The sequence below is a fragment of the Geotrypetes seraphini genome, chromosome 3 (genome assembly GCF_902459505.1).
Source record: "Geotrypetes seraphini chromosome 3, aGeoSer1.1, whole genome shotgun sequence".
Lineage (NCBI taxonomy): Eukaryota > Metazoa > Chordata > Amphibia > Gymnophiona > Dermophiidae > Geotrypetes > Geotrypetes seraphini.
The window spans coordinates 413,590,534-413,734,712 of NC_047086.1; the positions used below are offsets into that span (position 1 = coordinate 413,590,534).

General features: G+C 45.3%; 1 protein-coding gene and 1 long non-coding RNA gene across 3 annotated transcripts; one reads left to right on the forward strand and one right to left on the reverse strand.

The window, feature by feature from the left end:
* Window positions 1–24,170: 24,170 nt before the first annotated feature.
* Window positions 24,171–117,009, reverse strand: RPL7L1 (ribosomal protein L7 like 1). Of its 2 annotated transcripts, XM_033938523.1 has the most exons (7): window positions 116,888–117,007; window positions 113,604–113,712; window positions 112,385–112,548; window positions 99,650–99,787; window positions 89,479–89,588; window positions 69,372–69,580; window positions 24,171–25,500 (listed from the first exon to the last, which is right to left on the reverse strand). In XM_033938523.1, exons 1-6 carry the CDS (start codon window positions 116,899–116,901, stop codon window positions 69,372–69,374), a joined length of 744 nt encoding a protein of 247 aa, XP_033794414.1. In that variant the 5' UTR covers window positions 116,902–117,007; the 3' UTR covers window positions 24,171–25,500. The 2 variants fall into 2 exon arrangements, with proteins under 2 accessions (XP_033794414.1, XP_033794415.1); XM_033938524.1 differs by lacking the exon at window positions 99,650–99,787 and having other exon boundaries at window positions 116,888–117,009.
* Window positions 117,010–132,808: 15,799 nt separating this feature from the next.
* On the forward strand, window positions 132,809–135,116 carry LOC117356630. The gene is made up of 3 exons (XR_004538686.1): window positions 132,809–133,022; window positions 134,326–134,380; window positions 134,943–135,116. It is a non-coding gene; the product is annotated as an uncharacterized LOC117356630 (long non-coding RNA).
* Window positions 135,117–144,179: the final 9,063 nt, after the last annotated feature.

Below are 144,179 nucleotides of genomic sequence, written 5' to 3' on the forward strand. Positions count from 1 at the left end.
ATTACAAAGACCATTCATACAACATATCCCACCGTCTATTTGGTTGCCCTGGATCGGTAGCATGGAATGTTGCTAATCTTTAGGTTTTGGCCAGGTACTAGAGACCTGGATTGGCCACCGTGAGAATGGGCTACTGGGCATGATGGACCATTGGTCTGACCCAGTAAGGCTATTCTTATGGCCATAATCCCTTTTCCCTTAGAGATACTATGCTTGTCCCATGCTTTCTTAATTCAGATACTATCCTTGACTCCATTCCACACCTCCACAACCATTTCTATAAAGAAATATTTCTTCAGATTGCTTTGCATATGTCCCTTTTCACCCCTTTAATCTAGAGCCTCTTTCCATTGAAAGTGTCCCATCTCATGTGCATTTATATCTTGGAAGTATTTAAAAGTGTTTATCTTATATCACCTAGGGCCTTGGTCTTTACTTCCAGTCCTTGGGGCTGCTAAAGGGTCAGGATTTCAGGATATCCATAATGAATATGTCTGAAAGATTTGCATACAATTCTACAAAGCTCCTCATGTTTGTTAATTAGTGATATTCTGAAAATCTGACCTATTGGTGGTCTTCAAAGCCTGGAAAACCTTGGCTCTAGGCCGCAAATTCTTAACCCAGTCAGGTTTCAAGATACCTATAATAACTATGCACAACCTGCACCGTATGCCAAACAGTGGCATAGCAAGAGTGGGAGGCACCCTCTACACCCCCCTCCCCTTCCCCCTTACCTCTTTAATTTGGCTGGTGTGACCAGCAACTCCAACCTGCTGCCCGCACTAGCCTTGGCTCTACCTCTGATGTCACTAACTAGTCTCGCAACCAGGCAAAGCAGAGACCAGTATGAGAAGCAGGTTGAAGTTGCTGCTCACGCTGGAGCTAGAAGCACAGGGAAGGCAAGGCGCACAGGGGGGGTGGAGATGAAGTGCCAGCACTCCCACCAAGGTCTACCCCCCTCCCCCTCCTACACCACTGATGCCAAATATAGCTAAGGTTTTCAGAATATCAACAATGATTATGTTGACCTGGGGGAAGCCACTCCTTGGGTTTTGGCCAGGTATTAGGGACCTGGATTGGCCACTAAGAGAACGGGCCACTGGGCTTGAAGGACCTTTGGTCTGACCCAGTAAGGCTATTCTTATGTTCTTATAATTAACTGGGTTAAGAACCCATACTTTAGAAAGAATACTATGGCCCATATGAGTAGCCACCCTATGTAAAGAACCCATGTGATTTGTAGCCTTTGAAAGATAGCCATGGCTCATGATTGGGATTCAGCAGTATTGCATTGGTGTATTTTCATTTAATAGTTTAAAACAGTATCTAAGAAGGCAACACTGGCAGTTACCAACAAAGTTATGGCTTTAAAATGTGCTAAGCCCCTTTTCAATTATGTTCTGTTTGGCCAATTCCGCTGCATACAATTTAACTGGAAAAATAACAGCAGAATTGGAGGCATTCTAGGGGTAGTGTCAGTCAGCAATAGCCTTGTTTGGATAAATACAGCTGAATAACTGGTTATGGATAACTTTACTTCTTGGGCCTTGATGAATATCCACTCTTTGGGATCCTGTCAGGCATTTGTACCTGGACTGGCTATCAAGACAAGATGCTGGGTTCAATGGACCTTGGGCCTGACCCAAACCCACAGTTTTTCTAGCAAGTGGTTGCCTTGCTCATTTACAATATTATTCTTTAAAAAAAAATCCTTTTAAGGCCCTAGGCCTAAACAATGAACTAACATAATATAGCCAATAAGGTGTTTTCTTTAGGACCAGATTTTCACTATTTGATTATAGCTTGTGTGATGTTTTGCTGCTGAAGTTGTTTTTATGTGCAAGGATAGTGGTTTAGATCACACAAATGCAATTCTTTTATATCACTAAACAAACTAACTAGAATTGCATTCAACATTTCATTAATACATCCCCCACCTCCCAAAGAAATAACTTGTTACTACCTCAGGCTTATCCTCTTCCCTGTGTATAGGAATACTACATTAGTCTTGAAGAGATCATAGACTCCATGCCAGAATCTCATTGCAGCTCTCCCCAGGCCTTTCACACCTCAGCTTAGATTTTTTTCAGTTCTCTGCCTTGGCCCTGCTTCTCTTTCTGAATTCATTACATTTATTAACTTCTATTCCGCCTTAACCTTTCAGCTCTAGGCGGATTACAATAACAGGTATCTGGACATTTCCAGGGAATGACATTTCAAAGCTTATTATTAGGCAGACATTGGATTAGCATTGCAAGACATATTTCCTAAAACCCCCCACATCATTTTGATTTCTTTCACCTATATTTTGTGTTTAATTTTCCTCCTATTAGGACCTCCAACATTTCCCTATTCCTCTAATATGAATTTTTGAGTATGGTTATTTGCTTACCTTTGTGGTTGGCTTTTCAGTGCCTCCTTTCATTTTGTTCTCTGAATTGTGCTGTAATATTGTGCTGTATTTTTAGATGGGATTATAGAAGCATTTGTATGAAACAGGTAATACTGTATGAAATAAAACCGTATTGTAAGAATATGTTCTGTAAATGCATCTTAAGCATCCTACCTTGCAAGTCCTATTCTCTCAGCTGTGGAAGTCATTCTATTGTTCTTCTCATCTCTTTACAAAAAGACAAAAGTTAGGCCTTTACTCCTGAGGGAATTCTATGCAACTGTGAAATGCAGAATACTGCATAGATGGCGCAGGGTACATGGTTCAGCACCCTCAAAGCCAGTTTTCTCTATTCCACAGCATGAATCTCCCATAAACAGGAGGAGAGCAGGTGCTGATGTGAACCACACAGATTAGTAGTCTGACTGGGTGACAGGAGGATATAGGCACATATATACTACTGTATTTTTCTCCTCTTGTCTTAACTCCAAGCAACAGTGGAAAAATTATAGTATGCAAAATGGTATTTTGTGTTCTTTGGGTTAGGGGGTGGAGAGAGCAAGTTGGGATCTGGAAATGACCAAGCAGGAGAAATTGCAGGAGCACCTTGTAAAAGCTGGCTTCAAAATGGCAGGTGAAGTATAAGTTATTCACATAGGAAAAAGAGCTAGGGTCATTGTGCGACAATATATTGAAATATTCATCAATCAATGACAGAGAAGATATTTTTAGATTTTGATCATGCCTTTTTTAGGTATAACTCAAGGCATGCTACATTTTCATACAGTAGGTATGAAGCCAGTGAAGGGTTAATTGATCTATGTCAGGAGGTTCCGCAGTGGGATTTGAAATCTGCTCCCCTGTATCTCATCCCATTTCTCTAACCATTAAGAACAGAATTGAAAATAAAACAAGAATGCTCTATAGTGCAATTACAAATACTCAAAAAATACAGATAAGGGTGACAAAATGATGAAGGGATTAAAACAACTCATATGAAGGAAGACTGTTCAGTTAGGGCTCTGTAGCTTGAGAAGAGAGGGCTGGGGGATATGACAGAGGTCATAAAATCATGAGTGAAGTGGAATGACTAAATGTAAAAACGGTTTATTCTTTCTAAAAGTATTAACAAGATAAATGTTTTTTTCACTCGATGCATAGTTAGGCTCTGAACTTGTTCCTGGATATAATAATAATTTTATTCTTATATACCGCCATACCGAAAAAGTTCTAGGCAGTTCACAACAAGGAGAGCTAATACATGGGATACAGATAAAATACAAATTAGAATAATAGACTTAAAACCAGATAAAGACAGAAAGCATTTACAATATAATGCAGAAAATACTGGCATCAAAAAGTAAACTGAACTCACTTAAAACCTGTCTATGGAGATTGATCAAAAATTTGGAAGTTGCTCAGAGCAACTTCCAAATTTTTGATCAATCTCCATAGACAGGTTTTAAGTGAGGTCAGTTTACTTTTTGATACAAGCACTTTCTGACTTCCTTCTCTTTTCAATCGGAAGTTTCCCTGCAATTTCTTATAGAAAATACTGGCATGGCAGGGAAAGAAGTAATACATAGAACAGATAAAATACATCAAGTTGAATGAAAGGAACTTGATTGAAAAAATGAAGCAGAATGCATTAAGATACCAGCCTATCAAAGAGTTGAGTCTTTAACAATTTTCTAAAATCAAGATAGGAAGAGACCTCTAACATTATTTTTCCAAGCCATACATTCAATTTAGCGGCTTGAAATGAGAGGGTTCTCTCAAGGAACTTCTTTTAATGACAGGATTTTATGGAGGGATATGAAAACAAGTGCACTGTACGTGTGGTCTTTTTGGCATGACTCAAAGAAAAATGAGACACAAGATAACCTGGTAACAAACCCGAAACTGACATAACAAATACAAGAAAATATGAAGAGAATTATTGACTCTATCGGCAACCAATGGAGTTTCAAATAAAAAGGAGTGATATGCTCCCATTTTTTTAAACCAAAAATGAGGCGAACGGCATTATTCTGAATCACTCTCAATTTTTTGAAAATTTTCTTGTAAGCACCTAGATATATAATGTTACAATAATCGAGAATACTTAAGATAGAAGACTGTACCAGTAAACCTAAGGAAGTTTTGTTGAAATACTTCCTAATTGTATGAAGCTTCCAAAGCACAGAGAGATACATTTCTTAAACAATAAATCCGTATGTTGTTCCAATGTGAGATGTTTATCCAGAGTCACACCCAATATTTTTATGGATTGTTCTATATTATAGTCCAACCCATTATAGTCCAACAATTAACGCAGCTGGTTTTAAAAATGATGTTTGTACATGTTCCAGGAAGAAACATCCACAAATTGTTAGGCAGACTAAGGGAAAGCAGCATGGAAGCATTCAGTGTTCTAATATCATGTCAGGTGCTTCCGACTTAGATTGCTCATTATAGAAACAGTATACTGGGCTTATGGACCTTTGGTCTGATCCAATTTTCTAGGGTAGCAAAGAGAAAGACTGATATTGTGTGGAAGTGTAAAAGAGGGGGGGGGGGGACAACAGAGAGTGAACACAATGTGAGAGAAAAGAATGCAGGGTAGGGTAGGAGGTGTAAGAGAACGAAGTTTCCAAGTTTATTTAATCTTTGATATACTGTTTATCAAAAGCATACCTAAACGGTTTACAATTATCAAAATATTGTTAAAATAAAACAAAAATTTAAAAGTAAAAAGTGGAGGGGACAGAACAAATAGACTTACTGGAACAAAAAGGAAAAAATGGGAAAAGGTAAGAGCTTAAATACAATGAGAAAATAAAATCTTAAAAGTGAGGGAAGAAACAAAGGGGCTTTAGCACACTAGGAGTGTTTCAATTTGGTACTGCCGACTGCGTAGGAGCTGTTAGGGCTCTAAGCGAATGAAATCAGAGTGAGTAGGCGTCTTTAAAGAGGAATGTTTTAAGTTTACATTTGAATTTTTCAAGAGATGTTTCTTGTCTAATTTGGGGGCAGTGACTGAAAAAATGGTTTTGCGGGTAGAATCGAGAAATAGTTCACGAATAGAGGGGACAGAAAATAGATTTTCAGTAGTGAAATGCAGATTCCAGGAAGGGGTATATGGAATGCGAAGTTTGTTGATAAATGTGGGTGAATTGTACTGCTTGATTTTAAATGTTAACAGAAATGTTTTGTAAGTGATGCAATGAACATAAGAATTGTCGCTTCTGGGTCAGACCAGTGGTCTATCGTGCCCAGCAGTCCGCTCACGCAGCGGCCCTTAGGTCAAAGACCAGTGCCCTAACTGAGTCTAGCCTTACCTGTGTACATTCTGGTTCAGCAGGAACTTATCTAACTTTGTCTTGAATCCCTGGAGGGTGTTTTCCCCTATAACACCCTCCGGAAGAGCATTCCAGTTTTCTTTCACTCTCTGGGTGAAGAACTTCCTTACGTTTGTATGGAATTTATCCCCTTTTAACTTTAGAGAGTGCCATCTCGTTCTCTCTACCTTGGAGAGGGTGAACAACCTGTCTTTATCTACTAAGTTTATTCCCTTCATTATCTTGAATGTTTCGATCATGTCCCCTCTCAGTCTCCTCTTTTCAAGGGAGAAAAAGACCAGTTTCTCTAGCCTTTCACTGTACGGCAACTCCTCCAGTCCCTTAACCATTTTAGTTGCTCTTCTCTGGACCCTTTTGAGTAGTACTATGTCCTTTTTCATGAACGGCGACCAGTGTTGGACGCAATATTCCAGGTGGGGGTGCACCATGGCCCAGTACAGTGGCATGATAACCTTCTCCGATCTATTTGTGATCCCCTTCTTAATCATTCCTAGTATTCTGTTCGCCCTTTTCGCCGCCATCAAACATTGCACAGATGGCTTCATTGACTTGTCTACAAGCACTCCCAAGTCTCTTTCCTCATCAGATTGTGTCCGTCAAGGTGATCAATGATGCGGTCCTTTATCAGTGCCTCTACCATCTTTCCTGGTGCCGAGGTCAGACTCACCGGTCTGTAGTTTCCAGGATCTCCCCTCGAACCTTTCTTGAAGATCGGCATAACATTCACCACTTTCCAGTCTTCCAGAATCCTTCCCGATTTGATCAACAGATTGACTATTAGTTGGAGCAGTTCAGCTATAGCCCCTGAGTGAGCTTTGAGCAAGAGGGGGTCACATGGTCAAATTTTTTTAGCTTTGTAGATGAGTTTTACTGTGGTGTTTTGTAATAGTTGAAGCTAGTGAATTTCCTTTTGTGTAATACCTTGATACAAGGTTTTGTAGTAGTCAATATTGGAGATAACAAAGGAGTGAATCAGGATGTTGATGGAGGAGGGATCTAGTAAGAAAAGGATAAAGCGGAGTAGAGGTAAGTTATAGGAATAGGAGTAGAGACAGGTTATAGAGCTAGTCAGGGACCACTGCTCAGGCAATAGGGCCTGATGGGCCGCCGCGGGAGCGGACCGCTGGGCGAGATGGACCTCTGGTCTGCCTCAGCGGAGGCAACTTCTTATGTTCTTATGTAAAAGCATTTCTGAGTGACATTGCTGATTTGGTGATAAAAGTTAAGATCTTCGTCAATAATAACTCCTAGGAGTGCGTGAATCAATGCTGATTGGATGGTTCAAAGTTACTTTTGGAAAAGTAGAGAAAAATGTGCCCTTACATTTGGAGATGTTTAGGGGAAGCTTGTTTTGCCGAACTTGAGGCAAAGAGAGCTTGGGGCTGCCCTGCTGGCAAGGGCAGAAAAGAAGACCAAGGGTCTTGCTGGTATAGAGAGGCAGAACAGATAGGGGGATAGTAAAAGGGAAAAGCACTGGGGGAGGGAAAATTTTCTCAGTTGAACTTGTGGGAAGAGAAGATCAAACAGGGGAGAGAGTTCAGGATAATTTGGGAGGGTAGAACCTAGACAGTAAGACTGCTGGGGAAGGTTGAGCCTGAGGGCATAATTTAGTGGAGTGAGGAGCAACAAGGCTTTGAGACAAGACATTCCATTTAAAACATAAAAATTACAAATAGGGTAAGCAAATTTTAAAATATTGACTCAGAATTTTCAAAACTTTTGTGCAGATTTGCTCCAGGAGGAATAAAATTGTAGTAATGTGTTGTGAATCAGTAGCAATAAGTAGACAGACATGGTATTTATAGCCCAGCCACATTCATGACTAACAAGAATCTACAGCTTAATGTATCTAATCTAATCTAATCTAAGGCTTGGCTTTATATAGAGACATCAGTCCAAGAAAGCTCGAATCGGTTTACAATAGATTTAATGCAAGATCGCCATGAATTAATGCATGGGCACTCAACTGTGAGCTAAGTTACTGTGCTGCCCTTCATATTCCTGCACAACTGCCTGCCTGCTAACTCTTCCAGCCCACACTGTAAATACTTCCCTCTTAACTAGAAGTTTGTTTTATACCCCTGACAAGTTTACAGAGATGGCAACTTGTAAGGCTTTCTACACAGGTACACAACCTCCATTGGAGTTCACCACATTGGTGTCAGGTATTCTCCAAGGTTGGTATATTAGTCCTCCCAGCCAGACAACAGCATTTGATAGTAATAATAATAATAATAACTTTATTCTTGTATACCGCATTACCATGGAAGTTCTATGCGGTTAACAGATGAAGAGACTGTACATTTACAGCGAAGTTACAATTTCGTTAGTGTTACATTTACATTTTAGACGATACATATTCGGTCAAGTTACCTTTACGTTCTAGACAATAAATATACGTTGAAGCTTTTTTGACAGCTAGGTTATATGTTCAAAATATTTACATTTGGTATAAGTTCGATACAGCGGCGTTACAGATAGCGGTGTTACATGAGGCGGTAAGGGTCTAGGGGGAGAGGTCAGAAGAGAAGGGAGGAGGTAGGATAAATCAGAGGAATTTGTCAAAAAGGTAGGTTTTAGTTAATTTCCTGAATGTTTGATAGTGGGGGGAATTGGAGATGAGGGTAGAGAGGCATTTGTTCCATTTGCCCGCTTGGAATGCTAGGGATCAGTCAAGGAATTTTTTGTAGAGGCAGCCCTTTAGGGAGGGAAAGGAGAACAGGTAGGTGTTTCGAGTACGAGAGGGGCCAGTAATTTCAAGGTGTTCAGATAGGTAGATTGGTGAAGAGCCTGCTAAGGTTTTGAAGCAGAGGCAAGCAAATTTAAATGTGATTCTTGCCTCCACCGGCAGCCAGTGGAGTTTGGCATAATAGGGGCTAACGTGGTCGTAGTTTTTGAGGCCGAAGATGAGGCGGACGGCGGCATTTTGTACTATTCTTAGACGTTTGATGGTGTTTTTAATAGGCTCCTAGGTATATGATATTACAGTAGTCCAGTATGTACCCAGATTGTAGAAAGAAATTAGGCACATACCTTGGTAATATCTTTTCCAGTAGATAGGTTTGCTTAACCTTAGGGTACTTCATCCATTCTCATGAGCATACTGCACAAAGAATCTCCTCCTACGAATCTGTTGCCTCCTTCAGTTCATTACAAAGCATGCAAGAGCTCTAGAGTAACAGACAGGAGAAGGAGGGACACGGGTAGCTCCCCGAAACCAAGGTTCTGATCTGCTCATACAACGTTATAGCAGTCAGTAATGAAACTGTAATGTATGAATGAATTAACATTACCACGGAACAGTAAAACACAACAAATAAAAGCAACAGTTTGAATATGAGTGGAGCTCAATTAACTTGAGATTCTATTTACAAACTGATTCTGAACCTATAGTCCGATTGCAGAGAAATCTTAGCTATGGAGAGGACCATGAAGTATAAGGCAGAAACAGTTGCATCGGAAATTATCGGGTAGGGGGAGTTCAGCATACCATTCCTATTTACTGGAAAAAAATATTATCAAGGTTGAGAACCTAATCTCTTTTTCCAGTGTAATAGGAATGGTATGCTGAACCTTAGGGACGTGCCTAAGCAGTCCCTGAAGTACCGGGTGGCAGATATAAGCCTGTTTTTAGTACTGAGGATCCAAAAGTGGAGTCCTCGTGTGCTGCCACATCTATCCTATAGAATTTAGTGGAAGTGTGTAGGGAAGACCATGTCGCAGATTTACATATCTCCTCCAGAGGTATTGCCCTCGATTTTGCCCAAGAGGAGGCTACTCTTTTGGTCAAATGTGTTTTCAATGACATTGGCGGTTGTTTGTCGCAGACAACATAGGTGGAGATCGCTGTCTGAATCCACCAGGAAATTTTGGCCTTGGAGGCTGGTCTGCCTAGAGTTGACTCTTTGGTTAGAACAAAGAGATGGTCTGAGACAAAACTCATTAGTCACTTTCAGATGACACAAGAGAACTCTGTGGACATGCAGCAGCTTAAAAGCCGTCTTTCTTCTTAGAACCCTGACTTCCTGGTTGATGTGAAATACTGAAATAACATTGGCAAAAAGGAAGGTAAGAACATAAGAATAGCCTTACTGAGTCAGACCAATTGTCCATCAAGTCCAGGAGCCCGTTCTCATGGTAGCCAATCCAGTTACCTGGCCAAAACCCAAGGAGTAGCAACATTCCATGCTACCAATACAGGGCAAGCAGTGGCTTCTGCCATGTCTTTATCACTAACAGACTATGGACTTTTCCTCCAGGAAATTGTCCAAATCCTTCTTAAAACCAGCTACGCTATATGCTCTTATCACAACCTCTGGCAACACATTCCAGAGCTTAACTATTCTCTGAATGATAAAATATTTCCTCCTATTGTTTTTAAAAGTATTTCCTTGTTATTTCATTGAATGTCCCCTAGTCTTTGTAATTTTTGACAGTGAAAAACGATCCACTTGTACCCATTCTAGTCCACTCAGGATATCTCCCCTCAGCCATCTCTTTTCCAAGCTGAAGAGCCCTAACTTTTCCAGTCTTTCCTCATATGAGAGTTCCATCCCCTTTATCATCTTGGTTGCTCTTCTTTGAACCTTTTCTAGTGCCGCTATATCTTTCTTGAGATAAGGAGACCAGCTGTTTCCATCACCTCTTCCAGGAGACTGTTCCATGCATCTACCACCCTTTCTATAAAAACGTACAGTGGTACCTTGGTTTACGAGCATAATTTGTTCCAGAAACATGCTTGTAAGCCAAAGCACTCGTATATCAAAGCACATTTCCCCATAGGCCATAATGCAAACTTAGACGATTCGTTCCACAACTAGTTTGCTATGGTGGCCCAGGGGTGGTTACCTGCCTGTGGGTGTTGCAGCTCCTTCAGCAGGGTGGTTTCCTTCCCTCGGGGTCCCCGTGTGGCTGCACTTCCGCTTCGGCTGATACCTCTGCCATCTGCCAGCGCCTCCTGGCTCCCGATTCAAGCCAGCCGCCATCCTGTACAAGCATGCGCATGACCTCTCAGCTCCCGAGCTCCTGGCCCGCCGCCCCGACAACACGCATGCCACATACAAGCACGCATGTAGATCATTTGTAAAAAAGTTAAATAGCATTGATCCCAGTACAGATCCTTGCGGCACTCCACTGTTTACTCTCCTCCATTGAGAAAAATTACCATTTCTTACCCTCTTGCTTCACCAATCTACTGCATTTCTTTGAAGGGGTGAATGAACACGTGGATAAAGGTGAACCTGTTGATATTGTGTATTTGGATTTTCAAAAGGCATTTGATAAAGTACCTCATGAGAGACTTCTGAGGAAATTAGAAAGTAATGGGATAGGAGGTAATGTCCTTTTATGGATTGAGAACTGGTTGAAAGACGGAAACAGGGCCAATATTTTCAATGGAGAAGGGTAAATAGTGGGGTTTCCCAGGGGGTCTGTGCTGGGACTGCTAATGATCTAGAGATGGGAATAACTAGTGAGATAATTAAATTTGCTGATGACACAAAGTTGTTAAATTGTAAGAGGACTTTGTGAGACTGGAAGACTGGGTGTCAAAATGGCAGATGACATTTAATGTGAGCAAGTGCAAAGTGATGCATGTGGGAAAAAGGAACCCAAATTATAGCTATGTGATGCTCAGTTCTGTGTTAGAAGTCAGTGCCCAGGAAAAGGATCTAGGAGTCATTGCTGAGGATACGTTGAATACCTCACCTCAATATGCAGTGGCTGCTACGAAAGCAAATAGAATGATAGGAATTATCAGGAAAGGAATGGAAAACAAAGATGAAAATGTTATAATGCCCTTGTATTGCTCTATGGTACAACCGCACCTTGAATACTGTATGCAGTTCTGGTCGCCATATCTCAAAAAAGATATAGTGGAATTAGAAAAGGTGCAAAGAAGGGCGACAAAAATTATAAAAGGAATGGGACCATCCCAATCTTTCCCTTCTCCCCAAGCCGCTGAACACCTTTAACACTTCACCCACCACTCTTTAAACCCACTGCTTCTCCCTCTTATCCTCTGCCCTCTTCTCTAAAGATCTTACACTTTCTCCCTCTCATTCGGTCATCCCTTCTCTCCCTGCGTGCATTTCACCTATGTCGCAGCAGCAGGTGCTCCCTCACCTCCCCCAGTACTTCCTCCTCCTTCTCTTGTTTTCCGTTGGGGACATCAACCCCAATCCTGGTTCTCCCAACTCCCAAAGTCCACCTTACTCCTACAGACCAACCCGCAATACCACCAACCTTATTTCTATTCCTCTCCTCTCCCCTGCTCTTCTTTTGTGTCTTATGAAATGCTCACTCCGTTCCCAACAAGCTTGCCTACATGACTTCATCTCTCGAAATCTCCACTTGCTCGCATTAACAGCGACCTGGATCTACCCTGATGTCCCCCTCAGCTGCTGCCCTGTGTCGTGGAGGCTACCTTTTCTTCCACTTGCCTCACCTGGTTGGTCGAGCAGGTGTGGGGCTACTATTCTCACCCTCTTGTGGATTTCAACCCCTTTTCCCACCACCATCTCAATGCTCTTCCTCCATTTGTCTTTTTACTCCCCTACCTCGCTGAATAGCAGTCATCTACTGACTCCGATATATCCCACTCTTCCTTCTTCACTGACTTCTGGCTCTCCTCCTTTCTCGAGCCCTCATCCCCTTCGCTCATCCTTGGTGACTTCAATATCCATGTGGATGACCCCTCCGACTCCTTCGTCTCTAAGGCCCAGATTCACTAAAGATAGCGACTCACTCGCTGTTGACTGATTCTCAGGCCAGTTTTCAAATAGTGATTGATTCATTATCAAGTTTGCATGCCGGGTTGTTTTTGGTTGTTTTTTTTAATGGCACAGATATTTTGCATCTATTACATAAGCAAAATATCTGCCCAATAAAAAAATGAAACCCCCCCCTCCCTCCCAACAAAAAAAATGGCAGGAGGGATGCCCAATCCCTCCTGCCACCAGATGCCCGCCGCCACCAATGAATGGCAGGAAGAATGCCCGTTCCCTCCTGGCAGTGGAGACCACCTTCTCTTGGCCCCCTTCCTCCCTGTTACCTTTAGTTGGGAGCAGGAGTCCCAACTGCTCTTCCGCCAGCTGCCACTGTCTGCAATGCAGGCCAATACACACAAAATATCTGTGCCATTAAAAAAATGAAACCTCCCCTCCAAAAAAACCCCAACCCAGCAGATCTATTGGTAATAGTTACCGATAGGTCTACAGCAGTTAGAAACATAGAAAAAGACGGCAGATAAGGGCCGCGGCCCATCTAGTCTGCCCACCCCAATGACCCTCCCCCCTATTTATCTCTGTGCAGAGATCCCACGTGACGATCCCATTTCTTCTTAAAATCAGGCACGCTGCTTGCCTGGATCACCTGAAGTGGAAGTCTATTCCAGCGATCAACCACTCTTTCGGTGAAAAAGTATTTCCTGGTGTCGCCGTGCAATTTCCCGCCCCTGATTTTCCATGGATGTCCTCTTGTCACCGTCGGACCTTTGAAAAAGAAGATATCTTCTTCTACTTCGATTCGGCCCGTGAGGTATTTGAACGTCTCGATCATGTCTCCCCTCTCTCTGCGTTCCTCGAGTGAGTATAGCCGTAATTTATCCAGCCGTTCCTCGTACGGGAGATCCTTGAGTCCCGAGACCATCCGGGTGGCCATTCGCTGGACTGACTCAAGCCTCAGTACATCCTTGCGGTAATGAGGCCTCCAGAATTGTATGCAGTATTCCAGATGAGGCCTCACCATGGATCTATACAATGGTATAATGACTTCAGGCTTGCGGCTGACGAAACTCCTACGTTTTAGGATCGTAAAACCTGATGCAAAATAGCCAAGCAAATGTTAGTGAATCAATCGCTTGGCTATTTTGCATGGCCAGATTGGAAAATAGGCGATTGAGGGGAAAAACATGCAGTAGGCCATTTTGTGAATTGGATCAGTTAGTAGCGATCGTTGCTAAACCTGTGAAAACAGGTTTAGCGACAATTGTTTACTTTAGTGAATCAGGGCCTAAGATCCTTGCCCTAAAATCTTCATACAGTCTACTGCTGTGCTACATGACCCCCCAAGCCCCAGAAAGTACACTGCCTAGACCTAATTCTTTCCTCCAAATGCTCAACCACCAAATTCTGCAATACCACCCTACCCCTCTCTGACCATCACCTGTTAACATTCACTATTCATCATCCTACCCCTCAGATCCGGCCAATTGCCACCAACACATTCAGGAACTTTCAGGCTATTGACCTCAGAGACCTCTCCACTGCTGTCTCATCCCTCTCAATTACTATTTCATACAAGACTGTCAACGAAGCTGTCCTCTCTTATACCATTTTCTCCTCTGCTCTAGCTACTAGTGCTGCCCAATTTGCTGATTCAAATCAATTCGCTGATTCACGTAAGTGAATCGATTTTTCTTAAAAAAATTGGGCTTTCCAATTCACTGAGCAACCCTCTTCCCTGCATACCTTTGGGCCTCCTAAAGCAGAAACAGCAGTGCTCTGGCAGTGAAAAGCCTGTCCTAAGTGCTGCCTCTTGCTGGCCATCCACTGCCGCTGCTGCTGCTCCTGCTTCAGGAGGCCCAATGTCAGAGCTCACAGTGAGGAAGATGTGTTTGGTTTAGAAGTGCTGCATAGGCATTAGTACTGTGGGTACTCTCAGCTCCATGGCTTTAGGGGGGGTTCCCCGAAGGCCATGTTTTCCCCTTCTCCTCTCCACTGTCCAGCTTCCTCTTGGCCTCCTAGTTTTACTTTCAAAACTAAATATGGCCTGCAGAGGATCCTGTGATGTAGCAATTCTAGCAGGCTGCCTTTGGCCTCCACTACACGTTTGGTCTGCCATTGTCCATCCCAGACCAAAAAAGGATGTGATGTCACAGGAGGAGCGGGACCGCAGCAGAGGGAACGTGCAGCGGAGGCCGAAGGCAGCCTGCTAGAATCACTACATCACCAGCAATCCTCTGCAGGCCGTAATTAGTTTTGAAAGTGAGACCGGGAGGCCAGGGGGAAGCCAGATGATAGTGAACCTTGCAGAGAAATTTAGTCAATATGTTTCTAGGCATTTAAACTAGAAGGTGGGGGTGGTGTATGTATGAAGGACAATTATAGAGACCACCCCCGGCAAAAGAAAAGATGTGATAGTAGTAAAGATTGCAACATAAACAATGTCAGCAACTCATTTCTTAGTATTGCAACGGAAAGTGAAACGAAACAAAAATCCATACGAAAAAGGAGATTACCGCTGAAAAATAGCTGGAAAGCGATGAACACAAATGCTCGCAGTCTAAGCAACAAAGTTCATGATCTGCAAGCCCTGATGTTAGAAGCAGATCTAGATATTGTCACTATCACAGAGACATGGTTCAGTGAATCACATGGATGGGATGCAAACATACCGGGATATAATCTTTTTAGGAATGACAGAGATGGTCAAAAAGGTGGAGGAGTAGCTCTCTATGTAAAGATCAATATGCAAGCAACCGAAATGCAAGGGACCTGGGGAGAGGAAGAAGTGATATGGATCACTCTGAAAAGAGAAGATGGAACTTCTATGTACGTGGGTGTAGTCTACAGACCTCCGACTCAATCGCAGCAAATTGATAAGGATCTGATTTTGGATATCCAAAAGTTTGGAAGGAAAGAGGAGGTTCTGCTGTTGGGAGATTTCAACCTGCCGGATGTGGACTGGAATGTTCCGTCTGCAGAATCGGAAAGAAGTAGGGAGATTGTGGATGCCTTTCAAAAGGCTCTGCTCAGACAAATGGTGACAGAACCAAGGGAAAAAGCGATATTGAATCTGGTCCTCACAAATAGAGAGAGTATCTCCAATGTTCGAGTGGGTGCTCACTTGGGAAGTAGCGATCAAACGGTTTGGTTTGATATAATGGCTAAAGTGGAGAGCGGCCGCACGTTACTTAAAGTCCCAGATTTCAAACAAACGGACTTTATGTTTAATATGTTTATTAATTTTCAAAAAGGAAACAATACATACAAGCGCAGGAGACATGGTGTACAACAAAATCATCTTTTCCCATGATAAGATATTTGAAAAGAGGGGAACGGGGTGGGCTTTTCAATTCTGATTATTACATACTAAAATAATATTTAAAGAATGTACAATAAAATTGATTTATGTATTATTGGTTGGGAAGGAGGGAGGGACAGGGGATTATTATATTAATGTTAAAATTGATATTAATATATGAGTTAGTCAAGTGTGTATTCAAGTTTCTATTGAGTTTATTTATAACACTTGTTGTAACACAAAAAATGAATAAAGATTTTAAAACAAAAAAACAAAACAGTTGAATACAGACTTTCTCCCAAAATTCACCATTTAGAACCAAACCACCCATTCCCCCCCAACATACGGACTTTAATGCAATGGGAGAGTACCTGAAGAAAGAGCTGTTAGGATGGGAGGACATAAGAGAAGTGGAAAGACAGTGGTCTAAGCTGAAAGGAGCGATAAAAATGGCCACGGACCTTTCTGTGAAGAAAATCAATAAAAACAAGAGAAAAAGGAAGCCAATATCGTTCTCCAAACTAGTGGCGGAGAAAATAAAGGCGAAAGAGTTGGCGTTCGTGAAATATAAAAAAAACCAAGAAGAGGAGTGCAGAAAGGACTACAGGGTGAAACTGAAAGAAGCCAAGAGAGAGATACGTCTGGCGAAAACACAGGCGGAAGAATAAATGGCAAAATTGTAAAAAAGGGAGACAAAAATTTTTTCAGATATATTAGTGAAAGGAGGAAGATGAAAAATGGAATTGCTAAACTAAAAGATGCTGAGAACCGATATGTGGAGAGTGATGAGGAAAAAGCAAATGTGCTAAACAAATACTTCTGTTCTGTGTTCACAGAAGAAAATCCTGGAGAAGGACCGAGATTGTCTGGCAAAGTTACACGAGAAAATGGAGTAGATTCTGCGCCGTTCACGGAGGAGGGTGTTTATGAGCATCTTGAAAAACTGAAGGTGGACAAAGCGATGGGACCAGACGGGATTCATCCCAGGATACTAAGGGAGCTCAGAGAGGTTCTGGCGAGTCCTATTAAAGACTTGTTCAACAAATCTCTGGAGACGGGAGTGATTCCAGGGGATTGGAGAGCGGATATGGTCCCTATTCATAAAAGTGGTCACAGGGATGAAGCAGGAAACTACGGTGAGCCTCACTTCAGTTGTTGAAAAAATAATGGAAGTGTTGCTGAAAGAAAGGATAGTGTACTTCCTTGAATCTAATGGGTTACAGGATCCAAGGCAACATGGCTTTACAAAAGGTAAATCATGCCAAACGAACCGATTGAATTTTTTGATTGGGTGACCAGAGAGCTGGATCGAGGACATATGCTAGATGTAATTTACTTAGATTTCAGCAAAGCCTTTGATACAGTTCCTCAAAGGAGGCTGTTGAACAAACTTGAAGGGCTGAAGTTAGGACCCAAAGTGGTGAACTGGGTTAGAAACTGGCTGTCGGACAGATGCCAGAGGGTGGTGGTTAATGAAAGTCACTCAGAGGAAGGAAAGGTGAGTAGTGGAGTCCCTCAAGGTTCGGTGCTGGGGCCAATCCTGTTCAATATGTGTGTGAGTGACATTGCTGAAGGGTTAGAAGGAAAAGTGTGCCTTTTTGCAGATGATACCAAGATTTGTAACAGAGTAGACACCAAAGAGGGAGTGGAAAATATGAAAAAGGATCTGCAAAAGTTAGAGGAATGGTCTAATGCCTGGCAACTAAAATTCAATGCAAAGAAATGCAGAGTAATGCATTTGGGGGATTAATAATCGGAAGGAATCATATATGCTGGGAGGAGAGAAGCTGATATGCACGGACGGGGAGAGGGAGCTTGGGGTGATAGTGTCCGAAGATCTAAAGGCGAAAAAACTGTGTGACAAGGCAGTAGCTGCTGCCAGAATGCTGGGCTGTATAAAGAGAGGCGTAGCCAATAGAAGGTGTTGATGCCCCTGTACAGGTCATTGGTAAGGCCCCACTTGGAGTATTGTGTTCAATTTTGGAGACCATATCTGGCGAAGGACGTAAGAACTCTTGAGCCGGTCCAGAGGAGGACGACGAAAATGATATGAGGCTTGTGCCAGAAGATGTATGAGGAGAGACTGGAAGCCCTGAATATATATACCCTAGAGGAAAGGAGAGACAGGGGATATATGATACAGATGTTCAAATACTTGAAGGGTATTAACGTAGAACATAATCTTTTCCAGAGAAAGGAAAATGGTAAAACCAGAGGACATAATTTGAGGTAGATTCAAAGGCAATGTTAGGAAATTCTACTTTACGGAGAGGGTGGTGGATGCCTGGAATGCACTCCCGAGAGAGGTGGTGGAGAGTAAAACTGTGACTGACTTCAAAGAAGCGTGGGATGAACACAGAGGATCTAGAATCAGAAAATAATATTAAAAATTGAACTAAGGTCAATACTGGGCAGACTTGCACGGTCTTTGTCTGTATATGGCCATTTGGTGGAGGATGGGCTGGGGAGCGCTTGAATGGCTGGGAGGGTGTAGATGGGCTGGAGTAGGTTTTAACGGAGATTTCAACAATAGGAACCCAAGCACAGTACCGGGTAGAGCTTTGGATTCTTGCCCAGAATTAGCTAAGAAAAAGTTTAAAAAATTTAAATTGAATCAGGTTGGGCAGACTGGATGGACCATCTGCTGTCATCTATGTTACTATACAGAGGAAGGGGATCCAAAGAGAGGGGCATATGCTGGACTGGGGGGGAGGGGAATAAATAATGGATCTTGAAAAAGGAGAGGGAAAGACAGGTGGACAATGGAATGGAGGGAAAAGAAAGGGAGAGAAGTTGAACCCAAGGAATGGTGTGGAAGGAGGATACAAATACTGGATGGAGGGAATGGTCAGAAAAATGCTTGACTGCAGGGATGGAGAAAAAAAAAGGAGACCTCCGGGGGAGGGAAGGGAAATGGAAGGGGGGGGAGACAGAAATGGAAGATGAATGGTGAGCACGGAGAAAGAAAAAAACACATAAAATGGGCAGGAGACCCTGGCAAGCGAGTTAACAGAAGACAAACAGAAACCAGAGGCTGGGGCCAAAATGATTTGAATAATAACCAGACAACAAAATGTAGAAAAAAATCATTTTATTTTGTTTTCCGATTACAATATGTCAGATTTGAAATGTGTATCTTGCCAGAGCTAGTATTAGATAGCGAATGTGAGCTAGGACCTAACAGAGAGGAAAAGTCTTTTTGGTTTGTTTACACCACAGCACCAGCGTGAGTAGGAGGGCAAAGGGGGTGGGGTGGGTGAAGAGCCTATAAAATAAACCCACCAGGAAATTTGGAAAAAAAAATCCAGCCAATTAGGCAGGAAAATCAAATTGAAAAATTGATTCAATAGGCTGAATTGCAATTTTTTCCCCTGAATCGGGCAGCACTAATAGATACCCTTACTCCTCCAATCTCACGTTCTGTTAGGCATGCCAAACCCCAACCCTGGCTCACTCCCCACATCTACTACCTGCGCTCATGTGCTCGTTATGCTGAACATCTGACTTAAATCTCGTGCGCCAATTTCATACACTTCAAATTCATGCTGACAGAGCACATATCTTCCCTCCCCATCCTTGGCCAAAATTTGTAAATGGTCTAGGAGGCCTTTACAGAACAGAATCACCCCTCCCCTGTGTTTCCCCTTTGCCGAGGCCGCCACACACTCCCCCACCCACCATTGCTTCAATTTCATATGTTCAAGGTCAGTCAAATGGGTCTCCTGGAGGAAGGCCACATCCACTTTATGGCGCTGTAAATGTTGCAAAATTTTGGAGCGCTTAATGGGGGAATTAATCCCCCCAAATTCCAAGTTACTAAATTAACCAGGATCCACCGCCACTAACCACTCCACAAACACCACCGTCAAAACCCCTGGGACCCGGCCACCCCAGCCCCTGATCAGGCCCCACCAGAGCATCAGCTGACCATCCAATTCCATTTCGGAGCAGAGTACCATTTCCCCCCCACTCCCCGCCCCTCCCCCCCACCACAAACATCCCCCTCCCCCCTGTTCCCAACCCAGAACTACATCTCGAGACCATCCAAACAGATCTCAAGATCCCTGAGGAAGAAGCAACACCACCACCTCAGACACCCCAATGCACCCACATATACACCAAATATATGCAATGCACTGCTCCTGGATACCCCTCCCCCAACAAAGCCGCCATCCCTCCTTGCAACACACTCCCTGCACACAAACACCGCAGGGTCCCCATAACAGACCCCCCCCCCCATCCGGCGAGACTGAATCAAACAACCCCAACCCACCATACAAGCCTCACATCAACAACTGCCCACAACAGCACACCTGGTCCCCTTCCCAAAGCCCCACCACTCAGACTCCCCGATTGATCCTTTAACCTGTCCAATAACTCACTCACTCAACACCCCCCCTGCCCACCTCCCAAACCAAAAACCCGCAATCATTTTACTGCGGAAGTCAGCCAAGCCAACAAAAATATTCAGCGATGTCAGCAGCCCTCTCATGGGGGTTGTCCCTGTGGCACTTCGGGCCATCGTTCCTCTGGTCTGTCGCCGCCATCAGGAAGGTCCAGCCTGCTCCTCCTCATGCTCCCTGGGAGGACCCCCCTCAGGAAGGTTAGGAGCACCCAGTTCTTGTAGCATTAACCAGGCCTCCGCTACTGTGCGAACCCATCTCGTCACGGTTCCTACCGTCAGTGCCAAGGCAAATAGGTACAGCCACTGATATCTGAGGCCCTCTCTGCGGAGATAGGTGGTCACCAGTTGCATGTCTCTCCGCTTGCGCAAGGTTGCTGCTGCCACATCCTGATAAATGTCCACCCACAAATTATTCCATTTGTAATACCTCTGCTTCCGCGCTGCATAGAATATGTCCTCTTTCACCCGAAAGCTGTCTAAACACAAAACAATGTCATGGGGCAAGTTGGAGCTTGGGCGTCCCAAAGCCCGATGCGCTCGTTCTATTTCAATTTTTGCCACTCGCCCTTCCCCCGCCAGAGCACTTGTGAGGATGTCTGTACAGATGTCCAAGACCGTCTGTCGGGCATCTTGATAGGCACTTTCTTCTGGCACCCCCCCCCCCCCGGATCCGGAGATTGCACCACCAGGATCTGTTCTCCAGGTCCTCCAACTTGTCCCACAGTGCCAACTCCTCCACATGGACCCCCGCCACCTCCTGCTGCACAGCTATAATGTCCTCAGTCATGGTGTTGACATGGGCTTCCACCGCATCCTGCCTCTTCACCTGCTCCCCCAGGTCTCGTTTTAAATCTACAACGGCTGTGGTAACATCGTGGTGCAGGGACTGCAGTTCCCTATGAATGTCCAGCAGCAATTCCCTCAGGGATTCCGGCGTCTCCACGGAGCCCCCCTGGTCGATCCTGATGGTCCACCCCCCACAGCGGCCTCTGACATGCCATCCTGGTCGCCTGTGGTGGACTGGTTCCTGCTGCTTTCGAGGCACTCTGCTTCTTTCCCGCAAATCCGTAGCTGTCCAACTTCCTCCGTGTGGACATCCTACACATCCGGCAGCCGACTGCGGGAATACAGGGTAGCAGGTGTTGGCTCACAAGGTGGGCAAGGCAGCAAGCTCTGCGGCTCCACCAGCTTTCTGTTCGGATCCCCTCCGCTGTGGCCCTCTCCCAAGCACTCATCACTCGGGGACTCTCCACTAACAAGCAAAGGCGGCTGTGCCCACTCGAGGGCAGGAAGGCAGGACACCTGGGGCCCCGAGCACGAAACCAGCCTTCCCCGACTGGGCCAAACTCTTGCCCCTTCCAATGGCTGAGCCTAGCACCTCCTGAGCGTGTTATGCAGGCTGCCGACTCAGCGTTCCACTCAGGCCACCATTCAGTGCCGAACGCACTCCCCTCAGGCTCTGCAAGCGCCCGAATGCCCTGCACCCTCACTGCTGCTCCCCCCGGTCTAGGCAAGCCGTGCTGAAGTACTCTGCAGCAGGCACACGCGGGCCGCGCTAACCCACCATACCGTCTTCCACTACACTGCTGGCCAGGAAGAAACGTGGTCGGGCGCCGTTCGTTGGGGAAGCAGGCCAGCAATCAGCCGCCCAGCTGTCACTCAAGGACTGCCCAAATGCACTCCGATGGGGTGATCATGGCGAGTTCACTCGCTCAGGCGCAGGCTACAGAGGCGCAAAGCCGCTGCGTGCTGGAGGGAGATCGGGGCAGCTATCGGGCAAAGATGGAGTCTCTAGTCTAGGCTTCCATCTTCTTTGGTGACGTCACTCCTCCTTAAAGAACATATTTTAAATATAACACATGCCTTAAATGAAAGCTAAAGAAGTTTTAGAAATAAGAGTGACTTTCAAATTTGGAAAACCTATAAATCAAATGTGCTACCATATGTTGGGGCATAAAAAGGACAGAGGTTAATACAAAGACAGGCAGGCAAGCAGGAGGCAGGAAAGGAGAAGCAGGAAAGAAAAGCGCAGGAGAGAACAGAAGGGAAGAGAAGGCAGGAGAGAGCAAGAGGCATCAGCGAGAGGGAGCTCTGCCCACCCCCCGTTATCCACTGGAGCTCCTCTATAAAAGGGGAGGGGCAAAAGAGCTGAGTTAATCAGGTTTGGGCAGGCCAGCAGGAGGCAGGAAAGGAGAAGCAGGAGAGAAAAGCGCAAGAGAGAATAGGAGAGGGGAAGAAGAGGCAGGAGAGAGCAAGATTGTGAAAGCCGACAGTCGACCAAGAGTCGATGGTTCAGGAAACCATGCAGGAAGATAGCAGGGAAGACTTACTGGATCATAGGCAAGACAGAAATCCTGACGGATCGAAAGGGACACAAGAACATAAGAATTGCTGCTGCTGGGTCAGACCAGTGGTACATCATGCCCAGCAGTCTGCACACGCGGCGGCCCTTTGGTCAAAGACCAGTGTCCTAAATTACACTAGATAAGAACATAAGAGGGAAGGAAATGCAGGAAAGTAATAGGCTGCAATCTCAAGTGTATGTATACGAACGCAAGGAGCCTAAGGAATAAGATGGGGGAATTGGAAGCTATGGCACAAAAAGATAACCTTGACATCATCAGCATCACAAAAGCATGGTGGAATGAGGAAAACGTCTGGGACACTGTGCTACCGGGATGCAAGCTATACCGTAGAGACAGAGTAGGTCAAAAAGGTGGGGGTATTACCCTATACATCAAAGAGGGAATTGAGTCTACCGGAGAGAACACACCGGAAATGAAAAATAAGATAGTCTCTATGGGCCAAAATTCTGGGAATAAATGGAACAGAAACGAAGATCGGCATCTACTACAGACCTCAGGGCAGTCCGAAGAAACTGATGGACGAGATTAAACGCAACTGCAAGGGAGGCAACACAGTTATCATGGGTGATTTCAATTATCCAGGGATAGACTGGAACCTAGGCACCTGCAGCTGCTGTAGGGAGACCAAGTTCCTAGATGCTGTAGGCGATTGCTTCCTGGAACAACTTGTCAAGGAAAATACGAGAGGAAATGCAATTCTGGACTTAATTCTAAATGGACTACGAGGACTGGCGCAAGGCATAAAAGTAGAAGGGACGCTGGGAAGCAGTGATCACAATATTTTCTGCTCTAAGGCTATTCTTATGTACATTGCCCAGTTAATTGCTGCTGAACAGAGCAGCCAGCCTGCTGAGTGTTATTTAAGTGGTCAAGAGCCTCTCTTGCCTGATTAAAACTCTGAATATTGGGCCTGTTGTTTTCAGACTCAAAAGCATAATTTGTGGGTGTCAGACACTAGAATCTTCTGCCTTGCACAGCGTAGAAAAATCTCCTGGAAATTCTGCTTGATGTAGCAACAATGCAGGCCATAGCAGTGCAAATCTCAAACAATAAAAATATCCAAAAATATTAACTAAGCTTTTGAAATGGAGGTAAAGAGTCATGGATTTGATATTCTGCCTTTCTATGGCACAACCAACGCAGTTTACATTTATGACTTACAGATACTTTCTCTGTCCTCAGTGGGCTCACAATCTAAATTAATTTTGTACCTGTGTCACAAGGAGTCACACGTTCTCAGACCACTGTGCTAACCATTAGGTTACTCCTTCACATTTTCTGCAGCAGACAGACATCCATTGGACTCCACAGAAAACCAAACAGCTGACAGTGTTGGTGCAGGAATTTCTGCACACTTGAAAGCTCCTTCAGCTCTGGATACATTTCTCCAGCCAGTGTTCCAGCTGGCAACATTGGCATCATCTATAACAGTGGTTCTCAACCCTGTCCTGGGGACCCCGCAGCCAGTCGGGTTTTCAAGATATCCCTAATGAATATGCATGAGAGATTTGCATACCTGTCACTTCCATTATATGCAAATCTCTCTCATGCATATTCATTAGGGATATATTAAAAACCCGACTGGCTGGGGGGGTCCGCTTGTGCTTGCTAGTTGCAGAAAAGTGAAGTAAACAGTCCAGTAACAGAGTTTTTAAAATTGTTTATTGAAAAAGTCAAACTGGGCGAAGGGGAGGTGACATGGAGGAGAGTCAGGATTCTGTAACGAACTAAACAGTGATGGTTTTGCAACTAATTTCTAACCCTTGGGGTTAAATCCAGCAAACCTACAATCCCTTATTACAACACAGCATTAGTTTAGAGCATTTTCACTTAAATGCTGGAATGAGCTAATCATCTAAATGACTTAGCAGAAGAACTGGGATTTCCAAAGGCTACAACTGCTAAGATGCCGGAACACAGCTCTGGACTACCCCACTATAGCAGTTCAAACACCACTTATACGAGAGATCCAAAGGCAAAGCTGAAAGAAAACCTTTTCATATCCACAGGAAGCATTCCTTTGAAAATCATTGAAAACTTATATGTTCCAGAAATATGTACATCAAAGGTTTTAAACATATATTTTTTAAGCTTGAAATTTATATAAGAATTGTGAGAGGATGTAATTCCCAAGTATGTTTGGTTGATCTTATTGTGAAGCCGCCCTGAGCTGTATATGAAATGATAATGCAATTCTACTCAAATTAAGTTTTCAATCTAGTGGTTCACACACCGGTCTTACTGACTCCAGTCACTCACTGAGCATGAGACAAACGGCATAGAGATTTATTCATGGCACCGCCAAAATTTTCTTTCCCTCCCTCTATTGCAAAGCATTTAGCTTCTTACCCCCCTTTCCCCAGGTGAGTATTACCCACCATCAGTATTACAGCTGGTTGGGAGAGGGCACTGAGCTTCCACATATACTCAAGGCCTGCCAACTTCCATCCCTCCAAACAGGAAATCAAGGAGGGGCAGGAGCTGACAGGCTTTGAGCATGCACAGATGTTCAAGGCCTCACACTGGCCAGTTGCGATGTGATATACCTTCTCTGATGCTTACTGAAGTGTTACTGTTCCAGGGGAAGGAAGGCGAGACACTGGACCCCCTCTTGGGGGATGGGGGCTTGGAAGTAAGGAGAAAGATGCCACAAGACCATGGGAAGGGGGTTGAGAGGTAGGGAAGAAGGGGGATGGTAGCAAAAGGATGGAGAGATGCTGTGGTTAGGAGTTCCCAAACAAAAATGTGTTCTGCTGTCTCTAAATTTATTACTTGTATATTTCTTGTGGATATCCTAAAAAGCTATCTGGTCATGGGTTCAATACACCCAGGAACCATTTTACAGAAAATTCTCCGATGGGGGGGGTGCCAGCCTCATGAATCTCTGCAAGCAATACTTGGAATAACTGGTTACTTTGCCAACTCCCCACATGTGATCATTCTTCAGGTTCTGCAAAATCCTCTGCATGACATCTAAGAAATAGGAAAAACAGACACAGGCGTTTCACTACAGGTTTTATATACTTAAGTTTTACTCCCCTTTTTTTTTTAATCTACCAGAAAAAATTTCCCCTTATGCACCCTAGTTTACAGTTCTTTAATTATGCTTCCCTTAATCCATTTTATAGTCTCTCACAGTTAACAACTCTGTTATACATAATAACCAAGGCACTTATGACTAAGGTCAAAGGAAACACAGGCAAAGACAGAAAAATGTAGAATTCCACTTTAAAAAAATAAGAATCTCTTATTTTGTTACTTGATAAAAGTCCCAGAACTTCCACAGGGTTTCTTAGACCTTATATTCTCCTCCAAACTGCTATTGCCATTCTGGAACTTATCTGGACAAGGAACACTGTTAAGTAGAAATTAAGTGGGTAACGTTCCCTAACCTTTTGTCTCCTTTCCCACCCTCTTTCATTTATTTTGGAATTGTATTTAATCCAATTTTTTTTTAGCCCCCTCCCTCAATTGCATTTTTTTGTCATAACTTTTGTTTGTTCGATCTTTTATTTTTAATCTTTGTAAATCGCAGTGGATTTGGATATTGCAATCATATCAAATATTTTAAAGAAACTGTGCAGACCGAGTCCATCCCCCAGCGCTACACTACAGTCTCTACACAGACAGAGGAGGCCGCGCAGCTGCATGGAGATCTCATGCAGGAACTAAGGAGCCTCAGGGAGGAGGTGATACGCCTGAGAAGCATCCGAGAGGACAAGGCCTACATCGACGGAGTCGTCCAGGAGCTGTCCCAAATCACCGAGCAGGCCCATGACAAGTCCATCCTCGAGACGTCCAAATCATCAGCTTTGAAACCAACAATTGGGATACAGGAAATGGCTAGCGGCACCGACTCCTGGCAGCTGATGACCTCCTCCACGGGCAAACATAGGAGACTCCCCCCCCTTTTCAATCTCTTCATCTTCTCCTTCTTCTTACAAACAGGGCAGCTATACATCAACCCCTCAACTCACCCTGCGGAACAGATTTCAGATTCTTCAGGAAGGAACTGCCGATGAGGAACAGGAGCAGGCCCAACACACAGCTCCATCTCCAGGGACAACTGACCGGCTCCCCCCAAAGAAGCGCAGAGTAATAGTCATCGGGGATTCCATGCTGAGGGCACCGAGGGACCAATTTGCAGATCGGATATGCAATCTAGGGAGGTCTGCTGTCTGCCTGGAGCCAGGATACGAGATGTCACCGCCAGTCTGGATAGACTACTCACGCCCCAAGACCACTTTCCTATGCTTCTTGTCCACATAGGAACCAACAACACTGCCAGGAACACACCGGAGACCATCACCAGAGACTTTGGAGCACTGGGTGAGAGGCTGAAGCGGACAGGAGCGCAGGTGGTTTTCTCATCGATCCTCCCAGTTAGAGGCAAGGGAAGAGCCAGAGATGAACATATCCTGAGGACGAACGAGTGGCTACAGGGATGGTGCCGGGATATGAACTTCGGATTCCTAAACCATGGGGAAGCGCTACAAGGACTTCAGGGACCAGACGGACTCCATCTGACCAGTAGGGGTAAGAACGTCTTCGGACACCGACTAACCCGCCTGCTTCACAGGGCTTTAAACTAGGTAAATCGGGGAAGGGTACCCATTCACATATTAGTGCAGAAAGGTATTATCCTGATGAGGTGAGTCAAAACTCCGCTTCCATGTCCAAGGTAAGTACCCACATTGCAAACAGTTCTTTAGGAGTCACACCGACTCGGGTAGGATACGCCTCACAGGAACTTAGCAACCACAAGATATGGAGGGCCATGTATGTTAATGCACACAGTTTAGGTAACAAAATTCTAGAATTGGAGGCTGAAATAAGGAATGCCGACCTAGATGTGGTGGCAATATCTGAAATTTGGTTCATGGACTCACATGGGTGGGATATGGCTATACCGGGCTACAATCTACTTCGACAGGACAGAGAGGGCAGGTTAGGAGGGGGGGGGTAGCTCTATACATTAAAGAGGACATCAAAACCACCAGGATCACAGATGTCAAGTACACCGGGGAGTCCCTCTGGGTAAACCTGGCAAGAGGCAGAGAAAAATGCCTGTATCTAGGTGTGGTATACAGACCCCCAAGACAACTGGAAGACATGGACGCAGAATTAATTGAAGACATAGAGAATATCACTCTACGACTTCAATATGCCTGATGCAGACTGGAACTCATTTTCAGCGACAACCAGCAGTAGCAGGAGGCTCTTAACCTCCATAAAGGGAGCACGTCTCAAACAAATGGTAACGGAGCCCACTAGGGCCCAGGCGATCCTCAACCTGGTACTCACCAACGGGGAAAGTGTCTCAGAGGTCTCAGTAGGAGATACGCTAGCCTCCAGCGACCACAACATAGTATGGTTCAACCTTAGGAAAGGCTTCCCTAGATCAAACACAAAAACAAAGTTACTCAATTTCCGGGGCACAGACTTCACACGCAAGGGAGATTTCGTCCATTGGACGCTGCAGGACCAAGCAGAGACCGATGATGTAGAAGCTAAGTGGTTAACATTGAAATCAACCATACATGAAGCAACTAGCCGCTTCATAAAATCAGTAAATAAACGACAAAGAAACAATAAACTCCAATGGTTCACCGCGGAGATCTCGCACCTCATTAAGGAGAAGAAAAAAGCGTTTCTCTCCTACAAGCGCACAGAGAAAAGAGAGGCAAAGGTAGAATATAGGACCAGGTCTACAGCAGTCAAAATGGCAGTTAGGGAGGCAAAACTTCGAGTGGAAGAAATTCTGGCAAAAAAACATTAAAAAGAGGGACAAATCCTTCTTCAGGTATATTAGTGACAGAAAAAGGAACACCAGACGGAAGTTACGTGGAAGCAGATTCCGATAAAGCCGAACTACTGAATGAATACTTCTGCTCAGTCTTCACCTGTGAGGCACCGGGACACGGTCCACAGTTGAAGGCAACACAAAGCACAGAAGACCCGTTTCAGAATTTTGAGTTCACACCAGGTGAAGTTTACAGTGAACTGGCAAGACTCAAGGTGAACAAAGCCATGGGACCAGACAATTTGCACCCAAGAGTGCTCAGAGAATTGAGCGATGTCCTGGCGAAACCGTTGGCTGAGCTATTCAATCTCTCCCTAAGGGGAAAGTTCCCCTGGACTGGAAATTAGCTAATGTCGTTCCTCTGCATAAAAAAGGGTTGCAGGGCAGAGGCTGCGAATTATAGACCGGTGAGTTTCACATCAATAGTGTGCAAACTCATGGAAACACTAATTAAAAGCAAATTGGACACGATCTTGAATGTAGGGAATCTTCGGGATCCCAGTCAGCATGGATTCACCAAGGGTAGGTCCTGCCAATCCAATCTCATCAGCTTCTTTGACTGGGTAACAAGAAAGTTGGACTTGGGAGAGTCTTTGGACATCATGTACCTGGACTTCAGTAAAGCTTTTGACAGTGTCCCACACCGCAGGCTGCTAAGCAAGATGGAATTGATGGGGTTAGGAGAGACACTAACTGCATGGGTCAATGATTGGCTGAGTGGCAGACTTCAGAGGGTGGTGGTTAATGGTACCCTCTCTAAAACATCGGAGGTGACCAGTGGAGTGCCGCAGGGCTCGGTCCTGGGTCCACTCCTTTTCAACATATTCATAGGGGATCTGACTCAAGGGCTTCAAAGTAAAATAACACTATTCGCCGATGACGCCAAACTATGTAATATAGTAAGTGAATGCAGTTTACAGAATTATATGGCGCAGGACCTGCTTACATTGATTGGAAAGTTGGTCCTCAACCTGGCAGCTAGGCTTCAATGCTAAGAAATGTAAGGTCATGCACCTCGGAAGCGGAAATCCATGCAAGACGTACTTCTTGAACGGAGAAACTTTAATTAGGACTTCAGCAGAACGAGATTTAGGAGTAATCATCAGTGCAGACATGAAAACTGCCAATCAAGTGGAGAAGGCTTCATCTAAGGCAAGGCAGATATTGGGTTGTATCAATAGAAGTTTCGTCAGCCAAAAGCCTGAAGTCATAATGCCGTTGTACAGGGCCATGGTGAGACCTCATCTGGAGTACTGTGTACAATTCTGGAGGCCACATTACAGTAAAGATGTGCGCAGAATTGAATCGGTTCAGCGGACATAGTAACATAGTAACATAACATAGTAGATGACGGCAGATAAAGACCCGAATGGTCCATCCAACGGCCACCAGGATGATCTCGGGGCTCAAGGGTCTCTTGTACAAAGAGAGACTGAACAAATTGCAGCTCTACACTCTCAAGGAACGTAAGGAGAGGGGAGACATGATCGAAACATTTAAGTACCTCACGGGACGTGTCGAAGTGGAAGATGATATTTTCTTTCTCAAGGGACCCTTGGCCACAAGAGGGCACCCGCTCAAACTCAGGGGCGGAAAATTTCATGGCGACACCAGAAAGTATTTCTTCACAGAGAGAGTGGTTGATCATTGGAACAAGCTTCCAGTGCAGGTGATCGAGGCAGACAGCGTGCCAGACTTTAAGAATAAATGGGATACCCATGTGGGATCACTACGAGGGTCAAGATAAGGAAATTGGGTCATTAGGGTATAGACAGGGGGTGGGTAAGCAGAGTGGGCAGACTTGATGGGCTGTAGCCCTTTTCTGCTGTCATCTTCTATGTTTCTATGAAACTAGAGAAAAGGTTGACCACAGCCCTAAAGGGCATTCCAAAGTGAAATGGCCAAAGGGTTGAAATGTTTCCTCCTAGGATGGCAGCTCTTAGGCTATTATACAACCTTCTTTTCAACCAAACTGCTGCCATATTGTGTAAGGTTTGGATATTCAATTCAATTAGAGGCTTGAATAATAAGCATTTTTCTACTCCCAACATTAAAGGAGAGACAACACTTTGTATATCTTGCTCTATGGTATGTTTTCCTGGAAATTTTTTCCCAGTATAGTATCCTATATTATATCAATTAATCCCACAACCTCTAAATGCTATAACATAAGAACATAGAAGTTGTCATACTGGGACAGACCAAAGGTCCATCAAGCCCAGTATCTGTTTCCAACAGTGGCCAACCCAGGTCCCAAATACCTGGCAAGATCCCAAACAGTAAAACAGATTTTATGCTGTTTATCCTAGGAATAAGCAGTGGATTGCCCCAAATCCATTTTAATAATGGCTTATGGATTTTTTTTTTTACTTTGAAATTTGGACTGATTCTTTTCAATGTGGTGGGGGAGACCCTTTCTCTTCTAAGAATCTGTGTATAAGCTTAATTTATCTATCTGACATTATATGTAACAGTTAATTTTCTCTGTCTGTTAATGTAAAACACTTTTCTACTGTAGTTAAATCCTAATGCACATATATCTGTCTCCAGGTTTTAAAAAGTTCCCTCATCCAAGGGCTGTTGAGCAGGGATGGTATACATCTATCAAAGAAGGGAAGAAGTGCCTTTGGTGGCAGGCTGGCTAATCTCCTGAAGAAGGCTTTAAACTAGAAGTGATGGGGCAGGGTCATCAAAGTCATCCCTCAGCAAACCTCAGATCCGGAACTCCCCCTTAAAAGGGGAGGAGCCAACGGCGAGAACACCACAGCAGCCCAGAGAGCAGGGCATCCAGGAGAAATCGGGAGGCAGGAGGAAAAACAGAGTAAGAAGGGGAAGGGCAGGAGAAGGCAGGCGAGAGGGACAGCAGCGAGAGGTAGCTCCGCCCACCCCTCTGACATCAGCGAATCTCGGATCTGGAGCTCCCCCTTAAAAGGGAAGTAGCCAACAGTGTTCAGCTGTTCGGCGTGCCTTTGCGAAGGGCCTTAAGGAGGGAAGAGTCACTGCAAAGCAGAGCAGAGGGCAACCACAGTAGACACAGAGGACACACAAGCAAGCAGAGCAGAGGGCAACCACAGCAGACACAGAGGACACACAAGCAAGCAGAGCCGAGGGCAACCACAGCAGACACAGGGGACACACAAGCAGAGCAGAGGGCAACCACAGCAGATACAGAGGACACACAAGCAAGCAGAGCAGAGGGCAACCACAGCAGACACAGAAGACACACAAGCAAGCAGAGGGCAACCACAGCAGACACAGAAGACACACAAGCAAGCAGAGGGCAACCACAGCAGACACAGAGGACACACAAGCAAGCAGAGCTGAGGGCAACCACAGCAGACACAGAGAACACACAAGCAAGCAGAATAGAGGGCAATCACAGCAGACACAGGGGACACACAAGCAAGCAGAGGGCAACCATAGCAGACACAGAGAACACACAAGCAAGCAGAGCAGAGGGCAACCACAGCAGATACAGAGGACACACAAGCAACAAGTAAGAAGGGAGAAGCCACTTCAGACAGCAGACCAGCAAGCGAACAGCAATGGAAGTAGCAGACAGAAGAAGGATGTTGAGCTACCCAGTTTGCTGTACCGTTTGCCATATGTATGACTACCTCCCTTTGGGTCAAAATTCCGGGAACAAATGGAATGGAAATGAAGATCGGCATCTACTACCGACTCCTAGGGCAGTCCGAAGAAATTGATGTTGAAATGATGGACAAGATTAAACGCAACTGCAAGGGAGGTAATGCAGTTATTGTGGGTGACTTCAATTATCCAGGGATAGACTGGAACCTAGGCACCTCTGGCTGCGGTAGGGAGATCAAGTTCATGGATGCTGTAGGTGATTGCTTCCTTAAACAACTTGTCAAGGAAAATACGAGAGGAAATGCAATCCTGGACTTAATTCTAAATGGACTACGAGGACCAGCGCAAGGAGTAGAAGTAGAAGGGATGCTGGGAACCAGTGATCACAATATGATCCGCTTCAACCTGGACACAGAGGCAAAACATCAATCCAAAATGATGGCCACGGCACTGAACTTCCGAAAAGGAAATTACGAAGGGATGAAACTCATGGTGGGGAAGATTAAGAAAAGGATAAGCACTGTAAAAACGCTAGCGCAAGCATGGTCCCTTTTTAAGGACACAGTCACTGAGGCGCAAGATCTATATATACCGCGTATCAACAAGGGATCCAAGAGGAAAAAGAACATGGAACTGGCATGGCTCACTGTAGTGGTGAAGGTAGCGATCATAGACAAGAAGACTTTGTTTAAGGAATGGAAAAGGTCAAAAACGGACAAAAACTTGAAAAAGTACAACCAAGGGCACCAGGGAAGGACAGCAAGGTAAGAAAGCAGCAGGCACTGAAGGTAAGGAGGAGCCAAGCACAAAAAGGACACACACACACAAGCAGAGCGGCTTAAAACAAAAGCTACAAGTCCTAGTTTTTAGCTTGCTACACAGCAGGGCACACATTCTCACATACCACACACCTAGAGGGGACACAAGCACTCACAGGTACCAACACAGCCACACCATCAGACTCACAACAACCAGGAAGACAGCTGACAGGAAGTCATTAAACACCCAGTTGACAGAGACAGAAGGTTCACAACAAATCACTCAGACAGCTCAGAAGGGAAGCGAGAAATGGAAGCTCAAGGAAGTCAGAAGATGAGCTTTCCAGTCTTCTGTACCGGCTGCAATATGTATGACTACCTCCCTTCGGGGATTCGGGCATACATTTGTAGTCGGTGCAAGGAGCTGGATAGCTTGAAACAGCAAGTCCGACTACTAGAGGAGACAGTGATTGAACTAAAAGAACTCCTCACCTTTGAAGATAGAGTCCGCGAACAGGAGCAGTTTCTAGTGGAGTTCAGTGCAAACGAAGAGATCAAGGAGCTAGAAAGATTCATCGAGGAGGCTCACCAGCAACATGTGGAGATCCCAGGGCTGGAGAATTGTACCTGAGCAACCCAGGAAGATGGCCTGGACAAGAGGAGAGAAGACACCCCTACAAATTCAGAAGAGACTGAAGCTGAGATAGGGGATGACCGCACACCAGGAGAAAGAGAGAGAACGCATGAAGATGTCCCCCCACACAAACAGCCGAAAACAACTTCAAACGTATCGCAGGAGGAAGAAGATTGGCCCTACACCATGGATGTGGACTTACGACCCCCAAGGAACCCCAAATAAAGAAGATGGGGATCATTGTAGGAGACTCCATTATACGTCATGTGGACAGCCACACCGCAGGAGGGAGAGAGGAGCCTGCCTGGAGCAAGAGTGAAGGATGTGGCAAACAGGATCTCCAGGATCATAGACAGCGCAAGGAAGAGGACACTGCTGTGCTTATCCATGTGGGAACTAACGATGTGAGCGGACGGAAGTATGACAGGGAAAAAATGAAGGGCCAGCTCCACCCACTCGGAAGAAAACTGAAGATCAAGGAGGTGAAGGTAGCTTTCGCCGAGATCCTCCCGGTACCAAGAGCGGATGGACAGAGACAAGAGGAATTGCAAGCGATCAACGCCTGGATGAGACGATGGTGTGAAGAGGAAGGCTTTGACTTTGTGCGCAACTGGACGGCGTTCTGGGGAAAAAGCAAGTACTACAGAAAGGACAGACTACACCTCAACAAGGAAGGAGCAAGAGTATTGGCAGGCAACATGAAGAGAGCCATCGAGAAGGCTTTAAACTAAAGGACAGGGGAAAGCCGACAGTCGACCACCAGTCGATGGCCCAGGCGACAGGATGCCCTGAAGAAGGAACTACGGACAACTACTCAGACATGGGAGGGGACGACCACAAAGCAAATAAGGGAGACAGCACAGGAGCAGAAAAGGATACCATGAAAGAAACAGTAGAGACTGCTAAGCTTAGAAAGTCTAAGAAGGTAACACAAAGGGAACTCAAATGTATGTATACGAATGCTAGAAGTCTGAGAAACAAATGGGAGAATTAGAGAGAATAGCAAGACATGATTAACTGGAAATCATTGGCATAACAGAAACATGGTGGAATGATGAAAACAAATGGGACACGGTACTACAGGGATACAAACTATACAGAAGAGATAGAGTAGGGCAGTAAGATGGAGGTATTGCCCTATATGTTCAGGAAGGAGTAGAATCTGTTAAAGAGGCTATGATGGAAAGGAAAGAGGAGCTGGAGTCCCTCTGGATCAAGATTCCTAGACACAATGGTGCAGACACAAAAATTGGCCTTTACTATCGACCCCCAGGACAGACGGAGAAGAAAGACTCAGAAATGATAGAGAAAATTAAACAAGAATGTAAGACAGGTAATGTAATAATCATGGGAGACTTCAATTTCCCGGGGATAGACTGGAACCTGGGAACCTCGAACTGCAGCAAGGAGGCCAAGTTCCTGGAGGTGCTAGGGGATTGCTTCCTGGAACAAATGGTGGGAGAATCGACGAGAGGAAACGCCACCTTGGACTTGGTTCTAAATGGCATTACGGGACCGACAAAAGAAGTAGAAGTCATGGTCCCGCTGGGGACGAGTGATCATAACGATCAACTTTAAACTTGACATCGGGAAAGGGAAATGTACCAAAACCTTAACCACGACCTTAAACTTTAAAAAGGGAAGATACGATAACTTGAGAGCCATGGTGAAACAACGGCTCAAGAAAAAGATGGACAAAGCTAAAACAGTGGATCAGGCATGGTCCCTACTGCAAAATACTATCATGGAAGCACAAAATCTCTACATTCCGCGGATTTCCAAAGAAAGGAAAACTAAAGGCAAAGGAGAACCGGCATGGCTTACTAGAGAGGTGAAGGAAGCCATAAAAGAAAAGAAGGACTCTTTTAAAAAATGGAAATGCACAAAAACGACCGAAGCTTGGAACAAACACAAAGATGATCAGAAGAAGTGTCACAAGGCAGTGAGGGATGCCAAACAGGACTTTGAGGAGAAAATAGCGCAACAGGCCAAAAATTTCAAGCCCTTCTTTAGATAAGTAAAATGGAAAAAACCCGCAAAAGAGGCGGTGGGACCACTGGATGACCAGGGAAGAAAAGGGTACATCAAGGAAGACAAACAAATTGCAGACAGACTAAATTCCTTCTTTGCGTCTGTCTTTACGAAGGAGGACACCGCAACAATACCAGAAGCAGTGAAAGTGTTCAAAGGAGTAACAGAGGACAGCCACAGTAGAAGTGGACTTGGACCAGATATACTACCAGATCAACAAACTTAAAAGTGACAAATCCCCTGGACCAGATGGAATTCACCCGAGAGTCTTAAAAGAATTGAAGGTTGAAATCACTATTGCAAAAACGTGCCAACCTGTCAATTAGAAAAGGACAGATACCGGACGACTGGAAGATAGCGAACGTCATGCCTATTTTCAAAAAAGGATCAAGAGGAGAACCGGGCAACTACAGACCTGTGAGTCTTATGTCTGTCCCTGGAAAGATGGTTGAGGCACTGATTAAGGATAGCATAGTCCGGCACTTGGATACACACGACCTGATGAGAGCCAGTCAACATGGCTTCAGGAAAGGGAAATCATGTTTGACGAATTTACTTCAATTTTCTGAGACCGTGAACAAACAAATTGATAGTGGAGAACCGGTGGACATAATATACTTGGACTTCCAGAAAGCGTTCGACAAGGTTCCACATGAGAGACTTCTCAGAAAACAACAAAGCCATGGAATAGAGGGAAATATACTAAGATGGATAGGCAAATGGCCGGAGAACAGAAAGCAGAGAATGGGCATAAATGGGAAGTTCTCAGACTGGGAGAAAGTGTCTAGCGGTGTACCCCAGGGCTCGGTACTTGGGCCCATCTTATTTATTTTCATCAATGACCTAGAAGAAGGAACATCCAGTGAGATCATCAAGTTTGCAGACGACACAAAGCTATGCCGGGCATTCAGATCGCAAAAGGATAGCAAGGAACTCCAGAGTGACTTGTGTCAGTTAGAGAAATGGGCGGAGAAATGGCAGATGAAGTTTAATGTGGAAAAGTGCAAGGTAATGCATTTAGGCAGAAAGAACAAGGAACACGAGTATAGAATGTCTGGTGCAACTTTGGGTAAGAGTGAACAAGAAAAAGACCTGGGTGTACTAATAGATAGGACTCTGAAGCCGTCGGCACAATGCGCGGCAGCGGCAAATAAAACAAATAGAATGTTAGGCATGATAAAGAAAGGAATCACGAGTAGATCGGAGAAAGTTATAATGCCGCTTTATAGAGCAATGGTCAGACCACACTTGGAATACTGTGTCCAACATTGGGCTCCCAACCTAAAGAAGGATATAAAACTGCTGGAGAGGGTGCAGACATGAGCAACGAAGCTAATAAAGCTAAACTAAACTAAACCTTAGGTTTGTATACCGCGCCATCTCCGCAAGCGCAGAGCTCGGCATGGTTTACAGAGTTAAGAGGAAAGGAACTACAATGAAAGGATATAGGAGAGGGACTGAGAAGATAGAGAGGGACAGGATACTAGAGAATGGGAGGTGATTAGATTTTTGAAAAGAGCCAAGTAAAGGGTATGAAGAACTTGGAATACGAGAAACGACTTAAGAGACTGGGATTGTTCTCCCTTGAGAAAAGGAGACTGCGATGGGATACGATCGAGACTTTCAAAATACTGAAAGGAATCGACAAAATAGAGCAGAAAAAAAAATATTTACAATGTCCAATGTGACACGGACAAGGGGACATGGACTGAAGCTAAGGGGGAACAAGTCCAGGACAAATATCAGGAAGTTCTGCTTCACGCAACAAGTGGTGGATACCTGGAATGCCCTCCCTGAGGAGGTTGTTGCGGAATCAACCGTTCTAGGATTTAAAAGCAAACTAGATGCACATCTCCTTACGAGAGGCATAGAGGGATATGGGTGACTAAAAATACACCAGATGTACACCTGGCTGGACCATCACATGTGCGAATCGCCGGACTTGATGGACCGAAGGTCTGATCCGGATATGGCAGTTCTTATGTTCTTAAGAGAGGCCAAAAGAGACTACGAGGAAAAAATAGCCAAGAAGGCAAAAAACTTCAAGCCGTTTTTTCGATATATTAAGGAGAAACAACCCGCGAAGGAAGTGGTGGGGGCGTTGGATGATCATGGAATAAAGGGAGTGTTAAAGGAGAACAAAGCCATCACCGACAAACTGAACACATTTTTTGCATCTGTATTTACTGAAAAGGATATACGCAACATACCAGAAGCAGAGAGACTATATGCATGAAATGAAGATGGGAAACTGACCGGGTTGACAGTCAGTCTAGAAGAGGTATGCAGGCAGATTGATAGGCTTAAAAACGATAAATTCCCGGGACCGGATGGCATACATCCGAGGTTAATGAAGGAACTGAAAGGGGCTATAGCTGAACTGCATCAACTAATAGCCAATGTGTCAATCAAATCAGGAAGGATTCCAGAAGACAGGAAGGTGGCGAATGTTACGCCAATCTTCAAGAAAGGTTCAAGGGGAGATCCGGGAAACTACAGACCGGTGAGTCTGACCTCGGTACCAGGAAAGATGGTAGAGGCGCTGATAAAGGACCGCATCATTGATCACCTTGACGGACACAATCTGATGAGGACCAGCCAGCACGGCTTCAGCAAAGGAAGATCTTGCTTGACGAACTTGCTGCACTTCTTTGAGGGAGTAAACAGGCAGATAGACCAGGGTGACCCGGTCGACATTGTATATCTGGATTTTCAGAAGGCATTCAACAAGGTTCCGCATGAACGACTACTTTGAAAAATTGCGAGCCATGGAATCAAAGGTGAAATACTCACGTGGATTAAAAACTGTTTGGCGGATAGGAAACAGAGAGTGGGGGGTAAATGGACAATACTTGGACTGAAAAAGCGTCACGAGTGGAGTGCCACAGGGTTCAGAGCTTGGACCTGTGTTCTTCAACATAGTTATAAACGATCTGGAAATTGGTATGACGAGTGAGGTGATTAAATTTGCAGATGACACGAAGTTATTCATAGTAGTGAAGACGCAGGAGGATTGCGAAGACCTGCAACGTGACAAACACATTCGAGAAATGGCTGTGACATGGCAAATGAGGTTCAACGTGGATAAGTGTAAGGTGATGCATGTCGGTAACAAAAATCTTATACATAAATACAGGATGTCCAGTGCGGTACTTGGAGAGACCCCCCCAAAAAGAGATTTGAGAGTAGTGGTCGACAAGTTGATGAAGCCGTCTGTGCAATGTGCGGCGGCGGCAAAAAGGCCGAACAGAATGCTAGGAATGATTAAGAAGGGGATCACGAACAGATCAGAGAAGGTTTTCATGCCGCTGTACCGGGCCATGGTACACCCTCACCTGGAATACTGTGTCCAGCACTGGTCGCCGTACATGAAGAAGGACACAGTACTACTCAAAAGGGTCCAGAGAAGAGCAACTAAAATGGATAAGGGGCTAGAGTTGCCGTACAGCAAGAGATTAGAGAAACTGGTACTCTTCTCCCTTGAAAAGAGGAGACTGAGAGGGGACATGATTTAAACATTCAAGATAATGAAGGGAATAGACTTAGTAGATAAAGACAGGTTATTCACCCTCTCCAAGGTAGAGAGAATGAGAGGGCATTTTCTAAAGCTAAAAGGGGATAGAAGGAAGTTCTTCTTCACCCAGAGTGGTAGAAAACTGGAATGCTCTTCCGGAGGCTGTTATAGGGGAAAACACCCGTCAGGGATTCAAGACAAAGTTAGACAAGTTCCTGCTGAACTGGAATGTACGCAGGTAAAGCTAGTCTCAGTTAGGGCACTGGTCTTTGACCTAAGGGTTGCCGCATGAGCTGAATGCTGGGCACGATGGACCACTGATCTAACCCAGCAGCGGCAATTCTTATGTTCTTATAAGCCCTCAGGTAAGTAAATCACTGAATATCTCTACATCAGCAGTCTCAAACGCAAACCCTTTGCAGGGCCACATTTTGGATTTGTAGGTACTTGGAGGACCGTAGAAAAAATAGTTAATGTCTTATTAAAGAAATAACAACTTTGAATGAGGTAAAACTTGTTATAGTAACTATAAAGCACAGTTACTTACCGTAACAGGTGTTATCCAGGGACAGCAGGCAGATATTCTTGACTGATGGATGACGGCACTGACGGAGCCCCGGTACGGACAATTTTAGAGTGATTGCACTCTAAGAACTTGGAAAGTTCTAGCAGGCCGCACCGCGCACGTGCGAGTGCCTTCCCGCCCGACAGAGGCGCGCGGTCCCCAGGTAGGATAAGCCAGCTAAGAAGCCAACCCGGGGAGGTGGGTGGGACGCAAGAATATCTGCTTGCTGTCCCTGGATAACACCTGTTACGGTAAGTAACTGTGCTTTATCCCAGGACAAGCAGGCAGCATATTCTTGACTGATGGGTGACCTCCAAGCTAACAAAAAGAGGGATGGAGGGAAAGTTGGCCATTAAGAAAACAAATTTTGCAAAACAGATTGGCCGAAGTGTCCATCCCGTCTGGAGAATGCATCCAGACAATAATGAGATGTAAAAGTATGAACTGAGGACCAAGTAGCAGCCTTGCAGATTTCCTCAATAGGAGTGGAACGAAGGAAAGCTACAGATGCTGCCATTGCTCGGACTCTATGGGCCGTGACAGAACCTTCCAGTGTCAGTCCAGTCTGAGCATAACAGAATGAAATGCACGCTGCCAGCCAATTAGACAACGTACGTTTAGAAACAGGACGTCCCAATTTATTCGGATCAAAGGACAGAAAGAGTTGGGGAGCTGATCTGTGGGGTTTCGTACGCTCTAAATAGTAAGCTAGAGCCCTCTTACAGTCCAAAGTATGCAGAGCCTGTTCCCCAGAATGAGAGTGAGGTTTCGGAAAGAATACAGGCAGAACAATGGATTGGTTGAGATGGAATTCAGAGACAACCTTAGGGAGAAACTTTGGATGTGTACGCAGAACCACCTTGTCATGATGAAAGACCGTAAAAGGTGGATCTGCAACTAGTGCATGTAGCTCACTGACCCTCCTGGCAGAGGTAAGAGCAATAAGGAAAAGTACCTTCCAAGTGAGAAACTTGAAAGGAGTGGTAGCCAAAGGTTTAAATGGAGGCTTCATTAAGGCGGAAAGAACCACATTGAGATCCCAGATAACAGGAGGGGCTTTAAGAGGTGGTTTCACATTGAAAAGACCCCGCATGAACCTGGACACCAGGGGATGAGCTGAGAGAAGTTTTCCATGGACCGGCTCATGAAAAGCAGCAATGGCACTGAGGTGGACTCTGATGGAAGAAGACTTAAGGCCAGAGTCAGACAAAGAAAGAAGGTAATCCAACAATGTCTCCACCGCTAGGGAAGTGGGCTCAAGATGATGAAGAAGACACCAGGAAGAAAATCGTGTCCACTTCTGATGGTAACATTGCAGAGTGGCTGGTTTCCTGGAGGCATCTAGAATGGAACGAACAGGCTGAGACAAAAGAGTATCCTGAGAGGTCAGCCCGAGAGATACCAAGCTGTCAGGTGCAGAGACTGGAGGTTGGGATGTAGAAGGGTCTCCTGATGCTGTGTAAGCAGAGAAGGAAACAGTGGAAGAAGAAAAGGTTCCCTGGAACTGAGTTGAAGTAGAAGGGAGAACCAATGTTGCCTGGGCCACCTCGGAGCAATCAGAATCATGGTGGCTTGTTCCCTCTTGAGCTTGAACAAGGTTCGCAACATGAGAGGAAGCGGAGGGAAAGCATACAGGAACAGATTGGACCAATCCAGGAGAAATGCATCCGCTGCCAGACAGTGAGGAGAGTAGAGGCTGGAGCAGAAGAGGGGCAGCTGGTGATTATGAGGAGCTGCAAAGAGGTCTATCTGAGGAGTGCCCCATCGAGCGAAGATGGACTGTAGAGTTAAAGGATCGAGTGTCCACTCGTGGGGCTGGAGAATTCTGCTGAGTTTGTCCACTAAGGAATTCTGTTCCCCCTGAATGTAGATAGCTTTCAGGAATAGTTGGTGATCTGTGGCCCAAGCCCAAATCTTCTGGGCTTCCTGGCACAAGAGGCGAGATCCTGTCCCACCCTGTTTGTTGATGTAGTACATCGCAACTTGATTGTCTGTGCACAGCAGGAGGACTTGAGGAAAGAGAAGATGTTGGAAGGCCTTGAGGGCATAAAACATCGCTCTGAGTTCCAGGAAATTGATGCTTCATTTCCTGGGTTGTCCAAAGACCTTGAGTTTGGAATTCGCTCAAATGAGCTCCCCAGGCATAAGGGGAGGCGTCGGTGGTGATGACAAGTTGATGAGGAGGTAGATGGAACAGAAGACCTCTGGAGAGATTTGAGGATATCAACCACCATTGTAGAGACTGACGAAGAGATGATGTCACAGATATGTGTCGTGAGCACGGATCCGTCGCTTGGGACCACTGGGTAGCCAGGGTCCATTGAGGAGTGCGCAGGTGAAGACGTGCGAAGGGTGTGACATGAACTGTGGAGGCCATGTGACCCAAGAGTATCATCATTTGCTTGGCAGAGATGGAACTTTGCAGAAGTAGCTGCTGACATAGAGATTGAAGAGTTTGGAGACGGTTGGACGGCAGGAATGCCCTCATGAGAACTGTGTCCAGTACCGCTCCAATGAATTGAAGAGTCTGAGTGGGGATGAGATGAGATTTGGGTAGATTGATCTCGAACCCCAGAAGTTGTAGAAATAGGATGGTTTGGTTGGTGGCCAGGAGTACTGTCTGAGATGAATTGGCCTTGATTAACCAATCGTCCAGGTAAGGAAAGACCTGAAGGTGGTGAGAGCGTAGAAAGGCAGCCACCACAATCAGACATTTGGTGAACACTCTTGGAGAGGAGGCAAGACCGAAGGGCAGCACCTTGTATTGGTAATGACAATGATTGATCATGAAGCGGAGGTACTGTCTGGAGGCCAAATTGACCGGTATGTGAGTGTATGCCTCTTTGAGATCAAGGGAGCATAGCCAGTCGCCCTGAGTGAGAAGAGGGTAGAGAGTGGCCAGAGAAAGCATCCTGAATTTTTCTTTGACCAAGCATTTGTTGAGATCGCGAAGATCTAAAATGGGTCTGAGATCTCCTGTCTTTTTGGGGACTAGAAAGTAACGGGAGTAAAATCCCTGCCCCTTTTGATCTAGAGGAACTTCCTCTATGGCGTTCAGAAGTAGGAGGGATTGAATCTCCTGAAGAAGGAGGGAAGACTGAGGAGTGTTCAAAGCAGACTCTCTTGGCAGACTTTGGGCAGGAAGTGTCTGAAAGTTGAGAGAGTAGCCGTGGCGGATGATGTTGAGGACCCATTGATCCGATGTGATGATCTCCCAACGGCTGAGGAAAAAAGTAAGACGGCCACCTATAGGTTGAGGTAGGTGGGCAGATGGTAGGTAACTGGCTATGCCCTGGAGAACCAAGTCAAAAGGGCTGTGTGGACTTTTGCTGTGGAGGTGGCTTCGCAGGTTGCTGCTGTGGTGGCCTAGGGGTCTGTCATTGTTGCTGACGTTGGCGCCTAGGTTGTTGGGCAGCTGATGGCAAGGGACGAGCCACATAACGGCGTTGATAGGCCGACTGCTGTCTGAAAGGCCGCGCTGGTGGAGTCTTCTTTTTTGTTTTTAGCAAAGTATCCCATCTAGTCTCATGGGCGGAGAGCTTTTGGGTGGTAGAGTCCATGGATTCCCCAAAGAGTTCATCCCCCAGGCATGGTGCATTGGCCAACCGATCTTGATGGTTGACATCAAGCTCCGACACTCTGAGCCAAGCAAGGCGGCGCATAGCGACAGACATGGCCGTTGCTCTGGTAGTAAGTTCGAAGGTGTCATATATTGAGCGAACCATAAACTTACAGAGTTGGAAGAGAGATGACGAGCAGTGGTGAAAAGCCTGTCGTTTTCGTTCAGGAAGGTACTTTTCAAATGAAGCCATGGTGGTAAGAAGATGCTTAAAATAGAAAGAAAAATGAAAAGCATAATTACCAGATCTGTTAGCTAGCATTGCGTTCTGGTATAAACGTTTACCAAACTTATCCATGGCTTTACCTTCCCTGCCAGGAGGGACAGAAGCGTATACACTAGCTCCGGCAGATTTTTTGAGCGTAGATTCCACAAGAAGGGATTCATGTGGAAGCTGCGGCTTATCAAATCCAGGGATAGGAATTACTTTGTATAAAGAATCCAATTTACGAGGAGCTCCTGGGATGGTCAAGGGAGTCTCCAGGTTTTTATAAAAGGTTTCCCTCAAGATGTCATGGAGGGGTAGTTTGAGAAATTCCTTTGGAGGCTGGTCAAAATCCAATGCATCAAGGAAGGCTTTGGATTTTTTAGACTCAGCCTCCAAGGGAATAGACAGAGATTCGCACATCTCTTTCAGGAAGGTAGTGAAAGATGTAGACTCTTGTTTTGAGGATGGATCTGGGGCAGCAGGATCATCCTCATCCGAGGAACACTCACCCTCAGAAAGAAAAGGCTCTTCGGAGTCACCCCACAGATCAGGGTCCCTAATATGGGAGCTACGGTCTCGAGACTCCGGAGTGGAGGGTTCCAGGTGTCGGGTTTTGCGTGCCGACTTACCTGACCTCATAGACACGGTACCGGGAGATGTGACAGGCTGCATGGGTGCCGAAGTCTGAACAGCCTGGTGTTGCGCTCTCGGTTCCGGTGCGAGGACTGGCATCGAAACCGATGAAGCGGAGTGGACTGGTACCGACAAAGTGGATGCAGACAAAAGAGGCTGCTTCACTGCCGGTGGCTCAGACCGGACCGGGACTGGAAGCCTCAGTGCCAAGAGAGCAGGAAGGAGCTGCTGTAACTGCTCCTTTAGCTGCACCTGCAGGACGGCTGCGTTCGTCCAGAGAAGGCACCGGTACCGCCTTTTTCTTCTGCGGTACCTGCGGTGCTGCTCGACGCCCCGAAGATGAGGAGCCCGAGGTTGAGGGACTCACCTCAATAGGGGCGGAGTGCTTCCGCGGGTGCCTCGCGGTCGGCAGGACTGGGCTCGCTGCTATCGAGACCGGAGGACGCTCCAGCGGGGATGGCTTCTTAGCCGGCTTACCTGGGTGTTGCGGCGTCGACGAAGTGGGTGCCGATTGAGTTGGGGTCGATGCCGCCGGGTCAGACATGTCGGCACCGAAAAGCAACCGTTGCTGGATTTGTTGGTTTTTTATTGTACATTTTTTCAAAGTGGCACAGCGGGTTGAGGTGGAAGCCTGATGCTCTGGACCTAGGCACTGTAAGCACCAGTTGTGCGGGTCCGTAAGAGAGATAGGCCGTGCACACCGCTGGCACTTTTTAAAACCTGGCTGGGGGGGCATGAAAGTAAAAACAGCTTCTGCCAAATCGAAGGCCAAGGCCTCGATGGTGGCAGCAGGCCCCGCCGGGGCAAAACCGACTAAAGAAAAGAAAAAAGAAAGTAAGAATTTTTTTTTTTTTTTAAATAAGAAAATAATAAAAGAAAAAAAGGAAATACAATTTCCTAACAGATTTCGCGAGCGGGAAGGCGTCAGGAAAAAATCTTTTCAACAGCCGTTGAAAAGTGCGACTTCTTAGCTCCGCGGAAACTAAGAAACTGGGGACCGCGCGCCTCCGTCGGGCGGGAAGGCACTCGCACGTGCGCGGTGCGGCCTGCTAGAACTTTCCAAGTTCTTAGAGTGCAATCACTCTAAAATTGTCCGTACCGGGGCTCCGTCGGTGCCGTCACCCATCAGTCAATAATATGCTGCCTGCTTGTCCTGGGATAATGAGTTTTACCTCATGCAAAGTTGTCATATAGTTGTAATATAGTTTAAAAATCATAAGTTTATAAAATATAATACAATAAAGCTTTCAGCTGTGTATAGCTGACTTATAGTTATAAGATTTATAAACTTATAGTTTAAACTTATATTATAACTATAAGCTTAAAAATCTTATAAGTATAAGTCAGCTATACACAGCTGAAAGCAGTGCAACATGCAGAAAGTGAAAAACTATCAAAGTATCAACTGCAAGAGACAAAATTTTGGACCAACTATTTGAGGTATTATAAAGAATGATTCTTTATGGAAAACTTGTACCTTAAGTCTCCACAACCGTCTTCAGCTCTCACCTCCTCCAGCACTGGACACACATACAAGCTGCACTTCCTCCAGTGGTTACCTTAAGTTCTGGGATGTTATGAGGTGGAGTGGAGAGGACAATCGCGTACAGATGTAGGACAGCGCTTCCGTGAGGTTACAGCAACTACCGGACACATAAGGCACAAGATTTTCATAAAGAATCATTCTTTATAATACAGAGGGCCTCAAAATAATACCTGGCGGGCTGCATGCGGCCCATGGGCCGCGAGTTTGAGACCACTGCTCTACTTGGATGGGGAAAGGGGACAATGTCTGGAAAGCAATATATACTAATGCTCGAAGTATGGGAAACAAGATTCTGGATCTAGAAGCTGTGATGGAAAAAGATGAGTTGGATATAGTGGCGATCACAGAGACGTGGTTCATGGAGAACCATGACTGGGATGTAGTTATACAGGGCTATAATCTGTTCAGGAAAGACAGGGTAGGAAGAACAGGAGGGGGAGCCACACAATTGCAGGATCTGCAGGACAAAGAAAGCACAGTTACTTACCGTAACAGTTGTTATCCAGGGACAGCAGGCAGCTATTCTCACATATGGGTGACATCATCCATGGAGCTCGGATGCGGACTGCCTCACAAGCAGACTTGCTTGTAGAAACGTAGAAGTTTCAAGACAGCTGCACCGCACATGCGCGAGTGCCTTCCCTCCTAGCACAGGGCGAGTCTCCTCAGTTCACATAGCTAGCAGGGAAGCCAACCAGGGGAGGTGGGTGGGTTGTGAGAATAGCTGCCTGCTATCCCTGGATAACAACTGTTATGGTAAGTAACTGTGTTTTATCCCAGCACAAGCAGTCAGCCTATTCTCACATATGGGTGATCTCCAAGCTAACCAGAATGGGATGGTGGGAGTGTTGGCAATTTAGGAGAATAAATTTTCTAATACTCTCTGGCCAAAATGGCCATCCTGTCTGAAGAAAACATCCAGACAATAATGAGAAGTGAATGTATGAACCAAGGACCAAGTGGCAGCTTTACAAATATCCTCAATAGGAGTGGATCTGAGGAAAACTATTGAAACCGCCATTGCTCTGACTTTATGGACTGTGACTCGACTCTGTAGATGCAGTCCAGCCTGGGCATAGCAGAAAGAGATACAAGCAGCCATCCAGTTGGAGATGGTACGCTTAGAAATTGGCTGTCCCAACTTGTTCAGATCGAAGGAGCCAAAAAGTTGAGGAGCAGATCTGTGTGGCTTTCTAAATAGAAGGCCAAAGCACGTTTACAGTCCAGAGTATGAAAAGCTGATTCTCCAGGATGAGAATGAGGCCTTGGAAAAAACACTGGAAGTACAATAGATTGGTTAAGATGAAATTCTGAAACCACTTTAGGCAAGAATTTAGGATGCGTATGAAGGACCAAGCAAACAAACAACAACACTGGCTAGACAAATACATTAATAAAGCTAGACTGACCTACCATGCTTTTAGAAAACTCATAAAAACTGCCCTATTCAACAAATATATCACCTAAACAGAATTTTCACCGAACACTTCTTTCTTTTCTCGTTCCCAATATACCCCCCCTCTGAAATCCTAATCAAACCGTATTGTACAATTCGGGACATGTCTTCTAATATGTCCCTCCTGAAAATTCTTAAACTGTACATTGTAAATTTCGATGTATTTTTTTGTAATTCGCAACCTTTTCCTAACAGGTCCTCTCGGAAATGTATTAACGTACTGTACTTTTTTATATTTTTGCATTCTTAAAATTGATGTACTCTGTATTTCCTCTGACTATCTGCATACTGTAACTCGCTGAATGTCCAGCTCTATTGAATGTAAACCACCTAGAAGTCGCAAGATTGTGGCGGTATAGAAAAATAAAGTTATTATTATTATTATTGTCATGATGGAAAACAGTGAAAGGTGGATCAGCAACTAAAGCTTGCAGCTCACTGACTCTTTGAGCAGATGTGAGGGCAATGAGAAACACCACTTTCCAAGTGAGATATTTCAGATGAGCCATAGACATTGGTTCAAATGGAGGCTTCATCAATTGAGCAAGAACAACATTGAGATCCCAAACCACTGGAGGCAGTTTGAGAGGAGGTTTGACATTGAAAAGTCCTTTCATAAATTTGGAAACCACCGGATGAACAGAGAGGGGTTTCCCTTCAATAGGCTGGTGGAAAGCAGCAATTGCACTGAGATTGACTCGGATCAATGTAGACTAGAGGCCAGAGGTGGATAAGTGCATAAGATAATCCAGAACAGAAGATAAGGAGGAATCTTGAGGCTCCTTATCATGAGAGATGCACCACGTAGAAAATCTAGTCCATTTTTGGTGGTAGAATTGTCGAGTGGTAGGCTTTCTAGAAGCCTCTAAAATGTCTCTTACAGGTTGAGAAAACTGAAGAGGAGTTATGTTGAGAGGTACCAAGGTGCAGAGACTGCAGGTTGGGATGAAGTAGAGATCCTTGACTCTGTGTAAGCAGAGATGGAAAAACTGGTAGAAGGTATGGCTCCTGTCACACCCGCGCTCTTGAGGTGCGTTGAGAGCTCCGGGATCGTGACAAAGTTCTCTGGCCCGGCGTGTCCCTTACCACCAAGGGACCCTTCAGAACTTTACCTGGCTTATTATCAGCCTAATAAGGGCATGCAAGGGAAGAGTCCAAGTCAGAATGCATCAAATCTTAGCTTTATTATGGTTATTGGTTTCACAAAGCAAAAATGTAGGCTTCAGCTTAGCAGTTTAAAAAAAAAAAAAAACATCAACCATTCACCTTTGGCAAACATAAGCTTCTCATCCAGAGACAAAACTCTCAAATCCAGTGTCCAGGTTTTGTAAGTAAAGCATAATTCAGTCCCCTGAAACAGTCCTCTTCACCAGAGCAGGTAGTTTTAAGAATATAAGTTTAGGACATTTACTAAGCTGCTTATTCCCCAACAGCTCTGCCAGTTCGTAGACATGTAAAGCACTGAAGAAGAAAAAACTCCAAACAAAAACTGAGCAACAAAAGCAGGCATGTCACATGGTTTACCTTCAGCTCAACCTTTCCCCAAACTGTTGTTCTCTAAGTAGGCATAACATTCAGAAGCACAGGTTTTATAAGGAAAACAGCACAGCCAAGTCTGTGGAGAAGTTTTACTTTGGGTAGCTTTGGCTCTGGGAACGTGCAGGGCTCTCAGAATGTTTCCCTGCTGAGACGTTACTGTGATCAATTATGCACAGCTGTGGGGGAGGAACGTACTTTGCTCAGCCTAGCTGCTAACAGGAAAATACCGCCAAACATTTGTTAGGCTCAAAATTAAAGCTCTCAGGCACAAACTTAAAGTTCAATATAAAATGAGAAAGGTACTAATCTCCTTCAAGGGAAAAATACTGTCTTCCCTGGAGGCTCAGAGATTGTAGGCAAAGACACAGCATATATATCTCACTGCAATTCTATATCCATTGGAAAAGCCTCAGGTCCTACCAGACTCTCCAGCGTGTCAATGGCTTCCCCTGGGTTTTGTTCCCAACTCTCAGAGGCAGAAGCCAGCTCCTCTGCATCTATCATCTGGCAGTTTCTCTAGCCTCCTTAGGCTGGTGAGAGAAAATCTCCCTTTCTCTCCGGCTCCTGCCAGCTTCAGTTTTCCACAGCTCAGCTCAGTTCTCTCCAGCTTGCCTCCACTCTGCTTGCCCCCTAGTGTTCTGCACTGACTCGTTTTAAGTTGTGGCGAGACACTCCCCCTTAGCCTAGGTTGGGGAAGGGCCTTCCACACACTAACTTGTTCCATCTGGCTATGTGCAGGTTCCTTTCCAGCCTTGACTCTTACAGGGACAGGCTGCTGGAAAGGTAGCAATCTCCTGACAGACTTAGGGACAGGTTTAAACTGTGTGCAGCTTTCAAGCCTGTCCTTTCCCTGCCATACCTCATCTGTTTCCAACTCTCTGTCCTAGCAGTAGTCAGCTAGTTCTGTAATCTGTGATTCTACTTGGTCAGCTCTCTTGCATAGGGGTATAGTGTATTTCTTCCCTATCTCTGGGGCAAAACCCAGACCGGACTTAGGTTTGTCACACTCCCTACTGCTGAGTTGAAGTAGAAGGGAGTAACAAGGTTGCCTCAGCCACCGAAGATCAGAATCATGGTGGCATGATCGTTCTTCAACTTGACTAGTCTTGAGAATGAGAGGGAATGGAGGGAATGTATACAGGAAGAGATTCGTCCATTCCAGTAGAAAAGCATCTGCCTCGTGGCGATGAGGAGAATATATCCTGAAGCAGAACTGAGGCAGTTTGTGGTTGTGGGGAGATGCAAAGAGATCTATCTGAGGAGTTCCCCACTGAGAAAAAATGTGATGAAGAGGCGAGGAATTGAATTTGTGAGGTTGCAGAAGACAACTCAATTTATCCGCCAGTTTTTTGCCCCTTGGGATGTAGACAGCTTTCAGAAAGGTATTGTGGAGAATTGCCCAGTCCCAAACCTTCAGAGCTTCTTGACAAAGGGAGAGAGATCCCTTTCCTCCCTGCTTGTTGACATAATACATGGGGGCTTGGTTGTCTGTCCGAATGAGGTCATGAAGGTGTTGAAAAGCTTTGAGAGAACTGAAGATCACTCTAAGTTCCAACGGATTTATGTGACACTGACGATCCTTGCTGGATCAGTGGCCTTGAGTACGGAGACCATAGAGATGAACCCTCGAAGCGTAGGTTGAGGAATCTGTCGTGAGGACCTTCTGATGAGGTGGCGTCTAAAGCAGTAAACCTCTGGAGAGATTTGAAGAGAGCATCCACCAGCGGAGACTGTCTCAACAAAGGAGTGACTGTAATGTGTCGAGAGTGGTTCGCAAGTCTGCGTACACTGAGATGCTAGGGTCCACTGAGGAATTCTGAGGTGAATTCTGGCAAAAGGAGTCACATGAACTGTGGAGGCCATGTGACCTAGTAGTAACATCATGTGTCTCACTGAGAATGAAGAGCAGGAAGACACTTTGTGACAGAGCTAAAGAAGAGCATCCAGACATTGCTGAGGGAGAAATGCTCTGAGGTGGATAGTATCTAGAACAGCTCTGATGAACTGTAGATTTTGAGAGGGCTGAAGTTGGAATTTGGGAAAATTGATTGCGAATCCCAAGCTTTGTAGGAACCACGTAGTCCATTGGGTCGCTACAATAACCCCCTGAGATGTTGAATCTTTGATGAACCAGTCGTCTAGGTAGGGAAACACTTGAAGACCATGGTTACTTAGAGCTGCTACCACCACTAGGCACTTGGTGAACACTCTGGGAGATGATGCCAGGCCAAAGGGTAGCACTCTGTACTGATAATGCAGATTCCCCACCCGAAATCTGAGGTACTGATGGGAGGCCGGATGAATGGGAATGTGAGTGTAAGCCTCCTTGAGATCCAGAGAACATAACCAATCGTTCTGATCTAGAAGGAGGTAAAGGGACAGCGTGCAAAATTTTTCTTTGACTAAAAATTTGTTGAGAGTCCTGAGATCTAGAATGTGTTGTAGATTGCCCGTCTTCTCTGAACTAGGAAGTAACAGGAGTAAAACCCCCTGCTCTGCTGCTCCAAAGGAACTTCCTTGATGGCACGGAGATGAAGCAGAGCTTGAGCTTCCTGAAGAAGAAGGGCGGTCTGGGATGGATTGGAAGGATACTCTCTTGGAGGAAGCTTTGGTGGAACCTGAGTGAAATGAAGAGAGTATCCTTCTCTGATGACTGACAACACCCAGAGGTTGGATGTAATGGTCTCCCATCGATGGTAAAAATGATGGATACGACCTCCTATGGGGGGAAGGGAGGACAGAGACAGAACGATGGAGGTTATGCTCTGTTTGAGACAGTGAAAAAGGCTGCACAGCCTTAGGCACAGCAGAAGGCTGAGGTTTCTGTTGCTTCTATTGCTGTTGTTTCTTGGGAGGTGCTTGAGTGTAAGGAGCAACCCTTGGAGGATAATGCCTCTGGAAAGATGGAAGAGGTCGAGAAGGTTTTGCAAGAGCTGGCTTTAGTTTTGGTCTGACAATGGAAGCAAAAGACTTTTCATGTTCAGACAATTTCTTAGTGGCAGCCTCTATGAATTCATCAAAGAGGTAATTGCCCTCACAAGGAATATTAGCCAGACAGTCCTGAAGATTAGGGTCCATATCAATGGTGTGAAGCCAAGCCAGGCGGTGCATCACTACTGAGAAAGCAGTGACCCTGGAAGAAAGTTCAAAGGCATCATAAGATGAGAAGGAATTGAGCCAATGTAGCAGAGAGTTCTAGAAACTCCGCCTGTCTATGTTGATCAAGGTTTTTCATAAAACTTGGAAGATAATCAATCAGGAACTTCAAATAAGTAGTGAAAATAAAATTGTAGAGGACTCTGGAGGCATCATGGAATTCTGATAAAGGCGACGGCCAAACTTGTCCATGGTCTTACCCTCTCTTCCAGGAGGTACTGTGGCATAGACTCTGGAAGGATGGGTCCTCTTCAATGAGGATTCCACAAGGAGGGATTGGTGAGATAGTTGTGAATTCTCAAACCCCTTGCAATGTAGAGTTCTATACCTCGATTCCAATTTGCAATTTGCCTGGAACAGCAGGTATTGCATAAGGAGTCTCCAGATTTCGTTTGAAAGTTTGAGACAGAAGCCCGTTAAAAGGAAGCTTGAGTGACTCTGCAGGAGGTTGAGGTAGATGCATTTCCTCTAAGTACTTCTTAGAGTATTTAGAACCAGCGTCAAATTTAATATCCAGGTCATCTGACGAAGAAAGGAAAAAAAGGACAAGTGATCCGTCTGGCCTCAAGAAGGACTCAATAACCTTGAGGTACATCGAGTGGAGAATGAAGGCGAAGCATCTCTGGAATATTGGTAACCCAAGGAATAGACAGACTTGGAGGAGGCATTGGAAGCAGCAGAGTCCTCGGGGTCTGCAATTGGTGACCTCGATCAAGGAGTTGGAGGCCTCAAAGAGCTGGATGGAAGTCTGGACGAGGAAGGCTTTTCTGTGGAAGAAGACCTGTGCCTCGATGGATGCCTCGATGAGAGTCTCGATCTGTGATGAGAGTGTTGCCTGGAAGCAGGTCTCGGGTGAGAGAGGAGACTTTGCCCTACGCCTGGAAACGGGCAGTGCCGCTGGTGATAGGGCTAGAAGCTGTAGATTGAAACCCCACAGTGCTGAAACAAGGCTGCCCTGTGAACTTCTAAAAGCTAAGTTACTCAACATTTCATATTCTGCTCTTTTCACTGGTTTTCAGCATTATATCTGCTTAATTTCTCTTCTCCTCCCTGTTTCTTACTAAAAAAATATAAAAAAGCACAAAAAAATCCTTCTCTTTCCTCTGTTAAATCTTATTTCCTCTTCCTGCAGTTTTGTTTAAAATACTGTGTTTTAGGTGGTATAGAGCCTATATTTCTGGTGCCTGTGGCTCAGGGTGACTAAAGTAGGGAAAATCCTGTTATAAATCCTGTGTTTTAGGGTAGCACTGATAGAACCTGCAGTTTTGTTTAAAATACTGTGTTTTAGGTGGTATAGAGCCTATATTTCTGGTGCCTGTGGCTCAGGGTGACTAAAGTAGGGAAAATCTGTTATAAATCCTGTGTTTTAGGGTAGCACTGATAGAACCTGCAGTTTTGTTTAAAATACTTTGTTTTAGGTGGTATAGAGCCTATATTTCTGGTGCCTGTGGCTCAGGGTGACTAAAGTAGGGAAAATCCTGTTATAAATCCTGTGTTTTAGGGTAGCACTGATAGAACCTGCAGTTTTGTTTAAAATACTGTGTTTTAGGTGGTATAGAGCCTATATTTCTGGTGTCTGTGGCTCAGGGTGACTAAAGTAGGGAAAATCCTGTTATAAATCCTGTGTTTTAGGGTAGCACTGATAGAAACTGCAGTTTTGTTTAAAATACTGTGTTTTAGGTGGTATAGAGCATATATTTCTGGTGCCTGTGGCTCAGGGTGACTAAAGTAGGGAAAATCCTGTTATAAATCCTGTGTTTTAGGGTAGCACTGATAGAACCTGCATTTTTGTTTAAAATACTGTGTTTTAGGTGGTATAGAGCATATATTTCTGTCTTACCAGTATTCAGCCATTGTTTTCTGCTGATTAGGTGGAGAAGGGAGGGGCTCTGTTTTACTTCTAAGGTTAATTGCATTATCTTTGGGACAGTGCTGAAACAAGGCTGCCCTGTGAACTTCTAAAAGCTAAGTTACTCAACATTTCATATTCTGCTCTTTTCACTGGTTTTCAGCATTATATCTGCTTAATTTCTCTTCTCCTCCCTGTTTCTTACTAAAAAAAAATATAAAAAAGCACAAAAAAATAAACCCTTCTCTTTCCTCTGTTAAATCTTATTTCCTCTTCCTGCATTTTTGTTTAAAATACTGTGTTTTAGGTGGTATAGAGCCTATATTTCTGGTGCCTGTGGCTCAGGGTGACTAAAGTAGGGAAAATCTGTTATAAATCCTGTGTTTTAGGGTAGCACTGATAGAACCTGCAGTTTTGTTTAAAATACTTTGTTTTAGGTGGTATAGAGCCTATATTTCTGGTGCCTGTGGCTCAGGGTGACTAAAGTAGGGAAAATCCTGTTATAAATCCTGTGTTTTAGGGTAGCACTGATAGAACCTGCAGTTTTGTTTAAAATACTGTGTTTTAGGTGGTATAGAGCCTATATTTCTGGTGTCTGTGGCTCAGGGTGACTAAAGTAGGGAAAATCCTGTTATAAATCCTGTGTTTTAGGGTAGCACTGATAGAAACTGCAGTTTTGTTTAAAATACTGTGTTTTAGGTGGTATAGAGCATATATTTCTGGTGCCTGTGGCTCAGGGTGACTAAAGTAGGGAAAATCCTGTTATAAATCCTGTGTTTTAGGGTAGCACTGATAGAACCTGCATTTTTGTTTAAAATACTGTGTTTTAGGTGGTATAGAGCCTATATTTCTGTCTTACCAGTATTCAGCCATTGTTTTCTGCTGATTAGGTGGAGAAGGGAGGGGCTCTGTTTTACTTCTAAGGTTAATTGCATTATCTTTGGGACAGTGCTGAAACAAGGCTGCCCTGTGAACTTCTAAAAGCTAAGTTACTCAACATTTCATATTCTGCTCTTTTCACTGGTTTTCAGCATTATATCTGCTTAATTTCTCTTCTCCTCCCTGTTTCTTACTAAAAAAAATATAAAAAAGCACAAAAAAATCCTTCTCTTTCCTCTGTTAAATCTTATTTCCTCTTCCTGCAGTTTTGTTTAAAATACTGTGTTTTAGGTGGTATAGAGCCTATATTTCTGGTGCCTGTGGCTCAGGGTGACTAAAGTAGGGAAAATCCTGTTATAAATCCTGTGTTTTAGGGTAGCACTGATAGAACCTGCAGTTTTGTTTAAAATACTGTGTTTTAGGTGGTATAGAGCATATATTTCTGGTGCCTGTGGCTCAGGGTGACTAAAGTAGGGAAAATCCTGTTATAAATCCTGTGTTTTAGGGTATCACTGATAGAACCTGCAGTTTTGTTTAGGTGGTATAGAGCCTATATTTCTGCCTTACTAGTAGTCTTACTTATAGTCCCACCAACCCCAGGGACCACTATTCATATATAGAGACCCATATAATCAGGACTACTCAAATCAAGTCACTTCACAACCAATCAAGATGACCTTTATCACTGTGGTGCTTTAATTCCAAGACATACTATTTGGAGGCTTAAGGCTTGCCCCATCTGTCTTCAACTTGCCAGTATTAAGGAGGAGCTCTGCAAACTTAAACAGGAATTGAATACAATTAAAGCAGCTTCCATCACTCCACAAAATCATACCAACTTACCACCTCTACCTCAAAGAATAAAACAGCCCAGGAATAAATGGGTCACAGTAGGCTCAGGAAGACTGCGACATGTAACACAGAAACATCCACCTTCACTAATATTACATCTACAGAATTCCTTCGCTCCACTAGTGCACTGCGATACTCAGGAAAACAGAAGGGAGGTGGGACTGGAACCAATGAAGGAAACTCAAGAGAACAAGAGCACCCTAAGTACAAATAAAAAAGCCAAAACCAGAAAACTATTACTGTTGGGGGATTCCATCATCAGAGGCATTAACCTTGGAACACAGGGCGAGGAGTCCAAAATAGTGAAATGTCTTCCAGGATCCTCAGCTACCAGGAGTTCCAGGCAAATACTGACTATAATTAAGGAAGAAACTAAGGATTTTAACACTGATGTTGTTATCCATCTGGGAACAAATGACCTGGCCAACAACTCCACACTTGCAGCACAGAAAGCTTTTCGGGAGCTTGGTGAGGGCGTGAAACCTTTTGTAAAGACTTTAGCTTTTTCTGAAATACTGCCTGCATATGGAAAAGGAGAGCAAAGAGTGAAAAACACAGAGGACTTTAATAGATGGCTCAGAGCCTGGTGTCATCAAGAAGGCTTCAGGTACATAGGAGGATGGGGAAATACATGGAAGGACAAGAAGCTATATTGCACTGATGGGCTACATATTACTACAGCAGGAAAAAGAAACCTTGCAGAGAAATTTAGACAATATGTTTCAAGGCATTTAAACTAGAAGGTGGGGGTGGTGTATGTACGAAGGACAATTATAGAGACCACCCCCTGCAAAAGAAAAGATGTGATAGTAGTAAAGGCTGCAACATAAGCAATATCAGCAACTCATTTCTTAGTATTGCAACGGAAAGTGAAACGACACAAAAATCTATACGAAAAAGGAGATTATCGCTGAAAAATAGCTGGAAAGCGATGACCACAAATGCTCGCAGTCTAAGCAACAAAGTTCATGATCTGCAAGCCCTGATATTAGAGGCAGATCTAGATACCCGGCAGCGTTTCTGTTTTTTTTCTTTTGTATTGCAGGAGCGGAGAGGCAGAGGGGAAGGCAGAAGGAAACAGCCAGAGCAGGCTGTTAGACCGGGGTCGCGGCGAGAGTTAGCTCCGCCCACCCCCACCCGCGTCAGAGGTTACATCGGGCCCGGGCTCCCCCTATAAGAAGAAGGGAGCCAACGGCGCCCAGCCGTTCGGCGCACGGCGAAGGCGAGCGGCAAAGGCGCTCGCCTTAGCGAGAGCGCCTTTGCGAAGGAGCCTTGAGAAGGAGCCCAGACAGCAGCAGCAGCAAAAATCTTTTTTCTCACTCATTACTCTCTTCTCTCTCTACCCTTTCAGCTAGCTGCACGCCGGACACCACTCATACACACCGAGGAACCAAAGGAGCAGAGAAAAAGAAATGGAGGCTGCAGGAACCCAGCGGAGCTACCCAGTGTACTGCATCGAGTGTCATATGTATGACTACCTCCCCTCCGGGAGGCAGGCGTACATATGCGGTCGATGTCAGGAACTGGATAGCCTGAGGAAGGAGGTCGGGAGACTGCAGGCCAGGGTCCAGGAGCTGGAAGGACTGTGCACCTTAGAGGAACCATGCTGGACAACGGAGGATACCACCGGAGAGAGTCACGTCACGGAGCAAGTAAGAGAGCTCGAGAAATTCATCGAGGAGGCCTGCAGGATGGTGGCGGCTCAGGACAAACAGCACATCGGAATGGAACCAACAATTGGACAGAATCCACCAGACGCCATGAGAGTAGGACTTTGCGGAGGAGCTGGACAGACAGAGGAGATAGTGACCCAACCGAACCCAGAGGAAATTCTAACGGATCGCGACACGGACCTGAGACCAGAGAGACAACCAAGGAAGGGGAAGTCTGCAATTGTAGTGGGAGACTCAATCCTGAGAGAAGTGGACAGTCACATAGCAGGAGGGAGAGAGGACCGACTAGTGACATGTCTCCCGGGGGCGAGAACGAACAACGTCATTGACAGAATAGAGAGAATCCTGGACGGAGCTGAAACAGAGGAGACAGCGGTGATAATCCACGTTGGAACCAACGACATCAGCAGGAGGAGCTACAACAGGACTACACTAACTGAGCAGTTCAGGATCCTGGGGAGGAAACTGAAGCTGAGGACAAGGAGGATAGCCTTCTCGGAGATCCTGCCAGTACCGAGGGCAGATGCTAAGAGACAGACCGAGCTGCAAGCAGTAAACGGTTGGCTGAGGAGATGGTGCGAAGAGGAGGGTTTCCAATTTGTACGGAACTGGACAACTTTCTGGGGGAAGAACAAGCTCTACAGGAGGGACGGACTGCACCTGAGCACGGCTGGGACGAGGTTGCTGGCACGCAACGTCCAGAGCAGCATAGACTTGGCTTTAAACTGAGGAGAAGGGGAAAGCCGACAGTCGACCTGACCTCGACACATCGGACCAAAGTATCAAACAAGGATACTGAACCAGAAATTTGTAAAAGAGGGCTCGGGACTGAGAAGGAACTTTTGGGAAAAGGATACATGGATGCAATGCAGGGAGTCAATGCACAAACGAACCTAGCAAGCAGAATTAAGAGAGAGCAACAGGAGCCAGAGGATCATCCAAACATGGGGGAGCAGGCTGAGGACAACATATACACACCGCAAGATGGGGATGAACACAACAAAGCTCCGGGGCTGGCAACCCATGAGGAGGTTGGCAGGGGCGCCAAACCACGAGGAAAACCAGCGGAAAAGGCAAACAACCAGGACTTAAATTGCCTATACACTAATGCTAGGAGCCTAAGAGCCAAAATGGGAGAACTAGAAGTCATAGCCAATACAAAGGACCTGGACATAATAGGAGTCACAGAAACGTGGTGGACTGACGACAACAAATGGGATGTGGCCATACCAGGGTACAAACTCTACAGGAGGGACAGGACACACAAGAAGGGTGGAGGAATAGCGCTTTATATAAAGGACTCCATACCTTCAACCAGGATAGAAACAACAGTAAGGGCGGACGACTTGGAATCACTATGGACTAAGCTACCTGGAGGAGCTGGAGCAGACATAAAATTGGGCCTGTACTATCGCCCACCTGGACAAACGGAAGCACTCGACCAGGACCTGGAGGCTGAGCTGAGGCAGATATGCAAAAGCGGAAGCGTGATGGTGATGGGAGACTGGAGTATTGGACACTCAAACTGCACAAGGGAGACCAAATTCCTGGAAACCACGAGGGACTGTTTCATGGAACAGCTGGTCACGGAACCAACACGGGGGGATGCAACTCTCGACCTAATCCTCAATGGGCTAGGGGGACCTGCAAAGGAGGTGGCGGTGCTAGAACCCCTAGGAAACAGCGATCACAACATGATCCAGTGCAAGCTGGAAATTGGACCATCAAAGGTGAAAAGATCCACAGCGACAGCACTCAACTTCAAAAAAGGGAATTATGATGGCATGAGGAAACTGGTGGGAAAGAAACTCAATGGTAGCGAAAGGAAGATGGAGTCTGTAGAAAAAGCCTGGTCCCTACTCAAGGGCACGGTGCAAGAGGCACAGAACCTGTACATCCCCAGATTCAGGAAGGGGTGCAAAAAAAACCGAACAAAAAACCCAGCGTGGATAACAACTGCAGTGAAAAAGGCGATAAGTGACAAGAAAACATCGTTCAAAAAATGGAAAAAGGACCAAACAAAGGACAACCAAATGGAACACAAAGAACACCAAAGGAAGTGTCACCGTGTGGTTAAAAAAGCTAAAAGGGAATATGAGGAGAGACTGGCGGGGGAAGCAACAAACTTCAAATCGTTCTTCAGATATGTGAAGGGGAAGCAACCGGCAAGGGAAGAAGTGGGGCCATTGGATGATGGAGACAAAAAAGGAGTGGTAAAAGAGGAAAAAGAGATAGCAGACAGGTTAAATAAGTTCTTCACGTCAGTCTTCACGAGGGAGGATACATCCAATATTCCGGAACCGGAGGACATCGTAAATGGGGATCGGGATGAAAAGCTGGTCCAACTAGAGGTAAGCCAAGAGGATGTCCTCAGGCAGATAGACAGACTAAAGAGCGACAAATCGCCAGGTCCGGACGGCATTCACCCAAGGGTACTAAAGGAACTAAGGAACGTAATAGCAGAGCCACTTCGCCAAATATGTAACCTATCCTTAAAGACTGGAGAGATCCCGGAGGATTGGAAAATTGCAAATGTCACGCCCATCTTCAAGAAGGGTTCAAGGGGGGACCCAGGGAACTACAGGCCGGTGAGCTTGACCTCGGTCCCGGGAAAAATGATGGAAGCACTGATTAAGGACAGTATCTGTGAACACATAGAAAACAATGGACAGCTAAAGACGAGCCAGCACGGCTTCTGCAAGGGTAGGTCATGCCTCACAAACTTATTGTACTTCTTTGAGGGAGTAAATAGACAGGTGGATAAAGGAGAATCCATTGACATCATTTACCTTGACTTTCAAAAAGCCTTTGACAAGGTACCGCACGAAAGATTGCTTAAAAAACTGTGGAGACACGGGGTGCAAGGGGAGGTCCACCGATGGATCAAAAACTGGCTGGCAGACAGGAAACAGAGGGTTGGAGTGAAGGGCCATTACTCAGACTGGCATGGGGTCACGAGCGGAGTTCCGCAGGGGTCGGTGCTGGGACCGCTCCTGTTCAATATATTTATTAATGACCTGGAGGCGGGAACAAATTGCGAAGTTATTAAATTTGCGGATGACACCAAACTCTACCGCAGGGTTGAAACCATGGAAGACTGCGAAGATCTGCAAAGGGACCTAACGACGCTAGAAGAATGGGCCAAAAAATGGCAAATGAACTTTAATGTAGGGAAATGCAAGGTCATGCATGTAGGGAAAAAGAACCCGATGTTCAGCTACAAAATGGGAGGATCACTGCTAGGGGTAAGTAACCTTGAAAGAGACCTGGGAGTGATGGTGGACACGTCTTTAAAGGCGTCGGCACAGTGCGCCACAGCCTCAAGAAAAGCAAACAAAATGTTGGGTATCATTAAGAAGGGTATCACGACCAGGACAAAGGAGGTCATCCTGCCACTGTATCGTGCAATGGTGCGACCGCATCTGGAGTACTGTGTCCAATATTGGTCGCCGTACCTCAAAAAGGACATGGCGGTACTTGAGGGAGTCCAGAGAAGAGCAACTAAACTGATAAGAGGTATGGAAAACCTCTCATATACTGACAGACTGAAAAAGCTGGGGCTGTTCTCCCTGGAAAAGCGGAGACTTAGAGGAGACATGATAGAAACCTTCAAGATCCTGAAGGGTATAGAAAAAGTAGACAGGGACAGATTTTTCAGATTACGGGGAACCACAAGTACAAGGGGGCACTCGGAAAAATTAAAAGGAGACAGGTTTAAAACAAATGCCAGAAAGTTCTTTTTCACCCAGAGGGTGGTGGACACATGGAACGCGCTCCCGGAGGCTGTGATAGGCCGGAGCACGTTACAAGGCTTCAAAGAAGGTTTGGATAGGTTCCTAGAGGATAAAGGAATTGAAGGGTACAGATAAGAGTAGCGGTAGGTTATAGGGATAGTCTGGGACCATTGCTCAGGCAATGGGCCTGATGGGCCGCCGCGGGAGCGGACCGCTGGGCGAGATGGACCTCTGGTCTGCCTCAGCGGAGGCAACTTCTTATGTTCTTATATTGTTGCTATCACAGAGACATGGTTCAGTGAATCACATGGATGGGATGCAAACATACCGGGATATAATCTTTTTAGGAAGGACAGAGATGGTCATAAAGGTGGAGGAGTAGCTCTCTATGTAAAGATCAATATCCAAGCGACCGAAATGCAAGGGACCTGGGGAGAGGAAGAAACATAGAAACATAGAAAGATGACGGCAGAAAAGGGCTATAGCCCATCAAGTCTGCCCACTCTACTGACCCACCCCGATAAGTCTAGATGCTAGTGATTCGTGCTATGTAGGGATCCCACGTACATGTCCCATTTACTTTTAAAGTCAAGCACGCCGGTGGCCTCGACCACCTGCACCGGAAGCTTATTCCAGTGATCCACCACCCTTTCCGTGAAAAAATACTTCCTGGTGTCACTATTAAACTTTCCTCCTCTGAGTTTAAGCGGATGCCCTCTTGTGGTCGAGGGTCCCCTGGGCAAGAGGAAGACATCTTCCACCTCGACCCGTCCTGTGATGTATTTAAATGTCTCAATCATGTCCCCTCTCTCCCTGCGTTCCTCTAGAGTGTAGAGCCGCAGTCTGCTCAGTCTCTCTTCGTATGAGAGACCCTTGAACCCCAAGATCATCCTAGTGGCCATCCGCTGAACCGATTCGATTCTAATCACGTCTTTACGGTAATGTGGCCTCCAGAACTGCACACAGTACTCCAGATGAGGTCTCACCATGGTCCTGTACAGCGGCATTATGACTTCTGGTTTCCGACTGACGAAACTTCTTTTGATACATCCCATCATTTGCCTTGCCTTGGATGTGGCCTTCTCTACCTGCTTGGCAGCCTTCATGTCTGCACTGATGATTACTCCCAAATCTCGTTCTGCTGAGGTCGTGGCTAATGTTTCTCCATTTAGGGTGTAAGTTCTGCACGGATTTCTGCTACCGAGGTGCATGACCTTACATTTCATAGCATTGAAGCCTAGCTGCCATGTCGAGGACCAGTTTTCCAATGTACGAAGGTCCTGTGTCATACTATCCTGTAAAAAGCTTTCACTTACTATGTTGCACAGTTTTGCATCGTCGGCGAATAACGTTGCTTTACCCTGTAGCCCTCGTGTCAAGTCCCTTATGAATATGTTAAAAAGGAGAGGACCCAGGACCGAGCCCTGCGGCACTCCGCTGGTCACCTCTGATGTTTCAGAAAGGGTACCATTGACCATCACCCTCTGAAGTCTACCACTCAGCCAATCATTGACCCATGCAGTTATCGTCTCGCCCAACCCCATTGATTTCATCTTATTTAGTAGCCTGCGGTGTGGGACGCTGTCAAAAGCTTTGCTGAAATCCAAGTATACTATGTCCAGAGACTCTCCTGAGTCCAACTTTTCTGTTACCCAATCAAAGAAGCTGATGAGGTTGGATTGACACGACCTACCCTTAGTGAATCCATGTTGATTAGGATCCCTAAGATTTCCCTCATCCAAGATCGTGTCCAACTTACGTTTAATTAGTGTTTCCATGATTTTACATACTATCGATGTGAGACTCACTGGTCGGTAATTCGCAGCCTCTGCCCTGCAACCCTTTTTATGCAGAGGAACAACATTCGCTGTTTTCCAATCCTGGGGGACCCTCCCCTTCTTTAGGGAGAGATTGAAGAGCATGGCTAATGGTTCCGCCAGGACCTCGCACAGCTCTTTGAGCACTCTTGGGTGCAATTCGTCTGGACCCATAGCTTTGCTCACCTGGAGTCTTGACAATTCGCTGTAGACATCAGCTGGTGTGAACTCAAAATTCTGAAATCGGTCTTCCGTGCTTGACATTGCTTCCAGATTTGGCCCTTGCCCTGGTGCCTCGCAGGTAAAAACCGAGCAGAAGTATTCATTTAGTAGTTTGGCTTTATCGGAATCTGTTTCCGCGTAATTCCCGTCTGGTGTTTTGAGGCGTGTTATTCCATTTGTGTTTTTTTTCCTGTCGCTAATGTACCTGAAGAAGGATTTGTCCCCTTTCTTAATGTTCTTTGCTAGAGTTTCTTCCACCGCAAGCTTGGCCTCCCTGACTGCTGTTTTGACTGCTGCAGACCTGGCCTTATATTCAATGTTAGCTTCACTTGTTCCCGTACGTTTGTATGAAAGAAATGCTCTTTTTTTCTCCTTGACGAGGTGCGAGACCTCTTCAGTGAACCATCGGGGTTTTTTGTTTCTTTGTTGTTTATGTACCAATTTTATGTAGCGGATAGTTGCCTCGTGTAGGGTCAATTTCAGGTTTGACCACATGGCTTCCACATTATCAGTTGCCTTTTGATCCTGCAGCGTCTGCTGGACGAAATCTCCCATACGTGCGAAATCAGTGCCCCGGAAATTGAGTACCCTCGTTTTGGTTTGTGATTTAGGGAAACCTTTCCTGAGGTTGAACCATACCATGTTGTGGTCACTGGTAGCTAGCGTTTCTCCCACTGAGACCTCCGAGACACTCTCGCCGTTTGTAAGTATGAGGTCTAGGATGGCCTCGGCCCTAGTGGGCTCTAGCACCATTTGTTTGAGCTGTACTCCCATCATGGACGTCAAAATCCTCCTGCTACCACAAGTTGTTGCTGAGAGTGTGTTCCAGTCTACATCGGGCAGGAAGAAGCGATATGGATTGCTCTGAAAAGAGAAGATGGAACTTCTATCTACGTGGGTGTAGTCTACAGACCTCCGACTCAATCGCAGCAAATTGATAAGGATCTGATTGTGGATATCCAAAAGTTTGGAAGGAAAGAGGAGGTTCTGCTGTTGGGAGATTTCAACCTGCCGGATGCGGACTGGAATGTTCCGTCTTCGGAATCAGAAAGAAGTAGGGAGATTGTGGATGCCTTTCAAGAGGCTCTGCTCAGACAAATGGTGACGGAACCCACAAGGGAAAAAGCGATATTGGATCTGGTCCTCACAAATGGAGAGAGTATCTCTAATGTTCGAGTGGGTGCTCACCTGGGTAGTAGCGATCATCAAACGGTTTGGTTTGATATAACGGCTAAAGTGGAGAGCGGCCGCACGATACTTAAAGTCCTAGATTTCAAACGTACGGACTTTAATGCAATGGGAAAGTACCTGAAGAAAGAGCTGTTAGGATGGGAGGACATAAGAGAAGTGGAAAGACAGTGGTCTAAGCTGAAAGGAGCAATAAAAATGGCTACGGACCTTTATGTGAAGAAAATCAATAAAAACAAGAGAAAAAGGAAGCCGATATGGTTCTCCAACCTAGTGGCTGAGAAAATAAAGGCGAAAGAGTTGGCGTTCATGAAATATAAAAAAACCCAAGAAGAGGAGAGCAGAAAGGACTACAGGGTGAAATTGAAAGAAGCCAAGAGAGAAATACGTTTGGCGAAGGCACAGGCGGAAGAACAAATGGCTAAAAATGTAAAAAAGGGAGATAAAAATTTTTTCAGATATATTAGTGAAAGGAGGAAGATAAAAAATGGAATTGCTAGGCTAAAAGATGCTGGGAACAAATATGTGGAGAGTAATGAGGAGAAAGCAAATGTGCTAAACAAATACTTCTGTTCTGTGTTCACAGAAGAAAATCCTGGAGAAGGACCGAGATTGTCCGGCAAAGTTACACGAGAAAATGGAGTAGATTCTGCGCCGTTCACGGAGGAGGGTGTTTATGAGCATCTTGAAAAACTGAAGGTGGACAAAGCGATGGGACCAGACGGGATCCATCCCAGGATACTAAGGGAACTCAGAGAGGTTCTGGCGAGTCCTATTAAAGACTTGTTCAACAAATCTCTGGAGACGGGAGTGATTCCTGGGGATTGGAGGAGAGCGGATGTGGTCCCTATTCATAAAAGTGGTCACAAGGATGAAGCAGGAAACTACAGGCCGGTGAGCCTCACTTCAGTTGTTGGAAAAATAATGGAAGTGTTGCTGAAAGAAAGGATAGTATATTTTCTTGAATCTAATGGGTTACAGGATCCGAGGCAACATGGCTTTACAAAAGGTAAATCGTGCCAAACGAACCTGATTGAATTTTTTGATTGGGTGACCAGAGAGCTGGATCGAGGACATATGCTAGATGTAATTTACTTGGATTTCAGCAAAGCCTTTGATACAGTTCCTCATAGGAGGCTGTTGAACAAACTTGAAGGGATGAAGTTAGGACCCGAAGTGGTGAACTGGGTCAGAAACTGGCTGTCGGACAGACGCCAGAGGGTGGTGGTTAATGGAAGTCGCTCGAAGGAAGGAAAGGTGACTAGTGGAGTCCCTCAGGGTTCGGTGCTGGGGCCAATCCTGTTCAATATGTATGTAAGTGACATTGCTGAAGGGTTAGAAGGAAAAGTGTGCCTTTTTGCAGATGATACCAAGATTTGTAACAGAGTAGACACCGTAGAGGGAGTGGAAAATATGAAAAAGGATCTGCAAAAGTTAGAGGAATGGTCTAATGCCTGGCAACTAAAATTCAATGCAAAGAAATGCAGAGTAATGCATTTGGGGATTAATAATAGGAAGGAACCGTATATGCTGGGAGGAGAGAAGCTGATATGCACGGACGGGGAGAGGGACCTTGGGGTGATAGTGTCCGAAGATCTAAAGGCGAAAAAACAGTGTGACAAGGCAGTGGCTGCTGCCAGAAGGATTCTGGGCTGTATAAAGAGAGGCGTAGTCAGTAGAAGGAAGAAGGTGTTGATGCCCCTGTACAGGTCATTGGTGAGGCCCCACTTGGAGTATTGTGTTCAGTTTTGGAGACCGTATCTGGCGAAAGACGTAAGAAGACTTGAGGCGGTCCAGAGGAGGGCGACGAAAATGATAGGAGGCTTGCGCCAGAAGACGTATGAGGAGAGACTGGAAGCCCTGAATATGTATACCCTAGAGGAAAGGAGAGACAGGGGAGATATGATTCAGACGTTCAAATACTTAAAGGGTATTAACGTAGAACAAAATCTTTTCCAGAGAAAGGAAAATGGTAAAACCAGAGGACATAATTTGAGGTTGAGGGGTGGTAGATTCAGGGGCAATGTTAGGAAATTCTACTTTACGGAAAGGGTGGTGGATGCCTGGAATGCGCTCCCGAGAGAGGTGGTGGAGAGTAAAACTGTGACTGAGTTCAAAGAAGCGTGGGATGAACACAGAAGATTTAGAATCAGAAAATAATATTAAAGATTGAACTAGGCCAGTTACTGGGCAGACTTGTACGGTCTGTGTCTGTGCATGGCCGTTTGGAGGAGGATGGGCAGGGGAGGGCTTCAATGGCTGGGAGGGTGTAGATGGGCTGGAGTAAGTCTTAACAGAGATTTCGGCAGTTGGAACCCAAGCACAGTACCGGGAAAAGCTTTGGATTCTCGCCCAGAAATAGCTAAGAAGAAAAAAAAAAAAAAATTTAAATTGAATCAGGTTGGGCAGACTGGATGGACCATTCGGGTCTTTATCTGCCGTCATCTACTATGTTACTATGTTACTATAGACTCGGTGGTTTGGATTGAGGAATCTCGAAGCACCTCCAAAGATTCAGCTCCTTGTATGGAGTGTGAGGATTCCTGTCGAGACACTCGCAAAGACTAGACTCCTTGCACAGAGTGTGTAGATTCCAGTCCAGACACTTGCAAAGACTCAACTCCTTGCATAGAGTGTGTACATTCAGCTCAAGGCACAGGCAGGGACTTGACCTCACGTGAGACTGCTGAGTGCCCAGGCTGGACTGCAGGAGGCAGAGACGAGGCAGAACCATATTTGCTCAGTAACTGAACAAATTGCTGCACTAACATGATCTGGAGAGAAGCCTGTAATTGTGGATCCGAGACTGAAACTGGACCACTTGCTGAGGCTATAGGTTCTAAGGTGGCGGTCGACACATGCTTCGACTTGGAGGTCTTGCATAGCTTGAGGACCACCGCCAGAACTTTCTGCTTAGGTATCTGACCTAAGGGGAGCTCAGGGGAAGATAAGGCAGGTGTACTCGAGGTCAAAGATGATCCAAATGAGGAAGGTCTGATGAGACTCGAGGTCGGAGTTGTGGAAACAAGAGGACCCTTCATTGACTTCTTGACCGAGTTGGAAGTCGAGGTTGAGGTGTTGAAGTGTCCATCTTGAACAGCTTTTCCACTTGAACTCGATGATGTTTCAGGGCTTGAGGTTGAAGAGTAGCACAGAGCTCGCACGACTTCGGACTATGGTCAGGCCCAAGACAACAGTCACCAGCGGTGTGGGTTCGTGAGGGAAATCGCACTCTGGCACTGGCTACACTTCTTGAAGCCTGTGACTGGCCGGGATTTAGAAGGGAAAATAGCCCTGCAAAGTTGAAGCCGCAGGCTGCGGACGTGCGACCTGCCCTGCTAGTCAGTTGATGAAAAAAAGAAACTTTTTTTTAAAAACAGAAAATAAAGAAAATAACAGCGATTTGCGACAAAAAGTAACACAAACCGTGGTGAGAGAAGGCACGAAGCGAACGAAGTTCAGGGTGGAGCGTCTAAGACAGACTTCTTGGCTCCACGGAAAACTGAGAACTGAGGAGACTCGTCCTGTGCTAGGCAGGAAGGCACTCCCGCATGTGCGGTGCGGCAGTCTCGAAACTTCTGAGTTTCTATAAGCAAGTCTGCTTGCAAGGCTGTCCACATCCGGGCTCCATGGATGACATCACCCATATGTGAGAATAGGCTCTCTGCTTGTCCGGGGATAAATAACGTTACCTTCGAGATATAAGATAGCTTGGGAGGAGTTACTTGGAAAAAACTATGAACGAAATATTTGGAATAAGCATCTAAGTTCTTTACTATGTGTATCTATTTCTAGTAATATGGTAGAGAATGGATACAAAATGTTATATCAATGGTACTATACTCCAGTAGGCTTAAAAGTTATGTTTGGTAAAGGTACAGATGTGTGTTGAAGGGAGTGTGGATCTCAAGGCTCCTTTTACTGAAAACTTAACTTTTTCCCTGTTTTAGGGAAAAAGTTACGTTTTCACTAAAATGTGGGGGGTTACAACCCCCCACAACGCCGCCGTGATCTGTATTAAGTAAAGTGGGGGGGGCTCCCCAACATAACCCCCCGTCGCAGCCCCTAAAAGCAGTCTTTTTCTTCGGCACGCACTTCCATCTTGCGCTCAGTTGTTGGCGCGCACCTTTGTCTTCCGCGTTACTGTCTATGAACCTGTTCGTGCTATTAGTGGTATTGAACCCTGGTGAACTCGAGAAAAACTTTTTATCTGAGTTCCCATTTACTGATTTAACACCTTGAATGGAATATTCCAATGTAAGTTTTGGTAATAAGTCTAGTTGGCCCGTAACCCTAAAGGTACCTGAAGAAGAGAGCAGGTCTCAATTTGTAGCTTTAAGATTTTTTTGACCCTCCTCTCATTTTGAGTAAGGCTCTTATAATTAGCACAAATTTATTGGGAACAGGTAATGAGTTTTATATCTGAAGTGATGGGCTTTAGGGTGTGAAAAACTAAAGAATGTTGTTTATTGAATATGGTTATATTAGATATATTAAACAATCATAGGAAATGGATAGGTCTAGTTATGACATCAGCCCATATGGTGCTAGCTTCATATTGGAAAAAAAAAGATATACCATCTATCAAGATAGTACAATACACGTTAAAGTTTGTATATAATATGTCTGCGATGAGAAGAAATCAAAACAGCTACATTTCAAAAAATATGGTCTAAATATAAAACGTGGGAAGAATCTGCTATATTGGAATAGATTATAATGCTTTGAATATATAATAGATATGTCATCTCCTGGGCTTGTGGGAGGGGGGGTTCTAGGGAGTTGGGGGGTTGGTGTTTTTTTTATAGATAATTATATCAGGAAAGAATGTGACTATTGCTATCATTATAATAATGTATATGTCTGCTGTGAAGTTGGATTTTAAAATTTTTGCATTCTGAAATATTTTAATAAAGTTTAGAAAAAAAAAATCCCACTTCTTAGATTTACAGCCAAATTGGGTGGAGCAGGAGAGGAGCAGCATCCTACCAGGCCAAGAACGGGGGCTCTGATGAAGTCTGCTGCTGATGGATAAACAAAAGTGTTTCTATTGTATGAGTTACTAACCTAAATATAAACAAGCTCTGCCTTTCAATTAGTCTGAAACATTTAGTCACTAAGAGCCTGATTCTATTAATGGAGCTTGATTTGTAGGCACTGCTTACAGAATCACGACTAGCGGTGCCAAACAGACTTAGGTGTCACTACTAGCACCTGTACATTAGGCCAGGCTTTACCGGACCTAATTTACTAGTGCCTAACTCGGATGCCTAAGTCAATCACACCTACTTTTCAGGTAGATGTCAGTAAGTGTCGGAGGGCTCCTCCACTTATGCATTGCTAGGTGTCTCAAGAGTTCCACACAAAACTCTTAATTGATCATTTACATTTTTTTAAAATTGGCTGAAAACTGGCGCGGTCAATTACCAAGCCAATTTTTTTAAAAAAAGTTGTGTGTGGATTCCAAAGTTAGGCTTCGGTAGGCATTGCCAATTAGGGTGCCTAGCGGTGCCTAATGCAGGCATCCTATACAGAATCTGGCCCTAAGGAAATAAAAGTACAGTTCGCTTGCTTTACCTAGTTGAGCTGACGGATGAGCTGGTTGATGGCTTTTCCTCTGTTCCCAGGGGCACCAATTTCCTTCTGAAATCCCAGCCTGTTACGAAAAGCATGTCGAGCAACAGACAGCTGGAAAGGCCACAAAAAATGAACAACATCTTGGAAATTCTTCCCAGCTGAATAAACTTCATGAATCAGATCCTCAAGACAAATTATGCCAAACTTTCCTAAGAAGCAGAGAATATAGCAAGAATCAGATAGTGTAAAATTCACATACAGATTATACATATATAGCATTAATTCAGGACTTGACAAATCCTGGGCACCAGATTGCCTAGAAATTGTCCCTTATGAAAATGAAGAGTAGAGAAGAGACAAGGGACAGAAGAGGGCTAATGAGTACCGGTGGAGGGAGGAGGGTTCATTACATTAGTGATTTTTATTCCACCAATACCTCAGGTTGGAACGGTGGTGATGGGGTGTTATGGAAGTTCTTCCATACTCTTATATAGGAAGAAAGTGTTTAGTGAGCTTTGAGTACGATCATGCACTGTGCAGTCTAATAAACAGTAAAATTTTTTAAAAATTAAAATTTCACTTTTATGTCCAAGATTTCTTACCCCATGGTGTGGTTTGATTTTTTTTTTTTGTCACCACTGCTGAAACAGGGCTCTAATCAGACTAGTCATGAGGAACAAATGAAAGAGGATCACCTTCTTCTCCAGTGCAACAGCAACAGAACTGGCCAGCAAGGTGATAGGGAGGGCATCAGTCCTGCTGGGAAGAAGGGTGGGGGGCTAGAAAGGTTGAGACAGAGGGTACAAGAAAGGATAACTAGAGATGAGGGACTATGAAAGAGACTAGTTGAGGAGGGTTTGGAGGAGAGGGATTCTGAGGCAAGAGGGTGACCATCTAGAGCAGGGGGGGATAAAAGAAGAGGTTGAGAGAGGACAGGGTGAAGGGAAGGGACGATTAGGTATTTATCTCAATTTTCTGTCTAGTAGACAGGCACATAAGAACATAAGCATTGCCTCTGCCGGGTCAGACCAGGGGTCCATTGTGCCCAGCAGTCCACTCCCGTGGCGGCCCCCCAGGTCCATGACCTGTAAGTGATCCTTTACCTAAACCTTTTATTCCCTAATCATTTAATATCCTGTATAGTAACCCTCTATCTATACCTTTCAATCCCCTTCTCCTTCAAACTAAACTAAAACTAAACTAAACCTTAGGTTTGTATACCGCGCCATCTCCGCAAGCGCAGAGCTCGGCACGGTTTACAGAGTTAAGAGGAAAGGAACTACAATGAAAGGATATAAGAGAGGGACTGAGAAGATAGAGAGGGACAGGATACTAGAGAATGGGAGGTGATTAGATTTTTGAAAAGAGCCAAGTTTTCAAGTGTTTGCGGAAGGATTGGAAGGAACTTGAATTTCTGAGCGGGGATGAGAGGTTGTTCCAGAGTTCTGTGGTTCTAAAGGGGAGAAATGTTCCAAGTTTTCCTGCGCGGGATATACCTTTTATAGAGGGGAATAATAGTTTCAGTTTTTGGGAGGGTCTGGTGGAGTGTGGGTTTGAGGAATTCCAAAAGAGTGGGATAACGGGAGGAAGGACGCCATGTAGGATCTTGAAGGCTAAGCAGGCGCATTTAAAGAGGACTCTGGAGTATACTGGGAGCCAGTGAAGCTTGGAGAGGAGTGGGGAGACATGATCGAACTTGCTTTTTGCGAAAATAAGCTTAGCCGCAGCGTTCTGAATTAGCTGAAGTCTATGGAGGTTTTTCTTAGTTAGGCTTATATAGATGGAGTTGCAGTAGTTCAGTCTAGAGAGGATGGTGGATTGAACGAGGACGGCGAAGTAAGAATGATGAAAGCAGGATCTCACTTTCCTCAACATATGAAGACTAAAGAAGCATTTTTTTACCAAGGAGTTGAGGTGATCATTGAAGGAGAGAGAGGAGTCTATGACGATGCCTAGGACTTTGCTTGAAAATTCAAGCTGAAGAGTGGGGCCGGAAGGTAATGGGATGGAGGTGGGTAAATGATCTAATGTTGGGCCGAGCCAAAGTAGTTTTGTTTTGGACTCATTCAGTTTAATTTGTACAGATTGGGCCCAGGATTGGAGATTCGTCATCCAATCCCTTTTTGAAACCCAATATCGTACTCTGTCCTATCACCTCTTCTGGAAGCGCATTCCAGGTGTCTACCACTCTCTGAGTGAAGAAGAACTTCCTAGCATTTGTTCTGAATCTGTCTCCTTTCAATTTTTCTGAATGCCCTCTTGTTTTTGTTGTTCCCGCTAGTCTAAAGAATCGGTCCCTCTCCACCTTCTCTATGCCTTTCATGATCTTATAAGTCTCTATCATGTCCCCTCTAAGTCTCCGCTTTTCCAGGGAAAAGAGCCCCAGCTTCTCTAGCCTTTCAGCATATGAAAGGTTTTCCATGCCTTTTATCATCCTTGTTGCTCTTCTCTGGACCCTCTCGAATATCGCCATATCCTTTTTAAGGTACGGTGACGAGATACGGGCGCACCATCGCCCTGAACCTTTGGGTAGCCAATCTATTTCTGTGAGAATTTGTGTAGAGCGCCTCATTATAATTTTTTGCTCCACCTCCCATCTCTCTGGGCTGTCCTCCAACTCCCCAGTTCATATCAGCCCTAGAGAGGAAACATAAGAGGGAGAGGTATGGAGATACTCCTCGAGAGACATGTTTGTTCTGCTCATATCACAAATTGAAACGGAAAAAAACATAAGAACATAAGAAGTTGCCTCCACTGGGTCAGACCAGAGGTCCATCCCGCCCAGCGGTCCGCTCCCGCGGTGGCCCATCAGGTCTGCGACCTGTGAAGTGGTTTCTGACCACTTCTATAACCTACCTCAAGTTCTATCTATACCCCTCTATCCCCTTATCCTCCAGGAACCTATCCAAACCTACCTTGAACCCCTGTACAGAGTTCTGGCTTATCACCTCCTCCGGAAGCTTGTTCCATGTGTCCACCACCCTCTGGGTAAAAAAGAACTTCCTAGCATTTGTTCTAAACCTGTCCCTTTTCAACTTCTCCGAGTGACCCCTAGTGCTTGTGGTCCCCACAGTTTGAAGAATCTGTCCTTGTTCACTTTCTTTATGCCCTTTAGGATTTTGAAGGTTTCTATCATGTCCCCTCTAAGTCTCCTCTTCTCCAGGGAGAACAGCCCCAGCATTTTTAACCTGTCAGCGTATGAAAAATTTTCCATACCTTTTATCAGTTTAGTCGCCCTCCTCTGCACTCCCTCGAGTACCGCCATGTCCCTCTTGAGGTATGGCAACCAGTATTGAACACAGTACTCCAGGTGTGGGCGCACCATTGCGCGATACAGCGGCATGATGACTTCCTTCATCCTGGTTGTGATACCCTTTTTGATGATGCCCAGCATTCTGTTTGCTTTCTTTGAGGCTGTCGCACACTGCGCCGATGGTTTCAGTGATGTGTCGACCATCACCCCCAGGTCTCTTTCAAGGTTACTCACCCCTAGCAGTGTTCCCCCCATTTTGTAGCTGAACATCGGGTTCTTTTTCCCTACATGCATGACTTTGCATTTCTCTACGTTAAAACTCATTTGCCACTTTTTTGCCCAGTCTTCCAGTCTCGTTAGGTCCCTTTGCAGGGCTTCACAGTCTTCCGTGTTTCTAACCCTGCTGCAGAGTTTGGTGTCATCAGCAAATTTGATAACCTCACATTTTGATGCCGTCTCCAGATCGTTAATAAATATATTGAACAATAGAGGTCCCAGCACCGACCCCTGTGGAACTCCGCTCGTGACCCATTGCCAGTCTGAGTATTGGCCCTTTACTCCAACCCTCTGTTTTCTGCCTGCCAGCCAGTGTTTGATCCATCGGTAGATATCCCCTTGCACCCCGTGGTTCCACAGCTTTTTAAGTAGCCGCTCGTTGGGTACCTTGTCGAAGGCTTTTTGGAAGTCAAGGTAAATAATGTCTATGGATTCCCCCTTATCCATGAACCCATTATAACACATAACCAGGTGGAAACAAACAAGTCACCTATCAGAATGCAATCTACACTCCCTGGATTCAGTGAAGTAGCAGTGATGTTTTCCATTCATGTCTTACTGGATAAAGAAACAAGATATCCAGTTGTTCCAGCATGTCTGAGGCAGAAAGCAGGCTAAAGAACATCTGACAGAATGGGCTTCAGGAATGATGTGCCTGTCTACTAGAAAGAAGATTATCGAGGTTAAGTACCTAATCCTCCTTTTTAGTTCCACAGGCATATCATGTCTGAACCTTCAGGACATATCCAAGCAGCCCCTAGAATCTAGGGCAGGGCAGATGAGCCTAATGAAAGTATGGATGATTCGAATGCAGAATCAAATTTGGCTGCTACGTCCACCCTGTAAAACTATGTTAATGTATGAAGGGAGGACTAAACTAAACTAAACTTTAGGTTTGTATACCGCACCATCTCCGCAAGCGCAGTCACCGTTCTGCAAGTTTCTTCAGGTGACACCGCTTTACTCTCCCCACGAGGAAGCCACACTTCTAGGATACAGACAGACACTTCTCACTTCCGATATAGGCAGAAGAAATGGTTAAACATATCCATCTGGAAATGGTCACCTTGGAAGCTGGGCAGCACTTGCCAGGACAAAGAGGTGATCGGACAGGCGGAACTCATTTATCTCCAGATAATGCAGTAGTACCCTGCAAACATCCAGCAATTTCAGGACCTTGTAACTCTTCTTGGACCCAGAGGGTGTGAAGGCAGACAACTGGCTTTCTGGTTGACGTGAAAAAATGAGACATGGGGGAAACCACTGCTTGCCCTGGATGAGTAGCATGGAATGGAGGAGTGTGTGGCGCAGTGGTTGGATCTACAGCCTCAGCACCCTGGGGTTGTGGGTTCAAACCCCGCACTGCTCCTTGTGACCCTGGGCAAGTCACTTAATCCTCCATATCCCCAGGTACGTTAGATAGATTGTGAGCCCACCGGGACAGAGAGGGAAAATGCTTGAGTACCTGATTGTAAAAACCGCTTAGATAACCTTGATAGGCGGTATATAAAATCCTAATAAACTTGAAACTTGAAATGTTGCTACTCCTTGGGTTTTGGCCAGGTACCATGGGACCTGGATTGGCCACAGTGAGAACAGGCTACTGGGCTTGATGGACCATTGGTTTGACCAAGTAAGGCTATTCTTATGTATTTATGTATGTTAGGGAAGAAAGATGGAACTACTTCTGACTCCAAAATTTTGAGAAAGTTTTCTGCAGGACAATGCCTGCAGTTCAGACACCTATCGAGCTGAATGATCGCTACTAAAAACACCATCTTGACTGTGAGGTCCATCAAAGAGGCCTGCTTTAGAGGCTCATACAGAGCCCTGGTGAGTGCCCACAAGACCAGGTTAAGACTCCATATAGGAAAAAGCTGTCTCACTGGAGGACACAAGCATAATGCTCCTTTTCAGTAATCTAGCTACATTTGGATTTATGGCCAGGGTGTTTTTGAAACATGAAACACCCGCTACCTGAACTTTCAGGGAGCTGACCACCAGGCCTTTTTTCTAGCCCTTCTTGCAGGAATGCTAGCACTAGTGAGACCGGGGCCGTGACCAGGTCTTAACTCCTCTGTGCTCACCAGACTTGAAAGCACTTCCAGGCCTTTGCATAGGCAGCTAAGATTGACTCTTGGATCTTAAGAGGGTGGCAATCACCACGTCTGAGTAGCCTTTGCACTTCAAAGCTGCGCGCTCAAGAGCCATGCCATAAAACCAAAACATTCTGGATCTTCCAGGGTGATCGGACCCTGTGTGAGCAATCTCTGGAGACTTGGAAGTTTGAAGCCTCAGTCCTTCTGTAGATGAATAAGATCTGCATATCATGGCCATCTCTGCCAGTCTGGCACAAGAACTACCGGCCCTGGGTGCGACAATATTCTCCTTAGGACCCTGCCTATCATGGGCCATGGAGGGAACATATATAGAAGCTCTGCTGTTGGCCACAGCTGCATCAGGGCATCCAAGTGTTCACTTCCTGGCTCATATCTTCAATTGAAGAATCCAGCCACCTTCTTGTTGGTCGCCAATGTCATCAAATCGATTGTCAGGTGACGCTACCAGCTCACAATGCAGTTGAACACCTCATGAGACAGCTCCCATTCTCTGGAATCCAGAGTCTTCTGACTAAGAAAATCTGCTTGCACATTGTCCACTCCTGCTATATATTACATTACATTAGGGATTTCTATTCCGCCATTACCTTGCAGTTCAAGGCGGATTACAAAAGAATTATCCAAGATGTATTACAACAAGAACTTACAAAAAAAAAAAAATTGGTCATTTTCAAAAGGAGTAAGAAATGGGTAAGGTTATTTGTTTGGGGTAGTTGGCTTTAGTGAGAAGTGGAGTTTGAGACTTGTGGTATTATTTCTTTTTTCAGAGTTTTCTTGAAGAGTATGGTCTTTATTTCTTTTCTAAAAGTCTTGTAGTCGAGGGATGCCGTCAGTAGATTGGCGATTTGGTTGTCTAGTTTGGCTGCTTGAGTGGCCAGGAGGCCATCATATAGTTTTTTCCGTTTGACCTCCTTAATTGGGGGGTATGAGAATGGGGTGTGAGTTTTCCTATGTCTGGTTGCGGTGTTGTGGATGAGGCGGTTATTCAGGTAGTTTGGACTGTCTCCGTATAAAGTCTTAAATAGTAGGCAGTAGAATTTAAATTGTATTCTTGCTGGGATCGGAAGCCCGTGAAATTGGAGATATGCTTCTGTAATGTGATTATGTTTCTTTAATGAGTAGATGAGTCTTAGTGCTGTGTTTTGGATAGTTTGTAGTTGTTTTGTTATGGTTGTAGGGCATGGGAGGTAGAGGATGTTACAGTAGTCAAGTAGGCCTAGTATTAAGGACTGAACAATGAGCTGGAATTGAGTTTTCTCGAAGAATTTCCGAACTTGTCTTAAGTTTCTCATGACTAAGAATGACTTTTGTATTGTTTTATTGATTTGCGGTTGCATGGTGCAGCATCTGTCGATAGTTATTCTTAGCAGTTTTAGGGTGGTTTGTATGGGGTAGTTGATTGCGTTGATTTCAATGTTGGTTATGGTTGGTATTTTGTTGTTTTTTAGGAGGATGAATTTCGTTTTATCTGGGTTCAATTTCAGTTTGTGATCTTTCATCCAGGTTGCTATTGATTTTAGTGTTTGGTATATTGTGTTCGTCAAGGAGAGTTCAGGTTGATTGAAGAGTATGAGAATGGTAATGTCATCGGCATAGCTGTAGGAGGTTATGCCTTGTTTGACCAGGTGAGAGCTGAGGGAGGCTGTATAAAGATTGAAGAGAGTCGGGGATAGAGGGGATCCTTGGGGAACTCCGCAGGGGTTTGACCAAGGTTCAGATTTTTGTTTGTCTGATTTTACTCTATAGGTTCTCGATTTAAGAAATCCTTCAAACCATGTGTATACTTTATCTGTGATACCTATTGTATCCAGGATTTGTAGTAGAATGTTATGGTCCACCAAGTTGAATGCAGCGGTAAGGTCTAGTTGTATGAGCATCATTTTTTTTCCTGTGCTGAGATGTTGTCTGGCTGTGTCCAAGAGAGATCCTAGTAGTGTTTCCGTGCTGAAGTTGTTTCTGAAGCTGGATTGTGTGGGATGGAGTATGTTATGGTTTTATAGGTAATTGGAGAGGAATTTGGCAACTAGTCCTTCTATTATTTTGACGCAGAGTGGAACAGAGACAATGGGTCTGTAGTTGGCTGTTTGGTCTATCGGTCCTTTGGGGTCTTTGAGGATCATGGGTGATGATGATTTCGCTGAGGTTGGTAGGGTAGTAGCCGTTTATTAGTGAGATTTGTATCCAGTTTAGAAGAAGAGCGCGGAATTTTGTGCTGGATGTTTTTAGGAGATATGGTGGACAGTTGTTGAGGTCACAGGATGCATGGCTGTATTTTTTGTAGTATTTGTTGAATTCAGGCCATTGTGTGTTGGGGAATTGAGACCATATTCTATCTGCTGCAGTAGAATCTCTATCTATGGGGAGAATTGTGAATTTGTTAGGATGAGAGTGCCTTGAGGTGGGTCTTTGCCCACCGAAACAACATTTGAGCTTTTAGGCAAAAAGAGGCCGACTTACATTTTAGGGGGTGAAGAACTTGTGTGCATGACAGCATATCATAATATATTGAATGAATCAGATCATAGGACCTCCTATGATCTATATATCATTCCAGGTCTGCATCCTGAATTTGGTGTCATAATCATCTATGCTTCACCCCTCCTTCCCATGCAAAAAAAAAAACATTTTTCCTTATATATGGTATGTACAAAACACCTTTTGTTGTGAGAAAATCCCTTAAAAAGAGAGAGGACAACACATCTTTGGTGGAACCATCCACCACCAACGCTGGAATGTTGTATATGAGCTCCCGACACCTGTTGGTAATGGCATTTCCATGCAGATAATCAATTTACATGGTGGGAAGGAGGTGTGGAGCATAGATCAAGGTTTCAAGGTTTTATTAAAATTTGATTTAATCGCTTATCTAATTTCTAAGTGATTTTACAATATATAAAAAAAAAGAGTATGAACATAATAAAAATGCCATTAACAATACCATTAATACTTACAAAAAGAAAGCAATTACAAAGAAACATCAATTAATAATTGGCATATTAAAAAGGGATAAATGAGACAGACAGACGGGAGACAAAAGGAAATAGGGTTAGAAATACAATTTGGATAGGAATGAAAGACAAGGAAAAAAAAACAAAAGGAAAGGGCTCGTTGCTGCTTAATTCCTTAATGGAGTTAAAAAGGATACTGTAAAATTTAAATCAAATGTTAAAAGTTTCTTTAAATAAATGACTCTTGAGTAGGCTTTTGAAACGTTCTAGATTAGCCTCTTCTCTAACAAGAGCTGGTAGGATATTCCAAAATTGAGGGGCTACAACTGAGAAAATGTCATGCTTTTTGGTTCCTATTATCTGAAGGTAGGGGACTGTCAGCAATTTATGATTAGATGATCTAAGACTGTGGGGTGGGTCATATGGGATAAGATATTTATCAATAAATTGGGGCAATTTAGAATGAATTGTTTTAAATGTTATGAGAGAGATTTTGTAAGAAATTCTTTGATTTATTGGCAGCCAATGGGCATTTCGAAGTAGGGGGAGTAACATGGTCATATTTTCTAGATTTTTTTTTTTTTTTCCATTATTTTTTATTTTCTAATTTTTCATAAAGTGTACATAATAATAAATTACAATTGATAAATGCATATTATCACTTTTATATCTAATACATTATATATCTGAATTTGATTTTCCCCCTCACCCTCCCCCCTCCCTTTCATTACTTTAATATAATATTTTAATTTTCAAATTTTTATAAAAAGTATACAACATATTAGAATACAATTGATAAATATTTAATAACTTTTTTTATATCTAATACAATATAATCTAAACAAATTTTGTCCCATTTCCCTCCCCCCACCCTTTTATTACCTTTTATTCATACGTTACATTTTGTATAATATATTATAACATACTATGTATAAATTAATTTTTCTTACCCCCCCTTTATGTGTGTCATAAAAAAGATCCTTAAAAGAAGAAAAGAAGAAGAAAACATCATATTATTTATTCATTACAGTATTTTGTCAATGGCCCCCATATTTTTATAAATTTAGTATATGTCCCCTTTTGTATTGCTATTGTTCTTTCCATTTTAAAAATATGACATATTGTATTCCACCAAAATGTGTAATTTAGGTTGTTGTAATTTTTCCAATTGTTAGTTATATGTTGAATGGCAACCCCTGTCATAATTAATAAAAGCTTATTATTTTCTGGTGAAATTTGACTTTTTATTCTCATCATTGTTCCAAATAAAATTGTATCATATGATATTGCAATATGATTTTCCATTAATTTATTAATTTGTGGCCAAATTGAATTCCAAAAAATTTTAATATAAGGACAATGATATAATAAATGATCTAATGTCCCTGGTTCTAGATTACAGTGCCAGCATCTATTAGACTTAGAACTGTCTAATTTTTGCAAACGAGTAGGGGTCCAAAAAGCTCTATGTAATAAAAAGAACCATGTTTGTCTCATAGATGCTGACACTGTACATCCCATTCTCCAAGACCAAATTAGTGGCCATTGAGATGCATTAATTTGATGTCCAATCTCAATGCTCCAAATGTCTCTTAGACCATTTTTTGGTTTTTTATTTAAATATCCAGATATTAATTTATACCACAATGCGGCTTGATGTCCTAGGAAGTCTGCTTTAAAGCATAAGAACTTTAAACTATATTGATTGTTTAATGATTTCCATTCAGGGAACCCAACCTGAATGGCCTGCTTCAATTGCAACCATTTAAAACTTTGTGTTTTATTAAGACCAAATCTATGTTGCAATTGTGGAAAATCCAGCAGTTTACCTTCTGAAATAATATCATCTAGAGATCTAATGCCTGCATTAATCCAGTTCTTCCAAAGGATTTGAGCTCCGCCAATTTTGATCTTGGAGTTTATCCATTTGGATTGATTAGTTGATTTGTATATTGGGATGGGTGTTAATTTATCAATAAATCTCAATGTTTTCCAAGTATCCATTATTATTTTATTTTCTTTGTATCTTTTAGGTATATTAATACTTGGTAAATGAACTAAATTTAGGGGAAACATAAGGCGCCATTCCAAATATAACCAATCTGGTGCATTATCTATAAGTTCTGGGAGGATCCAATACATACCCTGACGTAGAATATAGGCTTGATGGTACCTATAGAAATTTGGAAAATTTACCCCTCCCTCCTTAATTGATTTTTGTAAGGTTACTAAAGCTATTCTAGGTGTCTTACCAAGCCAAAGAAATTTTGTTAAAATTCTATTAAGCTTTTTATAAAAGGACCCCTGAAAATAAATAGGTATCATACTCATTTGGTAGCAAACTACAGGCAACATCATCATTTTAATAGTTTGAACTCTTCCCCACCAAGAAATATGTAATGGGTTCCATTGCTCACATAACTCCGTAACTTTTTTTAATACATATTTTTCATTTTCTTTTACAGTATCTTCAATTGTTTTTTTAACTTGAATGCCTAGATATTTAAATCCTTCTTCTTTCCATATGAATGGAAAAGTATCAAATAATCCTTTTACACAGTGAACATTCAAGGGTATAATTTCAGATTTATTCCAATTAATTTTATAACCTGAAATTTTCTAGATTTTGTTATTAATTTTATTGCGGTATTTTGAATTATTTGTAAATGTTTTAATTATTTCTGGGGTACTCCTGTAAATAAGCTATTACAGTAATCTAATTTTGCAATGATTAATGAATGTACCAGAATGTTAATGGATTTTGGTTCTAACAATTTAGAGATTGAGCGACACAGTCACAGCTTGAAAAAACATGATTTAATTACAGAACTTATATGGTTATGGAAGGTTAGTTTTTTATCTAACACAACCCCTAAGATTTTAATAGAGTCAACATGGTCCAGGGGGAGTTATCGAGAAGAATTGGAAAGTTTAGCGCTATTCCATCTTCCCAGGGGAACAACATTACTTTTGTTTTTGAAGCATTTAAGGCTAGCTTGTTTTCTTTCAGCCATAATCTAATCTGATTAGTTTATTGTTAATTTCAATAATTTCATTGGTATTTTCCGGGTTTAGCGGTGTAATAATTGGATATCATCTGCATAAGGAAATGCAGAAAAACCAATTAATTGATATAAGGTAAGTAGAGAAGAAAATATTAAACAGTAATGGAGAAAGAACAGAACCTTGTGGTACTCCACTTAAACAATGCGGATCTGGAATGATATATAGATCATAGGAGGTCCTATGATCTGATTCATTTAATAAATTATGATATGCTCACCTCCAACCCCGAGTGATATATTTATCTATGTCTATATCTATCTATCTATCTATATACATGTATACATACATACATACATATATACAGTGGTACCTCGGTTTACGAGTGCACCGGTTTGCAAGTGTTTTGCAAGACGAGCAAAACATTTGCAAAATCGGTGCCTTGGAAACCGAGCATGGCTCGATTTACAAGCACCCCCCCACAATCCGGCACCCTCCCCCTGCGATCCGGCACCCCCCCGCCACGATCGGGCACCCCCCGACGCGATTGGGCACCCCCCCACCGCTTCTTACCCTCATCTGGGCACCGTGTCCTGTGCTTGGTGCCGGGGCACGAAGATCGGCCTCCTCTTCTGCTGGCCCTTGAGAATCTGCGCATGCTCAAGGCCCAGCAGAAGAGGAGGCCGATCTTCGGCCACCGGCACCAAGCACAGGACATGCCAGTGCCGGTGCCCAGATGAGGGTAAGAAGTGGCAGGGGGGGTGCCAGATCGCGGGGGAAGGGTTCCGGATCGTGGCAGGGGGGGTGCCGAATTGTGGGAGGGGGGTGGGGGGGTGCCGAATCGCGGGGGGATCCGGATCTCGTTGGGGGGGGGGAACGCATCAAAGCGAGTTTCCATTATTTCCTATGGGGAAACTCGCTTTGATAAACGAGCATTTTGGATTACGAGCATGCTCCTGGATTATGCTCGTAATCCAAGGTACCACTGTATATATAAAAGTTGTTTCATGGAAACTTTATTCTTCTTCAAAAGGATATGTTTTTTAATACATTTGGATATATTGTGTTAAAAGTGAAACAGGTTTAAAGTGGTAGCTTTTTAAAGCACTGTTGAATTCTCCAAAATAATTTTTTTGATACATTGAAGCCTTTGTAAACATCATGTTACCCATTTTCTCCTCTTTACAACTCACATTGGGTATGATTAAATTTTAGGTCTATTTCTCCTTAATTAAACGAGAAGGTAGCAGGACTGTGACCTCGGTACTGGGTCTTTCCTCTAACATTCTATAAGGACGTTAAATTTCAAGAGAAACTTAAAACCATCTGGAAGGATTATGTGCATGCCAATGCAAAGCTCAGAGATGACACAGTGCTTTCTGGGAAAAGGTGAAAGTAGTCCTGCGTGGGGATATCATAAGCTATGCCAGCAGGATGCGAGATCGTGAAATTCTGAGACTGGAAAAAATATGCGACAGGCCAGAGAGGTGTATGGGCGGATGCATGCTTTGTCTGATAGGGAGTGTTACTTGGAGCTCCAGACAACCCTTAATGTTGTGCATGAGTTAAACTATGGAATTCCCTTGTAAGCCAATTACAAAAATGCTTTGAGAAAGGCAGTTTTAGAAAACTGGTTAAGATGCAATTATTTGTAGACGCTTTTTTCTAGACAATAATTTTTTCAGTGGTGTTCTTTAAACAATAACTTATTCAGTGATGCTGGTTCAAGAAGATTTTATGACTCTTTGTATAAGCTTTTCGCTTTATTTATAGATGGTTCTCTGAGGATTATTTGTTTGTCTGATTATGTTTTTTACAATTTTATATATGTAAAAATATGTAAACCGTTTAGTTTTAAACAGTATAGAAATTCTAAAAATAAATAAAATAAATATTGCATCAAATGGATAAAAAGTCTCTTGTATATTATAAGTACCAACTGTATCGTGATGGGCAGAAAGGAGGTAAACTGCTGGCCCACCTTGTGGCCTCTGAGCGGGGACACCAGCATATATTGTCCCTCAGAGGGGAGAATGGTAAACCAGTGGTAGAGGATCATGAGATTGGTGCTATCTTCAAACGGTTTTATGAGTGTTTATATGAGGCTCCCCCGCGCGCTGAGGGTTTGTGTTCTGCCCACTATTTACAGAATGTTGTATACCTCCGGTTGAGTCTGACAGATAAGTTGAAATTGGAAGCCCCCATTACACCAGAACAGAAGAGAGAAGTTGAGAAGTTTCTAAACTAGGAAGAAGGGGAAAGCCGACAGTTGACAGAGAGAAAGAGTCGATGATTCAGGAACCGGTATATCCGGAGGATACCGTGCAGGAAGATGGAGGGGAAGACTCACCAGATCGCAGACAAGACAGACCAAAAGGGACACAAGAGGGAAGGACGCACAAGAAGGGAACAGGCTGCAAGCTCAAGTGTATGTACGCTGAGCTTGTCCTGTGCCTTAAGTAAATCTGAGGAGGGCCAGCTTGGTTTACCTGGACAGGTGGATGTGGTGAAATAAGCAAACATGAAATAAAAAATTCAGCCATTACACTTTCTCACATTGCACCAGGATTTACTAGTTAGAAAAACCTTTTGATAGATAGGGCCTAATCCAAGAGCAGGTGAGAATGTGGTATTAGTGGCTATGCATGAATATATGAATATTGGATAAGCTAGAATATAATAATCGGAGAGGCAAAGCAAAAAATGGGAATTTAATCTAACATATTGATTTGACACATGTGTTATGTGTTTGAAGGTACAGGAAGGCAGGCTAGGACATTCTGTGATTGATAACCACCATAGCAAATTTATCCCAGATGGCAAAGCTTAAGTTTTATAGGGCTTCTGAAGAGTTTGTTCTGGACTGGGCCGGTCCTCAGGGAAGTTATAGGCAGACAGGAGTTGGCCTCTGACCTGGTTGCCCACATTCTGAGAGGCCCTGATTTTGTAGTGAGAAAGACAAATTGAATCCACATGTGTATCATTGTATGTATAGATCCAGAATTAAGTTATAGTAAGTCATTAAAACTACACAATAGGAATTTACTTATGTAACTATAGGTAACAAGTGTAGATTAGAATACATTTTATTTTGATTTCATATATTTGAAATCTGAAGAAAGTCTGAGAAGGCTACATCTGGTATTTAACCTCTGACCTTAAGCAACTTTTTTATACTCTGTGAAACTCTGATGGGAGGGGTGAGTCTTTATTCCCAATATTAATAAATATTTTTTCTTGAACCATCATACGGATTGCAATTCCACCCAGGTTGTATATGGTATTTTTTGTCCGTGCTCAAAAATATATATTGGTCAAACCAAGAGAGCTATCAAGTCTCGTATTGCTGAACATCTCAGCTGTATTAGAACTTGTAAAGCTGATGCTCCGTTGGTTGACCATTGGGTTCAACATAATCATCTGTTATCTGACCTTCGGTTTTGCGTGCTTAAGCAGTTCATTTTCTCTTCTGGTGGGGACATCTCCCTTTTGCTCACCTATCATGAGCAGAAGCTGATTTTTGCATGGCATACTGTCATGCCTAGCGGTTTGAATAGGGAGATTGAGTGGTTGGTGCCATACTGAATGACCCTTGTTACTTTGTGAACTCAGCTGTTTCGATTTAAATTTTGGCTATTTAATCGCACCTTCCTCTCTCTGTCGTCATGGTGTTTGCGTGGCGACTGCAAGTCTAGTTTCCAACAGATCTTACTTTGACTTCCTGCCCAGTATGCCTGCCTCTCTCTTGTTTTTTTTTGCTGTGTTTTTATCTTCATTTTCGGTATGTTAGTGTATTTCAGTTTTTTGGTTTTTAGCTCAATTCTTCCTTTTGAAAAAGAATGTTTTGAAACACGGCCTGTGTTAAGGAGGAGAGAAGAAGCAAAGGATGTTGTCTTATCATTTTGTTCGGTCCCGTGATCATATGAAGGATCTGCCTTATTAACACTTGTGGAGGATTCATCTGCACCAGCACTTGCATTTTATATACTTCATTGTGTGGAATTTTTGCTTTTTTTGGCACATAGACTTGGTTGTATGTGATTTTGCATTCTGCACTTTGAACTTTGAACCCCTTTTTTTAGGAGCCCCATCTGCCATCTTGGATTCCCTCGGAGTCTGCACACCTTGGGACTTTTAGTTGCCCGTTTCTTGTGTTTACTTGGACCATCTCTAGATAAGTTTCTATTCAGCACTAATTCAATTTCAATTTGAATAGATTAATCTTTTTCTTTGTGTGTCTGTTTCTGCACATGATTATGGGGTTCTCTGTCCTTTGTGTGATCATGTTTGTTTGATTATGTTTATACGTATGCCTTTTTAAAATATTCTTGATGTTATATCAATAAAGTTTGAGATATATTTATTAACTATATATTTATATTTATGTAGATATTGCTTGATTAATTCACATCAGCATTTGTGTTATTAATGTATTAATAATGTGATTTATCAAGAAGGGTTCGCTTGTAGTGTGTGTATTAAAACTTAGTTGCCAAGTTGAGGACCAATGTTCCAGTAAGAGTAGGTCCTGTGTCATGCAGTCAGGCACTGTGATTTTGCCTACTACGTTGCATAGTTTGGCGTCATCGGCAAATAATGCAATTTTCTCTCGAAGCCCTTGGACCAGGTCCCTTACGAAGATATTAAATAGGATCGGACCCAAGACTGAACCCTGCGGCACTCCACTGATCACTTCTGACGTTTCAGAAAGAGTACTGTTCACCACCACCCTCTGAAGTCTACCACTGAGCCAGTCTTTTACCCATACAGTTAACGTTTCTCTTAATCCCATCGAATTCATCTTGCTCAATAACCTGCGGTGTGGGACACTATCAAAAGCCTTACTGAAGTCCAAGTACACGACGTCCAGGGACTCCCTCATATCCAGCTTTTTCATTACCCAGTCAAAGAAGCTGATTAGATTGGATTGGCAGGACCTTCCCTTTGTAAATCCATGTTGATGGGAGTCTCGTAGATTCTCGTCATTCAGGATCGTATCTAATTTGTGTTTGATTAGTGTTTCCATAATTTTACACACTATCGATGTGAGACTCACCGGTCTGTAGTTTTCAGCCTCCGTCCTGCATTCCTTTTTGTGGAGTGGAATGATGTTAGCTGTTTTCCAGTCCAATGGGACTCTTCCTGTACTCAGGGAAAGATTGAAGAGCGCGGATAACGGTTCCGCTAGGACATCACTCAACTCTCTCAGCACCCTGGGATGTAGTTTGTCAGGTCCCATGGCTTTGTTCACTTTGAGCCTTGAAAGTTCGTAGTAGACGCTGCTGGATGTAAACTCAAAATCTCGAAACGGGTCTTCTGAGCTTTCCCTTGTCTGCAGCTGTGGACCGGATTCCGCACCTCGCAGGTAAACACTGAGCAGAAGTATTCATTTAGTAGTTCGGCTTTATCGGAGTCCGATTCTACATAGTTCCCGTCTAGTTTCTTAAGGCGCACAATCCCATCCGTATTCCTTTTTCTGTCACTGATATACCTGAAGAAGGATTTATCCCCTTTTTTAATGTTCTCTGCTAGATTCTCTTCCATCCAGAGTTTGGCCTCTCTGACTGCTGTTTTGACGGCTCTAGATTTGGCCAGATAGTCTTCTTTGGTCTCTTGTTTTCCTGATTGTTTGCAGGAGATAAATGCTTTTTTCTTCTTTTTTATGAGGTCCAAGATCTCCGCAGAGAGCCACTGAGGTTTATTGTTCCTCCGCCGTTTACTTAATGTTTTTATGTAGAGGTTGATTGTTTCGGGTAGGGTAGATTTCAGAGCTGACCACATTGCCTCTACATTATCAGTTGCGGCCTGATTTTGCAGCATCCGATAAACGAAATCACCCACGTTTTTGAAGTTAGTGCCCCTAAAGTTGAGGACCTTGGTGGATGTGTTAGATCTAGTGAATCCTTTCCTGAGGTGAAACCACACCATGTTGTGGTCGCTGGAGGCCAACTTATCGCCTACCGAAACCTCCGTGACACTTTCCCCATTGGTGAGTACCAGGTCCAATATAGCCTAATCCCTAGTGGGCTCCAGTACCATCTGTCTGAGTTGTGCTCCCTTTATGGAGGTTAGTAGCCTTTTGCTGCCGCTGGTTGTAGCGGAAAGTTTGTTCCAATCTGCATCAGGCATATTGAAGTCCCCTAACAACATCGTGTCTCCACGCAAAGTGATGGTCTCTATATCTTCGATTAGTTCTATATCTATGTTTTCCTGTTGTCTTGGAGGTCTGTATACAACCCCAAGATACAGGCATTTGTCATTCCCTCTGGCCAGGTTCACCCAAAGGGAATCCCCGGTGTACTTGACGTCCGTGATCCTGGTAACTTTGATGTCTTCCTTAGTGTATAGTGCTACCCCTCCCCCTGTTTTGCCCTCTTTGTCTCGACGAAGTAAGTTGTATCCCGGTATAGCCATATCCCACCCATGGGAATCCGTGAGCCAGGTCTCGGATATCGCTACCACATCTAGGTCGGCGTTCCTCATTTCCGTTTCTAATTCCAGAATTTTATTACCTAAACTGTGGAAGAAATTCTGGCAAAAAACATTAAAAAGGGGGACAAATCCTTCAGGTATATTAGTGACAGAAAAAGGAACACAGGCGGGATAGTACGTCTTAGAAGACTGGACGGAAGTTACGTGGAAGCAGATTCCAATAAAGCCGAACTACTGAATGAATACTTCTGCTCAGTCTTCACCTGTGAGGCACCGGGACACGGTCCGCAGTTGAAGGCAACACAAAGCACAGAAGACCCGTTTCAGAATTTTGAGTTCACACCAGGTGAAGTTTACATTGAACTGGCAAGATTCAAGGTGAACAAAGCCATGGGACCAGACAATTTGCATCCAAGAGTGCTCAGAGAATTGAACGATATCCTGGTGAAACCGTTGGCTGAGCTATTCAATCTCTCCCTAAGTAAGGGGAAAGTTCCCCTGGACTGGAAATTAGCTAATGTCGTTCCTCTGCATAAAAAGGGTTGCAGGGCAGAGGCTGTGAATTATAGACCGGTGAGTCTCACATCAATAGTGTGCAAACTCATGGAAACACTAATTAAAAGCAAATTGGACACGATTTTGAATGAAGGGAATCTTCGGGATCCCAGTCAGCATGGATTCACCAAGGGTAGGTCCTGCCAATCCAATCTCATCAGCTTCTTTGACTGGGTAACAAGAAAGTTGGACTTGGGAGAGTCTTTGGACGTCGTGTACCTGGACTTCAGTAAAGCTTTTGACAGTGTCCCACACCGCAGGCTGCTAAGCAAGATGGAATCGATGGGGTTAGGAGAGACACTAACTGCATGGGTCAATGATTGGCTGAGTGGCAGACTTCAGAGGGTGGTGGTTAATGGTACCCTCTCTAAAACATCGGAGGTGACCAGTGGAGTGCCGCAGGGCTCGGTCCTGGGTCCACTCCTTTTCAACATATTCATAGGGGATCTGACTCAAGGGTTTCAAGGTAAAATAACACTATTCGCTGATGACGCCAAACTATGTAATATAGTAAGTGAATGCAGTTTACAGAATTATATGGCGCAGGACCTGCTTACATTGATTGCAAAGTTGGTCCTCAACCTGGCAGCTAGGCTTCAATGCTAAGAAATGTAAGGTCATGCACCTCGGAAGCGGAAATCCATGCAAGACGTACTTCTTGAACGGAGAAACTTTAACTAGGACTTCAGCAGAACGAGATTTATGAGTAATCATTAGTGCAGACATGAAAACTGCCAATCAAGTGGCGAAGGCTTCATCTAAGGCAAGGCAGATATTGGGTTGTATCAATAGAAGTTTCGTCAGCCGAAAGCCTGAAGTCATAATGCCGTTGAACAGGGCCATGGTGAGACCTCATCTGGAGTACTGTGTGCAATTCTGGAGGCCACATTACAGTAAAGATGTGCGCAGAATTGAATCGGTTCAGCGGACGGCCACCAGGATGATCTCGGGGCTCAAGGGTCTCTCATACGAAGAGAGACTGAACAAATTGCAGCTCTACACTCTTGAGGAACGCAGGGAGAGGGGAGACATGATCGAAACATTTAAGTACCTCACGGGACATGTCGAAGTGGAAGATGATATTTTCTTTCTCAAGGGACCCTCGGCCACAAGAGGGCACCCGCTCAAACTCAGGGGCGGAAAATTTCATGGCGACACCAGAAAGTATTTCTTCACAGAGAGAGTGGTTGATCATTGGAACAAGCTTCCAGTGCAGGTGATCGAGGCAGACAGCGTGCCAGACTTTAAGAATAAATGGGATACCCATGTGGGATCCCTACGAGGGTCAAGATAAGGAAATTGGGTCATTAGGGCATAGACAGGGGGTGGGTAAGCAGAGTGGGCAGACTTGATGGGCTGTAGCCCTTTTCTGCCGTCATCTTCTATGTTTCTATGTTACACTAAACCACGCCTCCCTAGCTTTGTTTACGCAAGAAAAATTCAGGTCTGATACTTTTTGAACAGCCCTCGTATATACAGGGTTTCATATCTTGTGTTCTGGCCATTTCTGTTTGTGTTACCCAGATGTTCTTCAATCAGTCTGTTGTCTGTTAAGGGAACTGCCTTCTGGTTGATCATCGCTTGTCCACGTTTCAGGATCAGCTCTCTGATGGACTTCAGATCTGGATATCTGAACAGACAGGAAGAAATCTCTTCAAAATTACATACAGTGAGTATCTGCCAAAGGTGGTATAGCTTTTTTTTCCTCACTGGGCTTTTTTTTTTTTAAACTTTTATTGAGTAACAGACTTCTCTCTCCACAATTGCAGCAGCAGCATTTCTTTTCCCCCTTCCCCTCGCACTCTCCTCCTCCATTGCTCTTTCCCCTTCCCCCATCCACTCTCCTCCTGCACTGCTCTCCCCTCAGTCCTGCTGCAGCTTTCCCTCTTCCATTTTAAGTTCAGCAGCATTCTCCTCTGTTCCCAATCCAGCAGCACCTCTCCCTTTCACCTCCCTCCACCACTCAGCTCCAACAGCATCTCTCCCTCCCCTCCTCCCTACTTCTGTTTCCCCCATCGACTAGCTGCAGCACCTCTCCTTTTCACCCCCAGGGCCAGCATCACCTCTCCTCTCTGAATAGCGTGGCTCCTCTCCCTTCCCTTTTCGCTCCCCTCTGACTAGAAGCAGTACTTTACCCACTCATCTCCCAGGTCTAGCAGCACCACTCTCTCTTTGCCTCCTATCAGCACCCCTCCCTCTTATCTCCCAGGTCCATCGGCACCACTCCTCCCTTCCGATTAACAGGCTCTCATTGGCTCTCACCGGCTTGGAGATTCCCCGGCCCGACTCGGCACAGCCTGAAGTTCAGTGTTCGACTCCAGCCAAAGAAAGCAAAAAAGAACCCCCCCCCCCCGAAAAACCAGGCGATTAAAAACCCTCCCCGTAACAGTAGCCTGGACTAGCAGCAGCACCAGAATCGCTCTCTCCTTATTGTAATTTTCCTGACTGCTGCAGTAGCTTTAGTGAGTCAATTCCCTCTGCTAGGCTGTCCCGCCTCCGAGGAAGAAGGAAATTGCATCATCGGAGGTGGGGGCGACCTAGCAAAATCCCCAAGGCTGAAGAAGGGAACTGACTCGCTAAAGCTACGGAAGCTGTCATGCAAATTACAATAAGGAGAGAGCGGTGCAGCTGATAGTCCAGGCTAGTGTTACGGGGAGGGTTTGAAAAATCGCCTGGTTTTTCGGGGTTTTTTTTTTTTCTTTTTTTACTTTCTTTGGTCAGAGTCGAACACAGAACTTCAGGCTGTGCCGAGTCAGGCCAGGGAATCCCCAAGCCGGTGAGAGGGGTTTTAAAAAAATGTTTGAGTGGCGGCATCAGCGACAGCAGGATTTGCGACCATGATGACAGCCGGGTGCTCACCTAAATTAGCCGGGTGGAGCGCCCGGCTAAAAAGCGCTAGGGAGAACACTGCAGTTTCCTGCCTCAGAGATAGAAACTGTCTAAGAGCCGGAGTGGCAGCTTTAGGTTAGCGGCGTGGGGAGGAGGGTTGGGCCCCAAATCGGAGAGGCCGATTTTTTTTAATGCACACATCGATTCAACCAAAGTGAATCGGTGAATCAATTTGAATCAGAAATTGGGCAGCACTAGGATGAGAAGCAGTCGCTCTAAGCTGAGCAGGAGTCCTCCACCTACAGTCCTGCCAGCAGAGGGCGCTCTTTCATTATCACATTTTCAACATTGAAGGACAGGCAAACTCTGCAGGACTTCAAGGAACGTACCTGATCCTAGCTACTAAAAACACAATACTGACGCACCACCCCCCACTGGCAGCAATACAGTTGGAGGACTAAAACTCAGTATATAGGGAACAGTGACAGGAAGTCTTTAAAAACAGATCAGTGCCACAAACTTTTAAAGACAGGAGCAAACTAACAGATGTTTATTAAAATTTGATATCCCACCGTAGCTTACAACAGTTCTCAGCAGCTAACATTAAAAAATACATAATAAAGAAAAGAACTCCATAATACATAGAAAAGACCTACTCCACCATACAAGAAAAAAATAGAAGGAAAAGAAAAAAAAAAAAGATATACAAAGGATGCCTGTACATCTTATTAATAACCACTGTATAAAAGGTATCTGTTTACCTTATCAATAAATATGATCATTTGGGGAAATATCTGAGCCAAACTGAGAAAAGGAAGTCTTTAAGGAATCTTAAAGATTTTAAAATTCAGTTAAGACGAATATAGCTTGGAAGTTTGTTTCAAGAGCTGGGCGCTAAATTAAAAAAAAAAAAGCTTTACATCAAGTGGATTCTCAGCTGGTTTTATTAGCTGCCAGCAATATTAATCTAATTTTTGAAGGGATCAACGCACTCATGATGGAGTGTAAGGAATAGTTAATGAATTCAAATAACTAGGATCCAAAGTATGAAGTGATTTATGAGTTTTTTCAAGTGCAACACACTAATAACTCCCTCGAAGTGCAGCAAGTTCGTCAAACAAGATCTTCCTTTGATGAAGCCGTGCTGGCTGGTCCTCATCAGATTGTGTCCGTCAAGGTGATCAATGATGCGGTCCTTTATCAGCGCCTCTACCATCTTTCCCGGTACCGAGGTTAGATTCACCGGTCTGTAGTTTCCCGGATCTCCCCTCGAACCTTTCTTGAAGATCGGAGTAACATTCGCCACCTTCCAGTTCTCTGTAATCTTTCCCGTTTTGATCGACAGATTGGCTATTAGTTGAAGCAGTTCAGCTATGGCCCCTTTCAGTTCCTTGATGACCCTCAGACGTATGCCATCCGGTCCCGGGGATTTATCGCTTTTAAGCCTATCAATCTGCCTGCAGGCGGCAGAGGAGAGCAGAGGAGAGGAAGAGACCAGCGCCAGGGTTCCCGTTGTCCCGGCCAAAGAGAGGAGCAGCGTCGGGCCAGGCACAGCAGGGGAAGTGGCAAGAAACGAAGCAGTAGGCTCGGGGAAGCGGCGAGAGTTCGCTCCGCCCACCCCCACCGCGTCAGAGGCTGCGCCGGACACCCCCTTGATAGGGGAGGAGCCAGCGCGGCACACGCGGCAGAGGAGAGCAGAGGAGAGGAAGAGACCAGCGCCAGGGTTCCCCTTGTCCCGGCCAAAGAGAGGAGCAGCGTCGGGCCAGGCACAGCAGGGGAAGTGGCGAGAAACGAAGCAGTAGGCTTGGGGAAGCGGCGAGAGTTCGCTCCGCCCACCCCCACCGCGTCAGAGGCTGCGCCGGACTCCCCCTTGATAGGGGAGGAGCCAGCGCGGCACACGCGGCAGAGGAGAGCAGAGGAGAGGAAGAGACCAGCGCCAGGGTTCCCGTTGTCCCGGCCAAAGAGAGGAGCAGCGTCGGGCCAGGCACAGCAGGGGAAGCGGCGAGAAACGAAGCAGTAGGCTCGGGGAAGCGGCAAGAGTTCGCTCCGCCCACCCCCACCGCGTCAGAGGCTGCGCCGGACTCCCCCTTGATAGGGGAGGAGCCAGCGCGGCACACGCGGCAGAGGAGAGGAAGAGACCAGCGCCAGGGTTCCCGTTGTCCCGGCCAAAGAGAGGAGCAGCGTCGGGCCAGGCACAGCAGGGGAAGCGGCGAGAAACGAAGCAGTAGGCTCGGGGAAGCGGCGAGAGTTCGCTCCGCCCTCCCCCACCGCGTCAGAGGCTGCGCCGGACTCCCCCTTGATAGGGGAGGAGCCAGCGCGGCACACGCGGCAGAGGAGAGCAGAGGAGAGGAAGAGACCAGCGCCAGGGTTCCCGTTGTCCCGGCCAAAGAGAGGAGCAGCGTCGGGCCAGGCACAGCAGGGGAAGCGGCGAGAAACGAAGCAGTAGGCTCGGGGAAGCGGCGAGAGTTCGCTCCGCCCACCCCCACCGCGTCAGAGGCTGCGCCGGACTCCCCCTTGATAGGGGAGGAGCCAGCGCGGCACACGCGGCAGAGGAGAGCAGAGGAGAGGAAGAGACCAGCGCCAGGGTTCCCGTTGTCCCGGCCAAAGAGAGGAGCAGCGTCGGGCCAGGCACAGCAGGGGAAGCGGCGAGAAACGAAGCAGTAGGCTCGGGGAAGCGGCGAGAGTTCGCTCCGCCCACCCCCACCGCGTCAGAGGCTGCGCAGGACTCCCCCTTAAAAGGGGCGGAGCCAACAGCGCCCAGCCGTTCGGCGCGCGGCGAAGGCGAGCGGTAAAGGCGCTCTCCTTAGCGAGAGCGCCTTTGCGAAGGGCCTTGCAAGGGACAAGTACCTACTATCAAGAACACCGAGGAGGACTGAACGGTAAGGAAGCGACAAACAAAAAAGGTAAGGAAGAGACAGACGCCAAGGGAACAAACCCACACATACAATCAAGGTGAGGTAGAGCGGAGACAGCACACACAAAAGAGACAGCAAGGCAAGCAACATAAGGAAGCAGCAGGAAAGGGACACAAGCACACACAAGGGAAGCAAGAAATGGAAGCCCAAGGAAGTCAGAAGGTGAGCTTTCCGGTCTTCTGTATCGGCTGCAATATGTATGACTACCTCCCTTCGGGGATCCAGGCATACATTTGCAATCGATGCATGGAGATGGATAGCTTGAAATGTCAGGTAAGACTATTGGAAGGAACAGTGATGGAACTCGAAGACAGAATCCAAGCACAGGAGAAGATGCTAGTGGAGTACAGCCCAAACGACGAGGTCAAGGAACTAGAAATGTTCATAGAGGAAGCTCATCAGCACCACGTAGAGATCCCAGGGCTGGAAAACTGTACTCAGGAAACCGATGTGAGGAGAGAAGACACCCATGCAAACACAGAAGAAACCGAAGACGAGGTAGGAGACAACCGCACATCAGGAGGAATAGTGAGAGCACAGGAAGACATCGCCCCACCCAAAGAACAGGAAACAATTTCAAGAGTATCATTGGAGGAAGAAGACTGGCCCTACTCCAAGGACGTGGACCTACGCCCCCCAAGGAATTCCCGAATAAAGAAGATGGGGATCATCGTAGGCGACTCCATTATACGACATGTGGACAGCCACACCGCAGGAGGAAGAGAGGACAGAGTCGTCACCTGTCTGCCTGGAGCAAGAGTGAAGGATGTGACCAACAGGATCTCCAGGATCATAGATGGCGCACGGGGAGAGGACACCGCTGTGCTTATCCACGTGGGAACAAATGATGTGAGCGGGCGGAAGTATGACAGGGAAGAGCTGAAGGGCCAGCTCTGCTCACTCGGAAGAAAACTGAAGATCAGGGAGGTGAAGGTGGCCTTCTCTGAGATCCTCCCAGTACCAAGAGCGGATGGAAAGAGACAAGGGGAATTGCAAGTAATCAACGCCTGGATGAGACGATGGTGCGAAGAAGGCTTCGACTTCGTGCGCAACTGGACAGCGTTCTGGGGAAAAAGCAAGTACTACAGAAGGGACGGACTACACCTCAACAAGGAAGGAGCAAGAGTTTTGGCAGGCAACATGAAGAAGGCAATCGAGAAGGCTTTAAACTGAAAGATAGGGGAAAGCCGACAGTCGACCACCGGTCGATGGCACGGATAGCAGGATGCCCCGACGAAGAAGCCAAGGAAAACTACTCCTACACAAGAGAAGACGACCTCACGGCAAATAAGGGAGAAAAAGCAGAAAGGGACAATTCAGACACAGGAGGGGACGACCACACAGCAAACAAGGGTGATAACACAGGAGCAGTAAAGGATACTGTAATTGAAACTACAGGGACGGCCAAGAGTAGAAGGTCCAAAAAGGTAACACGAAGGGAACTTAGATGTATGTATACGAATGCTAGAAGTCTAGGTAACAAAATGGGGGAACTAGAGACAATAGCAAGACATGACATATTGGATATCATTGGCAAAACAGAAACATGGTGGAATGAAGAAAACAAATGGGACACAGAACTACAGGGATACAAGCTGTATAGAAGAGATCGAGTAGGGCAGAAAGGTGGAGGTATTGCTCTATATGTTAAAGAGGGAATAGATTCTGTTGAAATGGTTACAACAGAAATGAAAGAGAAGCTTGAGTCACTCTGGATCAAGATTCCTGGTCAATATGGCGCAGATACGAAAATTGGCCTTTACTATCGTCCCCCAGGACAGGCAGAGGAAACTGACTCAGAAATGATGGAGGAAATCAAACAAGAATGCAAGACAGGCAATATACCGTATTTTCACACATATAACGCGCGCGTTATACGCGTTTTTACCTACCGCGCATACCTCTCGCGCGTTATACGCGTGAGCGCGGTATACAAAAATTTTTTTACATAGTTCCCCGCCCGACGCCCGATTCACCCCCCCCAGCAGGACCGCTCGCACCCCCACCCCGAACGACCGCTCGCACGCACTCCCACCCGCACCCGCATCCACGATCGGAGCAAGAGGGAGCCCAAGCCCTCTTGCCCGGCCGACTCCCCAACTCCCCGACAATATCGGGCCAGGAGGGAGCCCAAACCCTCCTGGCCACGGCGACCCCCTACCCCCACCCCGCACTACATTACGGGCAGGAGGGATCCCAGGCCCTCCTGCCCTTGACGCAAACCCCCCTCCCTCCAACGACCGCCCCCCCCCCAAGAACCTCCGACCGCCCCCCCAGCCGACCCACGACCCCCCTGGCCGACCCCCACGACACCCCCACCCCCCCTTCCCCGTACCTTTGGTAGTTGGCCGGACAGACGGGAGCCAAACCCGCCTGTCCGGCAGGCAGCCAACGACGGAATGAGGCCGGATTGGCCCATCCGTCCCAAAGCTCCGCCTACTGGTGGGGCCTAAGGCGCGTGGGCCAATCAGAATAGGCCCTGGAGCCTTAGGTCCCACCTGGGGGCGCGGCCTGAGGCACATGGTCGGGTTGGGCCCATGTGCCTCAGGCCGCGCCCCCAGGTAGTAAAAAGCACTCCATTCAAGTCTCTGATTTAGCCCAAAAGGCTCTTCGCTGTTGAGTAAATGGATCCAAAATTGCTCAGCACGTACTAGTTGAATTTGGCGGTTATTTGTTCCTTCTCCAATATGATCCAATAATTTTGTACATCCAGGCACAGGGAAGATTTACAGGCTTAAACATTTGACCTCATGCTCCACCATGTTCGTGGTATATGTTATTTTTTGCCCGTGTTTGAAAATCTACACGGACCTTCAGGAGGCGAATTACTGAACACAAGAGTTGCCTACATAACAACAAGTTGCAAGCTCCCCTTGTTGTACATTGTCTTGAGTATAACCACACATTCGAGGATTTGCGTTGCTTTGCCATTGATCATATTGGAGAAGGAACAAATAACCGCCAAATTCAACTAGTACGTGCTGAGCAATTTTGGATCCATTTACTCAACAGCGAAGAGCCTTTTGGGCTAAATCAGAGACTTGAATGGAGTGCTTTTTACTAGTTAGTTCTTTTTTACCACATCCTTGTAAAATTGGATAATGACAACTGATAAAGAACAAAAGAAAGAAAAAGAAAAAAGCAATGGAGTGCTTTTCACCAGGTAGTCTTTTTTCCATTATGTCCTTGCAAAAGTGGACAAAGACATAAAACACATCACTACTGATCAAGAGCACAAGAAAGAAAAAGAATAAGAAAGAAGAAAAAAGTAATAAAAATCTCAAAAGAAATAAAAATCTTAAAAATCTCAAAAATATTAAATACAAACAGAAACCTCAACAGGTTTTGTTTAAATAAAATAAAAAACGCATGCATATATTTTTCTCTACATATTTTTCTTTTTCCTCACGTTCTGTTTTCTTTTTTCTTATCAGTAAGAAATCTCCACATCCATTTTTACACACACTTTTTTGCTGGCTGATCCTGTCAGATTCTCCATCTCAGCCTTTACGTCATTTTTTGATTCACTTCCGGTTGTGACGTTTTCCACCGGGAAGATTTAAAACTCAGAACCCCGGAGCCGCCCCATGGAAGCCATTTTCTGGACTTTTTTGAGGCGTCCGTTTTCGCTCTTTATAAGGTACATTTTTGTATTGTTATAGCAAGAAGTTTAAACTTTATGTGAAACTGCTAAAGTTCCTTTTGTTTTCTTCTTTGTTTTGTAGACTGATTGGTCGGGTCACACCCTGATGTAGCCTGTCGGTGAAACGCTGGCCTCCGTCGGTGTGCCGATCAGCTTAAGATATGTGGTTTTATCCTCTATCAAGTGTTTTGCATATGTGAAGCATAGTTTTTGCTCAAATGCTCATTTTGAAACGAAGGTTTTGCCTGTGAGGTTACCGCTTTACCACCTTTATTTCCACCTTAGTGGCGGTGGGAGGGCCTTTTCTGAGGCTTTTTCCTTCTTTTAGAGCGTATCTAGAGCTGTTACTTGCTCCACATTGCCTCTGCAAAATTTTCTCACTATAACATCTTATGACCACATTAGTCTCCAATTGAAAGTGTTGGTTATACATATGATAGGTACGCCACTGTGTTGTGGCATGTTTTCTCCAGAAGATTCAATTCCCTCTTTGACATATATGGCAATGCCTCCTCCTATTTGAACCATTTTGTCTCTGCGGTATAGTTTGTATCCCGGCAGCACCATGTCCCAGACATTTTCATCAGTCCACCATGTTTCTGAGATTTCTTTCAGGTCCTCTGCATCATCACCCTTGAAAACTATTTCCGATTCAGGTAGATCTCTTACATCTTCTTCCATAAAGTCCGAAGCAAAGAATTTATTCAGTCTTTCCATTATGGTCTTATCCTCCCTGAGTGCCCCTTTCGCTCCTTGATCATCCCATCCAATGGTCCTACAGATTCCCTCACAGGTTTTCTGCTTCTGATGTACCTAAAAAAACTGCTATGAGTTTTTGCCTCTTTTGCAAGTTTCTTTTCATTTTCTTTCTTAGCTGTCTTTATCAATGCTTTGCATCTAACTTGACAGTGCTTGTGTTTCTTCTTATTTTCTTCATTTGGATCTTTTTTCCATTCTTTAAAGGATGTTTTTTTGGCTCTAACAGCTTCTTTCACTTCGCCTTTTAACCAGCCGGCTCTCGTTTCCTCTTCTTTCCATCTTTACTGATACGTGGAATACATCTGGTCTGGGTTTCCACAATGGCATTTTTAAATATCATCCTAACCTTTGCAACTGATCCTTTTAACTTCTTTTTAACCATTTTCCTCATTTTATCATAGTCGCCCTTTTGAAAATTAAATGCCCCTACAGTAGATTTATTTTGCGACGTTACTCCCAATATCAGCTCAAATTCAATCACTGTTTCCCAGCGTACCCAACACAGTTAATTCCAGTACTATGTCTTGCATTCCACTAAGGACCAAATCTAAAACAGCCCCCTCTCGTCAGTTCCCCGACCAGTCCCTTTGTGTTTGTGAGTGTGGAGTGAGCTAACAAGTTTTATTAACCCTGCAGCTGAGGCTAAAGAGGATACAAGATCCCATGAGTTCAGCCTTCAGAGGGATTGTACAAGAACACTATAGGTTGTAGGCAAAAAAGAGGAGGGTGTAGCTCACTTGTAGAGCTGCTGCCTCTGCACCCAGCACTGCTCCTTGTGACCCTAGGCAAATCACTTAATCCTCCTGTGTCCATCGCTTTGAATGTCAGCTTTGAAATGCCAAAGCCACAAAAAGGCAGTATACAAGTTCTCATTCCCAAAAGAGAAATGCCACCTTTCCCCATGCTCTGATGGTTGCAGCCCATAAATTTTTTTTCTTAATAATAATAATTTATATTCCGCATATCCTACAATTCTATGCGGATTACAAATTATTCAGGTACTCAAGCATTTTTCCCTGTCTGCCATAGCGGGCTCACAATCTATTTAATGTATCTGGGGCAATGGGGATTAAGTGACTTGACCAGGGTCATAAGGAGCAGTGTGGGATATTCACACCGTGGGATAAATCAAAGATATTAGAAATGTATCAAAATACACAAACCCCATTTCTAACATTAAAAAAGTATTCATGTTTTAAGATTCCACATAATTTATAGTAATAATAATAATAGCTTTATTTATATCCCTTCAGAGAATAATTCCACCTAAAGTCAGCATGCACATACTGACAAATCCTAAAAAAACTCAATTATAAGCCAAATTTAACAGCCTTTAATAACAAATACAAAAACTCAATCAATCAAAAAAGGAAAATACATATACCCCGGGTTACACAGTAAAATCCCAACAAACAGGACTGTGACTTTTCAACAGCAGAACACACTTGACCTTTTCTACCGTTATGCATTCTGGAAAGCAACTAAAGAACACGACCCCTCCTTTTCCACAATCCCGATACCCCGGCAGCACAGAAACAGACTCACCCCCAGGCCACATAAGGTTCCACTGTCTGCAGCATCTTTAATGACGTTTGACTCAGCTTCACAAATACGCCAGTGAATATCTTTTGTAAACGCAGTGACTCAATCACTCTCCGCACCTTGGGGCTCACCCCCTTAATCCTGAGGGAAAATCACAACAAACAGAAGATATAGGATCCACCACATAATATTAAAGATGTAGATTTCTCAAGATAAACAACTTCTTCCCCTTCCAAGAAACAGGAAAACTGGGAAATAAAATAATTTTCTTAGAACAACAATATACTGGACACAAACCCCACTAATGTAAAATGGGTGAGGGGCTTTGAGAACAAAGTCAGAACTAAAACAGATGTACTTTGCGCCTAGAGAAAAACATACTTCTAATTCTTTTCTAAATTATAAAAATATTGTCAGGAAAAATGAAGGAAAGAAAATTTTGGTAATTTGTTTAAAAGTGTCTTGCTTTCTTCACATGTGAAAATTCTGACCAAGAGCACTCAGTGAGATGTCCACATTTGCAGAAGATACAAAATATTCAAAGCTGTAGCAGGACCTTACTATGCTGATGTGTTTGTATTTTCAGGGAAATAGTGCTATACGTATATGGGGGGGAGGGGAGAACATGGTGATAGTTTTAAAAATTGATGTTGAGATTTAGGCACGGCAAAATCATGTGCTTAGCATCAAGATGTCAATAGGGAAACTAGAGTAAGCATTGAAGTGCTTCAGTCTAGGCACACCTATGACCTGTACTTACCTGCTACGCAATGCTGGTGCCTGCATTACAGAATAGTGTCTAGCACTCACATGCATGACTGCCAATCACTGGGTCTAGCTTTCTGTAATTGATGAGCCCAATCGACACCTATCTTTATAGAACCACCGCTCACATGTACAATGCTGGCGTCATGATCAAGGAAAAGCATCCTGTGCTTATTGCTGATAATCAGTTGAAATTTTCTGCCTCTGTCACTCAATGGAACAACATATTTTGAATACTGTGCTCAAAGAAGGGCAACAAAAATGTTAAAAAGGGGATGGAACGGCTCCTCTGTGAAGAAAGTCTAATCAGCTTGGAGAAGATGATGAGTGAGAAAGGATATGATAGCTGTCTACAAAATCACAAGTGGGCTGCAATAAGTAGAAATGGAACCCTTGTTTCAGAGAGTACTATCTTTTTGATAAATTTGTATTGAATTTTTACACTGTTTGTAACTTCGCTGTTTCTCAGTTATCTCTTTATTGTGAACTGCTTAGAACTGTTATGGTATTGCAGGATACAGAAATAAAGTTGTTATTATTATTACTAAGACTTGGAGACTCTCCATGACACTAATAAGGAGCACATTTATTTATAAATTTATAGCCCACAAATCCAACAATTCCATGCAGGTAACAAAAAACATACAAAATAAAATTAACAAATAAACACACCACAGGAAATATTGTTTTACTAGAGCACAATTACACTATGGAATTTACAAGGACATTAGAGGTGCCATACTGGGACAGACTAATAGTGGAAGTGTGGTGGTGATGGGGGACTTCAACTACCCTGGGATAGACTGGAGTATCGGGCACTCAAACTGCACGAGGGAGACTAAATTCCTAGAGGCCACGAGGGACTGTTTCATGGAGCAGCTGGTCACGGAACCAACACGGGGAGATGCCACTCTTGACCTAATCTTCAATGGACTAGGGGGACCCGCAAAAGAGGTGGCGGTACTAGCCCCACTGGGAAACAGCGATCATAACACAATCCATTGCAGGCTAGAAATTGGAACATCAAAGGTGAAAAGAACCACAACGACGGCACTCAACTTCAAAAAAGGAAATTATGATGCCATGAGGAAAATGGTAAGAAAGAAACTCAACGGAAACGTAAGGAAGATGGAGTCCATAGAAAAAGCCTGGACCCTACTCAAGGGCACGGTGCACGAAGCACAGAACTTGTGTGTCCCCAAGTTCAGGAAAGGGTGCAAAAAAAATAGAACAAAAAACCCAGCGTGGATAACAAATGCAGTAATAAAGGCGATAAGTGACAAGAAAGCATCATTCAAAAGATGGAAAAAGGACCAAACAAAGGACAACCAAAAAGAGCACAAAGAACACCAGAGGGAGTGTCACCGAGTGGTTAGGAAAGCAAAAAGAGAATATGAAGAGAGACTGGCGGGGGAAGCAACAAACTTCAAATCATTCTTCAGGTACGTTAAGGGGAAACAACCAGCGAGTGAGGAGGTGGGACCCTTGGATGATGGAGACAAAAAGGGAGTAGTAAAAGAGGAAAAGGAGATAGCTGACAAGTTAAATGAGTTCTTCACGTCAGTCTTCACGAGGGAAGACACAACCAACATTCCGGAACCCGAAGAGATCGCAAATGGAGACCAGAATGATAAGCTGGTCCAATTAGAGGTAAGCCAAGAGGATGTCCTCAGGCAGATAGACAGGCTAAAGAGTGACAAATCGCCAGGTCTGGATGGCATTCATCCAAGGGTACTCAAGGAACTAAGGAACAAAATAGCAGAGCCACTTCAACAAATATACAACCTATCCTTAAAAACTGGAGAAGTTCCGGAGGACTGGAAAATAGCTAATGTCATGCCCATCTTCAAGAAGGGTTCAAGGGGTGACCCAGGGAACTACAGGCCGGTGAGCTTGACCTCGGTCCCGGGAAAGATGATGGAAGCGCTGATTAAGGACAGCATCTGTGAGCACGTCGAAAACAATGGGCTGTTAAAGTCAAGTCAGCATGGCTTCTGCAAGGGTAGGTCATGCCTCACAAACTTATTGTACTTCTTTGAGGGGGTAAACAGCCAGGTGGATAAAGGGGATTCCATAGACATCATTTACCTTGACTTCCAAAAAGCCTTCAACAAGGTACCTCACGGGAAAAATGGCGGAAGCGCTGATAAAAGAAAACATCGATGAACATTTGGAAAGAAACGAACTTCTGACACCAAGCCAACATGGTTTCTGCAGGGGGAGATCGTGCTTAACTAACTTATTGCACTTCTTCGAAGGAATCAACAAACGGATGGACAAAGGAGACCCCATAGACATCGTATAACTAGATTTCCAAAAAGCCTTTCACAAGGTGCCTCATGAGCGTCTACTCCGGAAACTGAAGAACCATGGGGTGGACGGAGATGTACATAGATGGATCAGAAACTGGTTGGCAGGTAGAAAACAGAGGGTAGGGGTGAAGGGCCACTACTCGGACTGGAAGAGGATCACAAGTGGTGTTCCGCAGGGCATGGTGCTCGGGCCACTACTATTTAATATATTCATAAATGATCTAGAAATAGGGATGACGTGTGAGATAATAAAATTTGCAGACGACACCAAACTATTCAGTGGAGCTCGGACTAAAGAAGACTGAAGAATTGCAAAGGGACCTGAACAAACTAGGGGAATGGGCGGCGAGATGGCAGATGAAGTTCAACGTTGAGAAATGTAAAGTACTGCATGTGGGAAGCAGAAACCTGAGGTACAACTATACGATGGGAGGGATATTATTGAATGAGAGTACCCAGGAAAGGGACCTAGGGGTAATGGTGGACATGACAATGAAGCCGACGGCACAGTGCGCAGCGGCCGCTAAGAAAGCAAATAGAATGCTAGGTATTATCAAGAAGGGTATCACAACCAGGACGAAAGAAGTTATCCTGCCGTTGTATCGGGCGATGGTGCGCCCGCATCTGGAATACTGCGTCCAATATTGGTCGCCGTACCTTAAGAAGGATATGGCAATACTCGAGAGGGTTCAGAGGAGAGCGACACGTCTGATAAAAGGGATGGAAAACCTTCCATACGCTGAGATTGGAGAAACTGGGTCTCTTTTCCCTGGAGAAGAGGAGACTTAGAGGGGATATGATATAGACTTATAAGATCATGAAGGGCATAGAGAGAGTAGAGAAGGAAACCTGGTTCTTTAAACTATCAAATAATAAAAGAACAAGAGGGCATCTGAAAAAGTTGAAAGGGGACAGATTCAAAACAAATGCTAGGAAGTTCTTCTTTACCCAACGTGTGGTGGACACCTGGAATGCGCTTCCAGAGAATGTAATAGGGCAGAGTACGGTACTGGGATTTAAGAAAGGATTGGACAGTTTCCTGCTAGAAAAGAGGATAGAAGGGTATAAATAGAGGATTTCTGCATAGGTCCGAGACCTGTTGGGCCGCCGCGTGAGCGGACTGCTGGGCATGATGGACCTCAGGTCTGACCCAGCAGAGGCATTTGCTTATGTTCTTATGTTCTTAAGACTGCTTAAGAAGCTATGGAACCATGGGGTGCAAGGGGAGGTTCACCAATGGATCAAAAACTGGCTAGCAGACAGGAAACAGAGGGTTGGGGTAAAGGGCCATTACTCAGACTGGCAACGGGTCACGAGCGGAGTTCCGCAGGGGTCGGTGCTGGGACCGCTCCTGTTCAATATATTTATCAACGACCTGGAGGCGGGAACAAAATGTGAGCTCATTAAATTTGCGGATGACACCAAACTATATAGCAGGGTTAAAACCAAGGAAGACTGCGAAGATCTCCAAAAGGATCTGACGACACTGGAGGAGTGGGCCAAAAAGTGGCAAATGAGCTTCAACATAGGGAAATGCAAGGTCATGCATGTGGGGAAAAAGAACCCGATGTTCACTTACAAAATGGGGGGATCACCGCTAGGGGTGAGTAACTTAGACAGAGACCTGGGAGTGATGGTAGACACAACATTGAAATCGTCGGCCCAGTGCGCCACAGCCTCAAGGAAAACAAACAAAATGTTGGGTATCATAAAAAAGGGTATCACGACCAGGACGAAGGAAGTCATCCTGCCACTGTATCGTGCAATGGTGCGCCCACATCTGGAATACTGCGTCCAGTACTGGTCGCCGTACCTCAGGAGGGACATGGCAGTGCTTGAGAGAATCCAGAGAAGAGCAACTAAGCTAATTAAGGGAATGGAAAACCTCTCGTATACTGACAGACTGAAGGAGCTGGGGCTGTTCTCCCTGGAGAAGCGGAGACTTAGAGGTGACATGATAGAAACCTTCAAGATCCTGAAGGGCATAGAAAAAGTAGACAAGGACAGATTTTTCAAATTATGGGGAACCACAAGTACAAGGGGGCACTCGGAGAAATTGAAAGGGGACAGGTTTAGGACAAACGCCAGGGAGTTCTTTTTCACCCAGAGGGTGGTGGATACATGGAACGCACTTCCGGAGGCTGTGATAGACAGAAACACGTTACAGGGCTTCAAAGAAGGTTTGGATAGGTTCCTAGAGGACAAAGGGATTGAGGGGTACAGATAGGAGTAGAGGCAGGTTATAGGGATAGGAGTAAGAGGTAAGTTATAGAAATAGTCAGGGATCACTGTTCAGGCAATAGGCCTGAAGGGCCGCCGCGGAAGCGGACCGCTGGGTGAGATGGACCTCTGGTCTGCCTCAGCGGAGGCAACTTCTTATGTTCTTAAAGCATACATCAAACCCAGTATCCTGTTGTCTAAAGTAGCCAATGCAGCTCACAAGGACCTGGCAAGATCCCAAAAGAATAAAACAGATTTTACAAAGAAACATGACGGCAGATAAATGCCAAATGGCCCATCTAGTCTGCCCATCTGCTGTAACCATTATCTCTTTCTCTCTCCGAGAGATCCCACGTGCCTATCCCAGGCTCTCTTGAATTCAAACACAGTCTCTGTTTCCACCACCTCATCTGGGAGACTGTTCCATGTATTGTAGCGTGGCCGGCCCTTATGGCTTGCAGTAACCGGCCTACGCTCACAAAAATTCTCCCCAGCGTGCTTCCCCAAAATGGAGGAAGTCCCTGTTGTGCAGAACTTAACCTATGAGTTTAATCAGAATGGCCTCACACAGGTAAGTTAAGGAATGAAAATCAAATTTATTGTTCAATTCACAATTCTCAGGAAAATGCATCAAAAGAAAATATACTCCAAAAAGATCTTTGGCAAAAAAAAATAGTACAAACAAAATATCCTAGTAGCCAGCCTGGTCTGGATATCGGTGCCAAAGTTCTTTATCAATGTCCCAGGTGTAGCAGAGTCTCATAATAGTCCTTGACTCTCTCAGAGTCTTATTCAATAAATTGGCATTGTATAAATCCTGTCTTCAGCTCACAGGATATTCCCAGTTCCTAAAAGGAACTTGCTACAGTGCCTCCTAGAGCAGCACTCTTGATAAGCAAAAAAAAAAACAAAAACTTCTCATGCAGACACAGCTTAGGCTAACATACATTCCCTTAGTTAGCATACTTCAGATAAATCCTTATGTTCAACAGAAATGGAATCATTCAACAAAACTTAGGGAAAAAAAAACAATTCCACATTAATTAATTTCCATTTCTTCCAAGATTCCCACCTCTGGTAAAGAGTTGCAATCCATAGGTTCTCCTTCAGGATTAAGCAGGATTGTATCATCTGATTCTGTGTCCAGCATTTCAATGTCCCTGCTCTCAGGGGGACCTGGAGGCTCCTTCCACCTGAGAGCTTCTCCTCTGTCTCCCTTCCTCTTGGTCAGCCAGCCCTCTAAATGCTGCCAAGCTGTTGTACCACGCCCAGCCCTACTCCGGGGCTGAACTTCCTTCAGCTGTGTTTTCCTTTTCCCCTGCTTAGCCAGCTTGACACAAAATGGAGGATTTAAAGAGCCCTTACCAGTATTCATCAGGCTGTGTTCTGCCTCAGGTTTAAACACAGCCTGTGCTTCCTGATCTTGCTCTTGTCTATCAGGGATAACATGGTCAGCCCGGACTAGTTTCAGGGAGTGATTTTTATGACTCTTTCCTGGCACAAGGCCGGCAATGGACTCGGGCTTGTGACATACCCTCCCCCTTAAACCATGACCACCCGGGCATGGTCTAACTTCCTCCGGGTTCTCCTGCAAACGGGAAAGCCTGTCCACATTAGTGCTTAAATGACCTGGCCTGTGTACTACATTGAATCTAAATGTTTGGAGGGCAAGGTACCACCGGGTCAGCCTAGCATTGTTGTTTCTCATTGTGTTTAACCACTTGAGAGCTGCATGGTCTGTCACCAATGTGAATTCCTGGCCCTCTAGGTAGTGAACTAGGGTCTGCATAGCCCACTTTGCGGCTAGGCATTCTAGCTCCACTGTGGCGTACTTTCTTTCATTGTCATGAAGCTTACGACTGAGATATAGGATTGGGTGTTCTACTCCCTGCACCTCCTGGCTGAGAATAGCCCCCAATCCGCTCGTGGAAGCATCAGTCTGTAAGATCATGGGTTTAGAGAAATCAACAGCCCTTAGAACTGGCTCTGAACAGAGACATCCTTTCATATCTTCCAAGGCCTCCTGTCCTAGCGCTTCCCAGTATAAGGTATCTGATTTATCTTTCTTTAACATGTTCGTGAGTGGAGCCGCTCTGGTAGCAAACTGGGGAATAAACCTTCTATAATAGCCTATAAGCCCCAAGAATCCTCTTAGCTGCTTCTTCGTGACAGGTAAGGGGTAGGACTTAATACACTGGACTTTGTCCACTAGTGGTTTCACCTGACCCCGGCCTACCACATAGCCCAAGTATCTTACCTCCCTCTGTCCCAGAAAACATTTCTTGGGATTGACCGTTAGGCCAGCCTTTCTTAATGACCTCAGGACTGCCGCAACATGTTCCAAGTGCTGAGTCCAATTACTCGAGTGGATGACAATATCATCGAGGTATGCCTCCGCGTAGGGATGGTGGTCCCGCAGCACCTCGTTGACTAGCCTTTGACATGTTGCAGCAGCGCCATGAAGTCCAAAAGGCATGCGCCTAAATTGGAATAGGCCAGCAGGAGTACTAAAGGCTGTCTTGGGCCTAGCATCTGGCATTAAGGGTATCTGCCAGTACCCTTTCGTTAAGTCAAGTGTGGATAAGTATTGGGCCTGTCCCAAACAGTCCAATAACTCATCCACCCGTGGCATGGGGAAAGCGTCGAATTGTGAGACCTCATTAAGTTGACGGAAGTCTATACAAAATCTAGGGGACCCATCTGCCTTGGGTACAATTACAATCGGACTGCACCATGGGCTAAGTGAGGGCTCAATGACTCCTAAGGTTAACATCTCGTCCACTAGATTTTGTACTAGCTTCTTTTTTTCTTCCGACAACCTATACGGTTTGACCCGCACTATCCTACCCGGTGTAGTAATGATCTCATGTGCCACCACCTCAGTGCGCCCAGGGGTAGCAGAGAACACGTCTTCGAAGGTCTTAATCAATGTCCCTACCTGTTGCACCTGGGCGTCAGAGAGTTCTGTACCTACATTGACCCCTTCTTCCTGAGCAAGGTCTGCCACCTGGGGCCCAAAATCTTCCTCTTGGATTCGTTGTGCTATCAGTGCTAAAGTTTCCCTGTCCTTCCAGGGCTTGAGCAGGTTGATGTGGTAAGTTTGCTCCCGTCCCTTCTCATCTCTAACCTGATAGTCCACCTCATTCAATCTTTTTACCACAGTGGCCGGACCCTTCCACTGTGCTAAGAATTTATGTGGGTCAGTAGGCACCAAAATTAGCACCCTATCTCCTACTTGCAGATGTCTCTCCCGGGACTTCCGATCATAATAAATCTTTTGCCTCCTCTGGCTCCATTCTAGATTATTCTTGCCAATTTGCGCCACCTGCGTTAGCCGGTGCTTCAATTGTGTCATGTAGGATATTAAGTTGGTGTCGGCATCCTCTGAGGGACTACACCCTTCCTTTAATACATCCAAAATGCCCCTAGGATTCCTCCCAAATAACATTTCGAATGGGCTCACTCCTAGTGAGTCTTGAACCTTCTCCCTGCAAGCTAGAAGTACAAAGGGCACCCATAAATCCCAATCTTTCATGTTCCCATCTAAGCCTTTCTTTAACATTTGTTTTAAGGTCTGGTTGAAGCGTTCGACCAGTCCATTAGCCTGAGGGTGATATGCTGACGTCCGAATGGGCCTAATTCCAAACCCTCGCCAATAGTCCTGCATTTCCTTGGACATGAAATTACTGCCCTGGTCTGTGAGAACCTCACGAGGGAACCCTATCATACTGAATAACCCTGTGAGTTCCTTCATAATGGCAGCAGATGACGTCTTCCTTAAAGGAAAGGCCCATGGGAATCTAGTGGCTACATCCATCACCACTAGAATAAAACTGTATCCCCGTGGGGTTTTTTCCAAGGGTCCCACGATATCCATAGCCAATCTACTACAGGGGTCAGCTACTCTAGGGATAGGAATTAGAGGTGCTCGAAGAGGTTTCCCTAAGGACAATTTTTGGCATGTAGGGCAAGCTGTACAATAGTCCAGTACATCCTGCCGCACCCCTGGCCAAAAAAACCTACGCCTAACCTGTTTCAATGAGGCCTCTGCCCCCTTATGCCCTGCTAAGGGATGGTCATGAGCAGTGTGAAGAACGACCTTCCTAAACCCTCTTGGAACCACCAACTGTTCTTCCGAGGTTCCTATACCCTCTACCTCCTGGTGGTAGAGTAGCCCTCCCTTTATCTTAAAGGCCTGTCTACCCTGCCTAGGCTCAGCAACCTGTTGCCAGGCCTCCACCAGCATAAGTCCACAGCTTCTCAATAATCAGCTCCAACAAATTCAAAAGTAAGTCCCAAAAAAAAACAATTATTATTTTTTTTTTTTTCCAAAAAAAAAATTTTTCAACAACAGGGGGTGCTGTATCCCACTCTGATACCACGTGTAGCGTGGCCGGCCCTTATGGCTTGCAGTAACCGGCCTACGCTCACAAAAATTCTCCCCAGCGTGCTTCCCCAAAATGGAGGAAGTCCCTGTTGTGCAGAACTTAACCTATGAGTTTAATCAGAATGGCCTCACACAGGTAAGTTAAGGAATGAAAATCAAATTTATTGTTCAATTCACAATTCTCAGGAAAATGCATCAAAAGAAAATATACTCCAAAAAGATCTTTGGCAAAAAAAATAGTACAAACAAAATATCCTAGTAGCCAGCCTGGTCTGGATATCGGTGCCAAAGTTCTTTATCAATGTCCCAGGTGTAGCAGAGTCTCATAATAGTCCTTGACTCTCTCAGAGTCTTATTCAATAAATTGGCATTGTATAAATCCTGTCTTCAGCTCACAGGATATTCCCAGTTCCTAAAAGGAACTTGCTACAGTGCCTCCTAGAGCAGCACTCTTGATAAGAAAAAAAAAAACAAAAACTTCTCATGCAGACACAGCTTAGGCTAACATACATTCCCTTAGTTAGCATACTTCAGATAAATCCTTATGTTCAACAGAAATGGAATCATTCAACAAAACTTAGGGAAAAAAAAACAATTCCACATTAATTAATTTCCATTTCTTCCAAGATTCCCACCTCTGGTAAAGAGTTGCAATCCATAGGTTCTCCTTCAGGATTAAGCAGGATTGTATCATCTGATTCTGTGTCCAGCATTTCAATGTCCCTGCTCTCAGGGGGACCTGGAGGCTCCTTCCACCTGAGAGCTTCTCCTCTGTCTCCCTTCCTCTTGGTCAGCCAGCCCTCTAAATGCTGCCAAGCTGTTGTACCACGCCCAGCCCTACTCCGGGGCTGAACTTCCTTCAGCTGTGTTTTCCTTTTCCCCTGCTTAGCCAGCTTGACACAAAATGGAGGATTTAAAGAGCCCTTACCAGTATTCATCAGGCTGTGTTCTGCCTCAGGTTTAAACACAGCCTGTGCTTCCTGATCTTGCTCTTGTCTATCAGGGATAACATGGTCAGCCCGGACTAGTTTCAGGGAGTGATTTTTATGACTCTTTCCTGGCACAAGGCCGGCAATGGACTCGGGCTTGTGACAGTATCTACCACCTTTTCTGTAAAAAAAGTATTTCCTCAGATTTCTCCGGAGCCTATCACCTCTTAACTTCATCCTATGCCCTCTCATTGCAGTTTCCTTTCAAATTAAAGAGGCTCATAAGAATTGGCACCTAGAGCCTGGGCCAATCAGGCCTTAGGCTTAGTGGGGATGGGCAGACCCGCTATGCTTAAGGCCTGATTGGTCCAGGCTTCTAGAGCCTGGGCCAATCAGATCTTAGGCTTCGCGGGATAGGCCAGGAAGGGGCGGGCCCGCCTCATTTCGACGAGGCGGGCCTACCGGCTGGACGGGCATGATTCGTCTGGACAATTAAAGGTTAGTTTGGTGGAGGGGAGGTTTGGGGGCTGTTAGCGCGGTGAAGGGGGGGCTTCTTCTGGCAGGAGGGATTGGGCACCCTCCTGCCGGTCATTTGGACGAGGCGGGCCTACCGGCTGGACGGGCATGACCCGTCTGGACAATAATTAAAGGTTAGTTTGGTGGAGGGGAGGTTTGGGGGCTGTTAGCATGGTGAAGGGGGGGCATCTTCCGGCAGGAGAGTTTGGGCACCCTCCTGCCGGCAATCGGATAGGTGGCCACTATACTTATTGCAGCAGGGAGATACCTTGCCACGATAAGTGTAACAGCCGCGTCTACTCTAATCCGATTCTGTAACCGGCGTCTATAATATGGACGCTGGTTACAGAATCGGGGTTTAGTGTAGGCCCGATTCTGTATAGGACGCCTCTCCTGGGCCGTCCTATACAGAATCCGGGCCTTAGAGTTTTGTGATTCCTGGCTCTGTGAGGTGTGCCTCTGTGCTGAATTCGATTTTCGAACACGGAGGCAGGCCAGAACACGGAACAACTCCCCCCTCGCAGTCACTCACCGCCAGAGTGCCGCCTCACTGCTGCCGCTGATTCGGAGGGGGGGCACAGGCGCACCTGCCAGCATCTTCTTCTCACCCTCCTCCCTCTTGCCTGCTCACCCGCCCACAAAGCGCTGCGCAGTGCTGCTGCTGGCCTCGCCGTCTTCTCTCCACTGAGGCCCGCCTTCCTCCAACGGACTCTTCTCGGCCTTTGTAAGCGGTACCGCTCCCCCAATTCCCCTTATCTCGGCGGCAGCAGCAGCAACGGTAGCCCCAGTGGTTTTCGCAGCCTTCCATCACCAAAATGGCCCTACCAGCCGAAGTTTACTTTTAAGTTAAAAGCCGCTGCGGCGGCTCCTCTCATGAGCTGCAACTATGTCGGAGAAGGCTTCCAACACAGGCGGCGATCGTGAGAGGGGCCGCCATGGCACATTTAAACTTAAAAATAAACTTCGGTCGGTAGGGCCGTTTTTCCTACGATTGAGGTGGAGTGCAGGGAGGCCAGAAACTAAAACTAATCCTGCATGCTATATCGCGGCAAGGGAAGGGGCGGCGGCAGGGAGCTGGCCAGACCACGGGAATGGAAAGGGGGGTAGGGGGAAATGATGCTGCTGCTGCACAGGGATATGGAGGGAAAGCAAAATATCACTGCTGTTGCTGCACAGGAAAGTTGGGGGAGGGAAATGCTGCTGCACAGGGAAATGGGATAGGGGCAGGGAGAGAGACAGATAGACAAAGGACAGAAAGAAAGACAGGGGCAGATAGAAAGAAAGACAGACATATATTCTAGCACCCATTAATGTAAAGGGCTTAAAGACTAGTATTATAAAATAATCAGCTTGCAACCGCTCCACCAACTAACGTAAACACTATAGTTTTAAGACCTCAAATTCCCACAATTACTCGCAGCATCTCTATAACTTGAAACTTCACAAAATTAATATAAACTGCCAACTTCTTACACTGCAACCTCTTACGAGAAAGGTTCAGCCAAGAACAGATGAAAATGGGAGAACAGAAAAACACATACTGATAGAATTATTTCATTAATAAAGAAGAGATATTACAAAGAAAGCAATGACTGAAAAATATCCTCACTTTGCAATCCGGACAGCATAGGCCAATTTCTGTCCTTCAGGAACAAGCAGACCCCCAGGCTTCCTCTCAAGACGACGTAGCCGCACCTCATCGCGGTGTTTCTTTTGAGAGTGGCGTACAAATGTCTCAAGACGCTTAAAATGGATTTGCTTCCCCTTCTGTAGCTAAAGAAAGAGATGAAATTTACATGTGGAAATATGAAACTTCACAGATGACATATTTTTCTTTTTACTTAATTTCTTATACCACCTGCAAGCAGGGCTGTGGAGTTGGTAGATAAATGTTCCGACTCCTCAGTTTTTTGTACTTCAGACTCCGACTCCAGGTACCCGAAATTTCCTCCGACTCCTCGACTCCACAGCACTGGTTAATTTTCAGATCGTTAAAATGGAATGTCAAGTTGAGAGAAATGAGCATTTTCGACACCACCTTCTTTTTGCTTTTAATCAAGGTTCTAAGGCCGCAGAAGCTGCTCGCAACATTTGTGCTGTGTATATAGTGGGTGCTATAGCTGAAAGAATCGCTCGTGATTGGTATGCCAAGTTCAAAAATGGAGTCGGTAGATAAATGTTCCGACTCCTCAGATTTTTGTACTTCTGACTCCGACTCCAGGTACCCGAAATTTCCTCCGACTCCGACTCCTCGACTTCGACTCCACAGCCCTGCCTGCAAGGCCGAAAGCTATCGAGCAGATGGAGGCAGCGAACACTGACAATTTAGTGATGTCATCACCAGTATATGAGGTGATACAGCACTGAACTGACCAATATACCACTGCCTAAAAAGGAAGGTTCTCTTCACAACAGGCCGAAAAGGTGACAATCAAAGCCAGAAAGACACTCAGATGCATATCAAGAGGAACGCTTAGTACAAAAAAAGAAGTGATAATACTCTCTAGTGAGGCCCTATTTAGAATACTGTGTGCAATGCTGTAAACTCACGTTCAAAGATATAAATAGGATGGAATTGGTCCAGAGGGCGGCTACAAAATTGATAAGTGGTCTCTGTCATAAAGCACATGGGGATAGTCTTATAGGACCTTAATATGTATACTCTGGAAGAAAGGCGGGAAAAATCTCAGCAATGCCTTCTCACCACACTACACACACTCTCTTTCAGTACAGTAAGATTTCTGTTTTGTAATTGGGCCCCTAAATTCTCAGCTATGTAAACCCTGTCTCAGAGGCCAAAATAAAAATAAATCTTCTAGATACCCTACCTTTCTCTTTTCCAGCAGCGCCTGTCTTGCTTGAGTAGCTTTGATGGCCTGATAAGCCTTTCTTTTCTTCAGCAGGTTTTCAGGGACCAACAGAATCTTTCTTCTGGATCTGCAAATAAACATCACATTGAAAGGAAGAAGCTGCACTTTTTAGTTGCTGGGGATTACTGAGATTAACCTTTGTGGTTTAACATATCTCCAACAAGTGAAGTGGAGAAGTAGCCTAATAGTTCATGCAGCAGATTGAGATCCTGAGGAACTGGGTTCAATTACCACTACAGCTCATTGTGACCCCAGACAAGTCATTTAACCCTCCAATGCCCCAGCTCCTACCCTCCCCCCCAAAAAAAAACCTTCAATTGTGAGCCCACTAGGGATAGAGAATAACATGAAGAAAGACCTGGCGAAACTTGACAAATGGTTTGAAATTTGGCAGCTAAAATTTAATGCTAAGAAATGCAAGGGTTAGGGTTTGGGCTTCAAAAACCCAAGGGAACGGTACAGTTTAGGGGGTGAAGAACTTATGTGCACGACAGAAGAGTGGGACTTGGGTGTGATTGTATGTGATGATCTTAAAGTGCCCAAACAGGTGACAACGAAAGCTAGAAGGATGCTAGTTTGCATAGGGAGAGGTATTGCCAGTAGGAAAAAGGAGGGATTGATGCTTCTGTATAAGACCCTGGTGAGACCTCATTTAGAATATTGTGCACCTTCAAAAAGATATAAAAAGGATGGAGTCGGTCCAGAGGAAGGCTACTAAAATGGTGTGTGGTCTTTGTAATAAGGCGTATGGGGACAGATTTAAAGATCTTAATCTGTATACTTTGGAGAAAAGGCGGGAGAGAGAAGATATGATAGAGACATTTAAATCCCAAAAATTACAAAAATGTCACTCACCAGCAGTGGGCCACCTCTCTAAGATCCAACATTGAAATTCAAAAACAGATGGAGAAAAAGCCTCAAAAATGTTTTTAGCATGCAGCAATCATTGATTCACAGCTTGCATTCTTATCTTATCATGGGCAAAAAACTCACACCCGCATCACAAAAATAAAAAGATCTTAAAAGGGGAAAACCCCACTACTGTGTGCAGTATTTTTAATTCTTTTTTTATATATATATTTAAATTTTTATAATATATTTTTATGGAAGCAAAATACTTAGCTCTGGTGCCAGAGGACGGAACTGGAAAGGATCCAGCGGTACAAACTTTTTCTTCTTTTTCCAACGGCAAGCATAAGCCTCTTCCAGTACACAGCCAAATCCACGACAGAGCCAAAACCTCCAACAAACACGTTTGAAGCCATAATCACGAAGACACCCCCAACACCACAAACCAACCTCTCCTTCACCGACTAGCAACAAACCAGGAAAGAAAAAGAAAATCCCCAACACTTCCAATACCCCCACTACCGCTATCACGATGAAAACTACACCACAAAAATATCAAGCTATTCTACTGATAACCCTAACCCAATACAAGCCAGAATACACTTCAAATTCCTTTGCCTACTATTCAAAGCTATAAATGGAAATAGCCCTTCCTACTGGAACAATCGACTAACTCATTCCACCTCAATCAGACACAGGAGAACCTACATAATATTCGCACACCCGCCAACCAAAAATGTCAAACGAAAAAAATATATGACAACCTTCTGGCCACCAGAGCAGCAAAACTGGACCAACAACTCACCTATCTGCTGACTTCAACCACAGACTACAAAACTTTCAAAAAAGAAACAAAGACCTTACTCTTCAAAAAACACATAAAACCAATATAACTTTACCAACAAAGTTCCAAACTTCACCGGCATTACCAATCTACTCCTTAGCAAATTAGAAAATGTTCCTATATAATCTTATGTATTAAGATCATAACAATTCTTATGTAATCCGCCTTGAACTGCAAGGTAAAGGCGGACTAGAAGTCACTAATGTAATGTTTGACTGCTGGAAGCTATTTGGAGAATTTCTTAAGGAGAATCTGTATGGCTGTTGGAAGTTTTTCTGAAGAAACCAAATGTGTTGGTGAAACGAGTGCTTGTTGGAGGTTTTGGCTCTGTCATGGATTTGGCTGTGTACTGAGAGAGGCTTATGATTGCCGTTGGAAAAAGAAGAAAAAGTTTGTAATGGTGGATCCTTTCCAGTTCCGTCCTCTGGCGCCAGAGCTAAGTTTTTTGCTTCCTTTTTCAGCGATTTTGCATTTGGAACTTTACATTTCATATACTTATAAAATTTCTTATACTTATCAAAATTTAAATATATATATATATATATATATATAAAAAGAATTAAAAATACTGCGCACAGTAGTAGGGTTTTCCCCTTTTAAGATCTTTTTACATTGTACTGCAGGTGTGAGGTTTTTGCCCATGATAAGAAAAGAATGCCAGCTTTTAAAGTCATTTGCCTTGACATCTTTGAAAACCCACAAATGATAATTAACATTTTCTCTGCGTATAGTGTGCATTGTAGTTTTTTTTTAATTTTGAGGTTACCATTATGAATTAATATGAAGATATTATGTGTACATGAAAAATGAATGGAAGAAATTTGGGGCAGGGTTGAGGAGGGGCTAGGGCGGAACTGACAATTAACAGATGTCCCCTTTTGATGAAAAAAATAAATGGTCACGTTAGATATAACTGAGGTCTACAAAATCCTAAAATGTGTAGAATGAGTAAAAGTGAATCAATTTTTCACCCTTTCAAAAAGTACAAATACCAAGACTTACTCAACAAAATTACATGGGAATACTTTGATTTTTTTTTTTTTTCACTCAAAGAATAGTTAAGCTGCCAGAGGATGTGGTTACTGTAACCAACAACTAGGTTTAAGAAAGGCTTGGACATGTTACTGGAGGAAAGGTTGGTGTGATACAGAGATGGGGATTGGTAGCATGGAATGTCACTACTATTGGGATTTTTGGTAGATGGCCACTGTAAAAAGAGGAGCCTGGGCTAGGAGGACCACTGGTCTGACCCAGTAGGGATGTAATTACGCTTTAAGAAAAAAACAGCCAGTGAGGACCGATCCTGTCCCAGCTCTCCTTTTGAAATATCCCTTCCAGAAATGATCTTACAATCCCAGTAACTCCTTCGCATTCCAAACTAACGGCTTCAAAAGAGCTTCGGCCTTTAGCTTTGTGTCCTGCTGCAAACATTTTACATTAACAACTGCTCCACCCACTTCCCTCCGGCTCGCAGTAGAAGACCGACTTTGAGAAGCGGAAACAACTACCGAAAAAAAAGCACGCAGCTGAATCAAACCGCCATACTCACTCAGAGTCCTCCATCTTGCCTACGTCATCAAAGCACTGCGCTTGCGCGGGATAGGCAACGTAGAGCCACTTTCACTTCCGGCTGTCGCGGCTCTAAGGGCGTGGACCGAGGCAGACTGATTGAAGTATGGGGAGCGCGAAATACCGCGCAAGCGCAGAAAAGTATCAGAAGCTCAGGCTTAGACGGGGTGACCCGTTGAGCCAAAAAGGGTGGAAGCCTCTGTTTATGGATTTCCGTGACGGAATGCGTAAAAAAAAAAAAAAAAACACGACGGAGGCGTAAGAAAGAGGGCTAACAGACGCTTGCAGGAGGAGGGGCTTAGAGTAATGGAGACCAATAAAGTGAGAAGAAGGGGAAGAGTGACAGACACTTGCAAAGGGGGAGGGGATTACAGTAATGGAGACCAATAAGGTGAGAAAAAGGGGAAGAGTGACAGACACTAGCAGGGGGGAAGGGATTAGAGTAATGGAGACTAAGTGCTGACCTATTCAGGGAAAAAAATTTTGATTCGATTCAATTCAGCCTATTGAATCGATTTTTCGATTCAATTCAATTTTCCTGCCCAATTGGGTGTTTTATTTTCAAACATCCTGATGGGTTTATCCCATTGTAAAACTAAACAAGCCAGACTAGTACAGATCAATCCTACATCGTCAATCCTAACAGAAAACCATGTCTTTCGAACACACAGAACACAGAAAACACCTTCACCTAGTATGGAATATGTCATCACAAACTAACCCCTCCCCCTTTTACAAAACTAGTGTGGATTTTAGCCACGATGGTAACAGCTCTGACGCTCATATAATTCTGAGCATCAGTGCTTGCTACCACCACAGCTGGCGCTAAAAAAATGCTCCACAGTTTTGAAAAAGGGGGGATAAAATAGAAATACATAGACAAAGGTTAAATTGAACCAGCAAGAAGCTGGACTCTGCATACAATGCAACACCACAGAAACAGTGACACATGTCTTCTAAAGCAATAAATGAATAGAAAATTTTTGTTCTACCTTTGTCTTCTCTGGTTTCTGCTTTCCTCATCTTGTTACTCTCTTCCTTCCATCCACTGTCTCTCTTCTCTCTGCATCTTCCATTTGCTCTGTTACTGTGCCTCTCCCTTTCTCCCCCCTTCCAAATTGGTCTGGCACCCATCTTCTTCCCTCCGCTCCCCCCATAGTCTGGCATTTCTGTCTTCTTCCCTGCCAGCATCTTCTCCCAACTCTCTCTTCCACATTTCCCTTCAGCGTCTTCTCCCCACTCTCTGTTTACCATTTCCATTCAGCATCTGTCTTCCCCAGGTGCTTTCAGCATCCTCCCCCCTCTGTTTTACCCTGTTTTCCTCTCCACCCCACCTTTCCTCCCTTTCTCCCTCCCTGCCCCTTTCTCCCCCCCCCCCCCGGACAACAGGCCCGGTCCGACAAACCTCCCTGCCCTGTGGCCGGCGATGTCTAAACTGCCTTCTTACAGCAGCCGGAGCGTTGTAGTTGCATATGGCTGCCGCAAAAGTTGTCTCTGATGCAACTTCCGGTTGCGTCAGAAATGACCTTTACGGCAGAAACACGCAGCTTCAACGCTCTAGCTCAGGGGTGCCCACACTTTTTGGGCTTGCAAGCTACTTTTAAAATGACCAAGTCAAAATGATCTATCAACAATAAAATAAAAAATAAAAAAACAAAGCACACTGTACGCTGAGAAAATGTTAATTATCATTCCTATTCTGGGGGGTTTTCAAAGAGGTCAAGGCAGATGACTCTATGCACTGTCACCTCAGTAACAACCATACAAAAATAGACAAATACCTCCCTCCCTTTTTACTAAAGCACAATAGCAGTTTTTAGCACAGGGAGCTGCGCTGAATGCACAGGGCTGCTCTCGACGCTCATAGGCTCCCTGCGCTAAAAACCGCTATTGCGGTTTAGTAAAAGGGGACCATAGTGTAAAATATAGACTGCAGATATAAATTCAGACACATTTTGATCACTAAATTGAAAATAAAATCATTTTTCTTACCTTTGTTGTCTGGTGATTTCATAAGTCTCTAGTTGCACTTTCTTCTTCTGACTGTGCATCCAATCTTTCTTCCCTTCTTCCAACCTGTATGCTTCCTTTCCTCCAGACCTCATTCCCTCCACCAACTTTTTCTTCCTCTCTCCCTACCCTTTCATTCTCCCTGCCTCCCTTTCTTTTTTCTCTCTTCATGCCCCCTTTCTTTTTCTCTGTTTCCCTTCTTTCCTTCTGTCTCCCTGCCTGCCCCCTTTCTTGCTCCCTGCCCTCCCCCAAGGCATTGCTGCCGCCATCGGGGAACAGCCTCCCAAGTTACCGTCATCGGGTAACTGGTCCCAAAGCCGCTGCCACCCCAAGCTTGTCTTCCCTGCGTCGGGTCAACCAGCATTCCTCTCCCCGACGTCAATTCTGCTGTTGGAGAGAAAGTTCCGCCCAGCTAGGCAGCGATTGGCTGGCACAGACTTCCTCTCCGACGGCAGAATTGACGTCAGGGAGAAGAAGGCTGATCGGTCCGATAGAATTTTCCGGACCTGACCGGCTGTGCACCCCCTAAGGCTGCACCCGGGGCGGATCTTCCCCCCCTGCCCCCCTTTTATGTCACACCTGCGCTCTGGCGCTGCGTTGCGAGCCCCGGGATCATGACACAATACTCTGGCCTGGCGTGTCTCCTACTACCAAGGGATCCTTCAGGACTTTGCTTGGCTTCCCATCAGCCTAATAAGGGCATGCAAGGCAAGAGTCTCAGGATGTAGCAAATCAAAAGGTTTTATTATGATCACTGGTTTCATTCAACAAAAGAAATAGGCTTCAGCTCAGCAGGTTTCAAAACCAGCACTCAATACTATGAAGCAAACACAAGCTGCTCAATCAAGGCAAAAACTTCAAAATCCAGTGTCCATGTTTTTAAGTGTGTCCCACCTTAACATATAGTCTCCTGCCTCTGGCCTTTCTTAGCAAAACTTTATACAGTCCTTTTCACCAGGGCAGTTTAGTTTTAGAAACATTTACTAAGCTGCTTCAGCTCCAGCAGCTGTATTAGTTCAAAGGTAGGTAAATCCAGAAAAGCAAACAAACTTTACCAACAAAAACTGAGCAATGAGAAACCTGTCCAGCATGTCACATGGTTTCCCCAGCCTAACGTTTCCTCTCACACACTGTTGCTCTGTAAAACGGATTCCTCATTTGTACAAGTTTCAAAAAGCACACTCAGCACATCTGAGGCTGTGAAGGAGTTTTCTTTCTGCTTAGCCATAGCTCGGGAATGTGCAAGGCTCTCAGCACAGCTCCCTGCTGTGCCGTTCAGTTAATCAATTATGCACAGCTGTGTGAAAGAACGCTCCCGGCTCAGCTTGGCAGCTAGCAGGGAAAAACGTTTGCTAGCCTCACAAATAAAGCTTTCTAGCAATGGCTCAAAGTTCACTATTAGAAGGGAGAGACATACAAATCCCCTTCAAACAAACCTTGGCATCACTGAGGGCTTCACTACTGTGGACACAGGCAATATACATATTCTTTCTGCATGTCAACGTCCATGGGCACAACCTCCGGTCCTACCAGACTCTCTTGTGTCTCCATGGGTTTCCCTAGGGCTCCTTCCTCACTCCCAGGTTCAGCTGTAAGCTCCTCTGTGTCCAACATCTGCCAGTCTGCAGAACCTGCCTCCTCGGGGTGAAGAGAGAGTGGATGGTTCTCTCCGGTTTGCCTCCAGGCTGCTTTCCCTCGCAGTGTTCTAAACTGTCTCGTTTTAAGCTGTGGAGGGACACTCCCATTCAGCCTAGGTGGGGGAGGGGCCTTCCACACACAGGCTTGTTCCATCTGCCTAAGTGCAGGTTATTTTCCAGCTTTAACCCTTGCCTGGACTGGTTGCTGGAAAGGAAGTAATCTCATAGCAAACTTGGGGACAGGTTTAAACCCTGTGCAGGTTTTCTGCTTCAACCTTTTCTACTCTGCCTCAACTGATTCTACTTCCAGGTCTGAGCAGTAGTCAGCTAAGCCTAAAGTTGGGGACATTACCTGATTGGCTCTTTTACAAAGGGGTATATTGTATTTCTTCCTACTCCCTGTGGCAAAACCCGGACCGGACTTGGGTTTGTCATAGGAAAACCCCGAAACGGGCTTGGGTTTGTCACACTTGATATGCCACTGTTCCTGTCCAGATCTGGCGTGGCCTCCCTTCAGACTGGCTCTCTGGCACCTTCGACTCCTGGTTCAGCATTCAAGACCAGTGGCGTATGTAGGGTATGTGGCACCCGGGGCCCATAATTTTTTGACACCCCCCCCATGTAAAAAAATATTTTTTGTAATAACCATGAAACTGAATAAATGGTCATAATAGAAACAGGCAGTGAAAATTTTCTTTTATTGAACCTCATATATGTAACCATTATTCCAAACATACCATAACATAACATAAATTAGTTCTGAATTGTCATGACATCAGAAGTACATATGGAGCAGTTGCAGGTGATGCTTGGGACAGTTCTGATTGTGTTAGTTTGGTTTTATGTGTTTTTTGAATAGAAGGGTTTTTATTTCTTTTTTGAAGGTTTTGTAGTTTGTGGTCGAGGTCAATAGGTTGTAGAGTTGGGGGTCGAGTGTTGCAGCTCGAATGGCTAGGAGGTTGTCGAACTGTTTTTTTCTTTTGACGTTTTTGGTTGGAGGGTGTGTGAATGGTGCATGAGTTCTCCTATGTCTGGTTGAGGTGGATTGAATTATTTAGCTGAAGAAATTAGTTACCCCCCATTCCACACACATTAATTCTCTTCCATTTTTGTTCCCATTATAAAAAACACTGATAAGTTCTCAGAAAAAAAATACATTAAAATAAGAAGAGAAAACAAAGGCCCCCTACAGATGAGAACATAACCTAAGAAAAGCCTAACTGGGCCAGACCAATGGTCCATCATGCCCAGTAACCCATTCTCATGGAAGCCAATCCAGGTCACTAGTACCTGGTCAAAACCCAAAGAGTAGCAACATTCCATGCTACCAATCCAGGGCAAGCAGATGTTTCCCCCATGTCTTAATAACAGACTATGGACTTTTCCTCCAGGAATTTGTCTAAACCTTTCTTAAAACCAGCTACGCTATCTGCTTTTACCATAACTTATGGCCACTTCATTTTTAAGCTGAGATCTTTCCTTCCAAACAAATGCTAGATGTCAAATACAGCACAAGGTAACTTCACACGGACTTAGCTGTGCAAGAAATGTGAATCTCCTCATACACCCACCATATAGTGCAAAAATGTGCAAAGGTCTGTTTTTTTCTTTCGATTACTACATAGACTAATGCCACACAAGCAGTGCTGTTACAAACATATTCTGTAGGTCAGTGCTAAGGTTAACAAAGTTTCCTTCCTTGGACCAGAAGGAGATACTGACAAACCACTGGAAGAGATCCCAAAACAACTACCCAGGAACAACACCCAAAGACCCACTCAGTGTGTGAACCAGTTGAGTGGAGTGGACTAACTGGGGGGTGGAAATGGGCCCGGAGTTTGCTCAGCAGAATTTCCCAGATCACCTCATCCTCTCAACACATTGACATGCTGCTGCCGCCACCACCACTAGGAACACTTCACTGGGTAGGCCAGCAATGCTATAAACTTTATAAAACACATTATTATATTTTCTTATAAAGCAAATATTTTAACTGAACTCTCTGACATCCTCAGCCTTTCCATTCACAAAAAAATAGAAGGAAGAAAAGTTCCCATTTCCTGCTGTCTCAGGTCCCCGGCCTATACAATATTTTTCTTCTGCAGAGTGCAGACCCTTCAAAAATCTGACCAAATCCTCATTTCACTTGCATTATAAAGTACTGAGGATGCCATCTCCCCCCAAATCCAGGTCCTAAAGTCTAAGACAGTAGCGCAAACTAGTGCTGCCAGATTCAGGAAAAAAAATTTCGATTCGATTCAGCCTATTGAATTGGTTTATCGATTCAATTTTCCTGCCCAATTGGGTGTTTTTTTCAAACATCCTGGTGGGTTTATTTTATAGCTTTTCCACCCCCCTTTGGCTTCTCCTAACCACACTGGCGCTGTGGTGTAAATAAAATAAAGAAACAAAAATGACTTTTCCTCTCTCTCTTAAATCCTAGCTCACGTTTGCGGTCTAACACCAGCTCTGGCAGGATACACATTTCAAATCTGACATATTGTAATCACAAAACAGAAAATAAAATTAGTTTTTCTACCTTTTTGTTGTCTGGTTATTTTTCAAATCTTCAAGGCTCTGGTTGTCTTCTGATAACTTGCTTCCCAGGGTTTCCTTCTTTCTCCGTGCTAACCATCCATCTGCCATCTCTGTCCTCCCCTTCCGTTTCCCTCCCCTCCCCCGGATGTCTGGCATCTTTCCTTTTTTTGTCTCCCTCCACAGATCCACCTTTTCTTAACTACCCTTTCATCCAGCAGCTCTCCCTCCTTCCCCACCACCCCAGGGTCCACCATCTCTCCCTTTCTTTTCCTAACTACCCTCCTAACCAGTATCTCTATCCCCCCCTCCACATCATCCCTTGTGTCCAACTTCTCTCCCTTTCTGTTCCTTCCCTCCCTAAAACCCATGTCCATCATCTCTCTCTCTCCTCTATTTTCAGACCCATTATTTCTTCCCACCCAAAGTCCGGCATATGCACGTCTCTTTGAACCCCTCCCCCTTCCCTCCGTGTACTTCTACAGCAGGGCCCCCCCTCCCCTGAAGGCCTGTCCCCCCTTGAAGGCCTGCCTGCCTGCTCCCCTTGAAGGCCTGCCCCCCTGAAGGCCTGTCCCCCCTTGGAAGGTCTGCACCCCCCTGAAGGCCTGCACCCCCCCCCCAAAGGCCTGTCCCCCCCCTTGAAGGCCTGCCCCCCTGAAGGCCTGTTCCCCTCCTTGAAGGCCTGCACCCCCCCGAAGGCCTGCACCCTCCTGAAGCCCTGAATCCCCCCGAAGGCCTACACCCCCCTCGAAGGCATGTCCCCCCCCTTGAAGGCCTGCCTGCCTGTTCCCTTTGAAAGCCTGCCCCCCCTGAAGGCCTGTCCCCCCCCTTGAAGGCCTACACCCCCCCCAAAGGCCTACACCCCCCTCGTAGACCTACCCCCCCCTCGAAGGCCTGCCCCCCTTGAAGGCCTGCACCCCCCTGGAGGCCTGCCTGTCCCCCTTGAAGGCCTGTCCCCCCCGAAGGCCTGCCCCCCCCCCCCCCGAAGGCTTGTCCCCCCTTTGAAGGCTTGCCTGCCTGTTCTCCATGAAGGCCTGTCCCCCTGAAGGCCTGTCTCCCCCCCCTCCACAAGGTCTGCCTGCCCGCCACACCCTGAAGGCCTGCTCTCCCCCCCCCCCACTACCTCGAAGGACCGCTCGGCCCCACCACCACCACGAAGCACTGCTTATTCCCCCCTCCTCCCCGCTTCATTTCCCTAGGGAAACAGCCTGCAGCAAGATCGCACGATGCCAGTGATCTTTGCTTACTTCGGCTGTTTCCTCCGCCGCGGTCCCGCCCCTGCTCTGACGTGAGAGGAGGGGGTGGGATCATGGCGGAGGAAACAGACGAAGCAGGCAAATATCGCTGGCATCGCGATCTTGCTGCAGGCTGTTTCCAGACGCGACACCCGGCGCAGGGGGGGGAACCAGACCGGACCAGGAGCACCCCATCAGGGCTTGGCACCTGGGGCGGACCGCCCCCCACGCCCCCCTTGGTACGCCACTGTTCAAGACCATCTTGCTGGTTGCCAACCTGTCTTCTCTGCTCCTTTGCTGCCTGCTCCCCATAGCCATAAAGCTGCTCCACTAAACTGTTGACTCTGCTGTTAGGGTTAGGGTTAGGTTTAGGGTTTAGGGTTAGGGTTAGGGTTCTAGATCTGGGCTTAAGTCAAATTTGGGTTAGGGTTAGGGTTAGGGGTTAGGGTTAGGGTTCTAGATCCGGGCTTAAGTCAAATTTAACCCTGAGTTCTAATCCCCGCTAGGGTTAGGGTTAGGGTTCTAGATCCGGGCTTAAGTCAAATTTAACCCTGAGTTCTAATCCCCGCTAGGGTTAGGGTTAGGGTTAGGGTTCTAGATTAGGGTTAGGGTTAGGGTTCTAGATCCGGACTTAAGTCAAATTTAGGGTTAGGGTTAGGGTTAGGGTTAGGGGTAGGGTGTGGGTGAGGGTTAGGGTGAGGGTGAGGGTTAGGGTTAGGGTTCTAGATCCGGGCTTAAGTCAAATTTAACCCTGGGTTCAAATCCCGGCTAGGGTTAGGGTTCTAGATCCGGGCTTAAGTCAAATTTAACCCTGGGTTCAAATCCTGGCTAGGGTTAGGGTTCTAGATCCGGGCTTAAGTCAAATTTAACCCTGGGTTCAAATCCCGGTTAGGGTTAGAGTTCTAGATCCGGGCTTAAGTCAAATTTATCCCTGGGTTCAAATCCCGGTTAGAGTTAGGGTTCTAGATCAGGGTTTAAGTCAAATTTAACCCTGGGTTCAAATCCCAGCCAGGGTTAGGGTTCTAGATCCTGGATTAAGTCAAATTTAACCCTGGATTCAAATCCCGGCTAGGGTTAGGGTTCTAGATCCGTGCTTAAGTCAAATTTAACCCTGGGTTCAAATCCTAGCTAGGGTTATGGTTCTAGATCCGGGCTTAAGTCAAATTTAACACTGGGTTCAAATCTTGGCTAGGGTTAGGGTTCTAGATCCGGGCTTAAGTCAAATTTAACCCTGGGTTCAAATCCCGGCTAGGGTTAGGGTTCTAGATCCGGGCTTAAGTCAAATTTAACCCTGGGTTCAAATCCCGGCTAGGGTTAGGGTTCTAGATTCGGGCTTAAGTCAAATTTAACCCTGGGTTCTAATCCCAGCTAGGGTTAGGGTTCTAGATCCGGGCTTAAGTCAAATTTAACCCTGGGTTCTAATCCCGGTTAGGGTTAGGGTTAGGGTTCTAGATCCGGGCTTAAGTCAAATTTAACCCTGGGTTGTAATCCCGGCTAGGGTTAGGGTTAGGGTTCTAGATCCGGGCTTAAGTCAAATTTAACCCTAACCCTAACCCTAACAAGAGGACGAAGAAGAAGCCCTAGTTCGACGGCCCTTCTTACCCTTCCCCTTCCCCTTTCCCCTCCCCCTCCTCCCTTTGCCCCCAGTCCCAGCCACAAGGGCCATGTTACCCGTTGTCCTGTCGCTGTCCGTCCTGCGTCCGGCAACTTTCTCTCCAGGAGTGGCGCCTTCCGAAGCAACCACCATCACCGAACCTCCACGAGCTGCTCGCGCTGGCTCCTCGACTCTCGGCTGATGAGCTGCAGCCAGTCCTCCGCTTGATACATCCGCAGCAGACGGCCCGGAACTGCTCTCCCGTCCAGCGATGACATCCTGGGGGAAAAAATCCAAAGAGGGGCCAGCAACCTTCACAGCATGAGGGTAAGTTAGCCCCGGAGTCCATGCGCCCGGCTGCCGATCACCCATCCCCTCGAACCCCCGCGGACCACCATCAACCGCAGCCCCCGCGCCCCAAGGCGGTGGCAGAACTGCTCCAGGAAACGGAGGCGGAACCACTGCCCATGGACCAGATCACCAAGGAGCTCCCCAAGGCCCTGACATCCAAGGCGGCCACCAACCAGGGGAGCTGACCTGGAACCCCTGACCCGTCCCTGACGTAGACGGGAGGACAGGAGGATCGAACGTCCCCCCCCACAGACTCCCCCCCCTTGTGGAAGAAGACGCCTCCCCCAACCGGCCTAAACTTGGTCCATCTCCGGCCATCCCGACGGCACCCAGCGCAGCCACAGGCAAGCTGGACGCTGAAGGAACCCCAGCAGCAGGAGGGCCCATAACCCCCCCGAGAGCCCCAGCAGGAGTTATCTGTAATCCAGCCACACATCGAGACGCCCCACGGCTCCTCCCCCTGACAACCAGCCTCCTGCCACCGCCCCTGCGGGTCGACCCCGCACCACTATGCAGAGCCGGCACCTCCCCTGCAACCTCCAGCGCTATCGCAGTTCGGGCTGCCGAACGCGAGCGCCATGGAGGCAAAGATCTACCCCTCCCCGCCGCATTACTCACCGGCTCCGGGTCCGCCTCATCCAGGGAATCACTGGCCAAAAGGGACAGCTCAACGGGATCAGAGGAGTCATCGACGCTCAAATTTGCCATCGCCACGAATACCAGCAAAACTGCACCGTCGGGGAAAATGAAACCGGACACGTGGTAGGCCTCAGACCGCCCGACCCTGCCGATACCGCTGAAAGCTGCCTCGGAGGACCGGAAACCCTTACGGTCCTCCGAGCATCCAGCTTATATACCCCCCCACCCACCCAACCCTGCGGCCCCAATTTGACTTTATAGGAGGTCCGTCCCACGGTGGGAAAGACCTCCTCCCTTCTTTAAAAATTTTTCCTGCCTACCCACCTCCTCCTATCTATCTTCCCGACGGACGGCAACGCGGGCCACCCAGCTCCGCGTTAGAGCCGCCCGTCGAGACAGGCTCTCGGGCTTTTTATAACACTAAGAGAGAAAGAACACATGAATATTGAGAGAGACAGAATACTAACACTGAGAAAGAGAACACTAATACTGAGAGAGAGAGAGAACACTTGAATACTGTGAGAGACAGAACACTAACACTAAGAGACAGAGAACACTTGAACACTAAGAGAGAGAACACAAGAAAACTGAGAGAGAGAGAACACTAACACTGAGAGAGAGAACACTATTACTGAGAGAGAGAATACTAACACTGAGAGAGAGAGAACACTAACAGTGAGAGAGACAGAGCACTAACACTAAGAGAAAGACAACACATAAATACTGAAAGAGACTGAACACTAACACTCAGACAGACAGAACACTAATACTAAGAGAGACAGAACACTAAGGCTGAGAGAGAGAGAATACTAACACTGAGAGAGAGAGAACATTGAAACTGAGACAGAGAGAACATTAACAGGTGAGAGAGAGACACAACACTAAACACTGGAAAGAGACGGAATACTAACACTGAGATTGACAGAACACTAACACTGAGAGAGAGAGAACATAAAAAATTGAGAGAAAGAACACTAACAGTGAGAGAAACAGAACACTTATGCTGAGAGAGACAGAACACTAACACTGAGAGAGAGAGAACACTAACAGTGAGAGAGAGAGACCATTAACAATTAGAGAAAGAGAACACTAACAGTAAGAGAGACAGAACACTTATGCTGAGAGAGAGAGAGAACATTAAAATGAGAGAGAGAGAACACTAACAGTGAGAGAGAGAGAACACTAACACTGAGAGAGAGAACACTATTACTGAGAGAGAGAATACTAACACTGAGAGAGAGAGAACACTAACAGTGAGAGAGACAGAGCACTAACACTAAGAGACAGAGAACACTTGAACACTAAGAGAGAGAACACAAGAAAACTGAGAGAGAGAGAACACTAACACTGAGAGAGAGAACACTATTACTGAGAGAGAGAATACTAACACTGAGAGAGAGAGAACACTAACAGTGAGAGAGACAGAGCACTAACACTAAGAGAAAGACAACACATAAATACTGAAAGAGACTGAACACTAATACTAAGAGAGACAGAACTCTAACGCTGAGAGAGAGAGAACACTAACACTGAGAGAGAGAGAACATTGAAACTGAGACAGAGAGAACATTAACAGTGAGAGAGAGTGAACACTAACAATGAGAGAGAGACACAACACTAACACTGAAAGAGACGGAATACTAACACTGAGATTGACAGAACACTAACGCTGAGAGAGAGAGAATACTAACACTAGAAGAGAGAACATTAACACTTAGATAGAGAGAGAACACTAACACTATGAGAGAGAGAGAACACTAACTGTAAGAGATAGAGAATATTAACAACTATTGTGAAGACCCCCATCAGCAAGAGCAGCATCTCCCCAGCACCCCTGGCGACTTCTGCTGCTGCTGGCAAAACAGGCTACCTCAATATGATCAGCTGTTTACTCTGACCTGTAACCTCAGCAGCAGGGTGTCAGGTGAGAGAGAGGAACACACTGGATGGAAAGGGAGCGAGGGGAGGGAGGGGGCAGATACTGGATGGAAAGAGAGAAGAGGATGATGCTTTATATAAGGGGATGCAGAGATGGAAGAGAACATAAGAACATAGAAATTGGCACTGCTGGGTCAGACCAGGGGTCCAAAACTGCCCAGCAGCGGCCCCCAGGTGAAAGACCAGTGCCTTAACTTAGACTAGGCAGATGGTGTGGAGAAGAGATAGGTGGAAGAATGATGGAAGGGGAAAATGAAAGGGGAGGGGGCAGATGCTCACAGAAGGGGATGGTGGCCATGGGAAGTAGAAGGGAAAGTGATGCTCTTGGTGCAAGAAGCAGCAGCTGAGTCCCTGCAAAATTAGGGTTTTTAAATGAGGTTCTGGCAATAAGAACAAAACAGTTCACATTTGATGGAAAAAAATATAATTTCTTTAAAGTTCATCTTGGGATGTATAATTGATATCAAGATTATTTATCTTGGTGTACAGAATTAAATTTTACAACATAGTCCATGTGACATGTGAAGAGGCTTATCATAATTATAAATTTATTGCCTAATCACTCAAAAGTAAAAATGAATTCCTTAACAAGGTTATTATATTATTGTTATATATTTATTTGTTAGATTTGGGGATTTTAATAGCAAAACATTACATTCTTATAGGCAGATTGAATAATATTAAATAAGGAACTTTTAATAAGAAACATCATACTTAAATTCATCTTTATTTAATTAAAAAATTGAATCGAATTAGGTAATTGGATTTAGAAAGAAAATAATAAAATAATAGAAAAAAATAGGTTTAATTAAAGTAAACTGAATGGAAGTAGGCAATTTGAGTAAGAAACGTATTTAAACGATTAGGGAACATGGACTGATTGGATAGTCTGGCATCCTATTGAAGGATTAATAAAAAGAGCAACAGAGATAACTAATTGTCATATAAGGCTGAAGAAATAGTGATACAGTCATGAAAAGCTAAAACAGTGCTCATTAAAACATTTCGATTTGGTTCAATATCGTTTGTGAGGTATAAAATCGTCCCTACCTTTGCGCGGGATAGAATCGCTCCATCTCTTCCTTCATCACGCAGTGATTATTGACCATTATTGAGGCGACAAACATAACCGGATGATTAATCTGGTGTACGTCACCAGCGCACGAAGTTTACGTAACATCTACCACCCTATGAGGGGTGATGACCAAAGCTAGCGTAAATGATCATATGGCAATCAGGTGAGCGATGACGTGGAGCCTAATGACTGAGCGTATAAAGTTCACGGTATTCTCCACTTTTGAGAATGCAACGTTGGAGTGAGGAGGTGTGATTGCGCTCGGTAATCTTTGCGATGCTGTAACCTTGGAGGGAAGAGGTTCCGCGCTACAGCGGGTAAGTTTTTAGATGCTGTTTTAAGATGTAAGCGGTTAGAATGAGTTTGAAAGTTGAAATTTTGAACTTGGAGATTAAGACTTGTGTTTAAATTTAACTATAGTCGTTGCCTTCAGTATTCCTAAACCGAAGCTTAGTTTTAGCGTTTCCCGTACGATGCTTGTTTTTGGAGGGGTAATTTTAAGAGTTAACACGCTTAGGATCCGCTCAGTGGCGTACCTAGGGTCTACGACACCCGGGGCCCACTGTTTGTTTGTTTTTACAACACCCCCCCCCCCATGTAAAAAAAAGACTTAATCATGTTTTTGCAGGTACAAGCTATGAGGGGTGGTGTTATTGGGTTTGGAGTCACGGTCCAGGAACTTCTCTTTTCAGGACCCGGTTCCAAGGCTTTGGTCCCGGTTCCGGTGCCGTGATCCAGCATGTTTCCAGACTTCTCTCTTGTCCGATGGTCTTTTACCTTCCGTGAAGCCCGGAGAAACTGTCGGCCTCGGCAGTGATTCAGCTACTTCCCCCGCGGCTCCCCTTCCGCGCTTTTCGTGTCTGTCTCTGGCGCAATTCTCCCGGAAAAGCGCGGAAGGGGAGCCGCGGGGGAAGTAGCTGAATAACTGCCGAGGCCGACAGTTTTTTCAGGCTTCACGGAAGGTATAAATTAAATTAAAACAACCACAATGATTTAACTGATTAAAAAAAGTAACTTTAGAAGTGGTAAAATGATTTCAATTAAATGAAAAAGCAATTTAAGAAACGGTATTAAAATCACGTTGCCAATAGATTCATTATTGTATTGTGTACCATGTGGTACTTTTAATGTCATAGGTTTTAAAAGTTATAAAAAGATTTAATATGCACATTAAAAATTAGCACACTTAATTTAAAGTAAAGAGAAAATGATCTGGATTTTTTAAAAGATGTGATTCCAAATAATTAATGTTTTGTGAACACAAGGATTTTTATTGCTGATTCTAGAATTGATTGGTAAACAGTTGATCTTGTAATTGATAGTATATTAAAAATTGGAGAGTAACTCATACTAGATCTAGCTTTTGATTATAATAAAGACATTAGTTTAAATCTAAATTTATATATTTTGTTAATATAATTCTACAGATTATATTATGATGATTTAAATAGATACTTGACAAGCAATAAGAATGTTTAGAAATGTCATTGGAAATTTATTATAATACAGTTAAAGAATTATTACAGTAACTAATGTTTGAAGCATTAACAAAATATGTTACAAATAATGAGGGTATTGATCTTCTTCTTCTGTTTTTTAAGGCTTCAATAACTTGATTACAATTGAAATTATGTCTGAAATCTCCACCTTGGCTTTCTTGAAAGCAGTAGCAGCTTGTGGATATTGCCATTGGCTGCAAAGCTTTAAGATTTTGAATTGCTAGACCGGAGGAAGATGTCTTCAGTCAGCAGGGCTTGGGAATCCACAATAGCTTAAGTATTTATAAATTGCACTCGGGCAGGGAGAAACTTTGGTGGTCATCTACTAATTTTGGGCTCCAGGCCCTTCCCCAAATGAGCTGTATATGACTACACTACTGAATACAAAAATAATTGTGATGCACATATCCCAAAGCTAACATTTCAGGTAATAAATTCAAAATAAAACACTTTTCTACCTTGTTGTCTGGATGTTTTGTTTTTCCATCATCTCAGTCCCAGTTTTTCTTTTTGCATTTAGTCCATTTTCAACTAATTCTCTTTCCAGTATCTGCTATCCATTTTTTTTTCTCCTTCTCTTGTAACATTCCTTTTCCTTATTATGCCTGTCTCTAATGTATTTTTCCCCTTTCAGCTTAATTTTTTGCCTGTGTCCACTCAAATCTTGCCTTCTTTCTCACCCTTCTTCTTTTTAAATGTTCAGCTACTTCACAATTCTCCATCTTATCTCAGTTCCTAGCTCTCCCATTTCCCATCTCGCTCTTTTCACAGCCTCCTTTTTGCTGTTTTCTACTCCCCATTACCCCATTAATACCACTGTACTCGCTGCTCTTTCACTTATCTTGTCATCTCCCTTTTGACCTCATCCACATGGGTCACATCTCTCCTCAGGCTATAACTCCCTGTTCCTTTCTTTCTTCTAGCATCTCTCTGCCTTCCATCCCCAGATCCAACTTTTCTCCCTTTCTCTTCCCAACTGCCCCATCCCATCTCTCCCCCTGCCTGCCTCCCTTCCCCAGGTCCACCATTTCTTCCTTTCTCTCTTCCTCCACACCATCCCAGGTCCAACTTCTCTCCCTTCAGACTATTACCCACCATCTCTATATTTTGGCCCCATAAGCTCTCCACCTCCCCCCAGCCCAATCTAGCACTTCTTTAATACCATCCCCCTCTGTACTTTAAAAAAAAAAAAAAAAAAGAATGCCCAGTATGTTCTCCCCTCCTTCTCTCTGTGCCCATGCATCTACCTCACTCCTCTCCTACTCCCTCCCTTCTCTCTCTGCCTAACAGTTCTCTTCATCTCATGTGCACCATCTTTCCCTTTCTATTCTCTCCCGCATCTCTTTCCCTCACTCCCTCCATTCTTCCATATTAAGGCTCATGCTCCCCTCCCTCTTTCCCTTCATTCTGTGTCCCAAGTTCATGCCCCTCCTTCCTTCATCCTGTATGTGCTCCCTCCCTTAAGTCTCAACACATCCTCCTTCCTTATTTCCCTCACTTACTTATATATTTTGTTTGTTTTTTGTACTGCAGGGATTCCTAGAATGTGAGTTACCTGATCACCGAAAGGAGTCGACTGAAATTTTACAGGAAGGATGGCAGGTAAGAATTTCCAGTTGTTAAATTCAAATTAAAACAATTTTTTCTACCTTGTCTGGATGTTTTGTTTTTCCATCATCTCGGTCCTAGTTTCTTTTTGCATTTTGCCCATCTTTAACTAAGTCTTTCTAGTGTCTGCTGTCCATTTATTTTCTCTTCTCCTCTCATTCCATTGTTTTTCCATATGCCTATGTCCAATGTATTTTTCCCTTTCAGCTTTCTTAACATTATTTTTTTGCTTCTTTCCACTCAAATCTTGCCTTTCTCACCCTTTTTAAATGTTCCGCTACCTCAGTTTTCCATCTTTTCTCCATCCCTAGCTCTTCCATTTCCCATCTCACTCTTTTCCCAGCCTCCTTTTTCCTGATCTCTACTCCCCATTACCATAATACCACTGTACTCACTGCTCATTTCTTGTCATCTCCCTTTTGACCTTATCTACATGGGTCACCACTTTCAGAATCCCCCTCCCTCTCCCCTCAGGCTGTAACTGCCTCTTTCTTTCCATCCCCTAGCATCTTATCCCAGCTCTTCCCTCCTGCCCTCCTATGGGTTCTACTCTGCTCCTCTATCCCCACAGTCCAATGTTTTTCTCTTCTGTTTTTCTTCCCTTCCCCCTCCTTGATGCTGTATCTCTGCCTTCCATCCACAGACCTAACATTTCTCCCTCCCTCCCTTCCATCCCCGGATCCAACTTCTCTTCCTCTTCCCAAATGCCCTATCCCATCATTTCTCCTTCCTTCCCTTCCATCCCCGGATCCAACTTTTCTTCCTTCCTCTTCCCAAATGCCCCATCCCATCTCTCCCCCTGCCTGCATCCCTTCCCCAGGTCCACCATATCTCCCTTTCTATTCCCAACAGTTTTTCCTTGAAGTATCTTTCCCTCCACACCATCCCAGGTCCAATTTCTTTCCCTTAAGACTATTGCCCACCATCTCTCTCTGTTTCTGGCCCCATAAGCTCTCCCCCCCCCCCTTCACAGCTAAAATAGCACTTCATTAATACCCTCCCCCTCTGTAGTTAAAAAGAAAAAGTGCGGGAGGCTTCCTCGGCCCAGTATGTTCTCCCTTCTCTCCACGCTCATATCTCTACCTCACTCCTCTCCCCCGTGACCAATAATTCTTTCTTTGTCTGTGTCTTCATCATCTTTTCCTCACTCCCTCCATTCTTCCATATTATGGCTTGTGCACCCCTCACTCTTTCCTTTCATTGTGTGTTCCAAGTTCATGACCCTGTTTGTGCTCCCTCAAGTCCTAACACGTCCTTCCTTCCCTCACTTACATATTTAGTTTGTTTTGTACTGCAGGGATTCCTAGGATGCGAGTTACCTGATCACTGAAATTTTACAGAAAGGATGGCAGGTAAGAATTTCCTGACTCCCAAATGGTAAATTGGTTGGCAGTGATTGGTCAAGGAGAACTTTGGAGTTGAGAATCGAACTATACGCAAGATGGAAGCCATGCAATTCAAAAGGGACCATGCTGCATTTTAAAAATAGGAAATTTTTAGAAGTGTAGTGCAGTGGTTAAAGCTACAGCTTCAGCATCCAGAGGCTTTGGGATCAAACCCACGCTGATCCTGATGACCCCTGGGCAAATCACTTAATCCCTCCATTGCCCAAGCTACATTAAATAGATTGAGGCCATTGGGACCGGGGGGATAGAAAGATACTACATGAGGTAGGGAGGGATAAAAGCTGGAAGGGTTTTGCTGCACAAGGGATGGGAGGGAGGGATAGAAAGGAAATAGGAAGAATTGGGGTGGAGAAGAAGGAAGAGATGATCATTGTGTATGGGAAAAATCTAGTGTCTTTTTTGGGCTCAAAATGAGTCTTATTTTGGGGGAAACACATTTCTTAAAAATGGATAGAAATGAATTGAAATATTTGAAAAGTGTTTATTGAAAAATTATTTATTTCTGAAGACAGGAATACTTGGAGGCTTTGACTGAGCGGACTTGTCACAAGAACAGCCAGTGTGTATGAAAGACACATGGACCGATCCTGCACAGTGCTGGGAAAGATAAGTGTTTATCATAAGAGTATTAAGAACATTATATACTCGCACACAGTCCAATTACATTAGTGGGAATTTATTACTGAAGACAGGAATATTTGGAGGCTTTGGCTGAGCAGATTTTCCATAAGAACAGCAGTGGTCAACTTTAGGATGTTAACTACTTATTGGTCTACCTTGGTGTTCACCACTGCCTTGGTGTACATCGCTTTGGGGGGGGGGGTTGATCACCACCCTGGTGTACACTGCCTTGATGTACATCGCTTTGGGGGGGGGGGGTTGATCACCACCCTGGTATACACTGCCTTGGTGTACATCGCTATGGGGGGGGGGGGTTGATCACCACCCTGGTGTACATCGCTATGGGGGGGGGGGGGTTGATCACCACCCTGGTGTACATCGCTATGGGGGGGGGGGGGGTTGATCACCACCTTGGTGTACATCGCTATGGGGGGGGGGGGGTTGATCACCGCCCTGGTGTACATCACTATGGGGGGGGGTTGATCACCGCCCTGGTGTACATCGCTATGGGGGGGGGGTTGATCACCGCCCTGGTGTACATCGCTATTGGGGGGGGGGGGGGTTGATCACCGCCCTGGTGTACATCGCTATGGGGGGGGGTGTACACTGCCCTGGTGTACACTGCCTTGGTGTACACCGCTATGGGGGGGTTGATCACCGCCCTGGTGTACACTGCCTTGGTGTACACCGCTATGGGGGGGTTGATCACTGCCTTGGTGTACACCGCTATGGGGGGGTTGATCACTGCCTTGGTGTACACCGCTATGGGGGGGTTGATCACTGCCTTGGTGTACACCGCTATGGGGGGGTTGATCACCGCCCTGGTGTACACCGCTATGGGGGGGTTGATCACCGCCCTGGTGTACACTGCCTTGGTGTACACCGCTATGGGGGGGTTGATCACCGCCTTGGTGTACACTGCCTTGGTGTACACCGCTATGGGGGGTTGATCATCGCCTTGGTGTACATCGCTATGGGGGGGTTGATCACTGCCCTGGTGTACACTGCCTTGGTGTACACTGCTATGGGGGGGGGGGTTGATCACTGCCCTGGTGTACACTGCCTTGGTGTACACTGCTATGGGGGGGGGGTTGATCACCGCCTTGGTGTACACTGCTATGGGGGGGGGGGGGGTTGATCACCGCCTTGGTGTACACTGCCTTGGTGTACACTGCTATGGGGGGGGGTTGATCACCGCCTTGGTGTACACTGCCTTGGTGTACACTGCTATGGGGGGGGGGTTGATCACCGCCTTGGTGTACACCGCTATGGGGGGGGGGGTTGATCACCGCCTTGGTGTACACCGCTATGGGGGGGGGGTTGATCACCGCCTTGGTGTACACCGCTATGGGGGGGGTGTACACTGCCCTGGTGTACACTGCCTTGGTGTACACCGCTATGGGGGGGTTGATCACTGCCCTGGTGTACACTGCCTTGGTGTACACCGCTATGGGGGGGTTGATCACTGCCCTGGTGTACACTGCCTTGGTGTACACTGCTATGGGGGGGGGGGTTGATCACCGCCTTGGTGTACACTGCTATGGGGGGGGTTGATCACCGCCTTGGTGTACACCGCTATGGGGGGGGGGGGTTGATCACCGCCTTGGTGTACACCGCTATGGGGGGGGTGTACACTGCCCTGGTGTACACCGCTATGGGGGGGTTGATCACTGCCCTGGTGTACACTGCCTTGGTGTACACCGCTATGGGGGGGTTGATCACTGCCCTGGTGTACACTGCCTTGGTGTACACCGCTATGGGGGGGTTGATCACTGCCCTGGTGTACACTGCCTTGGTGTACACCGCTATGGGGGGGTTGATTACTGCCCTGGTGTACACTGCCTTGGTGTACACCGCTATGGGGGGGTTGATCACTGCCCTGGTGTACACTGCCTTGGTGTACACCGCTATGGGGGGGTTGATCACTGCCCTGGTGTACACTGCCTTGGTGTACACCGCTATGGGGGGGGTTGATCACCGCCCTGGTGTACATCGCTATTGGGGGGGGGGGGGTTGATCACCGCCCTGGTGTACATCGCTATGGGGGGGGGGTGTACACTGCCTTGGTGTACACCGCTATGGGGGGGTTGATCACCGCCCTGGTGTACACTGCCTTGGTGTACACCGCTATGGGGGGGTTGATCACTGCCTTGGTGTACACCGCTATGGGGGGGTTGATCACTGCCTTGGTGTACACCGCTATGGGGGGGTTGATCACTGCCTTGGTGTACACCGCTATGGGGGGGTTGATCACTGCCTTGGTGTACACCGCTATGGGGGGGTTGATCACTGCCTTGGTGTACACCGCTATGGGGGGGTTGATCACCGCCTTGGTGTACACCGCTATGGGGGGGTTGATCACCGCCCTGGTGTACACCGCTATGGGGGGGTTGATCACCGCCCTGGTGTACACTGCCTTGGTGTACACCGCTATGGGGGGTTGATCATCGCCTTGGTGTACATCGCTATGGGGGGGGTTGATCACTGCCCTGGTGTACACTGCCTTGGTGTACACTGCTATGGGGGGGGGGGGTTGATCACCGCCTTGGTGTACACTGCCTTGGTGTACACTGCTATGGGGGGGGGGGGGGGGTGATCACCGCCTTGGTGTACACTGCTATGGGGGGGGGTTGATCACCGCCTTGGTGTACACCGCTATGGGGGGGGGGGTTGATCACCGCCTTGGTGTACACCGCTATGGGGGGGGTGTACACTGCCCTGGTGTACACCGCTATGGGGGGGTTGATCACTGCCCTGGTGTACACTGCCTTGGTGTACACCGCTATGGGGGGGTTGATCACTGCCCTGGTGTACACTGCCTTGGTGTACACCGCTATGGGGGGGTTGATCACTGCCCTGGTGTACACTGCCTTGGTGTACACTGCTATGGGGGGGGGGGGGTTGATCACCGCCTTGGTGTACACTGCTATGGGGGGGGGGGTTGATCACCGCCTTGGTGTACACCGCTATGGGGGGCGGGTTGATCACCGCCTTGGTGTACACCGCTATGGGGGGGGTGTACACTGCCCTGGTGTACACCGCTATGGGGGGGTTGATCACTGCCCTGGTGTACACTGCTTTGGTGTACACCGCTATGGGGGGGGTTGATCACTGCCCTGGTGTACACTGCCTTGGTGTACACCGCTATGGGGGGGTTGATCACTGCCCTGGTGTACACTGCCCTGGTGTACACCGCTATGGGGGGGTTGATCACTGCCCTGGTGTACACTGCCTTGGTGTACACCGCTATGGGGGGGTTGATCACTGCCCTGGTGTACACTGCCTTGGTGTACACCGCTATGGGGGGGTTGATCACTGCCCTGGTGTACACTGCCTTGGTGTACACCGCTATGGGGGGGTTGATCACTGCCCTGGTGTACACTGCCTTGGTGTACACCGCTATGGGGGGGTTGATCACTGCCCTGGTGTACACCGCTATGGGGGGGTTGATCACCGCCCTGGTGTACACCGCTATGGGGGGGGTTGATCACCGCCCTGGTGTACACCGCTATGGGGGGGGTTGATCACCGCCCTGGTGTACACCGCTATGGGGGGGGGTTGATCACCGCCCTGGTGTACACCGCTATGGGGGGGGTTGATCACTGCCCTGGTGTACACTGCCTTGGTGTACACCGCTATGGGGGGGGTTGATCACTGCCCTGGTGTACACTGCCTTGGTGTACACCGCTATGGGGGGGGTTGATCACTGCCCTGGTGTACACTGCCTTGGTGTACACCGCTATGGGGGGGGTTGATCACTGCCCTGGTGTACACTGCCTTGGTGTACACCGCTATGGGGGGGTTGATCACTGCCCTGGTGTACACTGCCTTGGTGTACACCGCTATGGGGGGGTTGATCACTGCCCTGGTGTACACTGCCTTGGTGTACACCGCTATGGGGGGGGTTGATCACTGCCTTGGTGTACACTGCTATGGGGGGGGTTGATCACTGCCTTGGTGTACACTGCCTTGGTGTACACCGCTATGGGGGGGTTGATCACTGCCCTGGTGTACACTGCTATGGGGGGGGGGGTTGATCACCGCCTTGGTGTACACTGCTATGGGGGGGGGGTTGATCACCGCCTTGGTGTACACTGCTATGGGGGGGGGGGTTGATCACCACCTTGGTGTACACTGCTATGGGGGGGGGGGGGTTGATCACTGCCCTGGTGTACACTGCCTTGGTGTACACTGCTATGGGGGAGGTTGATCACCGCCTTGGTGTACACTGCTATGGGGGGGGGGTTGATCACCGCCTTGGTGTACACTGCTATGGGGGGGGGTTGATCACCGCCTTGGTGTACACTGCTATGGGGGAGGTTGATCACCGCCTTGGTGTACACTGCTATGGGGGGGGGGGGTTGATCACTGCCTTGGTGTACACCGCTATGGGGGGGTTGATCACTGCCCTGGTGTACACTGCTATGGGGGGGGGGGTTGATCACCGCCTTGGTGTACACTGCTATGGGGGGGGGGGGTTGATCACCGCCTTGGTGTACACTGCTATGGGGGGGGGGTTGATCACCGCCTTGGTGTACACTGCTATGGGGGGGGGGGTTGATCACCACCTTGGTGTACACTGCTATGGGGGGGGGGGTTGATCACTGCCCTGGTGTACACTGCCTTGGTGTACACTGCTATGGGGGGGGGTTGATCACCGCCTTGGTGTACACTGCTATGGGGGGGGGTTGATCACCGCCTTGGTGTACACTGCTATGGGGGAGGTTGATCACCGCCTTGGTGTACACTGCTATGGGGGGGGGGGGTTGATCACCGCCTTGGTGTACACTGCTATGGGGGGGGGGGTTGATCACTGCCCTGGTGTACACTGCCTTGGCGTACACCGCTATGGGGGAGGTTGATCACTGCCCTGGTGTACACTGCTTTGGGGTGTGTTCACTTTGTGGTGGTCTACTCTAAAGTCCTAAACAGCTGTGTCGCAAGCGATCATAAAATTTCTTCCCACTAATGTAACTGGACTGCGTCCAGATTGTGTAGAAGAGGAGGATGTAGGGGAGTTCTAGAGGCCACAATCCGCTTATTCTGATCTCTCCCCCTCAAAATGAGGCAGTACTTTATCAACCTGAGTTGTAGATCATGAAATTGTAGCCTTAAATTTGTAAGCTCATTATGCCTGGAATTAATGGTTATAGAAGAGTTGACATACCAAAAAATGCAAGGTCATGCACCTTGGCAGCCAAAACCCATGCAGAAGTTACACCCTTAATGGCGAGATCCTAGCAAGGACTGTAGCAGAACGGGACTTAGGGGTGATCATCAGTGAAGACATGAAGACTGCCAATCAAGTGGAGCAGGCTTCATCTAAGGCTAGACAAATCATAGGGTGTATACGTAGGGGTTTCGTCAATCATAAGCCTGAAGTCATTATGCCATTGTATAGATCCATGGTGAGACCCCATCTGGAATACTGTGTACAATTCTGGAGGCCTCATTACTGCAAAGATGTGCTGAGATTGGAGTCGGTCCAGTGAATGGCCACCCGGATGGTCTCTGGACTCAAGGACCTCCCTTACGAGGAACGGCTGGATAAGTTGCGGCTATACCCACTCGAGGAACACAGAGAGAGGGGAGACATGATCGAGATGTTCAAATATCTCACGGGCCGCATCAAGGTGAAAGAAGATATCTTCTTTTTCAAAGGTCCCACGGCTACAAGAGGGCATCCGTGGAAAATCAGAGGAGGGAAGCTGCACGGTGACACCAGAAAATACTTTTTCACCGAGAAAGTGGTAGATCGCTGGAATGGTCTTCCACTTCAGGTGATTGAGGCCAGCAGCGTGCCCGATTTTAAGACAAAATGGGATCGTCACGTGGGTTCTCTTCACAGAGAAAGGTAGGGGTGGGTCATTAAGGTGGGCAGACTAGATGGGCCGTGGCCCTTATCTGCCGTCTATTTCTGTTTCTATGACATTTGAGCAAATAATTTGGGCATACATCCTGTCTAAGACTTGCGGTTGGCTGCACTGCCATATTGGAATATGGTGTTTCTTCTTTTTGTTAGGGTATGGATTCCATGGTTTCTTTTAACTTCATGTATGTATTCTGCCTAGGTCTTACGCAGGAAGACGAGGTGTTTTCTGTTTGACCTTGTGGATTTCTGACAGGAGGATGCATGTCTGGCTTTGGCAGAAATGTGAAGGTAAGGAGGGAAGTGGCAAGTATTTAATTTGTTTATCCCCTCCTCCCAGTAGCTCTGAATGGGTTAGAAGCAAACATTCACAGTGGGATACATTTAGACAGTCAAAAGATTTTACAGTGACTTAAGTAAAGGTTAAGAATGGAGAAGCTAGTGCAGAAAGGAAGGGGAGTTTAAGGGAGGCGATGGGGGTTGATTTGCAGTTGGAATTTTAGTTGAAGTGTCCTGGGATGGTCACATGTTTGTGGGAGATGGATAGCTCGCTGATGGAATTTGAGTAGGGATTCTAGGGTTTCTGCTCGGGAGCAGGGGGGTTCTGTAGAGTAGGATGAGGATGACTTTGTGCTTGTGGCAAATTCTAGGCCCTCTAGGGTGGGAATATTCACTAGGTAGTGAAATGGAGCGAGGGAATATGAGGTTCGATGTGTCACCTCCCAAGGCTGTCAGTCCTTTTCTGATTCTTCATTTTAAATCTGTCTGCTTTTTTGGTCCATTATAAAAAGGAAAGAGCAGTGCAGGAATGACTGTTTCATTGTGTGAAGGTTGCGTATGATAGGTATTCCCCTGTCCTTAATTCATTTTGAATCTTTACTATGAATTTCTTTATTTTAATTTTCCAATGAGTTTGACGCCAATTGGGTTTTTTCACAGTGCACCTATCACTTGAATATTATACAAATGACCTGTCTTCACTTTTGGATTCCTGGAAAAAGATCTGTGAAACTTGAGTGACGTACCCGTCGACAATGCAAAAGTTAAGTGAAACTTATTATTTTTTTATGAGAATTGTTTGATTCTGTCTTTTAAATGCAAGTAACATTATTATGTAAACCATTTAGGTTTTCATCGCTATAGAAACGTTTAAAATATACAGCTAGCAGTCGGCTTCGCTTTAAATCGCGTCAACAGGTATAGTTCCATTGAAGTCGGTGTTCTTTAAACAGGCAATAGATATAATTAAAAAAATAAAGGAAAAGTTAATACCTTTTTTTATTGGACTTGCTCACTCACTTACTCACTAATTCGCTCAGTAAAATAAGTGATTATCTTATTTCCTTTATTGGTTTTTTCCTATCTATTGCTTATTTTAAGCAGATCGACTTCAATGGAACTATACCCGTCGATTCGATTTAAGGCGACGCTAACTTCTAGCTGTATATTTTAAAACTTTTTATAGCGATGAAAACTCAAACCGTATACATAATAACATTAGTTACATTTATAAAATAGAAGCAGACAAAGAAAATCCAGCAATAGGAAGACAATAGCGCAAAGCGGCTTATATAAAGAATGATAAAGTTCCCAAAGGTCAAAGGCCTTTAAGTAGTTTCCTCAATTTCCCTTTAACCACATTTTCTGTAATATGTGATTTATACATATCTTATGTACCAAAGCCTTGTGCAGATCCATCCCAGCTTTAAGTTTTTATTAAATTTTTGAGCTCTATTTGTATGAGGGTTTAGGACATAAGAAATTTATGAATCGGACAGAGGTGCTCTCGCTCACATGATATTACAGAAATGCAGTAGGAAAGAACTTAAACGCAATTGGTTATAGTTTTTTCTAGAGATTGATGTTTTTTGACTGCTAAGCCTTGGGAATTTTTTCATAATTGTACAAGCATTTCATGGCTTTCTTCCTAGTACTGATTTTTTTAAGGATCAATTCAGTTTTTTGGCTTCTGTATGTAACTTATATAATTTAAATTTTCCAATGAGTTTGACACCAGTTCTGGTTTTTTTTTTTCACAGCGCAGCTCTTATCACTTGAACGGTATAGAAATGAGCTGTCATTACTTCTGGATTCCTGGCAAAAGATCTTCAAAACACAGCTTACATTGGTTCCTGTCGACAACCCAAAAGTTAAGTGAAACTTTATTTTTTTTCTTTCGGCTCTTGGCCGAATTACACAATCGTTTGTACGAGCCACTTTGGGCTATTGTCTCGCTCATTTTCCTGAGGATTGTTTATTTGCTTCTGTTTTATAATTGTAAGTAACATTAAGTAAACCGTTTAGGTTTTCATCGCTATAGAAACGTCTAAAATATACAGCTAGCAGTCGGCTTCACTTTAAATCGCGTCAACAGGTATAGTTCCATTGAAGTCGGTGTTCTTTAAACAGGCAATAGATATAATTAAAAAAATAAAGGAAAAGTTAATACCTTTTTTTATTGGACTTGCTCACTCACTTCTCACTAATTTGCTCAATAAAATAAGTGATTATCTTATTTCCTTTATTGGTTTTTTCCTATCTATTGCTTATTTTAAGCAGATCGACTTAGATGGAACTATACCCGTCGATTCGATTTAAGGCGACGCTAACTTCTAGTTGTATATTTTAAAACTTTTTATAGCGATGAAAACTCAAACCGTATACATAATAACATTAGTTACATTTATAAAATGGAAGCAGACAAAGAAAATCAGCAATAGGAAGACAATAGCGCAAAGCGGCTTATATAAAGAATGATAAAGTTCCCAAAGGTCAAAGGCCTTTAAGTAGTTTCCTGAATTTCCCTTTAACCACATTTTCTGTAATATGTGATTTATACATATCTTATGTACTAAAGCCTTGTGCAGATCCATCCCAGCTTTAAGTTTTTGTGTTTTAAATTTTTGAGCTCTATTTGTATGAGGGTTTAGGACATAAGAAATTTATAAATCGGACAGAGGTGATCTCGCTCACATGATATTACAGAAATGCAGTAGGAAAGAACTTAAAAGCAATTGTTTGTTCTAGATATTGATTTTTTACTTTTAAGCCTTGGGAATTTTTTCATAATTGTACAAGCATTTTATGGCTATCTTCCTAGTACTGATACTTTAAGGATGTACTGTCTTTTTTTTTTTTTTTTTTTTTTTTGCTTCTGTATATAATTTAAATTTTCCAATGAGTTTGACACTGGTTCTGTTTTTCACAGCACACCTCTATCACTTGAACGGTATAGAAATGAGGTCCTTTATTTCT

Bases quoted from the DNA above. Each gene is read 5' to 3' on its own strand.
- RPL7L1 (XM_033938523.1), bottom strand. The intron at 112,549-113,603 runs GTAGGGTATCTA...CTCTTTCTTTAG, and splicing joins CGCTGCTGGAAAAGAGAAAG to CTACAGAAGGGGAAGCAAAT. The intron at 69,581-89,478 runs GTAACACAAACA...TCTGCTTCTTAG, and splicing joins ACTGATTGAAGAACATCTGG to GAAAGTTTGGCATAATTTGT.